This window comes from Amborella trichopoda, chromosome 6, assembly GCF_054954075.1.
Source record: "Amborella trichopoda isolate Santa Cruz 75 chromosome 6, AtrichopodaSantaCruz75HAP2 v2.0, whole genome shotgun sequence".
Lineage (NCBI taxonomy): Eukaryota > Viridiplantae > Streptophyta > Magnoliopsida > Amborellales > Amborellaceae > Amborella > Amborella trichopoda.
The window spans coordinates 45,730,067-45,874,245 of record NC_142341.1 but is presented as its reverse complement, the minus strand read 5'-3'; the positions used below and the strand labels follow the sequence as shown (position 1 = coordinate 45,874,245).

General features: G+C 34.7%; 5 protein-coding genes and 1 non-coding gene across 15 annotated transcripts; 4 read left to right on the top strand and 2 right to left on the bottom strand.

The window, feature by feature from the left end:
- The first annotated feature begins 11,744 nt into the window (after nt 1-11,744).
- LOC18442065 (uncharacterized) lies at nt 11,745-19,049 on the top strand. 3 transcript variants are annotated; one of them, XM_020672108.2, is made up of 5 exons: nt 11,750-11,988; nt 14,877-15,136; nt 15,746-15,787; nt 15,892-15,994; nt 18,740-19,049. In XM_020672108.2, the coding sequence occupies exons 1-4, from the start codon at nt 11,843-11,845 to the stop codon at nt 15,906-15,908; spliced, it is 465 nt and encodes a 154-aa protein (XP_020527767.1). In that variant the 5' UTR covers nt 11,750-11,842; the 3' UTR covers nt 15,909-15,994; nt 18,740-19,049. The 3 variants fall into 3 exon arrangements, with proteins under 3 accessions (XP_020527766.1, XP_020527767.1, XP_088724833.1); XM_088868707.1 differs by lacking the exon at nt 15,746-15,787 and having other exon boundaries at nt 11,753-11,988; XM_020672107.2 differs by lacking the exons at nt 15,746-15,787; nt 15,892-15,994 and having other exon boundaries at nt 11,745-11,988.
- Nucleotides 19,050-22,149: 3,100 nt separating this feature from the next.
- LOC18442066 (Phototropic-responsive NPH3 family protein) lies at nt 22,150-29,910 on the bottom strand. 6 transcript variants are annotated; one of them, XM_011627892.3, is made up of 5 exons: nt 29,563-29,910; nt 28,300-28,552; nt 27,897-27,966; nt 26,238-27,488; nt 22,150-22,893 (listed from the first exon to the last, which is right to left on the bottom strand). In XM_011627892.3, exons 2-5 carry the CDS (start codon nt 28,356-28,358, stop codon nt 22,402-22,404), a joined length of 1,872 nt encoding a protein of 623 aa, XP_011626194.1. In that variant the 5' UTR covers nt 28,359-28,552; nt 29,563-29,910; the 3' UTR covers nt 22,150-22,401. The 6 variants fall into 6 exon arrangements, with proteins under 6 accessions (XP_011626194.1, XP_088724831.1, XP_088724829.1 ...); XM_088868705.1 differs by having other exon boundaries at nt 27,897-27,961; nt 29,563-29,875; XM_088868703.1 differs by having other exon boundaries at nt 29,474-29,598.
- Nucleotides 29,911-68,800: 38,890 nt separating this feature from the next.
- Nucleotides 68,801-68,882, top strand: TRNAS-GCU (transfer RNA serine (anticodon GCU)). The gene has a single exon. It is a non-coding gene; the product is annotated as a tRNA-Ser (tRNA).
- Nucleotides 68,883-70,524: 1,642 nt separating this feature from the next.
- On the top strand, nt 70,525-91,664 carry LOC18442069 (SUPPRESSOR OF GAMMA RESPONSE 1). Its single transcript, XM_088868702.1, has 6 exons — nt 70,525-70,962; nt 75,221-75,359; nt 81,493-81,679; nt 83,148-83,656; nt 90,081-90,374; nt 91,185-91,664. The coding sequence occupies exons 1-6, from the start codon at nt 70,955-70,957 to the stop codon at nt 91,251-91,253; spliced, it is 1,206 nt and encodes a 401-aa protein (XP_088724828.1). The 5' UTR covers nt 70,525-70,954; the 3' UTR covers nt 91,254-91,664.
- Nucleotides 91,665-94,895: 3,231 nt separating this feature from the next.
- LOC18442071 (RNA-binding CRS1 / YhbY (CRM) domain protein) lies at nt 94,896-103,140 on the top strand. 2 transcript variants are annotated; one of them, XM_011627893.3, is made up of 3 exons: nt 94,896-95,046; nt 100,862-101,263; nt 101,919-103,140. In XM_011627893.3, the coding sequence occupies exons 1-3, from the start codon at nt 94,897-94,899 to the stop codon at nt 102,927-102,929; spliced, it is 1,563 nt and encodes a 520-aa protein (XP_011626195.3). In that variant the 5' UTR covers nt 94,896; the 3' UTR covers nt 102,930-103,140. The 2 variants fall into 2 exon arrangements, with proteins under 2 accessions (XP_011626195.3, XP_088724827.1); XM_088868701.1 differs by having other exon boundaries at nt 100,843-101,263.
- Nucleotides 103,141-110,946: 7,806 nt separating this feature from the next.
- Nucleotides 110,947-113,903, bottom strand: LOC18442072 (uncharacterized). Of its 2 annotated transcripts, XM_011627894.3 has the most exons (3): nt 113,339-113,903; nt 112,734-112,807; nt 110,947-112,554 (listed from the first exon to the last, which is right to left on the bottom strand). In XM_011627894.3, exons 1-3 carry the CDS (start codon nt 113,358-113,360, stop codon nt 111,454-111,456), a joined length of 1,197 nt encoding a protein of 398 aa, XP_011626196.2. In that variant the 5' UTR covers nt 113,361-113,903; the 3' UTR covers nt 110,947-111,453. The 2 variants fall into 2 exon arrangements, with proteins under 2 accessions (XP_011626196.2, XP_006852357.2); XM_006852295.4 differs by lacking the exon at nt 112,734-112,807.
- Between the last annotated feature and the right edge of the window lie 30,276 nt (nt 113,904-144,179).

Below are 144,179 nucleotides of genomic sequence, written 5' to 3'. Positions count from 1 at the left end.
TTGATCAACGGTCCATACTCAATCTCAAAAAAGATGCAAACTATGGGAAACCCTAGACCTAAATTTTACTATAAATAGGGGTGCTCTCTCCCCATCTCAACACACCTCTCTCTCTCTCCCATAAACTCTATGTCTCTTCCCTAGGGGCTATGCCCCTCTCTCTCTCTACTATCTTATTTTTTCTCTCTACTCTCTCTCCTAAAAGGGCCTTAGGGGGCACGCATCTCCCTCTCTCTCATGATCTAATCTAAGGGTTGGAAAAAATTAAGGTTTGAGCGTAATTATTTTGGAGTTAGGGTTTTGTAGAAATTTAAGGGTGATTACCTAGTTTGGCCGAAATTAACTTTTCCGGTTCGAGATTGAAGCTAGACCGCGGATCCTATGCCATTAGATGTGGTGACTCGGTGTGGGGTGTAAAAACCCTGGTTGAGGTAATCTCCGGCATCTTTTCTTTTAATTGTTTGTTTTTTTATTTTATATTATCAAACATAGTATTAGGTTGTATGAATGGTATCAAGTAGTTGAGATTTATTTTATTAATATGTTATTTAATTTTTAGAGTTTCTATTGTTTGTAAAAAGACCATCTGTGAGTGATCTTGTTATCAAAATTATAAGAGGTGATTATTATTTAAAAAAAAAAATTGTACTTCCCCGATAAAAGATTACATAGGTCTTTCTTTCATCAATGTCCATATCACATCACCTCTTTCATCTCACAGCATCCCATTATAACCATCTCTCAGCGGGTTTTGCCTTGAATTCCCATCAAAATTGTGCTTATACCAGATTGCTGTCTTAGTGATCATGAGTCCTTTCATCCTCAGGAGGTGTCCAAAATTAATGAGAAAATCAGCCTCTGGGACATTTTTAACGCTTGCAGTAGCTCTTCCCCATTTAGATATTGATCACATAATAACGACCTGAGCTTAGCATCGCGCCTTTTATCTTAAAGAATTCTAAGATTTTTTTCGTTCAAAATATGCCACCCTTATCCTCCGTAAAAATAAACCCCCTTCCCCATTTTTTTTTTGGGTAAAAGGTAGCGAACGCATCGGCATCAGAGAATGTGACATAGTTTCCATAGTATCTTGGACATAATCCACCCCACAAAGTTGAAGCATAGTGACAATGCATGAAAATGTGATCATTTGTTTCGGCCTTTGCTTTTCCTTAATTTTTCCACATAAAGAGTTCTTTCACTGCTAGCCAACCAACCATAAGAAAGCCTTCTTTAAATTCCAAACCTTAGGCACACCAAGAGGAGTATACAAGTATATGTCCACTCAATTCTCTTTGCATAAAGATCCAATAGCAAAGTTGCCCCCCTGGTTCTAATTCCCACACCAATCTGTCAGGTTTAATGGGGTAGAATAAATGTGATTACAGTAACCTGAGCATCTCTGTGAATTGTTGAGCTACTTCATGTTAATTCTTCTATACAAAAATTCGATAGTCCAAACCACACTGTATCCAAGGTTCTTTTAAGTTTAGATTGCCTATATACATCATGAAATAGTGACTGTCCAAATAGCTTATCTGGATTGTCAATTTTGTTTGTAGATCTTCTCAATCTACATTACACTTGAAATTTTAAATTTCATAACTACGGTGAAAATAAATTTTTAGACCCAAGGCTTTCTGACACCAGAGCCAAATTTTTTGAAATGGTTTAAAGGTGTACTTTATGAGCATTAGAGGTTGATGCATTACACAAACCATACTGATTAAATTTTAAACTTTTTTAAATTTATTTTCATATGGGTTTGTAAAGGTCTGCCATATATTGAAAGGTTCAGAAAATGCCATCCACCATCATTCCTTCTTAACGGTCATTGGACTACGAAAGTTCTCGTTGTGGAAGTTCGATGCATCATATGCCGCCGGTTAATGACGATCGGACGGTCGATGTCGTGAGTGTCCCACATAGGCACATACTATAAAAGACTTGCATAGTCTTTTATCTAGTATATAGATAGATGTACTCTATAGTTTTACTCTTGATAATTGAGAGCGTACAACATGCTCTTGTCGGGAGCATACTATACAACAACTCTCTTGGACAAAAGAGTTACTTGGACTCTCTTGGGCAAAAGAGCTACTTGGGAGGATTTTTTTTATCCAAAAAATGTGAGATCTATCTAAATATCACTACATGTTCACCGTTAAGAAAACAAATTTGAGTTTGAGTTCTTGAAGCTTTGATCTTGACTTTCAAAAATTGGATGGTTCTTGATCAATCCCAGGACATTATTTTTTTGAGGTAGATTGAGAGGTTCTTTTCTTTAAGGCTGGTTGTTAGGTTCTATAGGTAATGTCCCCAAAACTTGGTGTAAAAAAACTACTCCTAGCAAGAGTTCTACCCAAAATAATAGATACACAGTATGCTCCCATGGGAGTACAAAAACTTTTGGCTTCATTATTTACAGAAGCAAATGAATTTGGTGGGTGAGCGATTTGAGGTTTCTTGTGGGGTTAGCTGGACCATTGGTGACTGATGTTAGTCCGAGAAGTACGTCAAAACAATGACCAATTTCGAGCAACGAATAATGTGCAGTAAAGTTCGATGCAACAATAACATAGCAGTCCTTTATGTCATTGTTTTGAAAATCGTTGAGTCGATTCAGAAGATCGTTTGGAATCAATGGGATATCAGTTATTATGTAAGACTTTTTGTTTTGCCTCAATTTTCACCGGTTTTTAGTAAAAAAAATTTTAAAATATATTTAATATAAAAAACACTGGTAAACCGAACTGGCTCAAAACCAGTGGGAAACTAGTACAACCCACCGATCTGGTTTTAAAAAATTAAAACATTGTTTTGTATATGTAAGGTTTAAAAGACGGCTTGGAACCAATGAGGTATCAGCTCGAGTGTAAGACCCTTGGTTCCAAGCCGGGCTGATACCCCATTGGTTCCAAGCCGTCTTCTACAGTATAAAGATGACACCTTCTACAAAATGCTGCATGCCTCGCCCTTGATTGTGGCATAAGATATGAAGAGTAGATAAAACGAAGTAAGATTAATGGAGCGAGGAAAGGTAAGGGTTTGGTTTTTTAGGTTAATGATGTTAAGTATGTTTCCTTCTCATTTGCCCATGTTCTTTTAGTAGCCGGAGCAGTTTTCTCTGTACATTTCATTCAATGCACAAATTTTGTTAATAAAACTTATGTTAAGATCCAAAAATAAGATACACAAACAAGTAAAGTTTGTACAAAAATTTACTATGCTCACTGAACTTTTCTCTGTCTCAGTCTATAATTGCACAAATGTGCGATATAGATTGTAAATGCATTCTATAGGTTCCGATGTCCCTCGCGCGCATTATTTTTATTTTTGATCCATTAGAAAGAGCTTTTTATCTATTTGACATATATTAAAGGGTAGACACGAATTGTTGAAATAAAAGAGGACCCTATTATTAGAGATATAGCAAAAGACATGTCAACCTTGAAAGAGAGATATCAGATTCACTGGGTGGGAATCTATAGGTAATGTGCTGTTTTAATGCATAGAAACAGAGTGCATGTGGTGATTTGGTTCTAATTTGTAAATTTTAGATATGAAGTATTTATTAATGAAAGAAATATAAATAATTTTGAGAGAGATGCAAAGGAGGCCCAAATGGTTCGGCACAATCCTTCTAGCCTAATTCGTTCCAAATTTTAGAGGTAAATATAGATAAATTGCATTTACAGATGGGTGTGCTTCCCGTAAGGTTGCAACCTAAAACAATCCAATAAAGCCACACCTCAAAATTTTATCATACCATGTAAGTATGGTGTAAATGTTTTTTAGGATTGTTTCAAAATATATTTTTACGTCTAATTATAAAATTTAAACTCCAAAAAATGGTTAAAATCAAGTAGATTATAAATATATGAAAATCTTGAAAATGGATGGTTTAGAGATTGGGCAAGCTTTCTATGCTTCTCCTACAGCATAAAACTTATGTACTTGCCCTTATCCAACTGTCCATTCTGGATGGAGGGTTAAGATTGCCCCAATCACAATATCACGTCTCTACACTATTTTATTTTAATTTTTTTTTCTTTGAACTATTTTGACACCAAATTTTAGACATCCAATCCACTATTAAACTTGCACTAGCGAAAAATATTAAAAAAATTATTTTCAATAAAATAAAATGATCAAAATACCCCTGAAAGATTCAAAAGGTATTTTGGTGATTATATTTTATCAAAAAATTATTTTTAATATATTTTATAGGTGCGCCCCAATGACAAGATAGAATTCATATTCATACAATTTGCATTAAAAAAACTAAAAATAAAATACTTTGAGATGTCAGATCTAAGATCAAATGGTGAGTGACTCTCTTGATCAAAATTGGATGGCTGGATGAAGCATAGATCTTCGATGTTGTAGGGAAAGTATATAATGTATTGCAAGATGCACTATTTTTGGGGGTCAAAATCATATATATATATATATATATATATATATATATATATATATATATATATATATATATATATATATATATATATATATATATATATATATATATATATTCATACATCTTGAAATCAAGGTGATTAATTAGAGGGTTTTTCAACATTAAAACAGTCTTTTCCGATGGATTTTTTAGGTGCATCTTTAATTCTACATTTAAAGTTGCAACCTTACATAAACTTTTTGATTTACAAATAGATAGAGAAAGGCCATAAAGTATTTTAGAGAGGGGTGTAGTTGGCATACAGATTCATCCATAGAGGTTTGGTATATAATTTTGATGTAAAATGTTCTTAGGATTATCTCAAAATCTATTTTTATATCTAATTATAAAATTTAAAATTTTAAAAATGGTGAGAGGGTAATTATAAAATTTTAAAATTTTATATCTAATTATAAAATTTTAAAATTGTAAAATGCATTATTTCTGAGACTTAAAATCTTTTTATTTTTCATGGCCATACATCTCAATGTCGAGATGATCGATCAAAGGGTTTTTCAACATTAAAACTACCTTTTCTTTTTGAGGTGCATCTGTAGTTCTATATTATAAGATTGCATCCTTAAATAAACTTTTTCCTTTAGAGAGATGCCAACCCAAAATAGTAGTGCTTAATCCATGAGATATCCATTTATTTAACGTATTTATGCTTGACATATAATTGAATGAGAGATAAGAACCTTATGCGTGCCATATCATAAGGAGAGAAGAGCAACTTATGAAATCATGGCTTTGAAATTTGGACAGTTTATCTCCTTTGCGATGGAAAATCATCCAAAATTCAAGGGATGAAAATTGTAAGAGAGAAAGCTGTATATTTTTTAGTGAAGTTATGATAAATATGTCTTCCTTTTCCTAATATTGTCCATCAGTATTTATAAATAGATGCAAAAGGAGTAATGTGCCTTTTTTAAACATGTCTTTATTTATCACACTCGCTCTTTATCTAGGGCGTTCCTGTGGCCTGGAACTTTTCTAGGCTCCTAGTTTTAGTCTGAATTTGTCAAAAACAGCCCTGAACCAGAGGTTCAGGTTTTTATTTATTTATTAAATTTAGGCTAATTTTAGCTTGAAGGGCCACAAATTGGTACCAGGTGGTAACTCATATAATACAGGTGAGAAATAATGAGCTTCCCATGGGAGAAAATATCGAATTGAACGGACCACAAAAAGGGCACCTTGTGGTCTACCTTCTATTGTCTGCCGGCCGGTTTGCTTAAGATTGGCCAAAGCTGAGATAGAAACTGAGGAAAACTTTTGTAAGCTATGTTGGTTAACATTTGTAGAAATTGATATAGAAGTTTAGGAAAACTCTAGAAAATAGGGAGGAGGTTATGAAAGAGCATGGAGATGAGAAAAATGCACTAAACTAAGAAAGTAACAACAACAAAAGAACTGATGAAAAACTTGTGGGCCTAAGCTGAGTCCACAAGCCTGACCCCCTGGAGTTGAGGCCTATATCAAAGTGGTCGGTTGGGTGGGGTTGCGCGCTATTCCATTTGCCCTTCAAAGTTCTCGAGAGCCAGATGCACATTGCTGGACGTTAGAAGGGCTTTGGAGGTGAGCAGGACCATGGAGGTTTAGGGTTTACTAAGAGGTGTTTTGGGGGCTAGGTTTAGGGCTTTTGGATTATTTAGGGGTGAGAGGGTCAGAGTTAGGTTCCTTTGAGATGCAAGAGGTCTAGGAGGTCTAGGATTAGAGTTTTGTTTGTGCGGGGTTCCTAGGATGTGAGGGTTAAAAGAATAATTTGAAAAAAAATCAAAGTTTTAGGGAAAAATAGTTGGATTGAGACCTCCAATTTGAGAAAGGTAAGCTATATATAAGCCAAGGATGTGTAACTTCCTTGTCCAAGTGGCTGCTCAATCAGAGCTGTCCATGGCCCCGCGGCCTTGGGTCGCGATGCACACAACATCATAGTAGCCCCACCATGATGCACCATATCCTCGTGAATTATTGGCTTTAGAAAGGGCAATTACCTGCCATTGTCTATCCTCTCACGGTCAGAAATGGCTATTGTGCATTAGTTTTGGGAGTTCATGGGGTTTTTATTGATGGGATTGTATACATTGAGACTATTTATATTTGATATAAGGAGGTCATATTATTTATAATCATTCGATGTGAAATTTGATAATTTGAAAGCGTCACATGGTTTGAGGAATTTTATTTTGAAGTTTGAGTCTGGTCAATGGAATAAATGCAGTCGTCTAATTTAACATCTAATGGTCAAGATCAATTGTGACTACTTTGTACTACAGATAAAAGGTCTCGTTGTTATAATTTTCCTTTTGTTGATTATGACCCATTTTACATACTTAGTTTTATTTTTTTATTTTGATTATTTTGGGTGAGAAAATAAGGTTTTGGTTAAAGAGAGTAATTAATGGATGATTTTGTGGCCAATCAAGGTGGGGCTCCTAATCTAGTATTTAGGGCAGATTTAATAGGTTGTTAAGAGCATGTTGACCTAATTAGATAGGTTTTATGGATGGGTAGCCTAATTGGGAATGTTTTCCTTATGGCATGGGTTAATTTAGAAGGTTTAAGGCTCACTAAATGTCTTCCGGGCTAATTAGTTAGGGTTTTCATAACTATGGGCCTTACTATGGTATTTCTAAGTTGTTTCTTATGGTCTATGAATCACAAGGTATAGTGCAATATGAACTACTAGGCTAGCACGGGCCCGAGTTGGTTTAGGAGAGGACAAGGATGTTTGGATGAGCCAAAAGTATATTTTTAGGTCTAGGACAAGTCTGAGAAGGGTCTAGCAAATGTTGGATGCCTATATGTGGAAGATGAGGATAAGGATAAGGTCTAATAGATAGAGGGAGGTTAGGTGGCAAAAAGACTGGGGATATGAAAATCAGCGCATGTCTAGATCGAAATCCAAATTATGAAATGGTGATGCTCGATGCTATTATTATAAGAAAAAAAGGACATTTAAAGAATGATTATCAAAAGCACAAAGAGAAGGAAAACAATTTGTGATGCAGTTAATATTATTGATGAGGCTCAGACAGTGTAGTTGAGAATGTATCATCAGTCTAAATGATTTGTGATTATCCTAAAGCTTCATGGATTCTTGTTTTGAGGTATTCTTATCACATGTGCCTTCAATAGACTGGTTCACCCCACACAAGAGTGTTGATGGTGGCTCAGTTTTGGTGGGGAAGGGTGTGGCTCATAAGAGCATTGATATAGGGATAATTAGTATTAAGATGTATGATAGAGTTGTGAGAACCTTGACTAATGTGAAATGTTCCAGATTTAAAAAAGAGTCATGACGCATTTGGTTGCTTAGACTTCATTGGATGTCTATCTGTTATAAAATATGGAGTCCTAAAAGTTTAGTTCAAGAGGGTACGATTGTTATGATGAAAGGCAAGAGGATTGGACTGAATTTATGTGTATTGCTTGGGCATACCACCACGAAAGGTGTAATAGTTTCCATATGCGATGGTGGTGATTCTAATTGGACTAAGTTATTGCATATGCGGCTGATCTAAATGAGTAAGAAAGGTTTGGTAGAATTGAGCGAACATCAATTGATCATGGCGTGAAGAAGTGTGTTCATTCAAATGTTTGGGGCCTTGTGCCGATTGTCTGAAAAGGAGCACCTCTGCACCTTGTTTCCTTTATAGATGATTTCTCAATGGAGGTATGAATTTATACATTAAAGAAGAAAGTAGGCATGCTCAACACATTAGAACATTAGAAGCAAAAGTTGAAAGACAAATTGGAAAGATGGTGGAGTAATAAGGATTGCTAGTGATGGACAATATACTTCAGTTGAGTTTGTGAATTTTTATAATAATGATAAAATTATTCATCACTACATTACTCCGTGGACACCACAATGTAATGGACTTCTTGATGCACGAACATGATACTTCTAAAGAAGGCCCTCAACATGCTGAGTAATGCTAGTTGTCAAAGGACTCATAGGCAGAGGCCATTAGTAGGACATTCTACCTCGTTAACAAGATACTATTTTTAGAGATAAGGTGCAAAACACCGCAAGGAGTGTGGATTGGTAAATCCGCTGATTATTCTTGTTTAAGAATTTTTAGTTTTATTGAATATATTCATGTGAAGGCTGAATAGGTCCAACAAGATTAAAGAAGTGTATTTTCTTGGTTATACTGATAGAGTTAAAGTATATAGATACCCGAAAATATGGTCGCAAGAAATTGTCGTACTTTTTAGTGTTTTTTATTGCTGCTTTCTAGCCCATCTTTATTTTTTTTTTACAATATGTTTTGTTTAAGGATAATAAGAGTTTTGTTATTGTTAAGCAGCCTTATTTTTAAGAAAATATAATAGGAATAAAAATATTTATCTTTTAAGATTAAGGTGGGTAGGAGGTTATCTTTTGTGAGAAGGAGAGAGTATGATTTTTTTTTTGGAAAGGAAATCCGTTCAGAAGGGAAAGGTTTAGAAAGAGTTTAAGAAGTTAGTATTAAATGGATGGACATCTATCGTATTTGCTCATATTCGTTGAATAAAAAAAGTAGTTTAATATGTAAAGAGTGACAGATACTTGTTCTCTTTGTGGGTTCGGTTCCCCTCATTATGTTCTTTTCTTAAAGATTTTTTTCTTAATCAATTCTTTCTCTATTTAGAATGCGTTTGTAATGCTGGTTGGCTACCAGCTGCGTCACAAGCCACCTTGCCAAAGCCCTGGGCCGGCTCAAGGTGCCGCGCAATTTCTTGGCTGGACCTGACCCTAGCTGACCCCTTGCTTGCTTACCATCATGAAGCTATGAAACCAAGGCTCTCAAACCTTTGTTATGAAATACACAGAGTTATCACTTGGAGGGAAGGGAAGCTAGCACTTGCTTTGCTCATAGAGGTGTGGTCAGAAATCCTTTACAAAATTTCGCCTAGAAGCATGCGCTCATCCATGTTCCTTGATGTAACAATAAACGAGCGCACTTGCAAAATTTCAAAGTCTAATTAACCTGAAAATGGACCATGGAAGAGCACAAATTTATTCCATAAATTTCGATTTTGTGCATTCTAGGGATATACGGCGTACATGATATTTTAAAAAATGGTTATATTAGAGTGTTAACACTATGGGGTAATTTAATATTGTACTCAATAAAATTTGAACATTAATATACCTTATTTTGTAGAAGGAGGTTTTTTTTAATAAGGGTATTTTTTATTATTTGGAAGGGTGTGACATCATTCATATGAGGTGTATTATCACTCACATGAAGCATTAAATACCACTAGTGTGCTCTATGTGGGTGATGTCACATCCCATGTGGATGACGTCACACCCCTCATAATGATAAAAAAATACCCTTATTAAAAAAAATGTTTCATATACAAAACAATTATATAAAAGTGTCAAAAATTGTTGAGTACAATGATGAATTACTCCATAATGTGAGCATCCTAACATAAACCTTTTAAAAAAGAATCAAAGATAGTGGTAATTTAAAGAGAAATCTATGCATATATCTCTTTCAAGTAGCCACTGTGCTGGATCTTCAAGATCTTCAGACACCTACGACTTCAGATCTTGTCTCATATTCATGATTCAAGACCTTCAATATCCGAAGTCATGTCCTTTATTAATATCAAATTTGGACTAAGAAAAAGCGAAGGAAAAAGGTAATTCTGTTGTGCGCGGAAGCTCTCTAAACTCGATGGGTTAGTTAGTATTTGGCAAATAATCTCTAAAATCAATGGGTTAATATTTGACAAATAAAGTATAAGAAATAAAATATGAAACACATACAACAAGAGTACAGAGATTTACGTGGTTCACCTCACACCCCAAAAGGGTTATATCCACGGGCATGATAGCTGAAATCCACTATTCCAATGAAAAGTTACATCAAAGATTTTGGAACAAACATCGATAAAAACTCAAGTCAAACAAATCTTTTTAAACCTGCTCTCCCAAATGGCACCACTATAGATCTCTTATCTTTGTTCCATAACTAAACCACTGTTTAGGAAGAGAACTTTGTGAGCAAATGAGACTTTATCTCACTTAAAGGAAACCACCAAATGTCTCTGTGGGAACCGTTTTTGTACAATAAACCAACCTCTCACTTTGCCGGAGTCTTCAAGAGGCACCATCAATGTTTTTCTTCATAAGAAGCTCTCTTATCTTAAAGGACATTGCATCTTATGTACAGAAAGTTCTGCCCCCCTCTCTCCATAGAAGAAACCACCATTCCCATATAATGACCTAAATAGGGTACACAAAAATTCTCTGTACTTTCTTCCCATATATATAAGGTTAGGAATCTATATTAAATAAGAACCTTCCTATTACATATATCTTAAAAAAGACCAAGAGATATATCCAATAGTCTTAATCCTTTTTGAATTTCTATTTCCCATAAGAAACTTATTAATATCAATTCCAATCCCACATAATACAGGAATATCTCAATCCTACATAATATAGATCAATCTCAATCAATCCCACAAAATATAGGATTTGCTTATGTGGGTGATTTTGGATAGCACCAAATCCAACAAATTCTTGGGAATGTATGCATAATTTTTTGTTATTTAAAGAGCAATATTTCAAATAATATTTATAAAAATATAGGAAAAATTAGATGGTTGCTTTGTTAGTTACCATCTCTCATTGTTACTTGATAAGATATGGACTTTATTTTAAAAAAAACAAACAAATGATTATAAGTTTGTACTGAATTTCTTCCCTTGCCTTTTCTAGCACAATGTTCACTATTGCAGATGGGGGTAATGAGGAGGTGGGGAAGGGCATGCTAAGCCTCTCTAAATATTTTTGGTTTTTATGTGGATGAAATGCAAAGAAAGGGAAGGGATCATGATAGAGGACTATAGAATGTTGGTATGAGGGGGCCCAAGAGAGTGGAATGAATCATACCCAAATATAAACTTTTCTTCTTACAATAATTAAGAAAACCAAAGCCATATGCCAAAAGCCATTGACCAGGTCTGAGTGGCTAGTGCAGATGCAACAAGCGTGAAGAAAGCATTAGTGGGTCTGCACCATTCAGTTTCTTCAGATTTGATCATAAAAATCCAACTTATCTTTGGCATTTAGAGTAATCTCGGCCGTCCATTCGTACTTCATGTGTTCAATCAATGGACACTCATATAAGATTGTTACATGTCCTTTAGGATCATCATGACCATCCATCTCACACAGATATGTTTCTCATTGTGCGTTATGACTTAGCATGGATATGGCAGTTTGGGTAGGTTTATTTAGTGGAGACATGTGAATTCTCCACTTTAGGACCTTAAGGATAGAGGCACTTGCTTTTATCGCAAAAATAAAGGGCCTACATGTGAATCAACGTGGTCCCTCACATGTAAAGTAAATGGCTAGCAAGCTTTTCCTGGATGATCATTGAATGGTTTTTGGGGCACAAGGTTTTCATATCCAGGGCTTTTATTGACTCCTTAGAAGGGAGAAACCCTGCCAGAGAACCCTCAAGAAACAAGAGGCCAGGGCTACAGGTTGTTGCAGTAGCGGAGGCAAAGATCAGGTAGGCTTGTATGTTATTTTATTTAATATTCAGAAACAAGGCTCAGAGCACTGCAGGGTCCTGAGTGTCCCGAGTCCGAGTCATCCGTACAGACTTCACTGAGTCCAATAAAGGCCTAGATGAGTTTGTACAAGTGCTAATACCAAAATACAGGAACCGGCCAAGTTTGCCCGCTTCCTACTCTGAAATTGAGAAGGATCCAATGTCCAAAACTAATATAATCAAACTCAGGACTCAACATGGTCCTGAGTCTAAGTTGTGCTAAGTCCCGAGTCGTTGTCCATATACACCTGATTAAGCCCGTGAAAGACTCAGCCGAGTCTATAAAAGTGATCAATACTAAAAAGTAGGAACTGGCCGTGTGTGGCCGGCTCCAACTTGGGGCATGTCCGAGTCACTGACACTCGGCTGTGTTTTAGAATACCTGTGGTATCCTAAAGAAGTATGTGCTTAACTTTTATTTCTTTGCCTCAGTTTGATCAAGGAACCTTGTTGAGGAAATGATAAAGAACAACAAACATGAAGAAATATAGATAACCTTTATCAAATTAGGCACCTGCTGATTCCCTACATCTATGTGTAAGTGTTTATATGCACGCTTATGCACAGTAGATATATTTTCTATATTTTATGCTCAGCTCTTATTTTTTGGAGGGGAAAGGAAAGGTTTCTATATTTTTTCTACAACATAGAAGATCTATGCTTCCCTACCATCCAGCGATCCAATTTTGGTCAAGAGAGCCACTCACCATTTGATCTTTGATCCGACATCTCAAAGTATTTTATTTTTAGTTTTTTTATACAAATTATATGAATATAAAATTTGGTACGTGTCATCTTCTCATTAGGGGCGCACTTATAAAAAATATTAAAAATAATTTTTTAATAAAATATAATGACCAAAGTACCCCTTGAAGATTTAAAGGGTATTTTGGTCTTTTTATTTTATTAGAAATATTTTTTTTTATATTTTTCTCTAGTGTGAGTTTAATAGAGAATTGGACAGCCAAAATTTGGTGTCAAAATAGTTTATCGAAAAAAAATTAAAAATAAAATAGTGTAGAGACATGACACTGTGATTGGGGCAATCTTAATCCTCCATTCAGAATGGGCGGTTGGATAAGGGGAAGTATATTTTTTAAAGTGTGTATTGTATTTTTTTTTTTTCCTTGTCCATATATAAGATTCGACTCATTTGGGGATTTAAATATTGGAAAAAAGACATATACTCTTTATCTAAAATTATAATCTCAAATAACTCCTTAGTTCTAGGAAAAACTTATGAAACCCCTCAACTTAAATACAAATAACATTTAACCCCTTCATTACCTTTTCTATTATCCAAATTATGAAATTTAACCTTCTACTTTTCTTAATCACCATTTTATCTACATCCTGTAAAAACTCTCCTTCTCATATGTAGACCTCTTCCTCCCTCTCTCTCTCTAGTAAACTTCCCTAAATGCTATCTCTCTATCTCATCTTGTGAACCTCATAAATAAGTTAAAAGAGGCGTCATAAAGTCCATTTAAACGATGAGATTATTAGAAAAAAGCAGATGGGCAGATGCAATAATTTGGATAACAAAAATATGGTAAAGAGGAGGTTACAAGTCTTTTTCTTTTAATTTTTGGGGTTTTATGGGCTTTTCATAGGTAAATTTAAAGAGAGGGATATATGGATTTTTCCTTTAATATTTACATTTATAAGATTCCAAAAACAATTTAAAATAAATTAAATACCCAAAATACCACTAAAATTTCAAATTTTATAAGGGTGTTTTGGCTATTTTTGTTTATATTATTATATATTTTTAATATTTTTCAAATGTGTAATGGTGAGAAGTATAGTTGCTCAGAATTGAGCTTAATTAGATATACATAAAATTAAAATATAATATCCAATATAAAAGGTGGGACCTATGTGTAAAATACAAAATATATGAGACTATTTTTAAATTTTGAAAATAAAAAATGAGTTTTGTAGCTAATTAACTGCACCAGCCTAGAACCCTACTCTCCATATGAATTTCTAATAAATCAATTGATATTTTGATTTCCTACTAGAGGTTGTTCAAACCAATGTTGGAAAAATCAAGCGGTTCAAATTCTAATCGTCCAGTTAAATCAAAATCATCTAGGTATTTAAAAAAAAAATAAAAAAAATTGCATAAAATCCTAAAAAATAAATGATTTTGTTTGTAATACATTTGGCACAAATCGATTATTTGAATATCTATTCTTTCATTAATTTTCAACTTCATTTGGTTGTCTTGTTTAATCATGCTTTAGATATACTTTTCATATTTTAGTTTTGTAGTTTTAAAATTTTTAACACTTTTTAAACCGTTCGGGACTTGCCCGGTTAGGCCGGTTGAACTGGCCGGTTTACTGGTTAGTACTGAGTAACCGCTTTTGGTCCTATATTCGGTTAACCATTCCGGTTCAATTTTTCCTACACTAGTTCAAATCCTCTCTTTATTGAGCATGTCTTGCGAGATCATTGGAAACTTAAACCCTCAAGCAAAAGACTTACATATAGGGGTGGCAATGGATCCAAACCCGACCCGGCACCAAAAATACGGACTTGATACTTGTTCGGATATGAGTCCAATAATTGAACCCGGCAGATCAAGTCCAATCGAAATATTGGACTCGATGGACCCAGACCCGAATAATGTTATTATATAAATAATATTTAAATAAAACCATATATTTTTAGTTATACGTGACCCTTTAAATAATCCACGTACATACCTTAACATAAATATGAAACAAAATTCACAGTTCCCTCATCAATCCACTGAGAAAACATGGTAACTCTAAGAATGCTCTCTCTCTCTCTCTCTCAAAGTTTCAAAAGTGAATCTATCTCTTGGGAAATTGCAGGCTGCTGGATAATAGAATGGAGATAGGGAGTTTTACTAGGGATGAAGAAGGAGCTCTCAATGTGGACATCCCAAAGGTAACAAACAAGCCAGGCCCACTAAGCATCCCTAATCGGACCCAAGAGGTTGGTGGGACACCTACCCTTAATAGGCAGGGCAGTGGAAAGATGAATTGCCTTTGTTCCCCTACAACCCATGCTGGCTCCTTCAGGTGTAGGCACCACCGCAACCCCACACCCTTGCAACGAACCAAGAGTGACGGTGCTTCCTCTCTCCATGATCAAACACCCAAGTCTATACAAAGCATTGTGGACTCGCAATGCTAACACACACTCTCTCTCTCTCTTAAATGGGATCAAATACCTTAGTTATATAAGAATTTGATGGTGGTTTTTACTTTTTACCCCAATTTGTGCATCATTTGTGAGTTGCTTGTGCCATATGTAGTAGTACTAAGAAATGTTATGGGATTGTAGCTCTTGCAAGAAGGCACCTAATCTTGGATGTCTTATGTTTCAAAATGATATATGTAATTGTTCATATGAGTTGTAATTTGTGTGAAAATTGGCTCTTGAATCTCCATGCCCAAAGTACAATCCAATTTACAACCCAAATTGCCAAGTTTTTTTATTAAATAGTTCGGGGTGGGTTTCTTTCTAAGTGAAAAGCTTCAAATCCACATTAATCACACCCAACGTCAGTTCCATTATATGATTAAAATAAAAAATAAAAAATAATTTAGAGCAGAGAAAATAATATATATCGAGCAGATCTATAAACACTTGAAAATTTTGAAAATAGACGGTCCAACAACTTGTTAAAATGCATTATTTTTAGAATTTGAAATTCTTTTTTTCTTCATATCTATAGATCTTAAAGTCGAGATGATCAATTGGAGGGTTTTACCATACTGTAAGACTCTCTTTTAGAGGATTTTTGAAGTGTAACTTACTTCAATAGTATAAAGTTGACACCTTATATAAACTTTTTCCTTTTCATAATGGATTTTGATGCAGCATCACAGAGGGCTTAGGTGCGGCTGAGGACGTGCCGAATGCTTTTACGTTCTCGATCCGGGGAAGTAGGATTCGAATCCACAAATTGGAGCTGAGCTAATTGGTAAAGAACAGTATTTTTTTTCAAAAGTCGTGGTAAAAATTGTAAGTCGGGTAAAAAACTATGAGTTGCATTTAAAAATTTAATAAATTAGCATGATTCTAGTACCAAAATTCATCCAACCTATGACATCACCATTCATCAGAGAGATTTAGTAGATCGCCATAACAAAAGGATTAAATCTTACTCGGTTTTTAGTAAGCTGTCAGATTTATCTAGAGAGAATGATAGTTTTTATGAACTTTTAGAATGCAAATTCCCATTCTTCAAAGTTCAAACAAAGTATATGCTTTGTCTATTCAATACAAAAGAATTTGTGAAAACAAGAAAATCCTTCTTATTAATACCTTTATCGTAGTATCTCTTTCAAATTTAAGAGAACTCCACTTCCCCCAGAACACTATCATAAATAATTGGGCAACCGTTGCAAAGAAAAACCAACAATTTATACATGACTGTTGGTTATCTTTTTGCTAAGTTTCCTTCTCCCAACCAAAGATGAGAGAGAGAGAGAGAGAGAGCAAAACAAATGAATAAAATAGCAAGATCAATGGGAGAAGAAAACAAAATGTAAAACTATAGAAGAAATGAAAAACAGTTTATGAGAGTTATAATAAATTGCTTGAAAGTACACGTGGAAGGAGCAAAAACATTACACTCTCTCTCTCTCTGCAAATTTCTCTCTAGTTTCAATGGCCTCTCATTTTTCTAACTTTTCTCTACGCACCCCTTTTCTCTCTCTTCTCTAACTTAAACTCTCTCGCTCTACCTACATCGCCAATGACCCACCACCACCTATTTATAACACTTTTAGTTTTTCCTAATCCTAGTAGGACTAGGTAAACTCTTATCTGTGTTATTATCCTAAACCTATTTTCATGGACCTTCATCCTTATCTGTCATCCTAATTGAACTCCTTAATAATATGACTCAACTACTTAACCCAATTTAATCCTAGATCCTAATCCCATGCTTACAGGGCTTCTAACTTAGTAATGTTTATCTTTAACACCTCCTTTTGTTGCTAAGTTGTTTCAGCATGGTTCATGACTAAGGCTTGCTTAAATTTTTTCTTCGTTTGATTCAATGTTTTAGTGAGGATATCTGCCACTTGTTCATTGGTTCGAATGTGTATCAAGTCAAGCTCTTTAGCTAATTCCTTTTCACAAACATAGCAATAAAGCTCCTTAGCTAATTCCTTTTCACAAACATAGCAATAAAGCTCCTTAGCTAATTCCTTTTCACAAACATAGCAATAGTGCACCTCAATATGCTTGATACGTGCATGAAAGACTGGATTATAATGATGTTGTTGTTATAAATTGGAATATTATATTCCATGGCTTCTCCAAATTTCTTAAGTAATTGGGTCAACAACACACTTTCACATGTAGCCATCTTGACTGCTCTACATTTTGCTTCGGTAAATGACAATGCTACTGTAGGTTGCTTCTTCCTTGCCCGCAACATAGTTCTAGAGCCCAAAATGAAACTATATCTAGAGATTGAGCGGCGAGTGGTTAGGCATCCTGCCAAATCTTTATCATAGTGACCTACAAGCTTGATAGGAATTCCATATTCATAGTATTTGCTTTCATGGATGATTGTCTTCACATACCTCAGGATTTGTTTCACTCCATCCATGTGCCGTTTTTTGGCTCTTGCATCAACTACCTTACGATTGCAACTAGATATGCTAAGTCTGGTTAGGTAATGGTTAGGTAAATTAGGCTACCTTCCATCACTCTATATGGTCTGTCATCTTCAATGAGATCCCTTTATTCTTTGATAGCTTATGGTTCAAATCAAGTGATGTTGCCATTGGATTGGATTTGAACCCATAACCCCCAACTTTGCAAGTAAATCTAATGCAAACTTCTTTTGCATGACCAATCAATATACATGGTTTCATTGCCTATAATTTCAATTATGATAAACTATTGAAGTTCTCCTAAATCATTCATTTTAACTCGAATCCTTATTTCTTTCAATTTCACTTGGGTTGTTGCCGTAAAGATTAGATCATCAAAATTAACCAGACAAAATATTGTTCCTTTTAAAGAATGATTGATGAATACGCATGAATCCACTGTAGAGACAACAAAGAACTCGTTTACTTTGTCAAACCATGATCTGGGTACTTGTTTTAAGTCATATAGAGCCTTCTTCACCTTACATATATAATAACTTTTTATAGGATCTTCATATCCTTCAAACTACATATACACCCCTTTGTCAATTTTTTTATTTAAGAAAGCATTTTTTATGTCCAACTAATGGAGTTTCCGGCCTTTAACTGCTGCCAAGGCGATGATCACACGAACACTTGTAGCCTTTACAATTGGGCTAAATGTCTCTTCATAATCTTCTCCATAAGTTTCAGATGCACCTTTAGCTACCAATCACACCTTATAACACTCAATTTTACCCTTGGATTTACATTTTATTTATGAATCCAATTACAACTGATTACTTTCTTCTCATCTGGAAGAGGAACCAAATCCCATGTTTGATTTTTGGAAAGTGCACCCACCCCTTCTTCCATAGGCAGTTACCACTTTGGATTTCATGACGCTTTAAAACTTTTCAATTCATACTCATCTATGACCTGCATGTTGCATCATGTATGCATAATACATATTATAGACATAATAGCCATTTGGCCTTCTTTCTAGATATCGCTTGATCTGTTCTTGAGTTTGGGAGCTTGTGGGAGTAATTTTCTTCTCTTTTGATGGTGTGATGTAGCCGGTTTTAAGGGGTACTTTGATCTTCATTGGGTGGAGATTCCTCTTCTTCTTCGACTTCTTCAACAGCTTGGTGCCATTGTGCCTGCTGATCAAACTTCATATCCTTGCTTTCATGTGGTGAATCACTGGATCTATGCATCGATATGTTTTTCTTTGCAATGAATATCCAACGAAAATACACTTATGGCTTTAGATTAAATTTGTCACGATCTTCATGACTGCGCTTTACATAGGCTATACATATGAAACATGCAAATGTGTGATATCCAATTTCTTCTTGTAGATTAGCTGATATGTCACCTTCATTTCATCTGATTGATTAAGTACATTGCATTGTGCATTGCTTCAACCCAATATACATTTAGGTATATTCTTTTCATTCAACATTGCATGAGCAACTTCCACGATTCGTAAGTACCAGCTGCACTAATTGTTGAGAGTCATCACCGACTTTAGCACACGTCGGAGGGGCTGGCCCAGCAAGAGCAGTGAAAGCCGCACTGGACTCTAAAACAATCAATATAAGGTGCACTAATGTCAATTTAGTACCAAATTTAAAGCTTTAAAAATAATGCAGATCAAGCAGATCTATTAATATTTGATAATCATAAAAATTGAAGGTCTAGATAATTTACCAAATGCACTATTCCAAGACTTGGAGTCTTTTTTTTTTTTTTTTTTTAGGATTATATATCTCAAAGTCGAGATGATCGAATTTGAGGGTTCTTCGACATAGAAAAACCTTTTTCTAGAAGTGCACTTTAATTTGATTGTTTAGGGCCTCAGCCGTTATATAAACTTTTTCCTTTGTTTTTACTTAGTTTTTGGATATAGTAGGAGTCCTAATTTAATTGAGTTATATTTTGGTGGGATAAACTTAGCCCTTTATGAGTTAAGAATGAGGGACCGCCTAAATTTGAATATTTGGATAAGCTTTAGGTAGGAATGGGATTGATTTGGAGTTGTACTAGAGTTATCTTAGGAATAGGATTTCATTTCTTTGAGGGCTTATAAATAGGAGATGTTGAATTTTTAGTACGAGTCATTTGGAAGGTGAGCGAGTGAGACACACTGTAGAGAGAGATATATATATATAGAGGGAGAGAGCATCATCGAAAGGCACCGATGCTGGCGTTAGTTGTAGAGAGAGAAATTGTAGAGGGAGAGGGGTATTTTTGTTTGTGTATTTTTTTATTTAATTAGGATAAGAAAATTTTATTATCTTTCTGCTCTCTAAGATCCTCTCAAGATTGATTTGAGGGATGATAAGAACTAGGGTTTAAAAGCTGTTCACTTGGTGAATAAAATATCATTTAAAAAATTCAAATAAACGAAGATACCCAATTGTTTCTTTATGAGGAGAATGTGTTCTCGATGATTTTCTTTCTGTAGATTCTCTCAGAGTCCCTCATTTGATCGTGGTCCGATTCCGATAACCCGTCAGATTCGGGTGATCGCAGAGTCAAATTGGGCTCCATTGAAATTTTTTTAAAACAAAATAAAAAATTAGGAGGAATGGGCTAATACAAAATTGCTCACCTCCGATCCTGATGAAATTTAGCTTTGTTCTTTCCAGGTGCTCTCTCTTGTAGACATGTTCTATACTTAGAAAAGGTTTTAACAAACATACCTAGGTGAAAAGAAAATGTTTTAAAAATACCTAGGTTGATTGGGTGGTTAAGCGTGGAAACCTACTTTTTCTTGGAACAGAGTTAACTCTTTAATCATCGACAAAACCAAATCGATTCCACAGTCATATCGCTGTGTAGGAAGAGACCATTGAGAGTATTTTCTCTCATTAAAAGGAGGACACCACCCAAATTCTTCATGCAAACTGCATACCACAGGAAGATAATCTTGAGAGTATTTTCTCTCATTAAAAGGGAGATACCACCCAAAATCTTCATACAAACTGCTTCTTTACAAGAGACCAACCCAAAATCTTCATTAGACCGCTTCTCTACAAGAAACCCAAATTACTCACCTCCAATTCCGATCCAATGTAGCTTTGTTCTTTCCGGGTCTTTTTCCCTACTCTCTCTTGTGGACATGAAGTTTGACTCTCGAGGTTTTCTCAAATAAAATTTCAAACTTACGAAAGGTTTTAAAAAACATCAAGCTGAATTGTGTGAGTGAGCTTGAAAACCTACCTTTTGTTAGGATTTAAAACCCTCTTAGACGTGGAAATAGGATTCCCAAAAAGTTGGATCCCATTGGGACATGTACTTATTGAACTAAAAACAAAATAAAAAAGAATACGAGCCAAGTAATCTACATCCACTGGCATGATAACTAGAAATCTAATATACTAGCAAAACTTACATCATAGATTTTGAAACACAAAATTATCTCCGTAATTATTGACAAAACCAAGTCGAACAACCTTTTTAGACTCGGTCTTTTGACTAGCATCGACCACTAATCTACTATCTCTATTCTACAACCAAACCACTATCCAAAAAGAGATACATTTCAATTCCACAACCATATCAATATCCAGCTACACACATGGGTGAGGTTTATATAAGGTTACCTCATTATATTGTAGAATTAAGGCGTAACTCTAAAATTTGCTTAGAGATGGCATTCCGACATCCAAAACCTTATGATAGCATTAAAATCTATTTTTATCCCTAGTTATATAAATTTGAAAAATAATATTAATCAAGACAATCAAGAAAAAACATTTGAAAAATATATGGTCCAGATAACTTGTTACATATGCAAATTTGAAATTCTCCTTATCGAGATGATCAATGAGAGTGCTCTCCAACACTGGAACACTCTCTTCTATAGGATTTTCAAGGTGCACCTTACTTTAATAGTATAAGGTTACAACCTTACTGCTAAGACATGAGATATGCAGAGAGAGAGAGAGAGAGGCGGGGCGGAGAGGGGCAGAGAGAGAGAGAGGCATAGAGAGAGAGATATAGAGAGAGTGCGAAGGTTCACGAGTAGAGCGAGAAGCACTGCCTTGTCAGGCTATGAGCTTTTTTTAATACTTAGAATTTCCCTGTTTTAGAGTTAGCATGAGAAGAGATCCTACACGTATATTTCCCCCACAAACATCAAGACCGTTGGCGTACTTTCTTTTTATACATGAGGTCGCGTAGGCTAGCTTTTTTCATATATATATATATATATATATATATATATAACAAATAAAAATCTTTATCCCACTAAAAAATATATTTGATTTTTTAAAAACAAGAGATTTCACATCCTCTAAAATAAAAATCTCAATAAATATAAAAATTCTTATCAATATCAATATCAATCTCAATAATATATGATTTTATTATAGTGTTTAATATCACAGTATCCAATAATTACTCCCTTTTAAAGGGCCTTAGTGCGTAATGGAAAAAAGGGCAGAGGAGGCTTTTCTGTTGATTTACCCCAAAAAAAGAAAGAAGAAATATGTCTGGTTTTATTGAATGCTCTACATCTACACATAAGCTCACAAAAATGGAAAAAATAAAAAAAAATGAAGAAAATTAATGTGCTTTTATTGCGACTCTTCCCTTTTTCCTTATAGAATACATTATAATTTGGCTTGCCACAAGCATGTGGACCAAAACTAAAAGAACAAAAGGTGAACCAACCCCTCCCCCCCCCCCCCCAACAGATAAACACATTAAACACAATAACAATAACGAATCAATGCTTGTCACTTACACTCTTGTTGCTTGACCATAACTTACTGAGCATTCTCTTGGGCCTGTTGGGCATGGAGCATATGGCCTTGAGCATGGAGGAGTTCCTCCCACCACTTACACAACCACCACCATCATGCATGGCAACCTCATCTTCTTGATCATTGTCAGCCTCGGCAAGTCTCATTCGCAAAGTGGTAAGCTTTTGCTTTGAAGGTTTTAGGCCCCCGACACTCCACGAGTCTTCTCTGGCACGGCAGACACCATCTTCTTCGTGAGCCGATAACAAAGCTTTGAGATTGTGGGGGAGTTCGGCTGCTGGGCCGTTGCCTGAGGTGGCAGCTCGAACCTGCTCGAAGAAAAGAACTTGCACCACCAATCTGAGGGGGAGGAGCTCATTTTGGGCTGCGTGCATGCATGCTTCCATTGACAGTTTCTTGCAGTCCAACAAGCGGCACAACCTCTTCCTCTCACTTTTGCTGAGGTTCGGGTGCGCCTGAATCAAAGAAAACGGCTTAGCCAAGTGACCAAAGAACATTTTAGTCACCAATTAGTGAGTTAAATTAGAGCAAAAATTTGCAATAGTATTTTTCTTTTTTCATTAATTCAACATTTTGATATATAAATGATACTTCTAGCTATATCCTGAAAAGGGGGTATATAGGTCATAACTAGCTATCAAGGTTTCTTTTGCCGCAATGCTTGTATCATGGGAGAGAACCCTTAAAACGTTTTGGACAATAGTTGCATAGTAATATAATGCATTAATCTTCAAAAATCATGTTAAGGCCATTTGTTTGATCTAAATTTTAAAATATACCCTCCTTCATTCTAATGAACAATAAAAAAAAAAAAAGAAATCGCAACATCAAAAGTATTTTTTTAGCCCAATTAACATAAGCCATCTATTTTGATAAGATGTTTAGATCTAGGCCTTAGAAGGATTTTTTCTTTTCCAATATTTTTAAATGGCTTTTTTATCATTAGATGAACCATGTCAAAAATAGTAATAATAATAATTTTGAATTTGTAAAAGCTAAGATATTGAAATTAACCAAATGAATGGTCTATATTCATTATTGGAAGGGATTCATTTTAACCAAATCTAGAATCCAAATCGAACCTTTTTTTTTTTGGGATTGATTATTGAGATGAAGAAAATGTGTGTGTAAAATTTTGAGTCATACAAATACCATAAACATGATTTTCTAGACGTGTAGTTGCATTATACTATGATACAACTATTGTATTAAACACTAGTTTTTCCTCAATAGGGATGTCAATGAGGTTGGGCCGACCCATACCGGTTCCATGTCCGGGTTCGGGTCGTATACCCGGTGGGTCGGGTCCAGGTATGGGTGTGGGTCCGGTCTAACCCGATCTAACATAAAACATATAAAATATACAAATATAATATTAAATAATTTACAAAATATCTTTTCATATTTTTTAATTTCTAGACTCGAGCCCCGGTCCAGATGATAGGGACTTGACCCAGGTCCAAATCACTTCTACTTGGCTTGAGTTAGGTCCACGTCTGGGTCCAAGTTACTTGTACTTGACCCAAGACTGGGTAGGGTTCGGGCCTAGAGGAAACCGGATCGGGTACAGGCCTAGCAGAAACCTGGTCGGGTCTGGGCCTATGGAAACCTATTGGGTAGGGCCATTGCCACCCCTAAATCTCCATGTGGTACTACTACTTTCCCATGTTTGTTTTCTACGAAAGCATAGCAGTTGGCAAAGTTCTTCCTCGCTTTTCCCTCACGTTTTATAAATTTTCGTGATAAAAACAACAAATATTTATTTAGGTGTAAAAGTGCTTTCGGAATGATGGAAAAGCTCTCTCTAAACGAAATATCCCGAGGCTCCCTGCTTCAACAAGAAACAAACGTGACATTGATCATTCACGCATCCTACACGCATAACTTTACCATTGAAATCATGGGTATTGTTTATCAGTAATCTCTGAATATGCTGGTTGTTCTGTTCAATTTATTTGGGGAAATTTAATCATAACATGTATAGGAGATGAATTACTTAGCATTTTACCTATATCTTTTGATTTGAAAGTAACCCTCAAAAGAGACATGATATGTATAAATGGAGTGGGTGAGACATGATATGTATAAATGGAGTGGGTGTATATCCGACCCAGACCTCTGGTTTTAGTTGATCGCACCAGATTTGACCCATTAGGTCTGGTTGGGTCTAGGTCTATACATGTACGTTTATATTTAGAAAATAACTGGTCAGGTCATGCTCGACCCTATCCAAATCCAACTTGGTTAGGTCCAAGTTGGATTCAAACCTAACCCGACTCTCAAGTCCATGCTTCTGGACCTAACTTGCCCAAAAGCTAGACCAGGAACCCAAGTCGTATCAATTCGTTGGGTCTGGAAGTTGACCCAACCCGATTGACAGGCATACCTGTTGGGCAGTTCCATACTTCTAGACCTGGCCCTAACCGGCTGAGTCCATAAACTAAGTAGTAAGGACAACCTGTCAGATCTGGGGACCCAACCCGATTGAGCCCTTGACAATTTTTAAGATACTCTTCCCTGGAAATGAAGTATCTCAATGATTTCAAATTTTTTATACCCAAATTGGGAAGAGCTCTCCCTGCAATCCTCATTTTTACCTCATATTTGAGAAAAAAATCTTCCAACTAAATAGATGAAATATTTATTTACAGAAAGTGAATCTTCTTCACCCCCAATCATCTCACTGTCATACAAGCCTCATGCCCTCTCATTCATATCGCCTCCTTAGATTTTTCAAAATTTTTGTATTCCCGGACAACCGAAGCCTTTATAATTTTGGACTCCCCTTTTAGCAAACTTAGATCCATGGCTTTGCTGCAATCCAGGAGGTTCTTCTCTTCATCTAAAGTTGGCCCTCGTATGGTTTAGTAGAGAGAACTGCCTAAAGTTGTTATTTTTCTTTTTCTTTTTCTCTTTTTCCATTTCACTTTTCTTCTAATGGGACAATTAGTCTGCAAATCTTAGTAATCGAGATTCCGCCTAATCTAATTGTAACAAATGTTTCAGCTGAAATTTTAGACGCTAAAATTAGCTCTGTACTTGATCCACTTAGTTGTCATAAATCGTGAAGTTCTGATCTTCATGAATTCAAAAGAAAATTTTTTGTTTGAAAAACGCAAAAGTGTCTATCAGATTCTTTTTCTATTACTTTTTCAATATATGGGATATTTTAAAGAATTGCATCAAATGACCTCCAGCCAAATTCCATATTTCTAACAGAACAAAAAAGAATTTCCAAACCATAAATTAAGGCCAATATATGAAATACTAAATGTGGCCACAAACAATATATTATCAAAAATAGAAATGGGTTCAAGCTCATAGCTCAAACAGTTGTGTCAAAGTCACAACCTTGAGGCCACCATTTCGAACTCAATATGGTGTAAAATTAAATTGACTGCTAAAATTAAGGACCAGTGTTCAATAGAACGTTTAATTTCATATCAGACTAGGTTGGTTGACAGAACTTTCCTATTTCCTATCATTAGAAACAAAGTTCTTTTGAAATTAGGCAAAGGACATAGGAACTCTTCCTCAAAACTTGTTTTGTTTTTGGATTTCAGAATACTGGTATAGTTTGTTTAAAAATGAAGTGTTTGGTTTAAGTCAGAAGTTTCCCAATAGTTCTCCTCATTGGTAAGGAAAACTGAGCATCCATTGCAAATAATTACTACTGAAGTGTGTTTCACTGGATGATTCAACAAAAGCCAAATTCTCAGAGAGCCTTCTGTCAGTGTGTGTGTGTGGAGAGAGAGAGAGAGAGAGAGAGAGAGAGAGAGAGAGAGAGAGAGCATCTCACCTTCAGATATATATCAACAGCTTTGTAGAGATCGTCATGCTCTGGCCTAGCAAAGTCGGGCACTGCCTCTGCAAGTTCAATCACCTTCTCTAATGGCAAGTTTATATCTCTTGCAATCTCCTGCAGATACAAATCAATAAGCTTTGCCACCCTTAGCTTCGAACCATGAGAGGCCGAAGAAGCTCTCCTACTCTCCTGAAAATCCAAGTCCTCAGCTGATCTTGACCTTCTCTTCTCATAAAATTCACGCCTTGTTCTTGGAGGACTAACAGGTGGGCTTTGAGCTTGCAACATGAAATTCTCCACTATCCTTTGAACCATCTCAACATCATAAAGCATCTCATTAGAGTGGGAAAGAGAGGGAATAAGCAAATCACTAACCGAGGCCTCCTCAAGCTGAAGCCCGACTCTCCTAGCCAGCTCCATCTTGGTAGACTGAGACACAGAGAGTATGTTTGCTGCCTTTATAAGCTTGAGTAAGAAACTGCAAGAAATAGAACCTCTCTCTATAGGAAGCAAGCTCACTATAGTTTCCAAGAGTAGCCTATGTTTCGATGTAATATCTCCACCATTTAGAGTTTCAGGGCTTTTTTCTGATATGGGTTTTTCCTTAGAGAAACCAGGAAGCCATCTATAAGCATAAACTTGCAAAGCCTCACCTATAAGCTCCTGGGGGACCTTGTTACCAGATTTAATGGCTACCATGATCCTCCAATACAAATCTATGCTTAATTCTGACAAATCCTCAGCCCACCAACCTTTTGAATTGGGCCTATGGCGCCTGCTCTCCGTTCCATTAATTTCTCTTTCATGGATATCTTCTCTCCCTTTAGAATGACTAAAAGACCAATTAATCTTTAATGGGTTCATTAAAACCCTTGAAGCAATGGAGTCAATGCATCGACTGGTGATCTTGAGACTTTCACACCAGTGAGGAAAGCCTTTGGTTCTTGATAAAACAATAATGGAGTCTTTCCAACCGCGAAGAACACAAGAATTGAGGAAAACATCAAGCTTGTATATGAGGTTCCCCTTTTCTATCGACTCTGTCATTTCGAGGTATTCAGCTCCACATCTCACTGCAACTATGTTAAGAGCACTGAGAGTAATGATGATTCCATAACAAAATTTTGCACATAGTTCGAATGCCTCTGCCCCTCCAGGGAAGTCAGGGAGCTCAATCGGGTCTTGAGTGGTATCTTGATCAATGCAGAACTTTTGAAGGCGACCGCATTTAGAGAGAAGGGGGAACTGTGAGATTATAAGACAGAGAACATGGATTAGAAAAGTTCTTCTTTTTTTTTTAGTGTTATCGGTTAGATGTGTTTCTAATTTGCTTTAATGAGTGATAGTTGCCTTAGGCTGACATGGGCCAGCAAGAACATGGGGACTTGTATCATGAAATATCAAGAGAGAAATTGAATTCTCTCATAAAATAACAGGGGATGGTAGCAAGAAGACACGAGAGAAAAACCAGGTTTTCTCTCATAAATAACCAGAGATGGTAACAAAAATGCAGAGAAAGAAAGCAGTGAAAACATGATTTTCTATCATAGAATATAAGGGGATGGTAAGAACTAATAACAAGAGAGAGAAAAAATTTATGGCTTGTACTTAATTGGGAAAAGAAAGAGAGTGAAAGAGCCAGACTTGAGTTACCTTGTGTAGCAGGTATCTGCTGGTTCTAACTTGTATAACTAAATCACTGGTCACTTCTGAGGAGACTGACCTGCATAACATCATCATATGAGGCTTTGAATATTAAGGACAATGAACTAAATTCAATGAAATCTGCTGTCTAATGCACTAAATTCAATTAATTTCTTAATTCTGCTGTCTAATGCACTAAATTCAATTAATTTCTTAATTCTGCAGAGTATTGATGGCGTAGGGAAAACCAGAGATATATCCGAAGCACAATTAGGAGGAAATCTTTCTTTCAAAAGGAAGCATAGAGAATTCATTTGATCAGAACTCTCTCTCTCTCTCTCTATCTCTCTCTCTCTCTCTCTCTCTCTCTCTCTCTCTCTCTCTCTCTCTCTCTCAATGAAGCTGGTCTCACCTTACAGCCTCAGCGGTATAGAAGGTGTCCGGCCTATTTCCTAGCTTCATAAACTTCATTTCTGAGATTGTTTCTCCGGACCGCGACCACGGTCATCCGGAATTTCTCCACACAAAGCAGGAATTATATCCCTCACAGTATGATCCAGCCAAGAAAAATCTCCCTTCTTTTAACCATCCCCAAATCAGAGAGGCATAATAGAGGAGCTATTCAAGTTCAAGATCCATGTATTCCATAGAGGCCACCATGAAACCTGCAGAGAGTTCAATTATCACTCTTTCTCAGAAACAGTTGGACTGAGAAATTAAAAAAAAAAAACAGGGTACATGTATATTTCAGGAAGAGAAAAGCATGAAGAGAATCCAAGAAATGAATTGATGGGCCAAAAGAAAAAGGAGTAAACCTCATGGGTATAGCAGGTCAAGGGCAATCAATATGGTGGAACAGTAAGAGAGGCAAAGCATGAAAAAAATCAACAGTAGAACACAAATCAATGTCACTTCAGAGAGAAAACAGTAAGAATAAATGACAGAAAACTAATCGATTAGACAGGCAAACAAACAGGATTAAGAGTGGTTTAAATGTTTGAAACATCGTCTCCCCTTTTTAAGTCTACACGTCTAAAAACTTAACAAATACTTTTTCTCTCTCTCTCTCTTAATTTGGCACCAGGGACCTGATTGTGCCCCATTTCCTGTCCAAGAAAATCTTTAAGCTAAATCAATTGAGAGCAGGAGAGACCGACATTATCGAGCTAATAATAATGACTTGTTTTCTTCTCTAATTCATGTTCCCTCTTTTGCCGAATTCACACCGAAAGCCATCAATTCTATGCAGAAAAATGTAGAACAACTAAAAAGAAAACATTTAACAAAGCAATGTAGCAAATGAGGGAGTTCCACAAAAAAAGATGGGAAAAGAATAGAAAAAAATCTATGATCCTTGGACATACAAATTTCAAGGCATGATCGAGTAATGATCGAACTGGAAAAGCAAAAAGCCTAGAAAAAATGAAAAACCCATTTCAGAAACAACATATAATTCATGAAAGCAGACCAGAAGAGCATCTTGACGCCCTGAGTTTCTTCTCATCACATCAAAAACAACTTCAACTTCATAAAACAGAACATTCATAAAAAAAACAGACCCAGAAGAGAAAATGACATATACCCACCTCAAAACATCAATTTCACTCTCATCACATCACAAAAAATATCAAATTCATGAAAACTGAGATCATCAGAGCAGACAGCATAGACCCACCTCAAAATCAACATTTTCTCTCTCATATCTCGCTCGAGAGAAAACCCAGTGAAGCAGGGGCAGGAAAAACAGCCAGAATCCGCAAAAAACCTGCCGGAATCCAGCCAACACGCCTGAAAAAGATGATGATACTCTCTCTGAGAAAAGCTGGTAAATTTGCAGGCTTTGCTTTCTCTCTCCAAAATATTAACACTCCTTTCACAGCTTCAAAGTTGAAAACTAAGCTCAATCACCACACGTGAGAAACTGTGCACCTCGCACGAGACCAATCCTCTCACTCCCATCATTACTTCGCAATCTCTTAATTCTCTTTGGGAATTTACTTTTAGTCAACCCTATTTTATACGCAACATCGTACACCTCTAGAGAGAGAGCAATAATATATAAATATATAAATAGAAATGAATGATATAAATAATTTATTTTAATGAATTAATTTTTAGAAAAAAGAGGAAATAAGAAATGAGTAGATCCCCTTGCTTTATAAGCGCAAGTGGTGCAGAAAATTAGAAAAATATAAAAATAAAACACAAAAATTATGAGAGAGAGAAGAGGAGAGAGAAAAGGGGAAAGGGAGGATCATCATGCCTATCCCACTAGCCTTTCACATTATATAGAATAGGGCCTCTTGAAGAAGCCCTTATGTTTTGGGGGCAATATCTGAATTGGCCCTTAAAAATTCCTGGTATTTTTATTTTTTTTGGAGTAGGTTAGAAGAGTTAGTGTTTTCAAGTGTCACCAAGAATAGATATCGTGACCAGTGTAGGTGTAGGAAGTGCTGGTGAGAATAGAAGGTGCGATAAGTGTAGGAAAAATCGAATCTTAATGGTTAATAAGACATGTTGTTGGAAGTGGTTAATCAGACATGCTGTTGGAAGTGGTTACTCGGTACTAACCAATAAATCTGTCGATTCAAACTTACTTAATTGGGCAAGTTTTGGATGGTCGAAAAAGTGATAGAAAATTAAAAAATCATAAAAAAAATCTAATAAAATATAAAAAATATATTTAAAGCATAATTAAACAAAGCACATCTAAATAAAGTTAAAAATTAATGAAAATTAGATTTTAAAGAATCAATCGGTGTTTAGAAGTATTTTTAAAATTTTAAAAAAGATAAAAAATATAAAAAAAAATATTTATGGCCAAAACAACTTCAATCTTTGTGAAAATAATAAAAAACTATTAAAAAATACATTACAAATAAAATCCCTTAATTTTTGAGATATTATATATATTTTTTTTTAAATACCTGGCCAGCTCAACAAAATCCATTCTGATTTAACAAGACGGTTAGAATTTGAACCGCGTGATTTTTCCTACCCTGTGACCTTAATTGTCCTTGCATATTAGTCCTTTAATTGTCCTTGTATATTAGCCGTTAATGTGGTTGTGACCTTTAATTGTCCTTGTGTGTTAGCCCTTAATGATGACGTAACTGGATTAATGGGAGGAGAAGAATCCTAGAAGCTGTAAAGGGCATGAAAGTTAATTTAACGCACTTTCTTCTTTCGTTTCTTTTTTATTTTTTTTTGGAGGGAGGGCGGGGGGGGGAATGAAACAATAACTGCGAAATATTTCCTTATCAAAAGACCAAAAGAGTTTTTTTTTTTTTTTTGGCAAGGGTACTGGAACTCAAGTTGTTGGGTTCTAAAACCTAACCTCTGCCATCTTGAACAAAGCTCATTTCTTTAATTTCTATGACCAAAGACTTTTTTAAGTTAATTTAATGCACTTTCTTCTTTCACTTTTTTTTTTTTTTTTGGAAAGGGGGTGAGGGGAATGAAACAATAACTGCAAAATATTTCCTTATCAAGGGACCAAAAGAATTTTTTTTTTTTTTTTGGCAAGGTTACTGGAACTTAAGATGTTGGGTTCTAAAACCTAACCTCTACCATCTTAAACAAAGCCCATTTCTTAATATAAAGATGAATCCACAAGAGCTAGTACAATTTAATTTCTATTCCACTGTGAGGGGGAGGGGGAAGGGTCTTAATATAAAGACGAATCCACAAGAGCTAGTACAATTTAATTTCTATTCGACTGTGAGGGGAAGGGGAAGGGGAAGGGGAAGGGGGGGGGGGGGAATGAAACAATAACGAAAATGTTTCCTTATCAAAGGATCAAAGAGTTTTTTTTTTTTTTTTTTGACAAGGTTCCTGGAACTTAAGATGTTGAGCTCTAAAAACCTAAACTCTACCATCTTGAATCAAGCCCATTTCTTAATATAAAGATGAATGCACAAGGATTAGTACAATTTAAAGACGAATATACAAGGACTAGTTTTCTATTCCACTAAGTGTGGTGTCTCTGTGTTCAAATCCCAGCTTATCCATCTGGAAAAAAAAAAGAAAAGAAGAAATTTTACAAGAAAGATGGGACACAAATGTGTATAATCTTTTAGAAGAAAGAATTTTAGCAGACATATTAATTGGTTAGTTGTTGACGATTCCACGTTCAATTAAAAAAGGAAAATGAATGCTAGCAGTCATGGACCACAACGTGTGAAAGAAAGAAATTTTGTTGCAGACCAAATTAATGGTCGGAAAAAAAGAAACAAAGAAAGAAATTACACTGCAAATATGTAGGGATCATAGATATTTTCTATGTCAACTTGTGGAACTTGTTAAAGAAATAAGTCTTGGGAAAATTGAACCACAATTTTTGTTGCATTTATTGGAGGGAGGGAATACTAAGTTTAATTGAAATTCAATGTGTAAATGATAGAAATCCTCGAACAAATATGGGCCACATTTAGGGGTGGTAACATATCAGATCCAGCTGGACCCAGACACATACCTGAATAGTATTCAGGTCTAGAATTTGGATCCAGACCCGAACCCATAAGATCCTTGGGACTAATCGGATCCATTGCCATCCTATGACTATGAGATTCTTTTTTTTATTTTTTTTTACCTTTTTTTATCATTATATACCTTATGACTATGAGCTTATTATTATTTTATTTTTTGCCAATAATACTATAGATGATACCAATATTGTGACAATATAAATATTTAGTACATACTTAAAGACACATGATTGCCATCATATACCCTAAAATTAAAAGTACGGTGGTGTCCAACTAAACCCGAATCTGAATAGTATTCGGGTCCAAAATTTGAACCCATATTCGGACTTAAAAGTCAGGAATACCCGTCGCTCTCGGGTCTAGTCGGGTACTTGCCACCTTAATCACATTGTCATAGAAGAGTTCAATGGGTATATTTGATATTGGCGACCTATAGTGTGGGTATTTGTGTGAGGGAAGGATGGAGTTGATGGGTAATTGGGTTTGGGTAAACGGTGGTGGTGTCCCTTTCCGTGCCCCCCAACGGGGGTGCCAGCCGACAACGTTTATAAAAAGCATGACTTTTTTGCCCCCCACCTTCTCCCACACGTGTGGAGCCCATGACACGTAGTGGTGTCACTACCGCAACTAAGAGGTGAGAGGGAGGAATATAGAGATGACAGAGAGTAGGGCTGGCATTGGGTCGGGTTGGCTCAATTTAATAAAACGTCCGGTTTCTATAAGGTTGCAATGTTAAACAATCCAATTAAATTGCACCTTAAAATTTTATCATAATATGTAATTTTATTATAAATTTTTTTTAATATTATCTTAAAATCTATTTTCATATCTAATTAGAAAATCTTAAATTTCAAAAATAGTTAAAATCAAATAGATCCATAAATATATGAAAATCTTGAAAATAGACGGTCTAGATAATGTGTTGCAAGATGTACTATTTTCGGTACTCAATTTTTTTTTTTTTCCCATATTCATACATCTCAATGTCGAGATGATCGATTAGAGGGTTTTTTCAACATTAAAACAACATTTTCGACAGATTTTTTAGGTGCATATGTGATTCTACATTTTAAGGTTGCAACCTTATATGAACATTTCCCTTTAAGAAAGTGATGGTTTATATAAGGTTGCAACCTTAAACAATCCAAATAAGACGCACTTTCAAATTTTAATTTTATTATAATATGTAATTTTGGTATAAAAAATTCTTAGGATTATCTCAAAATTTGTTTTCATATCTAAATATAAAATTTTAAACTTTAAAAATGGTTAAAATCAAGTAGTTCTATAAACATATGAAAATCTTGAAAATGAATATTTCAATGGAGATTTGAAGTGCATCTGGAATTCTACATTTTAAGGTTGCAACCTTATATAAACTTTTTCCTTTATAAAATAGGGCTTAAGCCACAAATTGTGGCATGAGAGCTAAGCTAGGGCCAGTATAGCCCAATTTCGCCTGGGCCCGACTCTCTATTTGTTCTTCTTCATTTATTTCTGGGCCGGCCCTTGCCCCATATTTCCTTTTCTTCTAAGCTCATCTGGTATCCCAAGGTTTAGGAGTTAATTCTAAACGGGAAATATCCTATATCACTTTCAATGGGATCTTTTTCTTGTTTGTTTCTTTGTTGTATTTAAGCTAAGTTTTAGGGTTTTGAGGAATTAGGAAGCGCTTTTCACATATTTACAGTGTATGTTCGTGTCTCTTTGAGTCAATTTTTATTTTTAGTTGATATTATTGGACGATTTCCCGACAAAGTTGGCTCAAATTTGGATTGTCTTCTTTGACAGGCATCTTATCTCAAGGGCTTTCGAGAAGATCATGTATTCTTGTAGAATACCTGCAAAATATCTCTTTCTATTTTGGAATTTCTATGGTTGCAAAAAAAATAAGGGGTTCAAAATATTCCAATTACTATTGGAGGCAATGTCTTAAACACCTCGCAATCTACGATTTTGACGGGATTTGTTCACTACCAAACTAGTTCCAAGATGGTATGGGTCTCAGTCAGATCCCTCAAAACCCTCCTTTATATATTTTTCTCTCCCTTTGTTTTTTTTTTTTTTAGTTTATCTGATTTTTTTTCTTTGCTCCCTCTAAATCCTCACTCCATAAATCCCAAATTTAATTTTAATTTATTTTAAATATTTTTCTAGATCAATAAATCAAACCAATCCAAACTCGATTCGAATCATCGAGCCAACAATCTTACCCATATTTGTCGGTGAACAATCCGCCCCACTTATCCAGGTTTTGAATCACTAATTGGAGGGTTGGCTTTTAAATTGTCATCTTACTCAGTGTTTCTTCGAAATATAGGAAAAAGATTATATAAGGTTGCAACCTTAAAATATAGAATTAAATATCAACATAAAAAATTCATAGGAAAAGGTTGTTTTAAAAATAATCATCTCCGCATTGAGATGTATGAATATGGGAAAAAACAAAAAAAAAGATTTTGAGTATCAGAAATAATGCATCTTACAACATATTATCTGGACCGTCCATTTTCAAGATTTCCAAATGTTTATAGATCTACTTGATTTTAACCATTTTTAAAATTTGAAATTTTATAATTAGATATGAAAATAGATTTTCAAATAACCCTAAGAAGTTTTTACACCAAAATTACATGTTATGATAAAATTAGGAGGTGCGCCTTAACTGGATTGTTTAACGTTGCAATCTTATAGACACTACACCCCAAAATATATCATAAAATTGCACAAAATACCTATGTTTAAGAATGAAGACCTCGAATAAGCGAAGATAGTTTACTAATTTGACTCACTTAAGAGGCCAACCAAATGTGAAAGTACCCTTGCTTATTTAGGATGGATCAAACTTTGAACACAACTTTTAAGGAGGTACCTAAATGAAATAGAAGTAAGAAACATACACTATCTTTTGACCCCCTATGATTTTTCAAGGGGCTTTGCCCCTTAAATGATATTTTCCTTAATATTTAGAGTTTAGACCTAGAATAGTGTGTATGCGTAATGACACATTGAGACAATTATGTATTTGCGTTTGCCAGCAATCCATTTGCGTCTGCCAGCAATGTCTACTCACTCTCTTTTTCATGTTTGTCAAAAGTGCACTTTGATGTAGGCCCAAAAATAGCCCAAAAGAGTAGCCTCAAAATATTTTATTCAAATCGGCCCATGTAATAAACAGCTTATTTGAGGGAAGATGTAGGTGTGGTTTATATTTTTTATTTTTTTAAAAATAAAAGTAGTGAATAAAACTTCAAACAAACAAATTAAGGTGCACCTCCAAATTTTATCATAAATATCAATTTGGTGTTTAAAATTTTTAGGATGGAATGCAACAAAGGAGTCTACCCTCGGGTGGTCACTCGCCTTAGTATGGAATTGCAATTAACAAAAATATGGAGCCCATTAAATGTGAAACAATAGTCAATCTAAATCGTTTTCTAATATATACCAATGAAATAACAAAAAAAAAAAAATGAAAAATAGTGAAATTAGTCTTACTTCTATATATAGAGAACAAGTAAATGGCTTACTTGTACTAAATAATATGTGTATACAAACCCAAACCCAAACCCAAACCCAAATATTGGAGCGTCACCACCGATTCCCTATTGCCTAAATTTCTAGTTTTAGTTAAACATCTCTCTCTCTCCTCTCCTCGTCTCGCAATGGTGCTCTTGGTTTAAATAAAAAGAAAACTTTTCATTGGCTTATTTTTCCTCTAACTCTACATATATAATTCTTTTGACAGAATCTATTTATCTAGGAATACGTTTGCAGTGTATCTTTTTTTAATACAATTTTAAAGCAATACATTGGCATTTTTTTTTTATAAAATTTTTATTGTATCAATTTAATCCCGATTTTAATGTGAAAATCTCAAAAATAAAATTTCACAGATATCAAAATAATAAAGAAAATTAAAGTTATATGAAATAATTTTTTAAAAAAAAGGATAAAATAGACTCTTATATCGCTTCCATAAAAAAAAAAAAACACAATTTTTTGAAGATCTATTAAAAAAATCAGAGTTTTTAATGGATTTAAAAACTATGAGATTTTAGGAAAAATTGTGTATTTTAATAAGAGACTTGCTAACTATGACATCAAATTCCTACGTAAATATTTCAATTCTCCCTAAATAAATTTCTATTATATACATACATATATTCGTTGTAATGCCACTAAACATATTAGTATTTTTGGTTTTGTGAAAATACTTGCGTGTATTTTAAAATAACACTATATTTTGCGTGGTTTTTCTAAATCTTGTTTTGTGTAGACAGAAAGATGTGAATTTTTAATCCCATATTGAATAAAAGAATGTGGATTAAGTGGTATTGAAGTGTGAGCTTTTTGATGTCTTATGTTCTCAAAAGGTGAGAGTGATGGTGCATGTGCAGTAGGGGCGACAATGGACCTTGACCCGACATAGGACTCGGCAACCATACCCGACTCGGGTTTAGGTCCAATACCTAAATCTTGGACCTAAACACTATTTGGGTCTTGGTCAGTGTGGACCCGACCCGAATAGTATTATTATTTAAATAAAAAAATATTTAATATATAATATTTAATTAATAGTTAGATAAATATAACTATATATTTTTAGTTATAATATTTAAATAGTGTATGTATATATTTAACACAACATATATATATATATATATATATATATATATATATATATTATTATATTTTTTGGTTAGGTTCAATTGGTTCCTGTCGGGTCAGGCTCGGGTCCGGGTCTGACCACCCCTAATGTGCAGAGCACTTGAAGCATGCGACGTGCACAAGCTCACGTATGCGCAGGGGCACTTGATGGCACTCTTTGCAAACATGTGATTGTTGGTAGTGCATGTAATCACTTTAACGCATCAATTAGTAGTGTATGTAACTACGACTTCAACAGTAAATACATTTTACCCATTGGAAAGACATTGTATTCACGACGCTCCATATAATTTTTCAGAGAGCTTTGGCACTTATCCCTCTCTCTCTATTCATTTTTCTCACTTTCTCTCTCTAAAAAGATAAATATATGGTGCTCTACAGTGTGCCTCTGCTTCTAGTATATGAAACATTGAGGTGTCAAAAAGTGACCTTTTGTTTTTATGTATCTCAAGGATGAATTGCTTTTTTTTTTATGCAGAAAGCAAATATATCTTAAAAAAGGACTCTACAGAGTTTTTTTTTGTTTTTTTTGCCTATCTCGTCCTTAATTTTTTTACCCATTTTCACCCAAACAAATTCCAAAAAAGCATCAATCATATTGTGTGATCAAAGTTGTGGCTCATTTCTAAATGGATTACAATGCTTTGGATTTTATTGTTTATAATTAAGCAGAGTTTTGAAAACACAATTGTGAGTGCAAAGACTAAGAACTCTCACACCAGACCAAACAGGGTGGAAAAAGAAAAAGTTAGCATAAGAGGGCGTGACCCACCCAAGCTAGGTGAGCATTGGCCTACTAATCTTTCAAAGCACTCGAGTCGAGGTAATAGTTGTTATAGATTAGGTTTGACTATGGTGCCAAAGATGGGCGGTGGTTGATAAAGCTTGGAAAACCATGGCCTAGGGTTTTCTCGTGACTTGCTTTAGCTATCATGATTGGAACACTTAGTTGAATTTGAGAGAAAATTATTCTATTTATTCCATATTTCTTTTTTACGGTGCTTTGAACAAATTTGGGAAAGGAAGAGTCTTTATACTACACGTAGCATAGTATTTGTATACAAGGAGTAGGGGTCCCTGGACTCGGATTGCCTGTCCACTGGCTCGAAACTAGCTCGGTCAATTCTGAGCCAGCATGCTAGTTTTTAAAACACTAATGAAAAGCAAGGATAATTTGGAATTGCATGAAAAATATAAGTGTTTTAGTTATTGTATATGTTCTATATTTCTAATAATTATTTTTGACTCGTTAATGGTGGGAATTGAGGGTGGAGTAATCTTCTCCATCCATCATATCGATAGTGCGTGATAGAGGCCATATGGTGTACCATACAATATATGGTAAGAATGTATAGTACATCTCTTATATATAGGAAATATCGGAAAGGTATACAAATAGACCGGTGACTTTTGACACAAAGTAGTCACAATCACACTCATCTATTAGATCTCAAATTGAGTGATTGTGAGTATATCATTGATTGAACTCAAAGTTCCAAAAAAAAAAAAAAGAATTCTCGAACTTTGTGGCACAGCCCAAACCATCTAATTTGACATCTAATGTTTAGTAAGAATTGTGACCTCTTTGTACTAAAGATAAATGAAATCATAGTATACAATTAAATGTTTCTTTTTTCTATAACCATTTTCCCGTGAAATTGATTCAACCCAAGATGAGTAAGTGTAAGCACACACTAATGATTGGTGTGCTTAAGTATTCTAAGTGTACGTGAGTAACACTTCATTTAATAAGTCCAATTTTTATAGTTATAAGTCCATTTTTGTGAATGAGCAAGTTTGGTTTATATTAGAGTGGCTGAAAAATTAGAGCCTAAACCACAAAATATAGCCCGATTAGCCATATATCTAAGGGGTATTACACCAGTAAAACATAGGGCAGGGGGACATATGACACCAAAGAGTTTGCTTTATGCAATGAATATCAAGGGTTTCACCAAATATATTAATGGATAATCACTAGTTGAAAAGAAATAATAAATTATTATAGGATAACTCATCATTAAAACCAAAGAGATAGCGAGGGTCACACTCATGCACTCTTTTTATCTCTTATTTTTTTGACACGCCCATTGCGTGCCACCATCGTCTTCCCCACCTTTTCTTGCTTTCATATTCCTTTCAATGAAAAAGATCCATGGATGGGAATGGCCGGGCCGGGTTGCCCCTGGACAAGCACGACCTGGTTCACCATCGGGCTGGCTCAAATTGTTATAATTTTCTATAAACAATAATGCTATGTGTTGTTTCAAAATAATATCACTTTTTGCATTAGAGTATTTTCAAAAGTATAACATTTTAAAAATTGTGTTTTGTCTTATTTGTAGGGACTGATGTATTGGGTTATTATCCCATATTGTAGATATAGGCTCAAGAAACATTTTTTAAATATGAGTGTATCCTTTTCACTTGAATTCTAAAATCCAATGGAAGAGAATGCCTGTACAAAACGCGCGTAGCATACATATATGCATATACATGTGGGAGGGTATAAGGGCAGCACTTCTGGTAGATGGTTGCAACCCCAAAATGGAGCATACCGGTGAGTTGTGCTCCATAGGTGAAAACCCATGACTCCAATGGATTGGAGTGCTCCAATACTCCTCCGGTGGAATGGTGCAACACATAATGGAGCACACCAGTGAGCTGTGCTCCATCAGTGAAAACATGCGACTTCGGTGGATTGGAGTGCTCCAATACTTCTAGTTCCAAATATTCATATTTAGATGTATTGAAAATTTGTCTAGTAGAAACTTAGATGAACCTCACCCTAAAATATCATAAAGTATAATGGACATCTCTTTAATTCCAAAACTTATATTGGGCCCATACATAAATATCCAAAGCTCTCACTTGGACCATCTACTGGGCTGCCAAGTGATACTTTGACCAAGTTGCTAATTCAGTCGAGTCAGGCTTTGGGATTAAGAACGATTTCTAGAAGAACCAGCCCACAAGAAACATGTAGGACCTTGTTTTCTTTAAGACTTTCATTGATACCTCAAGACTAAACATGTATACAAAGATGTGATTAGGCCTAAGCCCATATAGGTACATAAAACTGGGTGTGGGCTATTATCAATTCCAGTAACTATCAAAGATTTTGTAATGCCTGTCATTTCATCCGACTGGTGTTCCCTTGCCAAGGGTCGTATGATTGCTCATCTAGCATATTTTTTGGCTTCTTAATAAAATGGATAAGGGCCTGATAACCCCACTAACTCACCTAAAACAAGAATATCAAAGAGAGAAGACCAACTCCACCTCTACCAAAACTATCTGCCTCCATGTTTGCCTCTCAGCAGCAAGTAGCAGTAGCAATAGCAGTCCCTTGTCTAAACAATTGTGGCAAGTACCTCTAGAAGAATTGGTACCAATCTCTACAAAGTTTATGTTTCTTCACATCGTCACCTAATGGTATTTTGTTTACAAATTTTTTTAGGGAAAGTATATAATGATATCATTTACCTTTGGTACAAGGCGGTTACAATTAATATTAATCATTAAATGTGGAATTGGGTGGCTACATTTATTCCATTGACCAAGTTCAAACTTCAAAAGAAATTTTTTAGAGCTTTGTGTCACACCTATGCTATCAAATTTCATATCGGATGGTTATAAGTAATTGTGACCATCATGCATCAAAGGTAAAGGATCTCATTGTATGCAATCCCTCTTTTTAATCCTTGCAATATAATTTGAATTATGTGCTACCTTTTTCTCCATGATAGTATCTCGACCTTTCGTGGTAGGTGAACAATGGTGGAGATAAAGATCCTACATATTTTATATAGGACCCAAGTGTTATGTATCATACTTTTTTTTTTTGCCAAGTTTCTCTTCTCTTGGCTTTGTAAAACTGTGGCGACACTAACCTCACAGTATGATTTCCCTTCTTGTAATAAAAGGACTTTTCTTAGGGTAACCCCAGGTAGGGTGTATTTTTTTAATTTACTCAACATTTATTAGACACATATTACTCTTCTTTTGTACTACAAATTTTTTTAGCAATGGCATTTTTCATCAATAAAAGGGCTACAACATGTATTTTTATAATAAATTAATAACATGTTGTTGATGGTTAAAAAAAATTAATGCTTCATATGGATGATGTTATTTTTTATTATAATTAATAAATACTTTTAATTCTATTGAAAAATTATTTTTTATTAATTACCTAACATACCTCTAGATAAAAAATCAACATATCAAGTGTTTAAAAATATTGGGTACATTAAGGTCTACGACAAGTATTTTTATAATAAATTAATAACATGTTGTTAATGGTTAAAAAAAAACTAATGCTTCATATGGATGATGTTATTTTCCATTATAATTAATAAATACTTTTAATTCTATTGAAAAATTATTTTTGATTAATTACCTAAAATACCCCTAGATAAAAAATCAACATATCAAGTGTTTAAAAATATTGGGTACATTAAGGTCACGTTTGGTACGCGTGAAAATATTTTTAGAAAAAAAGCCCTTAAGATGATTTGGTGTGGGTTTTTTCACATCAAATGGCTGCCAATTAGTGTAAAAAAAATACAGTAGGATGAATTAATCTTAGGGGTGGCAATGCACCCGACCAGAACTAAGACCGGACGGGTAGACCCGACCTCAGGTTTGGGTATAGGTCCAAAATTTGGACCTGGATACTATTTTTTGTGGCAATCTTGTATCTTTAGGCATGCTCTAGTTGGCAAAAAAAAATAAAACCTCATAGTTATAGGATATATGATGGTGTAAAAAAGGGGAAAAAATAATAATTATAAGCTCATAGTCATAGGGTGGCAATGGATCCAACCAAACCCATGACCTGACGGGTCCAAATTTTAGAACCTAATACTATTTGGGCCCAGTCCAAGTCCGGACCTAGACCTAGACCCGACCCGTTGCCACCCATAATTAGAGCGAAAGCTCCCACACCTAGTCACATGAGAGAGTATTTTAACAAGTATCAAATGTACCCTACGGAAATAGTCTATGTGTAAGAGTACCCTAATAAAACCAAATAAATAATATCTCAATTCTCCCAAATGCTGCCAATACCTTAAAGGCAAATCCTACACAATAAATAAATTATTTTAGAAGATACACTTTAAATGAAAGAATGTTCATGTACGTGAACAAGAACTTGTACTAACTGTGAGACAACCTGTTTTGTAGGAGAGGTCTAGGTTCTGAGCTACCCTTATCCTAGAGAGAGAGATGCCTGAAACTGAATGGAGATTCAACATTTCCATTTGGCCTTTTGCCTGGAGGTGACAAAACATTTAGGGGTATAAAAATGGTCCCGGGATTATATGTTGGGCATATGTGGCTCAAGTCAAGTATTATCTAGTTAGGTATGACGTAGTGGAATGGGCTAGCTTTTGTTTTTTGGGCAGAATCTAAATCATGGAGCCCAGGCCTGCAATGGCAATCACAAATCTTGGTCCCATTCTACTTTTTTTTGGGGACTACCCCACCTTTAAATGCCTACACATCCAAAATCAAGCCATGATATGAAGATTGTAGGACCCAATCCATTATGTCATTTCTCATTTACCTCCTTTTTCATTAAAGACACTCACCCATTACTTGCAACATTGGACACACGCGTGCACACAGAGACAGAAGAGAGGGAGAGAGATGATGATGTCAAGCTTGTAACCATTTTACCATATATATATATATATATATATATATATATATATATATATATATATATATATATATATATATAGAGGATGTGAAGTAGCATGAGAAAAATCGGGCGGTTCAAATTCTACCTCCACGGTTAAATCGGAACAGGCCGGTTCTGATTTGGCCATTAAGGTTTATTTTTACATTTTTTCTTTTTTGATAAATTTCAAAAATACCCCTGAACACAAATCATTTTCAAATTTTATTAGATTTTGTTTCTGTATTTTTTAATACTTTTTTGACCGCCTGGGACTTGTCCAGTTAGACCGGTTTACTATTTAGGCCAATTGAACAGCTTCCGGGCCCATGTCCAGTCAATTGTTCCGGTTCAATTTCTCCCGCACTGATTGTAAAGCTTAGACCATTTTAAGAGAGAGAGAACCATGATAAGACGATTGTAAGCATTGTACATGACTTATCCCTTGCCCTTAGGACACCACAAGTATAGACACTAGTGAACACAGACACGTATGGACACTCTAGTAAGAACAAAGAGAGAGGTCAGAATCAAGGTGCACACGAATCAGACAAGGCATGCTCCAAATTTTGGATGATATTGAGACCATTCATGGCCTGTATGGACACAATAATCATGTTGGTGGTAACATTGATGTTTAACAAGGCACTAGCATGCAGACCCATGCGACACGGACGGTTCGAAACCATCGCCACAACACAATCTCCATGGGGACTTTGGGGCCCTATTTTCTGCTGATTCCGCGACACCACTCAGCTGTGGGACACGGCACTCATTCTTTGAGTATGAGGTGTGGCTTTGAAGATCTTAGCATGATTTGGGTATCATTTCTTCTTCTTTTTTTTTTGTTTTTTTCTTTTTTTTTTTGTTCAAAAAAAAAAATAGACCACCAATACTTTTTTAGATGTGGAAGTATCTATATGATGAACTATTTAGTAGTGAGCAAAACAAAAAAAAGCAATTTATTAGGAAAACTCATGCTTTGAATGAGAAGGATTGAATGAATATTTCAGCACAATCAAGAGCCCCAAAGTGTTTTAAATGTAGAAGAATTTAGATAAAGTGTAGATTTGAAAGTGTTTAGAAGTGGAAGAATTTAGATAGAATATAAATTCGGGGTGTTTGGACACTTTGAGAAAGGGTATGAAATGATTAAGATTTGGCATCTTAGTGACCAAATCTCATGTTTGGGGATTTTTTGGCATGGTAATCTCTCGGGACACTTCAATATTTTATTTTTAAAGAAAATTTCTAGGAAAAAGTGTAAGGTCCAGGAAAAATGGTGAAATCTCCGACTTCATTCTCACCTCACCCCCACAAATCCCCATTGATTTGCCACTTTTTACTTACTCAAAAAATGTAGTTTATATGGATGCATGACTACATTTGCATCCCCCCCCCCCTCGAGGAAAGTTGTAGTCTCTCCAAAAAAAAAAGGCAAAATCAACGGTTCGAAATCTCTTTTCAAAAAATTATCTATAATTTATTTATTTTTACACTTCATGTTCTCCACGTTAGAGATTATATATAGCAAAAAAATTAGGTCCAAAATCTATCTAAAAAAAATAGATTATGAAGAGGGGCAGCAAATCTACATATGAGTCCTAGGACTCACAAAAACCATGTCCCTCTTCGAATTCAAGATTCTATAATCTTTTAGCCTTTTTCAATTTCTTTCATATCATCTTCTGTTTAACATGTGACAACAAAATCTATTTATTCTTCTTCCAAAGATGTCCTATAATATTTTATACCCTTGCAAGAAAACAGCATTTTCCACCACTAAGCAAACATTAACATTTACTTATTTCCTTTTAAAATGGAGATATTAACTTCTATAAAAGCAAAGCATAAGCATATCCCAAAAGAAAGGGAAAGATGAAAAAGTAAGGGAACCACATATTGACCTAGAGAATAAAGAATTGGCATCTATAAAAAGCAAAACCTTTTGGCCTTAGTGCACATAAAATGATAACATTTGATAGATCAAAGGAGTGTTTGTTTGAGGGAGAAAGGATTGGCATCTTTTGGGATATTTGGTTGAGGCCCACGTGTGCTCCTGGTTATAGAGGAGTTGGAAACATGTGTTGGATTTTGTTAGACAACGCTTTTTTAATTGAAGGTGATGGCTCTCAAATCTCAATCCAATGAAGCTTGAAGCACTACTCATTTTGGACGCACCCTCTCAATATACCATCACTCAAATCTAAGCCAGTGAATGTGTACCTACTGCAACTGCAACTCACCTGTCTTATCTTCCCACTTGCCATCTCCCGTCTCATGAAGGATATTTCCATAGCTCCCTTATTGTAGTCCTGGCAACCGGGTCCAGGGGTCCCAATGGACCCGGAATCATTGTTTCCAAAATCGGTAACCTCCTGTTTAGATCGGAACCGGTGGTCGGTTCTCGTTTTTGGGCGGTTAGGGTGATCAATCAGTATTTAAAAAAAAAAATTCAAAAAAATGTACATAAATTCTCAAAAAATAAAAAATTTGATTTGTACTGTATTTTTAAATATGATTTATATTGTTGTAAAGATTAAAAAAAAATTTGGTCATTAATTCGCACTTTTATATTTTCCCATCTTTTTTAAAAAATTTCAAAAATAACCTTTGAAAAATATAAAATGGGTTAGAATCTATTTTTTTATTAATTTTCAACTTTATTTGAATGTGTTTTATTATAATCATTCTTTATATGCTTTTTCATATTTTAGTAGATTTTTTTTTTTGTATTTTTTTATTTTTTTAACACTTTTTTTACTTGCCCGAGACTTGCCCAGTTAGAACAGTTGAATCAACCAGTTTACTGGTTATGTCGGTTAAACCACTTTCAGTCCCATGTCCGGTTAACCGTTCTAGTTCGATTTTGCGAACACTGCCCAGAACCAACCGACTTGGGACACTCGAGGGCTAGACCCAGAGCCAAAAATTGGAGCCACCAGGTAGGGTTTGGGTCCAAATATTTGACCCGAATACTATTCGGGTCTGCGTCCGGTAATATTTTTCAGGTCCCAATTTATAAAACATATTTGAATATAGTTAAATATATAGATATTTTAATTTTTGGGTCAGGTCTGGATCCCACACTATATTTTCAGGTCAAGGTCTAGTGAATTCGAGTCCAGGTCCGACCCAACCTGCCACCGCAAACTGGCTCTAGGTCTAGATCCATGTTTTTGGCTTGGCGGGTCGGGTCTCTTGGTCCAAGTGCGGTCAGGTTTAGCATGGACCTTGTTGGGTGAGTGAGTCCCCTATGCAGAATATATAAAATACATAAAATATATATACTAAATAATATTAAAATATGAGTATATTTTAAATTTCTAAACCCTAGTCCGGGTCCAATAACTTGGACCTGACCCGGGTCGGGGTGAAGTATGGGTCCAAGTCACTTGGACCCGACCTGGGTCTGTGTCGGGTCGGGTCTAGATGGGAGTCAACCTGGACTGTTTATAACAATATCTAGCCGCATACTGAATGAGTAGTTAGTATGACGAAATCGATGAAAATCTATTTACAACAAGCAAATCCCCAAAGCTCGTCCGCCTTCTGATTAAGTTCCCTATAGACATGCTTAGAGATGATACTTTTACCCTTGTACAAGTTTTGAATTTCATTTAGAAATCCATGGAACCTTTGTTTCGCTTTGCTCTGCATTATTCCAATTGGTGTTCTCTCTTTCATATTAATCCATATAGTATTTGCTTTCCTTTGTGCTTTATTAGCAGTTGCATCTCCCTTATTATCCACCCAACCCCATCCGGCCAGGATTGCCATGCGATACCAGCATTAATGTACCGGATTTCATCAGAATTCCGAAAGTAGGCGTGCTTGGGAATGATAATAAAAATGATTGTCATGTGAACCACCATCAAAATTGACCTTTGCAGATCTTTTCAGCCATGAATTCCATAGCCCTCCTCTATGAATCACACTCTCTCATCATAAACACTCTCCCAGTTTAGGCTTAAGAATTTCCCCAACTTCATTTCTTATAGATACCCGCTCAGCTATTGTTATCTAATTATGTCAAGGACACGGTTTCTAAGTTTATATGTAGAAATGAGTCGCCTCTTAAAAATTTATTTTTGAGATGTATTTTGGACCTAAATTTTAAAGACATGTAATCTCTAATATGGAGATCATCTCGCTTGGGGTTTGCACGTTGTGAATATGAAAAAATAAATACATTTTAAAAATTAAAAATAATAATTCTGTTAAGAAAACATTTGGACTGTTTGTTTCAATTGGTTTTAGTTGGACCACCTATTCGCATCCATCTTTAAGGTGGATGCTTTATATCTCGGGGACCACAAATGTAAAAATGTAGTCCCCGCTGCATGAAACAATTTTTGTTATGTCAATGACTCTACACAATTCAAGTACCTTTCTTTCCATATTTCTCAAATAATGGTGACCCTCAAAACCATCCAAATATCTTGACCTGTTTGATAAAAAATGCATGCATATCGGTTTGCTGTAAAGTCTGAACTGATATCTTCCTATTGAATGGACATTCCAAAAACAAGAGATCAATTGTTTTTTAGAGCTCACATATATAAGTTACATACATTGATATATCAATTTTTAGTATTTTTTTTAGGGATAACCAGTGTTTTAAAAAACGTCGAGTCTCGGAAATCGTAAAAGTGGATCGTATCGGCTAAAAAATCGGAAATCGTCTGGCTCTAGAGAGAACCGGACGATTCTGTACAGTGACTCACCGATTCACTGTAAGGAATCGGCAGGTCCGAACAGTGAATCGGCGAGTCCCGTACGGAATTTTTTTTTTTTTTGTTTTGTTTTGTAATCCATGATAGATTTTTTTGTAATACTTGATCGATTTTTTTGTAATCCATGATCGAAATTGTTTTTGTTTATTTGTAATCCATGATCGAATTTTTTGTTTTTTTGTAACCCATGATAGAATTTTTTGTAATCCATGATCGAATTTTTTGTAATCCATGATCGAAATGTTTGTTTTTTTTTCTTGTAATCCATGATCGAATTTTTTGCTTTTTTTTTTTTTTTTGTAACCCATGATAGAATTTTTTGTAATCCATGATCGAATGTTTTGTAATACATGATCGAAATGTTATTTTTTTTTTTGTAATCCATGAATGTTTGTTTTTTTTTTTGTAAGCCATGATTGAATTTTTTGTTTTTTGCTTTTTTTGGAACCCATGATAGAGTTTTTTGTAATCCATGATCGAATTTTTTGTAATCCATGAACGAATTGTTTTTTTCTTTTTTTGTAATCCACGATTGAATTTTTTGTTTTTTTTTGTTTGTTTTTTTTTGTAATCCATGATCGAATTTTATGTAATCCATGATCGAATTTTATGTAATCCATGATCGAATTTTATGTAATCCATGATCGAATTTTTTGTAATCCATGATTGAATTTTTTGAAAATTTGTGATTTTTTTTTTTTAATCCATGATGGAATTTTTTTTTGTAATCCATGATAGAATTTTTGGAAAATTTGTGATTTTTTTTTTTTAAATCCATGATCAAATTTTTTTTTGTAATCCATGATAGAATTTTTTGAAAATTTGTGATTTTTTTTTTTAATCCATGATCGATTTTTTTGAAAATTTGTTTTTTTTTTTTTTAATCCATATTATTCAAAGAGAAAATGAGAGAGATGATGATTCTGAGGCCACTCTATCCCAGCCATATTATTCACATATCGAGTCCCAACAGCAACAGTGTAGGGATGAGCACGACACTGTAGGTGAGCATGAAGGATGGACACTCTTCGGGGATTTTAGATTGGGAACACAACAAAACACTAACACTTAGGGATTTGGAAATAGTCAGACGCCTGCTAATATCGATGATTCGTTTTTAGATCGAATCAATGAATTGTTAAACGAATTCAATCAATGGCACCAGCGTGACCAAGAAGAACAATAACGTCGTCTATCATTTTATTTTTAGATCATATGTTACTAATTTTATGCTTTATTGTAGTCCATGTATGTTGATATACTTATTCCATGATAATTATATGTTTATCCTTTTGTGTGATGTAAATTAAATGCTAAATGGCGGTTCATGTAGGGAAAGAACATATCAATATTCGCATATTCATTCAAAAACATGAAAATTCTTAATGGAGTACCATCATTTCTTATTGAATTCCTAAAAAACAATATTTATAATGAATTTTAATAATTTTTTCGGATTTTTTTTAAGCTTTATTCTGACCGATTCACCCGATTCCCGATCCGGATCGGTTTTTTGGAAGCCCGATCCGGGTCACCGATCCGTTTTTTAAACCATTGGGGATAACCAATCAAATAAAGTCTATCATAAAATAACAAATAATGTAATGACTTCAACAAGAAAATGCCTTCATAATTGACTGCCCAAACAATTTCATTCTTTTTGAGCGGACAGTAGTAATGTTGTTTCATGAATGAGTTATTTGATCAATGACTTATATCAGACACATGAGGTTCCACCATCCACCATTCTACTCTCTTTATCCACTATTCTTTGAACAAGTATCAGCGAATTGAAATCTAAGTGACCTATCCTCTAACCACTTGTCACACCAAAAGATATTATCACCCTTTCCAATCATGACTTTAGTGTTTCTCTGGAAAATAGTTTTACCAAGGTATGAAAGACCACTGATCCGGATCGGAACTGGCCTATATAGATTAAGATTCATCAAGAACAAACTGGTTTCCGCAAAAGTATCAGTCAGTTCCCCCTTCCACACAACTAGTTCTTGGCTGGTTTTCTGATAAAATTCTACAAGTACAGGCTGAGAAAAAAGAAATTCCAATTGTCTATGAGCCGTCCCAAATAAACCAGCCATCTTTTTTTTTTTTTTTGGGAAAATTACAAAAAACCCTCAAAACTGCACTTTCTTTGCAACTTACCCAATCTAACTTTTTTTTTCACTTTTTTCTTTAAAATACACTTTCTATGCAAATACCCCGAACCAAATAAAAAATAAAAAAATGTAAAAACTACCCTCACTTATTTTTACCTTGCCCATGCCTCTCTCTCCTCTATCCCACCAAAATAGGGGCTCCGACACTGTGTAAATGCGGTCCTGCAATAGGGCTCCGGCACTGTGTAATGTGCGGTTCGACAGTAGGGCTCCGGCACTATGTAAAATGCGGTCCGGTAGTTGCAAAGGGCCGTTCGGCAGTAGATGTTACTGGATTCCAGGGCTCCGACACTATGTAAAGGGCGGTCAGTACTCAGTTTGGGTCTGATAGTTATCTTAGGGCAGTCCGGCATTTGTACGCTCAAGCAATGTGCTATTGGCATCCAAAAGTCAACGTCAAATATGGCCAAAATGATTTTTGTGTACAAAAAGGGCATTTCTGTTTAAAAAAATGAATTTTTTTCCCTTAGAGGTATTTGCATAGAAAGTTTTTTTTGTGGAAAAAAGAGAGATCAAAAGTTAGATTGGGCATAGAAAGCATGGTCTTGGGGTTTTTTTGTAATTGTCCTATTATTATTTTTTTGCTTTTAGTAGAGAGAGAAGTGGTGGTGGGACCACCCCCTTCATATTTGTTTCTTTAAAAAAAAATTTCGCATGGAAAATTGTATGATAGGGTTGTAGAACATAAAAAATTGCAATTCAAATGTTGAAAAAACACTTTAAATCGATCATCTCATAACATTATGGCTGTGTAAAAAATTTAAGATTTCAATTTCTAAACGTAACGTACATTGCAACAAATCATCTAGACCATCCATTTTACCCTAAAAATAAGCATTCCTATATCCACAAGATATGTACTATTTTTGTGTTTGAAATTTTATTTTATTGTTAGAATTAAAAATTAATTTTAAAAGCATCATGAAGACGAAGATTTCAAATTAATTTTAGAATCATCATGACGATGTAGATTTCCAACACCGAGAGTGCTTTCCAAATGAGGATTTGATACGAGGTTTTATTTTGTTTTCATAAAACCTAGGACCTATAGAAACTTCATCCTGCTCTCCTTCAAGGGTGGATCCACCACCTGTTTATTCGACGCAATTAAATTTGACCCCATCAATTCATCTTGTGGCCCCTTCTATAGAAGCCTTTTCCCATAAACTTCGTCTTTCTACCCGATGTGGGACTTTTGTCCACAAAGAAGCAACACATACACCCAATACATTTTTTATGATAAATATATACAATAAGATCATTTATTTTTTTTGTACAGAGATGTCACAATCATTATTAACTATTAGATGTGAAATTAAGCAATTGAGGATGTATCACTGATTAGGCACAAAGTCCAAAATAAAAAATTTCAAATGTTGTGTCGCACTTCAATCTACTAGATTTCACAACCAATAATTAAAAATAATTGTGACCTCATTGTACTAAAAGTAAATAGTCTCATAGTATACGATCTTCGTGAACTTTTATTCTTCTATAATAAATAATATTTGATAGCAATTTATAATTGGAAATTTTTATATAGAGTCGAGGCTCTAAACAATCAAATTAGATCATACCTCAAAATTTTCACTAGAAGCGATTGTTTTGATGCCCAAATGATCATCTCGATATCAAGAAGCGTGAACATGAGAAAAAAATGGATTTTAAGTTTTGGAAATAGTATATTTTGTAACATATTTTTGGACCGTCAATTTTCAAGATTTTTAAGTTTTCATAGATATGTCGATCTAGACTATTTTGTAATATTTAAACTTTATAAATAAATATGAAAATATATTTTAAAATTATCACAAATATTTTCAATATTGAAATCACATTTCTCAACACTATTTGATGGTAGGCTCTAATTTGATTGTTTAGAGCCTAGGCTCTATACAAACCGCGAGCCTACTATGAAGGAATCTATTAGAACAAAATGATGGACCAAATCGTTCCTTAAGGAGAATAGATAGCAACACACGCTAATAACTGCTTTGAAATATTTATTTTGAAGGTAAATTTTATTTAAAAATTACAAAGGTAATAGAACGATGGGTTATGCTCACTATATGCAATTTAGGTCCATCTTTTACGCAATGAAATTAAGTATTTAAGCATTAGGGGCCATATACTCCATTGAAAATAAAAAATGAAGGTCGTGTAAGACCTATTTATAAAACGTTTTGTATTTTCAATTTGATAAAATAGCTAAGCCTTTTGGTCATTTATAAAAAAGTTTGTATTTTGGATTTCATCATGCACTCCATTGTTTTATACCTAGTTTTACTCATTTTGTGTCCTTTGTTTTCTTTTCTATATATATTATGTGATCAATATTGTTTTCTCCACTCAATAAAATTAAGAGAGAAAGCGAGAGACACGCTCATAAAAATCACATAGGATAACAAAATTAGTATAGAAAAATAACAAAAAAACACAACAAAATTATTATAAAAAATTAAAAACTACTTTCTCCCTCATTTCTTATCTAAAAATCACAAAATGAGTATAATTTTTTTTGTAAAAATATTTTTTCAAAATTTTTATAAAACATTAGTATCAAAATTAATATTAATAACCCTTAGACAAGAAACAACATCTCATTTTTAACGTATTTTTGTAAAATAATAAAAGAACATAATGCATTGCTCCCCCTCCCCCCCACCTCACCTTTTCTTTTCTTAAACAAAAAACAAAAAACAAAAAACAAAAAACAAAAAACAAAAAACAAAAACAAAAAAACAACAATATTTTTAGGGATTTTTAGTTTTTTTTTGAAATTTTTTTAAGGCCTGATCCGGTTGATTCTCCGATCCAAACTGCTAATCCGCCAATCCGACCTAATTTTCTAGATAAATGATCCAAGTCACCAATCCATTTTTTGAAACCTTGGGTTTTACAATGCACCAAACCTTTCAACAGGAAAGACACTTTCCCCTTGCATTTACTACTACTTCCGATCAGTTGTATGATCCTTTGTACTCCATCTTTATCTATTAACAGCTCTCTCCAAAATTAACTATCATTAGAGTGCTTTTCCACCACTACTTTGTAATGGGTGCAACTTTCATGGTCTTAAATCTTCCTATTCCCAAGCCACCATCTCTTTTTGGGGAGCAAACTCTTTCCCAGGAAACCACATGATATTCCATATGCTGCTCAGTTCCTTCCCATAAAAATCTTCTCATCATCCCCTCTAGGCTTTTTATAATATCATTTGACTTACAAAATAGAGAAATAAAATATATAGGAATACTAGAATGAGTAGCTTTCAGGAGAGTTAGTCTTCCACATAGAGAAAGATACTTTGTTTTCATGGTTAAATCTTTGAATGACTGGGTCCTCTATAGATTTAAGTGCTTTGCTCATAGGGAATTTTTCCACACTACGTGATCCTTACAGTCTCTTATTTTCTGCATCTTATTGTTTACACAAAAAATTTCTGCAGAGAGACATGCTGCCCACCTCGTTTCATGTTTAAACTCCATCTATCAGTGGTAGGGAAGAGCGGCTCTGTCAAATTATGATCTGCAAGAGAGACTACCCTATGGCCTGCTCTCTTGTGGACCACCGGTAGGGAAGAGGGGCTCTGTCAAATTATGATCTGCAAGAGAGACTACCCTATGGCCTGCTCCCTTGTGGACCACCGGCAACGTCAGCTTGTAGGGCAATGAAACCGGGGATCCATGAAAAGAGAAAATTTTGGAAAAATTAGGAAATGTATTTCTCTCGTTTTCTATTAGTTCATCTTGTATAGTAATTTATTCTTTTCTAAAAAAAATATGTATATGTATATATCCTTATAAAACCATTTCTTTTTCTTTCTTTGAATTCTTTGTTTTTTTTTGGATTTTACACAAATCTAAACTGATTTGGCCGACAGATTATGGAAAAGAAGTCTTTCAGGACCTCTTTCTCATAATCTATAATGGGATCCACCACGATTTGACTTTAATTAATGTGTTTAGACTCAGGTCGGGATGGGATAGCCATCCAGTTGTCCATCTCTTCTGAATTCACATGAAAACACATTTGTTCTAAGAAACAAATGGACCTATGTGGTGCATGCAAAACATACGAGCATGCATATGTGCGTATGTGAAGGCGCAACGAGACTTGAGACGGTTTTAGTGCTTTAGATCTCATAGTATTTATGTATTGATGAGATAATATATAGAGTCATTTGCTTCCTTGTATCCCAAAGACACATTTACCTCAGGAACTTAGATACACATTGATTTCTATCAGTGGGGCAAATAGTGTATTGTGAAAGCAAATCATTCGCGCACGGAGTAAGAGAGATTGAAATTTTGTTTTATCCCTCTCATCATTTTGCCCCGTCTCACACACTAATTTTCAATAAAGTAGAACTTCAATTAATATCTTTTCCATATTAAATGAACATAAGGATCTTAGAATCATGAGTGCAGTTTGCATACGGATGCACCTGTAGGTGTAGAGGTAAGGTGTACCTTCAAATTTTATCATGGTATATAATTTTGAAATACAATGTTCTTAGGCTTATCTCCAAATCTATTTTTATATCTAATTATAAAATTTTAAGTTTCAAAAATGGTTAAAATCAAGTAGATCTATAAACGTATGAACATTTTGAAAATGGACGGTGTAGATAATATGTTGTAAAATACACTATTTATGAGACTTAAAATCTTTTTATATTTCATGGTCACACATCTCTATGTCGAGATGATTAATCAAAGGGTTTTTTAACATTAAAACTACCTTTTCCGATGGATTTTTGATGTGCATCCGTAGCTCTACATTATAAGGTTGCATCCTTATATAAACTTTTTCCTAGAATCATTGTGTAGGCCTATAAATTACAATGAGTAAGTGAGCTATGAAGGGAATGACGAGTAATTAGCGACTCCAAAAAAAAGCACAAAAGTCCGAAATTTTTAGAAAATTAATAAATCATAAAATAAAGAAAAAGGGAAATTAATGAAAAAATCATTCTTATGTTCAAAATTTTAAAAATGGCAAGTTTTCTATGCTTCCCCTACAGCATAGAAGTTCTATCCTCCCTCTTATCCCACCGTCCATTCTGAATGAAAGGTTAAGATTACCCCAATCACAATATCACATCTCTACATTATTTTATTTTTAATTTTTTTATAAATTATTTTGATGCCAAATTTGGACATCCATTCCTCTATTAAACTCACACTAGCGAAAAAAATAAAAAATAATATTTTCAATAAAATAAAATGACCAAAATACCCTTGAAAGATTCAAGGGGTATTTTGGTCATTATATTTTATCGAAACATTATTTTTGATATTTTTTATAGGTGCGCCCCAATGAGAAGATGACATGTACTAAAGTTCATATTCATAAGTATTGTATAAAAAAAAATAAGAATAAAATACTTTGAGACATCAAATCTAAGATCAAAAGGTGAGTAGCTCTCTTGATAAAAATTGGATGGCTAGATGATAGGGGGAGGATAGAACTTCTATGCTATAGGGGAAGCATAGAAACCTTTCCCATTTAAAATAGTTCCATATATCTTGTATGTTACACTTATCCTACATTTTTAGTGAATATTATATTTTAATTTTAATTTTTTTCTATATATCCAATCGGGCAATGTTTTCATGCAACGGTTGTATAATAATATGATGCAACAACTTTCAAAATCTATGTTATAGCCATTTGTTTGATCCAAATTTTGAAATATACACTCTTTTCATTCTAATGAACAATTACAAAAAAGAAAAAATTGAAAACACAACCTAAAAAAAAAAATTGTATCCCAATTAAGATAAGCTGTTCATTTTGGTGAGATGCTTAGATCTAAGCTTTAGAAGAATTTATTTCATTTCCAATTTTTTTGGGTGGCTTTATTATCATTAGTTGAACAATGTTAAAAAAGAAAAACATGATTTTGAGTATATAAAAGCTAAAATTTTGAAATTCACCAAATGAATGGTCTACATTCTTTTTTGGAGGGGATTCATTTTGATCATATCTAGGGTTCAAATTAAACTTTTTTTTTTTTTATTGAGATGAAGAGAGAGTGTGTGCAAAAATTTGAGTCATACAAATACGACAAACATGGTTTTTTGGAAGTGTCGTTGCATTATAATATGATACAACCGTTGCAGGAAATCACTGCCCTATCCAATCAAACTGATGCACTATAAAATTCACAAACAAACAACACCAACAAAATCAACCAAGTTTAAGAGAAAAATAAAACTCGTGAAAGAAAAAACAAAACGTACAGATCCGAGCATTCCAGCACGGGCTATAAGCACAAGAGAATAAAACACACCTACAAAAGCGTCTCTCTCTCCCCAAGAAAACATTTTTTTTATTAATCAAAATTCAATATCCCCATTACAATGAGGCGTTATATATATATATATATATATATATATATATATATATATATATATATTGAGAGTATTTTGGTCAATTTATATTTTATAAATTATTTTTTTCACATTTTTATTAGATGCGTCTCACTAAGATGTATACAGGCTCCAAATTTCAAGTCATTCTGATTTGTAGAAAAAAAATAAAAAATAAAACATATATAGGAAAAGTCTTCCCAACATCGATAGGCGAAAATGAATAGTGATTTTGCCTACCCTCATCACTGTCTAAACTTCATCGCACGGTCACGATTGTCCGGTAGTGTTTTATTTTTCACTTTTTTTTCTACAAATCGGCATGACCTGAAATTTGGTTGGTTTGTACATCTTACTGAGGCACATCTAATAAAAATATAAAAAAAATTTATCCGTAAAAAATAAATTGACCAAAATACCCCAAAACTTTTTGGGGGTATTTTGGTCAATTTTTTCATGTAAAATATTTTTTTATATATTTTTCGAAGATTCCCTTATTTTTTATAAATATACGTTTCATATTTCAGGTCATTCCGATTTATAAATAAAAAATAAAAAATAAAACACTACCGAATAATCGTAACAGCGCGATGAACTTTGGATGGTAATAATGGTAGGCGAAATCACAGTTCATTTTATCCTATATATATTGTGTAGCGTTTTCATATATATGGAAAAGTCTATATATGAGCAATCATCCAATGCAACGGTTGTATCATAGTATAATGCAACAACACTTCCATAAAACCAGTGGTATTTGTATGACCCTAAAATTTACACACGTACTCTCTTCATCTCAATAATTAATTCCCCCCCAAAAAAAAGTTCAATTTGAACCCTAGATATGGTCAAAATGAGTTATCTCCAAAAACAAATCTACACCCATTCATTTTGTGAACTTCAAGATCTTAGTCTTTATAAACTCAAAATCTTTTTTTTTTTTTTTAACATTGTTCATCAAATGATAATAAAGCCATCCAAAAAAATTGGAAATGAAAAAAATAATTTTAAGACCTAGATCTAAGCATCCCACCAAAATGAACGGCCTATGTTAATTGGGCTAAAAAAATACTTTCTAGGTTGTGTTTTCAATTTTTTCTTTTTTTGTGATTGTTCATTAGAATGAAACAAGTGTATATTTCAAAATTTGAATCAAACAAATGACCATAAGATGGTTTTTTAAGGTTGTTGCATCATATTACTATACAATGGTTGTATGAAATTATTGCCATATATATATATATATATGAGTAATACCTTCCCACACCCATGTGTGTGAGACCCCAAAGGATCACCATTAAAGTTGGTACAAATCTCTAAAAAAGTTATTACATGAGTGTGAGACTTTACTTTTCTATAGATCCGTACCAAATTTAATGTTGATCCTTGGGGGGTCCTATATACATGGATAGGAGGATCCTATAGGATTATTACTATATATACTTGCGGGGTCCTAGACACATGGATGGGAGGATCTTATAAGATCATTACTATATATATATATATATATATATATATATATATATATATATATATATATATATATATATATATATATATATATATATATATATATATATATATAATCACCAAAAATCTCCCGTCAAAAAAAAAAGAAGAAGATATATATATATATAACCACCAAAAATTTCCCGTCAAAAAAAAAAAAAAAAGATAAAAATCTTTATCTCTTTAATTTATTTATTTATTTATTTTTTTGAACTTTTAGCTCTCTAAACTTACTCTCTCGTTCATCCTTAAAATATGGCCATGCAAACTTGTCTAAAACCAATAGCTCCTAAAGATAAATCTAAAACAATGCCTCCCACATGTTAATTTTCAAAAATAAATATTCATATTCCTTCCTAACTAAAGATAGATTTTCTTAAGATCTATCAAATTATTTCTTGAAACGAAAAACAGTTTCCTTCGAACCTCCTAGGCGGCACCATCTTCTTAATACAAACAAGTATTTCTAAAGTTCAAAACAAAGAACGGTTTCTTAAAATAACAGATAATTCCATCCTTTTAACAAGTTAATCTATTCCTAAAAAGAAATAACCCAATATATTATTTCTCAATGAAAAAATTCGCACCTACTAAAAAATATACGGATCTTCTAAAAAAAGTATGGACATACTAAAAATACGGTTTTAAATTTTGTTAAAGAAATTGGACCTTAATATTTTAAAACACTTCTAATAAAAATGGATTTAATCAAACTAACCTAAAATTCCTATTTTTAATAATTAACCTTAATAAATAAAAATAAAAAACCTTCTCACATCTCTAAAAATAAAAATTAATAAAAATAAAATTTTAAATTTATAGGCACGAGATTTTGATCTACATCACAAACTAAAATTATGCGCATCAATACTTCTCACCATTAACACACTTGTAAAATTGATTCGAAATATAATTAAACAAACATCAACTCCCCAAATTCGAGCAAAATCTGAAGTACCTAAAAGCAAATAAAGTTGAAATACAATATGTACTCTCAAAAAATGGGCATCAATACTTCTCAGTTCTCACCATTAACACACTTGTAAAATTGATTCAAAATATAATTAAACAAACATCAACTCCCCAAATTCGAGAAAAATCTGAAGTACCTAAAAGCAAATAAAGTTGAAATACAATATGTACTCTCAAAAAATGGGACTTAAGCATAAGGGTGTGGTTTGTATAGAGCCGAAGCTCTAAACAATCAAAGTGAAGCGCACCTTCAAATAGTGTCAAGAAATGTGGTTTCAATACTATAAATCTTTGTGACAGCCTTAAAATATATTTCATATTTAATTATAAAATTTAAAACTTCAAAAATAGTGTAGATCAAGCTGATCTATGAAAACTTGAAAAATCTTGAAAATTGAAGGTCCAAAAATGCGTTGCAAGATGCACTATTTCCAAAACTTGAAATCCAATTTTTTCTCATGTCTATACATCTTAGTATCGAGATGATTAATTTAAAGATATTTAGGCATCAAAACAACCTCTTCTAGTGAAAATTTTGAGGTAGGCTCTAATTTGATTGTTTAGAGCCTCGGCTCTATACAAACTTTTTCCGAAGTATAAAGTTTAAAATTTCATGGAGTATTTTTAAATTTTAATAATAAAATAAGAACATTTTTTGTTTTTGAGATCCCCTAAAGTAGAAAGGAAAGCTTTCTATGTTCTCCCTACAACATAGAAGTTCTATCTTCCCCCTACCATTTAGTCGTCTATTTTTTATCAAGAGAGCCACTCACCGTTTGATCTTAGATCCAACGTCTCAAAGTATGTTATTTTTTGTTTTTTTTAATACAAATTTTCTGAATATAAAATTTGGTACGTGATATCTTCTCATTGGGGTGCACATATAAAAATATTAACGCTAATTTTTCGGTAAAAAATAATGACCAAAATACCCATTGAAAATTTCAGGGGTATTTTGATCATTTTATTTTATTGAAAATATTTTTTAAATATTTTTCGCTAGCGCGAGTTTGATAGAGGAATGGACGTCCAAAATTTGGTGTCAAAACAGTTTATAGAAAATAAAATTAAAAATAAACCAATGTAGAAACGTGACATTATGATTGGAGCAATCTTAGCCCTCCATTAAAAAATGTACGGTATGATAGAGGGGAGGATACAACTTATCGGGAAACACAAAAAACTTTCCCAAAGTAAAATGTGTATGTATGTGTATGAGAGAGAGCAATGGTTTAAAAAGCGGGTCGGTGACCCGGATCGGGCACCTCAAAAACCGATCCGAATCGGCGAATATGCGATTCGGATCGGTGAATCTACGATCCGGATCGGCGAATCTGCGATTCGGATCGGGAATCGAGTGAATCGGTCATAATAAAGCTTCAAAAAAATCCAAAAAAATTATTAAAATTCATTATAAATATTGTTTTTTAGGAATTCAATAAGAAATGAGGGTACTCCATTAAGAATTTTCATGTTTTTGCATGAATATGCAAATATTGATATGTTATTTCCCTGCATGAACTACTATTCAGCATTTAATTTACATCACACAAAAGGATAAACATAAAATTATCATGGAATAAGTATAGCAACATACATGGACTGCAATAAAACATACAATTAGTAACATACGATCTAAAAATAAAATGACAGACGACGTTGTTGTTCTTCTTGGTCACGCTGGTGCCATTGATTAAATTCGTTTGACAATTCATTGATTCGATCTAAAAACGAATCATCGATATTAGCAGGCGTTTGACTATACCCAAATCCCTGAGTGTTAGTGTTTTGTTGTGTTCCCAATCCAAAATCCCCGAAGCTTGTCCATCCTTCATGCTCACCGACACTGTCGTGCTCATCCCTACACTGTTGCTGTTGGGACTCAATATGTGAATAATATGGCTGGGATAGGGTGGCCTCAGAATCATCATCTCTCTCATTTTCTCTTAGCCCCCTTCCCACTCTCCCTCATTAGGTGCAATATCACCGACATCTCCGACGAATTGTGGATACGTTGGCTGGCTGCTTCGTCTTTCATGCTGCTCATCACTTTCTTCAAGATCTTCCTCACCGATAGCCTCAAGGAATGCTCTCTTATACAATACTGGCTCCTCCTCTTCTACTACCCATTGGTCTGCTGTGTCTGTGACAAATATTGTGTCTAAGTCTATCGGCCCATAGTCTTCAAGCTTTCTTCTTATTTGAGGTTTAAATTATAATGAACGTACACTAGTTTATGAAGCTTCTCAGAAGCAAGTCGATTCCTCCTAGTAGTGTGCAACCATTGGAACGTACTTCAGTTGCGCTCACAGCCAGTAGCAGAACATGTCTGGGAGAGCACCTTGATTGCTATCCTCTTTAGGTGAGGTGCATCAGTACCATATATCTCCCACCATTCAGTTGGATTAAAATGCAAAAAGCATTGTAAGGGCAAGAACAATTCATAAGATTAAATATATGAATGAACAAAATATTAGCGAGGGGATAACCTGGATCCATCATAGTTCGAGAATTCCTGGTAAGTCTAGTTCCGATGGATCCTATAGCATCCCTATACGTAGCAAGCTAAAACAAATATATTACGTTTTAGTGCATTATTCCTCACAAATATAACAACTTAATGAAGTTCTTATCCAAACATTAAATAATACCTCTTGTATTGCTGCTACTTGGTTTCGATGGCTTCTCTTCAACCTTGCAATAATATATCTGACCCCTTCCATAATCTTATGGGGATGTTCAGGTGTCAAATAGAAAAATTTTGGGTTGAAGTAGTAACCTACAACATATATAAATAGAAAAATGTCATTTACAATTTCATAAAAAAGAGATTTAAAATGAAACATTGTAATGATATAAATATATATTTACCAGCATAATGAATTGGACGTCCAAATTTGGTGTTCCACCTCCTTTTTATAGTCTCGATCACTTTGCGCAAAACTACACTTCTCCCCAATAGCTGATTTCACCCTCTCAATACCTTCATAAAGGATACCCATGGTAGCTTTCTTGTCAGCATCAACTATTCTTAACACCGTGACCAAAGGGGCAGTGGCCTCAACAACACTGGAACATCGAGACCAGAACCGCCTATTTGAGACTATGTTATCCACTTTTATACCGGTACTGGACTTTGAGAGGCGGCATTTAACCACTCTTCACAGATAAACAATCTCCTTAATGCATATTCAGATTCTCGAATGGAGTCCACAGCTAAGTAATCGGTCGCAAAGCGGGTTATGGCAAGCCTGATTATCTCTTTTTTCTTAGAGTGTTCTCTAAACAGAAATAAAATTTTAAAGTGGTTGTATATAAATCTTGACACCAACCTTGCTTCCTCTAGAGTCTCCTTCACAATTTTGATCTCACCGATCTCCTCTAACATAAGATCGATACTGTTTGCAGCACACGGGGTCCATACTAGATGCTTCCTCTTATCATCAACTTGTTGCCTGCAGAAACACATGCACGGGCATTGTCCGTAATAAACTGGACTACATGCTTATCTCCCACCTCCTCCACTATCTGATCATATAGTCGTACGTAGAAGTTTGCATCCTTCTTCGTCCCTGATACTTCTTTGCTAGATAAAAAAGCTGTACCTTTTGGGGAATAGACCAAGAAGTTTTAAAACTCTTTTTTGCTAACTTTATTCAACCAACCATCATTCATGAGAGTAATGCCTGTCCTTGGCCAACTCTGTTTATATTCTTCAATTCACTTTGTAACTTCCTCCGCTTCTTCATCTAATATTAGCGCACTGAGCTCATATGCTGTCGGGGGTTTTACCTTGGGCCCGACTCTTTGGATTGCACTGACCATAGGTGGAAAATATGGGCTATTGGCTGCATCAAAGGGAATCCCTTTATCGTAGAACTATTTACCAACATATCTTCCCAACATGTTTCTTGTACCTTTAACCATGCCTTTTAGGGTCTTGTTGTGACTTAGGCTTTGAGAGAAATGGGTATTTACGACCATGACCTGCAATACTGGCACTCCTAGGTAGCCTAGAAACAATTTCTTCAACATCTGATTCTCTTTGATACATATTGCCACCAACCCCTCCATACATATTTGAGCTAGGCCCGCCATACATGCTCGAGCTGGGCCCACCATGCATGTCTAAGCTAGGGCCACCATGCATGTCTGAGCTAGACCCACCGGGATTTTAAACCTACTTTTCCTCTAATATTGTTCATGTAAACTCAATCTTGTGGCCATGTCCAGGTCATTATTGTATTGCTCTTCTAGGTCATTATTATATTGCTCTTTTGTATCATTCCTGCTTGAGGCGTATATAAACTAGATATCTCCTCATTCATCCTATGTTTGGCAATTTTTTTACCTTTGTTAGCATTAAGAATTGCCACCATCTGTTTTTTTACATTACTAGGGACACTAGTGCATGCAGAAATATCTCCCTTAACCCCTGCAAAGTGTTGCTTGAACCTATGTACCCCACTACTTATCACTCTTTGACAGTAATTACAAATAATTTTGTCTTTTTTGTTGGGATCAAGTCTGACCCTATGTTGCCATACAGGATCTTCTGCAAATCTTGACATGATTCATCTGTTTTAAGATGTAAAAAGTTTAAAATTAACCTGACAGTTTAACAAGAAAAATAATCACCATGTGCAGCGATAATATGTTGGGTTAGTTCATGTAGTCATATTTGTTGTTATTTGATATTGCAAAATAACTCTATTGACAATAATATTTTCGTACATATCAATTACAAACATTAAGGATAATATAATACAAAATGCAAGCTCCAAACATGGCTACAACTTAATTATCAAGAACATACATTTTTTGTATTAAAAAATTAATAATAAAAACAATTCTTCACAAAACCACCTAACATCAGTCATTCCAACAAAAAAATGCGTTAACAACAGATTAAAAAAATACATTTTTGTATTAAAAATATAATAACATGCATTTTTTTACATAAATAATCTATCAACATACAATTTTTTCAACAAAAAGTTTAATAATAAAAATTTTAAATATGGTTTAATACCTCATGATAATTAAAACCTTGTCACGATTTTCACATCTTTTCGAAAAATCATCATTTTTCAAAAAATTCGATCATGGAAAAAAAAAAAAAAAAAGAAGTACAGCAAACTCAAACAATAAAAATTAAAAATTGGGTTTAATACAACAAGATAATCAAAACCTCATCACGATTTTCACATCTTTTCGGAAAATCATCATTTTTCAAAAAATTCGATCATGGATAAAAATAAATAAATAACAAAGTACAACAAATTTTCAAAAAATTCGATCATGGATTTAAAAAAAAAATTAACAAATTTTTTAAAAATTCGATCATTGATTAAAAAAAAAATCACAAATTTTCAAAAAATTCGATCATTGATTACAAAAAAAATTCGATCATGGATTAAAAAAAAAACTCACAAATTTTCAAAAAAATAGATCATGGATTAAAAAAAAAAATCGCAAATTTTCAAAAAATTCAATCATGAATTAAAAAAAAAAAATCACAAATTTTCAAAAATTCGTTCATGGATTACAAAAAAAAATTCGATCATGGATTAAAGAAAAAAAATCACAAATTTTCGAAAAATTCAATTATGGATTACAAAAATTTCGATCATGGATTACAAAAAATTCGATCATGGATTATATAAAATTCGATCATGGATTACAAAAAAAAAAAAAAAAAATCGATCATGGATTACAACAAAAAAAAAAAAATTCGATCATGGATTACAACAAAAAATTCGATCATGGATTACAAAAAAAGAAAAAAAAAAATTCGATCATGGATTACAAAAAATTCGATCATGGATTACAAAAAACTCTATCATGGGTTACAAAAAAAATAAAAAACAAAAAATTCGATCAAGGATTACAAAAAATTCTATCATGGGTTACAAAAAAAAACAAAAACAAAAAATTCGATCATGGATTACAAAAAAAAAAAAAAAACAATTCGATCCTGGATTACAAAAAATTCGATCATGTATTACAAAAAATTTGATCATGGATTACAAAAAAAAAAAATTATGTTCTTCACAGAGCCATCTTACATAAGCCATTTTAACTCAAAAATCCACCTCTAAGCGAATAAATTACATCCAATTGAATACATTTTTTGATAAACAACAATATAAAGAATCAAAACCCTAAATTTTGAACACATTATCATCAATAAATCAAATCAAATCGATTAAATTGAGCAAAAAAAAAAACGCAGTTCTTCACAGTCAACAGTCATTGAATCTAAAAAATGAAGCTCAAATTGAATAAATTAGATCAAATTGAATAAATCAGATCAAATTGAATACATCTAATGATAAACAACACTATAACGATTAAAAACGCTAGAAATCTAACACATTATTTGTAATATATCATAAACAAAAAATCGAAAGGCGGAAAAAAAAAAAAAAAAACAGCAGAAAATTTTATCCACAGGCATCACTGTGTTCATCTAAAAATTCATGCTGTAATTGATCAAATTAAATAAAATTGACTATGTTAAATCATAATAGACACAATAAAGATTAAAAACCCTACAAATTGAACTCATTATCTTCAAAATATGCAGTGAAATTAATCATATGGCGGAAAAAAAAAAAAACCCAAACTTCTCACTTGGTTTTGTGAACCCGAGCCTTCAATCTTCAAATAACTCTGTTTTTCTCAACGATTATCACAAATTCCTAACAGAAGGTTTTGATGAACAACTTTACGATCAAAATGCCTACAAATTTTGACAGATTCATGCCCTATTTGGCATGAAACACAAGGAAAGGTGGAAACCCTAAAAATGCAACTTTCGTGATCAAAAAACACAAAAATTCTCAACCATTTAATCCGTGAAAAAGCTTAATAAAGCTGTTTAAAGCCTGCATATTAGATCACATGCCAAAAACAACAAGAAATGATAAAAAAAATGACAAATTTTGAAGAATCCCGTGAAGAACACTGTACAGCCCGTGTTCTTCAAGGGACTCTACTGTCGATTCCCGAGTCAAACCGGGCGAGTCCGGTTCGACTCGGCGGTTTTTTAAACACTGAGAGAGAGTATTTCATAAAAAGAAGCGGGAGAATAAAAAAATCTAATAGGCTTAAAAGATTGCATTCAATATTTCTTCAAAATTGAGTAGACTGGGATAAAGTGAACCGAAGATAGATGGTAAATAATTTAAATAGGCGAAAGAATTCAAGGGAGTTGTTTAATGAAAAGGTTTTTTTTTCTTGTTCTTTTTGCAAAAAAGATACAAACTTCGCTAAGAATTTGATCGCGGTGACGACTATTTGCTCCTTTTTTTTTTGCAGTTAAGTGGGTAAAATAAATTTGGAAAATACTTTCTTAACAATGTTTTCCACTCTGAAAGGAAAGCCTTGGTTACTTTGCTATTGCAATTTTTTGCAATCGAACGCTGAGCAAATGTTATGAGATTGAAAAAGCAAAACCATTGACAAAGCCTAAGCTATAAAAATGATGCATGGGACATGAAGGGATGGTATACAATCTACATGAAGTCACAATTACTTACAACCATTCGACGTAAAATCTGATAGCTCGGATGTGTCACAAAGTTAAAAAAATAATAATTGAATTTTGAACCTAGTCATCTAATAGTCAAGATTAATTGTGACCACCTTGTACAAAAGGAAAATGGTCACTCATTATATACTCGCCCATTAAATTATAATGTTCCCAACCTCAAACTTTTGGAGATGGGTGAGAGACCCAAGAAAGTTCATGGGAGTTTCCAACTCTCTAAAATTAACTCATAAAGAAGAAAACGATTTGGAGCCCCAAAAGTACTTCTAAATCAATTTGCACTGCCAAACTCAATTTGCAGTTGCTCCATGGGATTAGTAGCTTTTTAGGAGATCTCTTTAATCAAATCTTACATGGAGAATCATTTCGAAAATGTTTTCTAATTCAAAAGATGCTCCAAATTTATTTCAAATCCTTAATCAAATCAAGGGCGTCCATTTTGAATAAATGGTGAATATAAGGACTTTGGAGGCTTGGGAGTATAGATTAAATTTTGTTTAGAGATAATGATGTCAGGTGATAGGAGCTATTCTATGTCTCTCACCCCCCTCATTAGTGGTTTTTGAGGTGTTGAACAGTATAGTCTAATGTTCCTATAGATAAAGAAATTTCTCGCAAAAATCAAAAGGGATTGTGTATTATAAGACCATTTATCTTTGGTAAAAGGAGGTCACAACCACTTATAACTGTTAGATATGAATCTAACAACATAATTTTTGTCATAAAGTTCAAAAGATTTTCTTTTAGACTTTGATACAATCAATGAGACATCTCCAACCACCCAACTTCATTTCCAATAACTAAAATTGATTGATATCTCATTGTACGAGGTTTTGTTGTTCACTTCCAAATTAGAAAGGATGTCATTTTGTGAGGTAAAAGTAAACCATATTCCACCATGTTGGTATGCCCTACATTATTACGGCATCCACCTCCCTTTATGGACAACCAAAGTTGGAGATCACGATAATAGTTGCCAATGACACATGGTTAATTTATACAATCTTTCATTAGGACCATGTTTGTGAAGGCATGGCTATATAACATACTATTTAGCTGTGCTCAATATTTTCAAACATGGATCGGTGGATTGCCCACCCATAAGCTCCAATCCAAATCGAATCGACAATCTAGATTGGGTGAATCACCAATCCGGTAAAAAAACAAAAAAAAGAATAAGGAGAATAATCATGTGTATAAGAGTCTTTACACCATTTCTTTTAAAAAATACCATTTGACTGCCCTTTTCTCTCTCTCCAACACCAACCTTAGATGCAAAATATTCTCTTCCATCATCGTCAACCATCTTTAACCTCTTAAATCGTATCCAAACCTTCTCTGTCTATTTCTATCGCTCTATCGCTCTGCAGCAAGGATATAAGATTTTTTCTATAGGGGTCGTTAGGTATTTTATCATAAGTTTTTTCTAGATCAATAAAGACCATGCGGATGTCTTTTTTTTTTCGTCTTAAACTTCTCATTAGTTGCCTAAACAGAAAAATAGCCTCAGTTGTTGACCTCTCCTATATAAAATAGAATTGGTTTTTTAATAAATAACCAATCATTTAAGCGAGAAAGGAAAAACATCAATAAATACAAATCAACCAACCAATTTTAGGTGCATATTTGTGTGTTGATACTTTTCATCATCATATATCTATAAAAATGTAAAAAATAGTTAAATCATAATAGGTTGATCAAAACATTCATAAATATTTTAGGGACTTTTGGTCATGTTTATGTTTCGTAAATTGTAACTTTCCATATATTTTTTAGGTGCATAATAATGAGAATTGTGAAGTATAGATATCCAAAATATGAGCTTATTCTTGTTTATAGAAAAGGAGTTAAAACTGAAATGGTGAATACATGATCTAGAAAAGTAGGAGCTAAGCGTAAAATATAAAATACCGAGAACAAAAAATGTGAAGTAGTGAGTACACTATTTAACTTCCTTAAACTATAAGGGATATTTATGTAAAAGGTATAATTTGTGTGAGGCGGTAATCTTGGTTTCAATGCTTTATTGTCCATTTTAGTTAAACGATGTAGATTGACCGATTTTTTAATAGGGTAAAAAAAATCATATGTTTTTAAGATAATTTCCATATCTACACAGTCGATATAATATAGACGTTATAGTTTATTTATTTTTTGAACAAGAAGACGTTATAGTTGAGGGAAAAGTTTACATAGAGCCGAGGCTCTAGATAATCAAATTTGAGCCTATCATAAAAATCTCACTAGAAAAGGTTGTTTTGATGCCCAAATATCCTCAAATCGATCATCTCGACATCAAGATACATGGACATAAGAAAAAAATGGATTTCGAGTTTTGGAAATAATATATCTTGTAATACATATTTGAACAGTCAATTTTCAATATTTTCAAAATTTCGTAGATATGTCGATCTACACTATTTTTTAAACTTTAAACTTTATAAATAAAAATAAAAACATATTTTAAGGCTATAACAATGATTTTCAGAATTGAAACCATATATTCTCGAGACTATTTGAAGGTAAGCTCTATACAAACCGCACCCCATAGTTTATTACAACCTTACTTTTATAAATAAGCATGCAACCTTATATGAATTATTTCCTCAATGTTAAATTTCCCCCCAAAGAAAAACAGAAGTTTTAACGATGGCACGAGGAGAAAAGTGAAGGTCGTTGTGGGCTGCATGACGCTATGATTTAGAAGTATTTAGGTAAGTTAAGATAAAGCTGGACATCGAGAGACGCTTTGGCCGAGTGGTTAAGGCGTGTGCCTGCTAAGTACATGGGGTTTCCCCGCGAGAGTTCGAATCTCTCAGGCGTCGCTCCCACGCTCTCTCTGTGTTTATTTATATTGTGCCGGGGCTTTAAACGATCAAATTTTAGAGCCCCCCCCACCTCAAAATATTTTTTAGTAACTATATAAAAATGTGTAATATATTCAGTAGCTCTTTTGTTGACTATATAAAAATGTGTAATATATTAAGTAGCTCTTTTGTTGGAGGACTTAATAAGGTCCTCCTCTTTGGTAGCCCTTCCATTCGAGGAGTAAAAGTGCGTTATTCTCCCCGTAGAGTTCGATGTTGGACTACTCGGTCTATGTCTCGAGTACTTGGCCCGAGTTTCTCTTATTGGATGTTTTTGAGATATTTAATAAATGTATTTATTTTTACGTTTTTTTAGCATTTTGTAAAAGAATGAAAAATGTTTTCGCTATAAATACTTATTTTTATATGTCTTATCTTTTTAAATTATTTCAAAAATACCCTTAGTCACAGGTTAATTTTTAAAAATTTACTTTTTTCTCTATTTTTTTTTTTTATCATTTTGATGTTTATTGTTTTGTCTTATGTTAAACGTATATTTATTTTGTTTGAATTATTTATATTAGGGTCCGGTTTCTATAAGGTTGCAACCTTAAACCATCCAATTAAGGTGCACCTCCAAATGTTTTTGTAACATGTAATTTTGGTGTAAAAACTTATTAGGATTATTTCAAAATCTATTTTTATTATTAGGATTATCTCAAAATTATATTTAATTATAAAATTTTAAATTTAAAAATGGTCAAAAATCAAGTAGATCTATAAATATATGAAAATCTTGAAAATTGACGGTCTAGATAATGTGTTGCAAGATGCACTATTTATGAGACTCAAAATCGTTTTTTTTTCATATTCATATATCTCGATGTCGAGATTATCAGTTAGAGGGTTTTCAACATTAAAACAATATCCTTCGATAGATTTTTTATGTCCATATGTATTTCTACATTTTAATATTGCAACTTTTTTATAAATTTTTTTATATATATATATATATATATATATATATATATATATATATATGATCCTGTAGGATCCTCCCTACCCATATTTGTAGAACCTCAATGGATTATCATTAAATTTGACATGAATCTCTAAAACAAATCAAAATTTATACCCATGTGATAACCTTTTTTAAAGATTTGTGTCAAATTTAATAATAATCTTTTGAGATCCTATGCACATGGGTGGAAGACGATCCTATAAGATCATCATATATATATATATATTATTGTTACAATATGGGGCACTACTTGTGCCAATACCTCATACTCGGGCTGACTACTCCGATCGAGAATGGGCTTAGTACTCCCCTAAATAGTCGTTTCAAACACTAAAGTAAACTCACCATAAAAAATCACATTGTAACATTTGGGCCGTTTCTTTCACGTCTCACTTTTTTTTTTTTCTATTTTTTTTTACAATATATTTTTTATTTTTTTCTCTCTCTTTATTTTTTTTGACAATGGAAAATGACCTTGTGAGACTTTTCTGCACCCATATGTAGACCTCAAAAGATTACTGTTAAATTTGACATATATATTTAAAAAAATAAATTTTTTTTAGATATATATATGTCAAATTTAATGATAATCATTTAAAATTATACACTCATAAGTACGAAAAATATCGTGGGATCATTACTCTTCGACAATAAATTTTTTATTTTTATTTTCTCTCTCACATCCCATTGTTTTTCTCTCTAACGGTGCTCAAAACCCAAAACTTATTAAGGACGCTTCTCTCTTAAGAAGTGTGAACTCATTGCACGTCTATCGAGGTGTGAACGCCCAAAGTAATTCCACCATCTATCAACTCTGCCTCGTGCCCGAACCAGAGGCTTGCATACTGCTGCGTCACAAAAATACAATGTGCCCTGATTCCGGACCAAGTCGTTAGGGCATCGAGACAGTAAGATTCCCCGTGCCCGAAGCTAAGCCTCGTATCCGAAGCTACCCAACGGCTCCCACCCCCTTGCACTTAACTTTCCCGCTTGTGCTATAATATTTTATCAGAGAACAGAGGGGTTTCGTTCTCTATGTCGCCTTCATTTTCTCAGCTTGATCTGCTAAATGGCCAGGTAATGAATATTTTATTTTTATTTTTATTTTTTGCTTTTTACTTTTGTGTTTTCTCTCTGTGTATGTCATGAACTGGTTTTTGCTATTATTGTCAAATTGGCTAATTATATTTCAAATAGTGATAGATAGACTTTTTCCTAGACTTGGGGAAGAAGAAAGTCATATGGGTTTGTATTGTTTTCATCATTTTTGGTCTTCTGAATGTGTTTTGGGGAGACTGAAAATGATCTAAGAATGAGATTGTTCGGTAGGAAAACCAGCAACAGAGAAGCATTGGGGTTGTTTCAAAGAACCAATTGGAAAAGAAGAGGAAAAATGAAGAAATCTATTTTGAGTTGGGTTGTTTCACTTCAGTAGTGGCCTTTGATAGCTTGATTACTCTATATCACGCTTGTTTCGATAACCCAATTGGGAGAATACTTTGACTTTGTGGTTCATTTGACTGTTAGTGGTATTAATGTTTATTTGTGTTTCCTTTAAAAATGATGATTGCATATTCCATTTTTCTTTTCTAACTTGGGTCTTGTTTTCTAAGTCCATTTGACAGGAAATTGAATTTTCAGGTGCCATTCTATTATGGATACTAAGAAAATATTACCTTGAATCAAATTTGTGGGTTTTATTGTACCCTGGTTACTATTTTTATGATGAAAATGGAAAAGACAGTCTATTAGTCATCTGTGAGAAAATGTACACACTTATTTGGTTGTACACATTGATTAGGTGCTTCATGAGCATTCTGCATCTTATTACCATTGCTGGCATTTATTGTCTGACAAGAAACCAATTTTTTGAATGGCAAATTCAACTATTTGAATGTTCTAGATATTAATGTTTATATGTGTATCGTACATGATGATTGCATTATCCTTTTCTTTAGTTGTTAGTTGGGGTTTGTTCTTTTAAATCCACTTGATAGATATGAAATGAGGTTCCATTCTATTATGGAAACTATAAAGTATCAACTTGAATCAAATTTTGTTGGTCTTCTTGTACTGTGACTGTGGTTACTATTTATATGATGCATGGGGAAAATAAAATATCTAAATCTGCATGGGGAAAATAAAATATCTAAATCTGTTTTAGTCTTAGGAATATGACCTTGCAATTTAACTTGGGTGTGTGAAAAAATGTACATATTGATTAGGTGCTTCATGGGCTTTCTGCATCTTACTACCATTATGTCATCTATCGTCTAACAAGAAACCAATTTTTCGAGTGACGAGTTTAAAGCAAAATCAAATCGATCAGTAGTTTCTTCATTATACTTCTTTTGAAAAACTAAAAAGGTTGTTTCATACATGAATAATATATATGAACGTGTAAAATGTTGCTTATTAAATCTTTTGCGTAATACATGTACTGATATACTTGCATAACATGTACTGGTTTATTACATTTTTGACAAGGCTTATGTATAACACGACAAATATATAATTATAAGCCAATAATGCATTTCCACATTGGGATTTTGAAACCTTTAGTTTAGCCAACGAATTTTGTGCAATTGTTGAGGAAAGCATACTTTTAAGTTCAAGATCTCCTAGTTCGTGGTACTACATCAAGTTTAATAATCATAATGCATCATGACATCATTTTGCCCATGTGTCTTCCCCCCTCATATCATTGAATTTGTCCTCCTCATACACTCAATTTGATGTTGACTATTCATCATCATAAAACAAGCTTAGAGTCCTCTGGCCATAGGTATTGTATTTGTAGTGCCTGTTCTTCATCTTTCATGGCTGTGCACATAAACGAGTGGAAGCCAAAAATTTAGAGGTTGAACTAAATATTGACTGTATATTTTTGTGCAGTCTCTGGAAGTAAGGCCCTGCCTTATGACCATTTTTTGGTTCTTCATGTTCATCTTGAACATCCATGAGTTTTTCGGCCCCATATGGTTACTAATCAATGCCATAGCATTCCCTGTTGTCACAACCATCATCATCAGTATCATCCACTCTAGGTACTTCAGAGATTCAATTGATTTTTGCTTCATATTTCTTATGATATCCTGATGGATTCATCCAAAGGTTGCCTTTGAGAGTCAAGTTGGGCCTTTCCTTTTCTCTAGCTATACCATCTGAGGTGTCCTCACATTAAACATAATCTAAGTTCATTAGTGAAATTGTTCTCTGGCTGATCCTCTAAGGTTCCCTCACATAAAATGTAATCCATGTTCATTTGTGATATAGTTCTCTGACTGCCTCAAAAATTATTTCAAACTTTGACATCAAATGTATGTTGTTAGTGTACAAAATGAACCTCTCAAAATATAGCGGACAGACCCACTTTTTTTTATTGGCGTCAAACTATGAATTATTGTATTGTTGCTTTGCTCATAACTAGAAATGGATAATATATATGAGTAATAGACTCATTGCTACTCCTATGATTTTCGAGAAACTATAAAACATCTATTAAAAAAGAAAAATACAATCTTCAATTTGTAAATTGATAAATTCAAATGTTTACGAGTTAATGTGCAATGCTGAAAAATTTCAAAGTCGATTACTGCTTCCTCATGCGGAAATCTAAACAGTTTTTTGTTCATTTATCTCAATCGAGTATCAGCCTTACAATGGAACTTGGCCTTTTTATTAGCTTCAAATGGTTTGAAAATTCATTTTGTAATGGAAGTTTTTTTTTTTTTTTTTTGACAAGTTTACATAGGAATGGAACTTGAGAAGTAGTGCTATGAAAACCCAGCTGCTACCGCCTTGACCCAACCCTAATTCCTTTTTTTTAATCGAAGTTTTGGATATGAGAAACAGTCTGCAATGATTTCAACGATATCACTTCCAAAATTTTAATGTTGGCCAATTTGGGTGGTAATGAGGACACATACGGTTCTGTGCTATTGTTGTGGTTGGTGCCTATTTCGCCTGTGATTTTTACTTGTCCAAAGATAATGTTTAATATACAAATGACATGAATGGAATAGGGCATATTATTATTTGGCTTAAATAATCTAATTAGTAAATGATGTATGTACTTATAGGGTCAACGAGTTTTATACCATTTCTATCCATGGCTGAATGCATTCGTAAATATTTCAGATTTCTCTTAGAAATATCATCGTTTTTTATTTTCTCAGCTTCAATTCCTTGATCCAATTTCATTACTTAGAGCATTTTCTACAGATGTCCATTCAATGAGTTCTGCAGTCATACATATGATACTGCCAAATCTTTTTAACTGCTGACATCATTCTCTTTTATCTACATGTATTCTCATGAAATTACAAAGTGCCTTCATTTACTAAAGACCATGCATTTTGACAAACACTCTCCATGAGAGCCTTGAGCCCCATGTCGCATGGAATAAAACACATTAACGGATATTGGCTATATTTCAGAGAAAATGTATCAACAAGAACATGGAAAGCACAATACAATTGGGGATCAACAGAACCTGAATATGAACCCGTTAAAGACAAATTTTACCATCTCTTCAACAAACTTGATAAGATGGACTTTTATTGTCCAGTTTGAGGGGAAGTCTTAGATTCCACGACCTTTGTCTTTCTCATCCATTTCCTATGGGGTCAACAAGTTTCTCAATTTTTATCAATAGCGGAATGCCTTCATAAATATTTCAGATTTTTCTAAGAAATCTTGTAATTTTTTATCTTCTCAGCCTCAATACCGTGATCCAATTCTGTAGTGATACATACAATTCTGCCAAATCTTGTATCTGCTGATCCCATTAACTCTCTTCCAACTACGTGCATTAGTGCCTTCATTAACCAGAGAACATGCATTTTGATGAACGTTCTTGATAAGAGCCTCGAGCTATGTATTACATGAAACACAAAACTTTGACATTTATTATCTACTTTGAGTGGAATTCTTGGACTCGGTGACCTTGGTCATTCTCATTATTTTGTATCCTTCGGACTTGTATTGCTGTGGTGAAGTCCCAGTCCTATGTGAGGCTATTTAGTCTTTCTGTATGTAGTATTTGATCACATAATCAAATTTGGATTTTCTTGGATTCACTACTCCTCTCCATCACATGAACTGTACAACTCAGTCAGTATACAGGAATTGTGGTGGTTAAATATGCATTGTCTAAGCTAATAATGGATGAAATTACTATGCTTTATTTGGACTATTTTAGTTTCTTTGGATAGATTTTCTCTGCAATAGCATAGATGATATATTATATGCTTGTATACATCTTATGGTTCTTTTGTAAAAATTCCTAGTTTTGATTTTACAGATTGAGTAAATGTTTTCATTCTTGTTGCAGGGCATGGCTCATAGATAGCAGGGGGATTGCGAGGAAAGTAAAAAGTGCTGCTCATTTTTCTGGCCCACAAATAAAGGAATGGTTTGGAGAAGCAAATAGAGAGTGTCCTAACTGCAATTACAAAATTGATAACAGTGATGTATAAATCCCACTATTAGTTCCTTCTTGTTTATTTCATGATATTCAAATATTCTTGAGCGGGAACGACTTATGGTCGGGCCTCTATATGGCCACATATATTCATTTCATACTTGTTAGTCATGTCTTATGTTGTTCCCATATTTTGGGAATATTAAGTTTTGTATGGGACTAAATTTGTTTCATATGCTCATCTCTCTGAAACTAGGAGAAATTTCTGAGTCATAGAAGTATTTTATGGATAGGGTGTCTCATATCCACAAATCACAAGTAAAATAATTGAATTTTTATATCTATTTCACACATTTTTTTTTGGAGGTAGGTATTTTGATATCTCTGCTCTTTATTAGTGGCCAGACTTGATTTGGATAATTTCTTAAATTAGGACTACTTTGCAACTAGGATATCGCTGTTATATATGGCTGTTTGACACAGTCTATGATTTGATTTATTTACTTTCAATGTCTGTTGATTTCCTCCATGCTCCAGTAGTATTTGCATCCATAGTTTTTGCAATTTCTTTATTCAATAGAAGACATGTTTGTTATTCTCCCAGTCCCATATTAATGGATATATTTGATGTAAGACCACTTTTTGGATGATTGAGATGGTGCCTCTTATAAACTTGTGAATTATAAATCTTGGTTTATTTCAACGAATGTAGTTTAATTAGTATGCGGTCAAACCTTTAGGACTAAAAGACAAGTAAGATTCTCTGCTTGGGTACTTAATGGTTTGAGTGGATTTTTTGAAAGAAAAAGGTTAGCAATTGTTTGATATACATTTCTATTGTATTCAATCTAGACATCGAAATCAGCTCATAGATCTCAATAGTTGATAGGGCTCAATTTTACGCAAGTTTTCTTGCTTGGACACTTTTATACTGTATCTTGTGGGAAGTGGAGTGTCTATGCGAAAGGATGTGAAATGATTTAGTCCTTATATCAGCATTTTAAAACCTGGATTTCAGTTAGGACCAGCGAGGGTCCTGAGCCAAGTCGGGGGAGTTTGACTTGGTGAGTCTCAACAAGACACTGCCCATTATATGGCCAAAGCGGCCTGAAAATGGATAGACTCAAATGAGTCTTATGAAGTACCATGAGGCTCATCAGGGTTCCAATCAACTAACTAGTTTTTAAAAACGCAGCTCCATCGTATCATACTTCAGTGGTGTTTTGGGAGTTGTTGAGGTGTTGTTACTTTATATAGGATCTTAGATAATTGGTAGCAAATTAACTTGGAAAGAAAACACCATTTGCAAACACATGATTCTGCATTTAGTTGACAAGGTCCAACGCGGTGAACTCACAAAATGAAGGGGAGGAACCTTATCCTAGAGCAAGACTGGAAGCTCTCGTATGGGTTACTAGATGCCAAAAAACACGGGAAGTTCTCGTATGGGTGACTAGATGGAAAAAGATCTAGCGGACACATGCCTCATTGGTTTTTCAATTAAAAGGCATATGAGATAAGATTTCTTTGTTCTACTAGCTGACCAATTTTTCACTGTATGCTTTTTCTGTCTTTTCATATCCTTGAGTTGAGGATAGTTTCTCAGCATTTAAATGACTTGCTACATGGAACTAATAATGGATACGTTATGTGGCCTTGTTTTGAGTGTAGCTATAAAAGACCTACTTATTTTTGAGACATGGGGTGTTACATAGAATCACTAGATAATTGCCGTGTTCATGATCTTGCACATACATATGTCTGACACCATCATGTTCACAATATAAAGTTGGATCTTGTGACCAATAAATGACCTTGCTAAGATGGAAATGATGGGTGGTATCACTAAATCACTTGAGTATTCATGGTTTAACCTGTTTTCTTGTCGTGATGGCATGATGAAATGAGAATATCACTAGTGAGGAACATCTGATATATCCCATTCATAGCTAGAAACAACTTAGGAAATGCCTGGTGACCGTGGTGCTTCCTGTTGGACAAATGAGTAGTTGCATATAATAACTTTTGTTGGGAGAGTCACAAATACAAGCAATTTTCATTAACTGTTTGACAGGAATCAATTAAAGAATCTTTCTTTTAGCTTGACAAGAATATAGTGCCAAAGAGTAAGAAGAGAGAGAGAGAGAGAGAGTGGGCAATTGAAGAGAGGTGGCTGGAGGCAGTGAAATTAGGGTTCCAAAGCCATATTTATATTTATAACTTATGTATGAAATATAATAATACCCTTAAGTAGCATACTAATGTGCTGAAGTATTAAAAATGGACAAAGATGTCTTATTGGTGCACAAACAAGACACATAGTTAGAATAATTAATATTTAAACACTCCCACTCCCCCTCAAGCTGGACATAAATGTCACCTATGGCCAACTTAAAACAAATCATCTGAATCTGATAACAACCAAGAGCCTTGGTGACTGCACATATGGAGTAAGTATTTGCTTAGTCACATTTTTTTTCCTGAATAAAATGATATTCTACTTCAATATGGATGGCTGCTTGATTATCAGAAAGCATCTTCATCGGGTTAGTAACTGTGAATCCCATCTCTTGCTTCAAAGTTTTCGGCTAAAGTAACTCACATGTAGTGAGCCATTGCTTTGTATTCAGCCTTTGCGCTAGACCTAGCGACAACACTATGTTTTTTTTTTTTTTTACTTTTCGTGTTATTAAATTTCCTCCAACAAAATTACAACAATATGGAGATCCTGCCTAATCATCATCAGAATAACTTTCAATGCTGAAATGTCCATTTTGTCTATAAATAAGCTCTCGACCTAGAGCGCCTAAAGATATCTCAAGATTCTTCACACAGCCTCCCAGTGCGGTCTTCTGGGGGAAAGCGTGAACTGACTTACTATACACTCACTACAAAGGCTATACCTGGTCGAGTAATCGTCAGGTAGATAAGTCTACCTACAAGGCTTCTATACTTGCCTGGATCTTCAAATAATTCTCCTTGATCCTTTGATAATTTTAATGTCTGGATCCATAGGTGTATCAATTGGCTTCGCACCTAGTATCCCTGTTTTTGATAACGAATATGTTACATGCTTCCTTTGACACATACTGATATCGTACTTTGACCGTGACTACTTCAATTCCAAGAAAATACCTTACCTGTCCCAAATCCGTTGCTTGGACATACTGTTGCATTTACCATTTCAATTTATTCATTCCTTCCTGGTCACTTCCTGTAAGGACAATATCATCAACATAAATCTCCAAGACAATTATACTTGTGGATCGTATTTGAGTAAATACTGAGTGATCCACATGACTTCGTTGAAACTCATATGTTATAACAATTTCATTGAACTTCTCAAACTCATGCACGTGGGGACTACTTCAGGCTATACAATGGTTTTCTTCAACTTGCATACCTTGTCTCACTTCCCTTGAGCAACAACTTCTGGTGGTTGCTCCATGTATACCTCTTTTTTTAAATCACCATGAAGAAAGGCATTTTTAACATTAAGTTGTCATAACAATCACCATGAAAGGCATTTTTAACATCAAGTTGTCGTCGCGACCACCCCTTGTTTGTTGCTATACATACAAGCACTTGAACAGAAATAAGTTTAGCAACTTGGGCCAATGTCTTAAGACTAATCAATAGCAAAAGTTTTTCTATGCCCTTTCCATACCAACCTTGCCTTTAACCTCTCCACAGTTCCATCTGGTTGATATTTAATTGCAGAAATCTAATGACATCAAATAGGTCACTTTCCAGCTGGCAAATCAGTAAGTTCCCATGTGCCATTTCATTGAAGCTCGACCAGTTTTCCTAATCCATTGCACTCTTCCACCACGTATGAGAAAAAGCCTCCTCATAGGACTTGGGTTCAGAAACAGAAAGCAACCCCATGACTAGCTCCATCAGCCAGAAAGCAACCACACAACTAGCTCAAATTAGTTTACCAACACTTGAGCAATGGAAGTCCTTCATGAGGAGACATGACCCAATGAACCAGCCCCAAGGAAGTTATGTGTATTGATTGTGGCCTCACTTCTCAATATAACCGCAATGTGACTAACTTTTGTATCTCGTCCCAACTTCCTCCTCTCTCCTATCCCACTCTTGTTACCTTTCTTTGAAATTAGACAAGTCACTTCTCAAAAGGTATGTAGGAAACCATGGCATTCAAAAAGATTTCAGGTCATAAAAAATTGGAGATCCACACTCCATTGTATACGAACCAAAAAACTTTGCCGGTGAAACTCTCTCCCAAAGTATAGTATGCTGGGTTCCGAGTTGGTGGAATCGTGGTTCCGCTTGATCATGGAACCTTGATTTTTGGCATAGGAATCTGGATCCCATTTACATGGAATCGACTTCCCTAATTTCCCAAATCAGGATCGCAAGTATCAAGGTATCGCATTATCGAGCTTCCAGAGCAGAAGTGGACCCCCTCCTTAGAAGATCCCGACAACTATAATTGGACCCACTTAATTTCATGGAAGTAATTGGCATTCCAATCATGTCATTGATGCTGGAAATTCCAGACTTACTTTCAATAGCCATGAAGCTAAGATGCATACAAATTAAGGAGAACAAACACTATAGCAGGTTGATTACTTTAGAAAGCCCTAAACCACTTAATTGACTCTCATAAACCACAAGAACAACACGAACATCAGGTGAAGGAGCTACATTATCATTCATGGATTATTGCACGCACGAGGACTATTGCATGGAGTTCAACAGGTTTCCTCCAGCATCAACCACACACTTAGACAGATTCCAGCCACTATTACTCTTGATTTTTCATATATAAGGGAGGATTAACAACACAAATCTTCAGGGAAAAAGCAGGTAGAAGGAGAATCACTATTCACGGAGTATTGCTCATAGATCTTTATACGAAAACTATTGCACGGACCTCCACAAGTTTCCTATCTAAGGGAGGAAACATTATTAGCACCAAATCTTCAGGGCAAAGGCAAATAGCCATATTTGTTCTGCCACAAGTGGGAAGAAAAGAGATGCCCTTATTGAAATTAACACAAAATATAATTAGGGTTTTTTTTTTCCTTTTCAATTGAGAGAAAAAAAGAGGAGAATTATTCAAATCTTTAGGATCCGAATGCTCTGATACCATGTCAAGAATATAGTACCAAAGAGCAAGAAGAGAGAGATGAGAGGAAGAGGGGGGAGAGAGAGAGAGAGAGAGAGAGAGGGTAGCTGGGAAAATGAAGAGGTAGCTGATTTTATTAATATTAATAATGCATGTGCAAAATACAATAATACCCTTAAGTATTATGCTAATATCCTGAAGTATTAAAAAGGGGAAAAGGGACAAAAATGCCCTATTGGCCCACAATCAAGGCACATAGTTAGAAGAATTAATCTTTAGCACCGCTGTTGCCTGACTATTATACAAGGATATTTTGGAAAAGGTGTTGTCCAAGTTAGATACTTAAAAATTATATGTATATCACATAAAATCCAAATTGACTTTTTAGCCATGTCAGAAGCCGTATCTGTGTAATAAATATTACTCTCTGCATTAGTCTCTCTTTGAGAAGGAATCCAAAAAACTAATAATATATTGAAGGAAAGAGGATTTATATGAATCTAAACGTTGAAGTTAAACTGGAAACTTTGGAGGGCTTCAAATGAGCTTGATGACTTTTTGCTAGTGATGGAATGGATAGACAGACATCTGTGATCATTAAAACTGAGCTTAATGCTTTTACTATCCTTCTCTGAGTTCTTTTCTTTTTAAAGTTGTAAAGGAATTATAAGTTTTCTATTCCACAACCAATAAAATTTAAGTTACCAATAGAAAGGAGATAAGAGAATCTGGAACAAGAGAAGAGTATTGAACTAAAGAGATTGGTAGTTCTGAAGCGTATTGAGGATAATGAAACAGACCATTTTCCCTATGCTTTCCTCTCTTACTCATGACAATTCACATTTTTTCCTGGGCATCATTCTCTGTAATATGGGTTTCATGTGAGGGTTTCCCATCTGTTCCCCTTCTGCCATTTTTGTTGTCCTATTTATAAACCATATTGCTTGATAAATCTTATTTTGTCCTAACTAGGAAAATATATGCTTGATTATAGCTTTTGCATGATATGCATAAATATTAGAAGATCATCAAGCTTGGGAAGAGAATGCTAAAAATTTTGGTCATTGTGGAATGTCTTATGCAGGTCTCTCTGGAATGGCCTGGTCTGCCTGCAGGCGTAAAGTTTGATCCATCTGATGTTGAGCTCTTAGGGCATTTAGCAGGAAAAGTAGGGTTTGGGGGTTCAACAGCTCATGCATTTATTGATGAATTCATCCCAACCCTTGAGAACGATGAGGGAATTTGCTATACACATCCCAAAGATCTTCCAGGTATTGAAAAAGAAAAAACATATTCATGTTTCCCCTCACCACCTCACACATTCAATTACATTGTTGTGAATAACAATTGTGGGTTTTGTTTAGTCGACTTGCCCTAGTAGACTTAACTCGTCTTGGTCACTAGCAAGCCTTTTTCAAACTCAAGTGAGTTGAGTGTGTGTGTGTGCGTGTGTGTGTGTGTGAGAGAGAGAGAGAGTTCATAGCAAAGCAGTTATAAAGAAAGACTCACCTCCAAGCATTTTCTCATTTTGTTGTTCTTTAGACATGTATGCATGCATATTATTAGATTTCTTTTGTGTTCCTATAAAGTATGGACCTTAGTAACCTTGTTGCCTATGACATCATATTACCAGTATACTTTCAGACTAAATTCTTCTAGATTTTCTTTATGGGGGGGGGAATGTTGGGCAGTCAAGAAACAACATACCCATAGAAGGAGTGTAGCTGAGATGAGCATATTGAGATGGATAATGAGTGGCAAGATACGAAATGATAGAATTCGAAAAGAATACATTCGGGAGAATTTAGGTGTGGTACCAATAGGCGATAAGATGAGAGAAAGTAGACTTAGGATGGGTTGGCCATGTGTGGTGCAGTTCTAGTACAATACCTGTTAGGAGATGCGAGTTAGTTCAAGTGGGAGGCGAAAAAGAGGCAAGGGGTAGGCCCAAAAGGATTGGTTGGAAGTAGTGAGAAAAGATATGGGAACTTATGGCATCACTGAGGGTATGACTCTTAATAGAGAACAATAGAGGAGATTCATGTTGCTGACCCCAATTAGTTGGGAAAAGGCTCTAACGTTGATGATGTTGATCTCCAATAATCCCAATAAATTATTAAGAAATTTGAGCCTCCCCATTATTGTCATGGTAAAAAAACCAGCCTATAATGTTGGGGTTGCAACTTTTCATGCAAAATTATAGATTTGTATGAGTGAGAGGGGAAGAGAGTGTGAGAGAAGGCCCCCCGAGGGAGGGGCGGAAGGGAAAGGTGACGGTTTGAGAGGGAGAAAAAGGGAGATTAATTTGGAATGATGAGCTTAAATTTTAAAACTACAAAATGCGTTGTATTAGTATGATGTAATTATTTTCCCAATTACTTAGTGCTTAATTTTTTGATTTAAGAAAAAAGTGGAAGAACTTGCCAAGTTGTTACTCGAGTGTTTTTTTGCTTTCTTTTTCTCGTTTTTTTTTGGCTGGAAGCTGAGGGTTTGATCTTTCTGGCTGCATGCTGCATGTTGAGAGAGAGAGAGAGAGAGAGAGAGAGAGAGAGAGAGAGTAATTCGGATAATCATTTAAAAGTGCAAAATACATTATAGTTTTATTAAATACCTATCATTTAGTATTTGTTTCTTTTTCTAATTTAAGTGAAAGAACTCACCAATTTGTTAGTTCCTTGTCTTAACTTAGAGTTCATCTCTAGAGCTCTGCTCTAACCATGGAATTCCTTCCTTTTGCAGGCATAAAAATGGATGGAACCAGCATCCATTTCTTTCATAGAACAACCAATGCCTATGCCACTGGTAGTCGCAAGCGCCGAAAGATACACAGGGAATGCAATTGGGATGGAGGTCATGTGAGGTGGCATAAAACGGGTACAACCAAAGTTGTCATTGAGAATGGGGTTCCAAAAGGCCGGAAAAAAATAATGGTACTCTATAGAAACTCAACAAAGGGGTCAAAACCTGATAAAACCAACTGGGTTATGCATCAGTACCATCTTGGTCGTAATGAAGAAGAAAAAGATGGTGAATTTGTGGTATCAAAAGTCTTCTACCAACAACAAAAGCAGTTAGAGAAGTGTGATTATGAACCTGCAAGTCAGGAGCCCGATGCGTCAACAGTCAAAACAAGCCCCAGGACTCCTAAGACAACCACTCCTCACCCACCTCGACCGAGAAAGCCTTCCACATGTGAAGAAGTCTCAGAAACAAACCTGCAGGTCGAAGAGGTTGAAGAACCTTTACAGGTATTCATTTAGGGTCTCTCTTGTGGAGCACATTTTACTTTTCTCCCTTTAAGTTGCAAACTTCTATGTTTATAGGCAAACATTAGAGTCAGAAGCCATTCATGTAGTCTGATTCATATGGGGGCATACTTGCCTTGCTTGTCACAGCCAAGATATGGCTGCTAGCTTGGGTCACTTCTAACAGCTTCTATTTTTGAGGGCGCAACAATTCTCACAGTGATTTCAGTAGAAGCATATAATCCTAACGTCTATGAATAGGCAAACTTCTATGTTTATAGGCAAACATTAGAGTCAGAAGCCATTCATGTAGTCCGATTCATATGGGGGCATACTTGCCTTGCTTGTCACAGCCAAGATATGGCTGCTAGCTTGGGTCACTTCTAACAACTTCTATTTTAGAGGGCGCAACAATTCTCACAGTGATTTCAGTAGAAGCATATAATCCTAACGTCCTACCAGCTATATTGCTTTATTTTCTTGATACTCATAGCTTAAATACTTCTACTCAGAAGTTGGAAGACGTTCCACATGTGAAGAAGTCTCAGAAACAAACCTGCAGGTCGAAGAGGTTGAAGAACCTTTACAGGTTTCCATTTAGGGTCTCTCTTGTGGAGCACATTTTACTTTTCTCTCTTTAAGTTGCAATATAATATGAAGTATAGGCAAGACCTAATCCGAAAATTGTTAAGAATAGGCAAACTTCTATGTTTATAGGCAAACATTAGAGTCAGAAGCCATTCATGTAGTCCGATTCATATGGGGGCATACTTGCCTTGCTTGTCACAGCCAAGATATGGCTGCTAGCTTGGGTCACTTCTAACAGCTTCTATTTTAGGGGGCACAACAATTCTCACAGTGATTTCAGTAGAAACATATAATCCTAAGGTCCTACCAGCTATATTGCTATATTTTCTTGAAACTCATAGCTTAAATACTTCTACTCAGAAGTTGGAAGACCTTGCCATGATTCTAAATGCACACAGTAGTTTCTTTATTTATATACATTATAAAAGAATGAAGATTTCTTAGTTTGACATGGTTGAAATATATATATATATATATATATATATATATGGAAAATGATCCTATGTGCCAGTGGGCTCACAAGTAAAAATGAGCCCAATGGCCTAGATTGAATCTGGGCCGATCTGACGATCACGGATGCCCGATAGTGTTTGAATTATCTTTTTTTTCTACAAACCAAATAACTTGAATTTTAAGTGTGTGTTCATAAAAAATAGGTGAATCTTTGAAAAATATCAAAAAATAATTTTACATGAAAAAAATTGACCAAAATGGCCCCATAAAGCTTCGGGGGTATTTTGGTTAATTTCGTTTTTGCGGATTATTTTTTTTATATTTTTATTAGGTGCGGTTTGATGAGAAGAACACACTCCTAAAATTTTAAGTAATGTGGATTTGTAGAAAAAAAATTAAAATTCAAACAATATTGGACATCCGTGATCGTCAGATCAGCCCAGATTCAATTTGGGCGGTTGGGCTCATTTTACTTGTAAGCCCACTGGCTCACAGGATCATTTTATATATATATATATATATATATAGATATAGGCTTTTGTTAGGCTACACCACTTGTGGTGTAGACCCTTAAAGTGCTCAATATTTTTAGACATTTAGATACACTTTTCCTATAGTATAGTAACTTTTTGTTTAGGGGTATTTTAAGTAATTAGTCAAGGGTAGACTAGAAATTCCTAATAGAAACAAAAGCATTTATTAATAGTGGACAATGACATCACTGATATGGTGTGTGACATCACCCATAAGACGCATTAATTGCTTTTAACTACTAATAGAATGCCACTATTTTCTTATAAAAATATCCATTCTACCCTTCTAAATGACCAAAAATGCCCCTACTTGAAAATTTTGTATTACAATTTAAGGGTATTTTAGTGTCAAAAAATGTTGAGTACTTTAAGGGTCTACATCACCAAGTGGTGTAGCCTAACAAAACCCATATATATATATATATATATATATATATGTATTTATATATATATGTTAGGGTACACGTACATGTGATCATTTACTAAATATACACAACATATTTGGGCACTAATTACACTTGCTTTGTAGTACAAAATGTTTTAGAGCAAGGATAGTTTTGTCATTAGGAAGGTTATGATAGATATTTCTATAAAAATTTAGTGCCATTTAATACTCCATATTGGTGATGTCACATCCAATGTGGATGATATCATTCTCCACTATAATTAATAAATGCTCTTTTTTGTATCATGAATTTGTACCTTGCCTTTGAATATTTACTTAAAATACCCCTAGACAAAAGGTTACTGCACCATAGGGTAAGGGTATTAAATGTAAAAAAATGTTGAGTACATTTAGTAAATGCTCACATGTGTACCCTAAATAATCTATATATCTATGTATATATATAGGAAAAGGATGAGGTACACACTCTCGCGTACCCTTTTGCCATATGCCAATGTCATTAATGAAAGGTGGTTTGAGAACGAACGGTCACAATAGAGTTTTAGGGGAACATTTAATACCTGTTCAAATAAGAGCTTTCCTAAACCTGCCCCCTGGCACTTACACCTGCCACCTCAAAAACCGCAATTCAAGAAATGTGTTTTCTCTCTCTCTCTCTCTCTCTGATTCCTCCCCAATGGTTTAAAAAACGGATCTGTGTCCTTGATCGTGCACCTCAAAAACCCATTCGGATCGGTGAATCGACTTTTCGGATCAGAAATCGGTTGGATTTAGCCTTAAAAAAGTCCAAAAAAATAATTAAAAATCATTATAAATATTGCTTTTTAGGAATCCAATAAGAAATGGGGGTACTACATTAAGAACTTTCATTTTTTGCATCAATATGCGAATATTGAGATGTTCTTTCCCTATATGAATAAATTTAAAATTTGTCTTATAATATCATCTAATTTTAAAAACAAATTATTTACATCTATAATAAAAATAATACATTATATAATTTATAATGTAAATAAATAAACAAATAAAATACAAGATTTGGTTATCAATGTATAGTTATTAATTATAGTATTGTAATAAACATGATTAAAAAAACAAAGGTGTGACCCTTATAAATAAATAAATCTACTAAAGTATAGAATTTAGAAATGTAAATTTGTAATTGCATTATAATAAAATTAGAAAAATAAATAAATATCATACTTGCCATGTGAGATAATTGACAAAGCAACTTTAAAATAGATTTTAAAGTGGTTTGGGGTAGTGTTATTTTTTTCTCTTAAAATATCCCATAAACTAGTATTTTTTTTTAATGGTCAATAAACTAGTATTAATATTATTTTTTGTTGTTCTAATATCCTATGAGCTAGTACTGTTTTTTTCTTTTTAATCTTTATTAACCAATTGCCTAATGCCTAATATCTAATAAGGGGGTTATTTTGTATAGGAAAAGGGCTTAATTTTAATTTTAATTTTAATAGTGGACTTTATTAACTCTAGGAGACAATAGATAGAGAAATTTGGCCCACATCGAAAAGATGTGGGAGTAGTTTACCATATAAATGTAGCATTATAGGATGAGGGACATGGTACAAGGCCACCTGCATGATTTTCTGGTATAAAAGGCAAGGGAGTGATGACTTTGATTTGTTGGTATAAAAGATAAGTGATATGTTGGCATAAACGACAGGGGAGTGATGACTTGATGACGTCAGGATCATTAAGCATAAAAGATAAGGCTGCCCGCATCGGATTTTTTCAATAGAAAAAGCCAAAAAAAGATGGAACCGCCTGGATCCCGTTTTATTAGTGAATCCAGAATGGTATCACCGGTACGGATCGCCCGATTTCGGATCGAATCGTCGATTTTTTAAACATTGCTCCTCCCTTCCCATCAAACTCTCCCTCTTTTTCTTTCCACTCTTTCTCTCTCTCCAAAAATAAGCTCTCTCCCTCTGCAACTATCAGGCTCAAACCAATCTCTCTCAAACTCTCTCTTTCGCTGTCCTTGCTCTTTCTCTCTCTGTTAAAAACCATGTCTTTCTCTCTCAAACTCTCTCTCTATTCCTCTCTCCTTACTCTCTCTCTCTCTGCAAAAACCCATATCTCCATCTCTTGCAGAAATCTCATGTGTTCATCCACCTTGACTTTCCAGAAAGCTGACCTCAATGACCATTGGTTCTTGCCATCAACTTCCTCATAGTTTTGTCTCCCACCATCTCTTTGTTGGCTGCCATTGATCCAGTGTATAAAACATTGCCGATGCGATCCGGAATCGGACGATCCAGATCGGGTATCGGTGATACCGTTTCGGATCCACCAATAAGACGGGATCCGGGCAGTTCTATCTTTTTTGGCTTTCTCTATTGAAAAAAATCGATGCGTGCGGCCCTGTCTTTTATGCTTAATGATTCTGACGTCATCAAGTCATCACTCCCTTGTCTTTTTTGCCAGCAAATCACTTGTCTTTTATACTAGCAAATCAAAGTCATCACTCCCTTATCTTTTATGCCAGCAAATTACGCAGGTGGCCTTGTACTATGGTAAACTGCCATAGTGCTACTTTTATATGGTAAACTGCTCCCACATATTTTCGATGTGGGGCAAATTTCTGTCTATCGTCTCCTGGCATTAATAAAGTCCACTATTAAAATTAAGCCCTTTTGCTATAAAAAATAGCCCCCTTATTAGATATTAGGCATTAGGCTATTGGTTAATAGAGGTTAAAAAGAAAAAAATAATACTAGTTCATAGGATATTAGAACAACAAAAAATAACATTAATACTAGTTTATTGACCATTAAAAAAAATTACTAGTTTATAGGATATTTTAAGAGAAAAAATAACACTAGCCCAAACCACTTTAAAATCTATTTTAAAGTTGCTTTGTCAATTATCCCAAATTGCAAGTATTATATTTATTTAATTTTCTAATTTTATTATAATGTAATTACAAAGTTACATTTCTAAATTCTATACTTTTATAGATTTATTTATTTGTAAGGGTCACACCTTTGTTTTTTGAATCATGTTTATTACAATATTATAATTAATAATTATACATTGATTACCAAATCTTGTATTTTATTTGTTTATTTATTTACATTATAAATTATATAATGTATTATTTTTATTATAACTGTAAATTTTTTTTAAAAAAAATTAGATGATTATAAGACAAATTTTAAATTTATTGAAACGGGGAAGTAGATCTCAATATTCGCATATTGATGCAAAAAAATGAAAGTTTTTAATGTAGTACCCTATTTCTTATTGGATTTCTAAAAAGCAACATCGATAATAATTTTTTTGGATTTTTTTTAAGGCCGAATCGGCGACCGATTCCCGATCCGAAATGTCGATTCACCGATCCGGATGGGTTTTTGGGTGCCCGATCTGGGGTATCAATCCATTTTTTAAACCACTACATTGATCTGTAATTGCAGCGTCCTCTAATGGCGACATCAGCATGGTTCCCAATGCCACCAGCGACTCTGCAGATAACCTCAAGTTTCAAATTGACACTGTTAAGGAAAAAAGCATAATTGCTCTCCACAAATACCAATGGAGATTGCTGGGATAGTTATGATTTTAGCAAATGCATTAGGTTACAATTGTTATGAACCACTATGATTTGGAATTTCCACACAATAGCACAATTTTGCACGGCATATTGGGCCTATTATGGAATCTGGACAAGATTTAGAAAAGCGTGATACCTTCATTCATGTCCCAAAATTCATAGTTTCAAATTTATTTTACATTTACATGGCCTTGTTAACCTCTTTATTCCATGGAATAGCCATTGGGGAAGATGAACCCAGCTCTATATAAAAGTCTTTACGGAGAAAATGAACGTAGTTGGCTGTATGGCAAAGGGGTACGCGAGAGTGCGTACCTCATCCTTTTTCATATATATATATATATAGGAAAAAGTTTATATAAGGTTGCAACTTTAAAATGTAGAATCAAAGATGCACCCAAAAAATCCATCATAAAAGGTTGTTTGGATGTTGGAAAACTTCTAATTGATCATCTCGACATCGAGATGTATGAATATGAAAAGAAAAAAAGATTTCGAGTCCGCGACAAAGTGTATCTTGCAACACATTATCTAGACCATCCATTTTCAAGATTTTCATGTTTTTTTAGATCTACTTGATTTGAACCATGTTTAGAGTTTAAAAGTTTATAATTAGAGATGAAAATAGATTCTCAAGCCATCTTAAGAATTTTGATATCAAAATTACATTTATGATAAGATTTAGAGGTGCACCTTAATTGGATGGTTTAAGGTTGCAACCTTATGCAAACCACACCCATATATATATATATATATATATATATATATATACATGCGCACAAACACACATATACATATCTAGTAGTCTTGATATTTGAAAATTTTAAATTATGGATTTTAACAGAATATTTCATGGGGCCACAGTTGGCAGATTCAGGAGTTCCTCATTTAGATGATCCCAATTGCGAAGGAACAAGTGCTGCTTGGTTGGCTGGTGAATCACAGGCTCCAGAAGACATTGATGAATCCTTGTTCTGTGATGAAATACTTGAGCCTTGTCATTCCCTTGAACCAGGAGTTGAAGGGTCGCACCTTCCTTATCTCTCGGAATTTGGTCGATTTAGCAGTGAAGCTTTAGAGAGAGAATTTGCTCCATGCAATGGATTATCAGAGCTTGAAAACATAGAGCTTGATACACCACCCGATATACAGCTTGGTGTAAGAATTTCAGTCTTTTTCTGTCTTTCGCACCTTTTTTATCACCACCAATATGAATCTCCCCCGTGAATTTAGTATTTATTTATTTATGGGAAGTATATAATAATACTATATACCTTTGGTACAAAAGGTCACAATCATCCTTAACCATCAAATGTAAAACCAGGGGACTGGGGGTGTGCACTTGACCATGCTTGAAGTTCAAGAATTTTTTTCTCTAACCATGTGTGGAGAAATAAAACATCCATATCCTGGTATATAATAATACTATATACCTTTGGTACAAAAGGTCACAATCATCCTTAACCATCAAATGTGAAATCAGTGGACTGGGGGTGTGCACTTGACCATGCTTGAAGTTCACGAATTTTTTTCTCTGACCATGTGTGGAGAAATAACACATCCATATCCTGCCGATTTTACTTTTGATGGCTAATAATGATTGTGACTTGTAGCAAAGATACTCGGACTATTAGCTGATTTTACATTTGATGGCATACAATTACGTTGTTTGTTTTTATTTTTATTTTCTTAGTGATGAGTTGTTTTTCATCTGGACGTGCCAAAGTTTTTGCAACCCTGTTAGGGACTACATTTAACTATTATTGTAGAATTGGGTGAAACTTATTATTCACTTGTAAAAAGTATTCCATCTTATTTAGGCTTGTTATGCTGCCAATTACATGTAACTTTTTTTTACCTTATTTTTTCTTTCTTTTTTCTTGCAATGTGATTTATATACACATTGATTTTTCTATGTAAAGATCAGTAAGGTACATTTTATTTTACCATATTGGTTATTCTTTGCAGGATTTACAGTTTGGTTCCCAAGAAAGCGTGATGGGTTGGTTGGACCGGCTCTTCAATGATAAGCCATAAGGCTTGGCTCTAAACCAGTCAAAACCAATTTCGAGTTCTAAATTTTTACATTGGTCATACATAAGGTCATCTTGGTATACTTTCTGTACATAGGCTGTGGCTTGACAGGGCAACTGTAATTAAAATAGGTTTTAATGTCTACGCTCAAAGGCTTCAACCCAGGTCTGCTGAAAATCCAAGCTTGCACACTATATGTGCTTGGAAGTTGCAGACCTTGCAAGCTCTGATTAAAGAGCTTGCAGATATAAACATAAAATTTCAAACGGGTTAATTCATATATGGGGGTGATGACACCCAATTTTGTGAAAGTATCCATATGCTTGGATGTTGCAGAGCTTGATATTGAAAGCTGGTTGGTGCATGTACGGGATTAATTACAACCAATTTTGTGAAAGTATGTTTGGTGCTCTACTTATTGGTTTTAAGTTTTGGATCTAATTATGCCGCACTCATCAGCAATTGTTTCTTTTGGAGTACTCATTAGTGCATTTCTCAAATATATAGTGGGTCTGTGAGTAAATTTGGTCTCTTGCCAAAATACATCCGGTATATTTGCATTTTTCTTTTATGATGATTATAATAGATCTGTCACTCTGAAATTGGACAAATGTCTTATCGATGAGGATTAAAGATTATTATGACTTTTTAAAAATTAATTTTATAGGCTTTTATAGGATTAGAGCTGAACATTGAATGGTTTTTAAGAAGAAACCAGTTATACTCTTCATCAAATGAATTGCTTCTTTCAATAGCATTACAGAAAACCCCACATCTGTGGTCTTATTACAGGGCTCTTTTCTATCTTGAGTTTACATAGCTATCTTCACTTGTTGAAAGAAATAAGAACTCAGAATGGCGTGCATACGCATACGCACCATACTAGCATGCGTCGGCATTACATGTAAGAAAGATGGAAGACATGGTAAACAGTAACATTTTCATTAAAATATATTGGCAATCCTAAAAAAGCAGGTAAACAAGATACAGATATTAATCCTAGATGTGAAGGTAGAACTTTTGGATTACAAAAGTTGTCAAGCCACAAGCATATGAAGAGACATTGTGGAGATAATGGTATGTACTAGTAATATTCCTGTGGCGGGGAAGAAGGGATGTAAACTCCCATTAGTGCACTAAAACAGAATGTTACAATATTTCATAGGGCTTCTATACTTTTTATAAGAGATCAAAATTGGGAAAAGGTTTTGGTGAGATGGACTCATCTAATCGTGTGAGTCCTCTCATCTAATCGTACGAGTCCTCTCTTTAAAAAAAATCCACCTTAGAGATAAATCTTGGATCTAAAAGCATCTATGAATTGAGAATCTCAAAATCCGATTACAGAAAAGGAAAATAAATGTGGAATATAAAATAGTACTTTTTTGTGATGTTTTATTAACACCATTCATTTTGAGTTTAAGTGGGGCTACCATTTTTCTACATCTTTAAAATTTTCATTATTTTTATATATAATTCATCTATATTAAATAAAATAAAAATTCTGAAGTCTTCTTTCGAATCGGACGAAGCACCGAACAGTTCCATTTTTCTCGGAAAAACCGAAGAAGACACCGAAGTGAATATGGCAAGATTGATTTTTGGAGTATTTTTATCCGTTATTTATTATAGAGAATTGAGGGGGTAGAGTTGAAATTTAATTATGAAAAGATAAAGGCTATGATTTTATCGTGATTAGGGTTTCTTATTATGCGAGTTATGGGTTTTAAGGTTTCTTCAATAAACATGCGAGTGTTAGACGTGGAGAAAGAGACGGAAGAAGAAATGGTTTTTTGGGTATTAGACATGGAGAAGGGAGAGAAGAACTGGTTTTCTGGGTCATGTGAAAGAAAAACAAAATTGGGGATGATTCACTTGCATAGCTAGTGAGAGTGTATATTCCCTTATTCTGTTTTTTTTTTTTGAAAAATTCCATTTGGCAATTCTGATGGTTATCCATCCATTACAATGCCGCTGAAGCCCGCTCTTGAGCACGAGGATATAATGCCATAGATCATGGACACTATAAATCAGCAAATCAAAGATAGCATAAATCATGTCATGGAAAATTTTCAAGTCAGGTTGGATGAAGAATGTACTGACGTCCATGACGTTGTAAATTTGTGAAAATTTTAAATGTATCTTTATGTAACAAATAAAAAATTACTTAAAAATAGTTATTTTTTAAAAGGAAAAGTTTACATAGAGCCACCGCTCTAAACCATCAAGTTAGAGCCCAGGAGGTTGTTTTGGTGCTCAAATATCTTCAAATTGATCATCTCGATATCATCATATTCATATGTAGATTTCACATCATCCGGATCTACTTGATAACTCGTATCACAATATCTTTCAAGAGCGATTTTCGATCCTCCTCCATATGTAAGCGCATAGATCACATTCTTTTTCAAATATGATTTTAACGCATTTTTGGACCGTTAATTTTCAAGATTTTTAAGCTTTCATAGATCTCCTTGATCTACACTACTTTTTAAACTTTAAATTTTATAATTAAAGATCAAAATATATTTTAAGACTGTTACAAAGATTTCCAGTATTAAAACCACATTCCTCGTCACTATTTGAAGGTAGGCTCTAATTTGATTGTTTAGAGCCTCGGCTCTATACAAAACACGACCTTGTTTAAAACATTTATTACAATTTATTCTAATATTTACTTTTTATATTATTAAGGGATTGTCGGCTACAAGAGAAGAGAGAGAGAGAGTTGTATAGTATTTCCATCATGGAATTAGATTTTGAGAGAGAGAGCTTAGGGAAAAAGTGAGCTCAGAATTCCCAAAACCGGATGCAACTTCATTTTTAGAAGGGCCGTTTGTTGGCATTGAAGCTCCAATTTTTAGGTTTTTTCAATCACTGGTGGACTGGGAAAGGTATTGGCGCCGCGGGTCCACAAGAAATTTTCACTCTCCGTAAAATGATAAAATCTTCCCTGCGGTTCTTGTAGTCTTTTTGGCAAAGAACTGGGCTACTCTTTGTCATTTTCAAACTGATATAATTCCTCTTCAACTGCGTTTCTCACTCTAAATGAACCAGGGCAAGGGCCCTGAAAGAAAACCACACCATCCTCTTTCTCTCTCTAGTTATTCAACTATCATCAAAAACCTCTGAAAATCAGAACGAGAAACAGTATTAAATGTAGAAATAAAAAGATGGGTTTTTGATGTTGCATCTGATTCCAAACCATGTGGGCAACAAAGGGTTTTCAAAGGCATTGTATGCGGTTCACTTCAGCTCTCAACAATAGGTAATTTAAATGCAAATACCCATGTTTTTTTTATATTTTCTTCCATTGTTTTGTTCCTTTACTGTTGGGTTATGTTTCCATCCTGGTTCAGAGCTTTCCCTGGTGTTTATTTCTCTATCTTTTTTTTTTTTGGGTTCTGTTTCTGTGGGTTGATTTTTTCCTTCTTTTTGTTCCAGGAATTTGTTAAGAGATGCTTCAGAATTGCGAGTGAACCCATTTCACAGATTGAGATGGGCTAGTGAGGAGTTTGGGCAATGGGGTTCTTCTTCTTCGACCTTCTCCTCTTCTTCTTCTACTTCTTGTTCCTATTCTTCTGCTTCTTGTAAGAACTCCATGAATGGGTTTTCCATGGGTTTTTCACATGTTGTGAGTCGATCAATGTCGACAAAAGGGAGGAGTATGAGGAGCAAAGTAGAGAAGAGAATGAGGAGAGAGACTGGGAAGACCCTTCGAGAGATAAGGCGGGCCAAGAAGCTAAGAAAGAAGCTCATGTCTGATGAGGAGAGGCTTATTTATAGTCTCAGAAGAGTGAGTTCATTATAGCTTACTAGAATCGCTTCTTCTTTTATTTTATTTTTTTCATTCGTCTTATCTAGTTCCTTTTTTTACTTCTGTGTATTATGAAGCTATATTGGTGAGCTTTTGGTTTTCTATTTGATTTCTTTTTTCTTAAAAAACGGAGTCTTTTGCATTTTTATGTTCTAATTTAAAATGCTAGAGAATATAATCCTTTTTTTATTTATTTCCTTTTTTGCTAAGCTATACAATTTTTACGCTATGGTGAGTTTTCTGTGATCAATTTATTGATCCTTGATTTTATTTTATGAAAAAGTGTGAAATGGGTGTTCTGATCCATGGATTTCAATTTGCTGTTTTGGGTTTTAGCAGTATACATGTAAGTCCTGTTTAATTGATGATCAATATATTGGTTTCTTGGGTTTTCCTTACTTTAATTGGCCCTTTTTAGAGAGGATTTAGATGATGACACATTGTTTAGAGTATCGGAAGCAACTACTTCCTACCATTTATCTTTATCAGGATTCAGAGTGTTTAACCATGGAAACATACCAGAATACCGGGACTAGATTAGAACTGGCCTGCTCTTCTTGCAATGAAAGATTAGTAACTAACTTTTTTTAAATTGTTATAAGAGAACCTTCTTTATGTTGTTCTGTTTAAGCTTCTTTGCATGATAATTTTGCTGCAAGAAGGTGTACTTTAATACAAAAATATTTTACAGTGGTCTAAGTTATTCCACTCATCAGGATAGGATTTGTTTCAATTTAATGTGCAATGGGGACCGTCCCATCTCTTGTAACAAAGATGTGTTATATGGCCGACAGTCAGAAAGGAAAAAGAAGTGAGTAATGTATGCTCAACTATCAAGAGGGGCAAAAAAATTAGTGATTTATGCCAGCATAGTACCTATAGTTACTGGGATCTACCATCTAGCTGTGTTCCGGTCCCCGAATGCATTTCTATGGTTTGGGAGTAGATACAAGTTTTCAGCACACTCCCATTCCATCTTCTTGGGAACTCCTTCCAGTAATGTTGCTTAGGAAGAGCTCCCCCCTCTCCCCTTTGGTGGATTCCATTGACCTATAGAAGGTATCATAAGGTTATTTTTTGGGTTTCAAAGAAGGGGGGCATTTTTATTATAGTCCAATTTAAATGAGAACTCAAGCATCCAAATCCTTTAATTATTTTTAAGTTTAGCTTTTGTAAAAAATATTTACTTAGTTCTAATCTTTATTGAATGGGTGCTCCCATGGCGCTCCCTAATAGGGAGCTTCTTACAAGCAACAAATAGTTCTTTTGCCAGCTGTATTTGCATTTTTTATGCATTGGAAACATGACTATTTTAAAATGTGACTAATAGTTCTCCATTGCAGTTTGGAGTTATGTTATATTTCTGGCTCCGTCAATGCTTTTTGCTTCTCACAAAACTCCCTACTAAGCATTGCTAGTGTAAGGAGCCTCTCTTTTAGTCATCTCTAAGCACAATTACTTGGATAGCTGATTAGAAGTGGAGTTTAGGAAAGAAATGAGGATTGACTAAGAAAGGATAGTAGTGTTGAGTTTCTGGACTGACTACGGTTTGAATAAGGTACATTACAGGCATGTTTTTTGACCCTTGCCAACAGAGATACGTTCTTAAAGGCTTATGTGGTGAGGACTGTTTACAACTTCAAATTTTCTGTGTCATAGGGAGTATTACAGGGGAGGGGTGATGGTAGAGGTAGTTTCGACTTTAGACTTTAGACTTTACATCAGTGGATCCATTCTGCTATATCAGGTTGATAGGATGTTCAAGAAGTGGGATATAGTTGATAGTTTCTTAGACTTGTCTTTCTTTCACTCTCTGTCCCTGTGGACCGTGGAGCATAATGGCACCCTAAGAATATATTATTTTTTTCAAAATAAACAAGAATTTTAGTATTCAATTGGGTAGGAACCACTAGCAAGGTTCGCTCTAGCTGTGTCGTCTCCACTATCAAGTGCTTCTCCACTACCAAGTGCTTCTCCACTACCAAGCGCTTCTCCACTACCATTCCATCATCAACTTTGTTCTAACCTCACCCACTTTCTCAGATCCTTGCATCCCTTCACAAAGTACCACCTTCTTCTTCTGTCTCCTCTATTCCCCTATACTGCCTCTTTTACACAAACGATGTACCTTCCTTTCCATCGCTCTAGAATGCCCAAGTTCTGCCATCTTGCCCTCCTCACTTTGGCTCCTCGCCGTTGATCACCTCAGTTCACCTTGTCCTCTTACTTTGCGTCCTTTATGCAAACTGTCATCCTATCTTCCTATTTTTACCTCTATCCCACCTTGATGCATCCCATGCTTTGCCTTCTCTATGTAGTCCACAACTCTTCCTTCTATTCCCCCTTAAAACTGTTCATCACCACCTGCTGCTTATCATGCCTCTCAAATTACTTCTTCCCAAGTACCTCCTGAATAATTGCTCTTTTCTGCCTCTAGTTTCTTTCTTCTTTGTAGTTTGTAGTGATGAGTTCTAGAGTGTCTCTCTTTTGTCGAGTGCTTCAGAGCAAGCAGTTGTGGGACAGAAAGTATCTTTGGACCATTACAGGCTAACTTCTCAAAATAAAATAGGATTTGTGTTAAAGTTGCTAGACACTTCTTTTCATCCCTTATTCTATAATTGTTGTTCTACATCATTTAACGAACTTTTGTAGAACTGGAATAAATTGGTGGTTTGTACTACTCAAGAGTTGCCTTTAATGTTCTGAATACATGCAAGTGTTAGATTGCTGCACAGAACATTAAGACTCCCGTAGTTTGTTAAGTGGATATTAATCATTCCCATTTTGTTAATTATTTTGGTTTAGCTGTTTTAAGGATGTGTCCTTCCTGATATCCTCAGATATCCCCAAGTTGATCTTCACCTCTCCAGAAGAGTGTACTTACTAATCTTGTTTCTCCTTTTTCATGGCAAAGCTTCACTCCAGTCAACTATTGTATTCTTTGATGCCATACAGAATTAGTTAAAATATGGATGTCATTCATGTCATCCTAACAAATGTTTCCTCAACTTGGCTACCTAAGAAAATCCTTGTTCACTGATGAGTGTTCCTTGCCGAACTCCTTGACATGACGCTGCATTCTGTATTCATCTGTGGCATGTGAATGTATTTCTGTATTTTGCATTTACTTTTAAGGACCACGACAATGCTTCATTTCTCAGTGATTTTTTATGGGTGAGCACCCAAAATGCTGCAAATCCATCCTCCTCTTATTCGGCAAGAACAATTTGCTAAAAAATGGTTACGAGCCCTAAAATTGCTCCATCTTGACTGCCATGTGCATTTCAGTGGACTCTAGATCAATCAGATTTGGCGCTTTTTTAGGAACTCCAAATTCGTTTTCTGGTTAGAAAATGGATTGCAGGTGCTTGGGATTGTTCTTGGGTCCTCGATCCATCAAAATGATGGAATTTGAGGTGTGTGGTTGTAGTGTTGAGGAGGTACTAGGGTAAAACCATGTAAAACAGGGCCCTTTTATTTTACTAAGTAAAAATATTCTCCATAAAAACCTAACATCCACCTGAATATTTTTGAACTGGAGGATACCCAGCCCAATTTGCACTGGAGAAGCTTATAAAAGCTTCATAATGAGTGAACATGATTGTTCGATGCTTTGTTTAAATGTTTTTAGCTTGCGATGTACTGTGACCAAAGTCAAGGGAACCTTGTGGTTAGGGTGACGATCCCACTCCGGAATCTCAATCCCACGGTTCCTGCAAGGGATCTTGTAGGGACCCCGTTTTTTCGATTTTGGGATCTCCCTCCCAAACAAAGGGGACCACCTTCCATCCATTAGTGGAATCTAGTTCTATTTTGAAATAGATCCTCACTCCCATCAACCATGGTCCAACGTTTTGGTACATTAAAATTTTGAGTTCCATCTTTGTAGGTTCTACTTTCATTAACGGATGATACCCGGTTACAGATTTCCATTGTCCGAAGTTCTCATTATTTAGGAATCATAAGTTCTATGATGTTAAAATCTAGTCCCTTTTTCGCATAACACGAAGTTTCATTATTTTAAATTCTTAATTTGAATTAGGCATAACCTAGAGTGACCCATTGTTTTATTTAAATCCTATTGTGTAAGCCTTCCCTCTTAGTTATGAGAATATATATTTCATTCAAAATCTTATATTTATGATGTCCTATTGTTTTAGAGTCTTAAATTTGATTACAGTTGTGAGATGAGAATATATGCTTTCATTTCAAGCTTTCAAAAGCTTCTTTTACATCAGTCAGAGAGAGAGAGAGAGTAGTTCATCTTATCCTCTTGCCCTTTCGGAGAGCCAGCCTTTGAGAAACAATGGAAGCGGAGGAGACTACATTCGAAGAAGATGACTCGAGTGGTAGGATTCTAGATTGCCAAGGACTTAGGGGGAATGGTGCATGCCAAACTTGTGTCATGGCCTGAAGATGTAGTGGTCATAAGAAAGAGACTTATAGAGCTACATAATTAATCCGTTGTTATCCACGCAAAGATAAATAAATCCATTGTTAAGGGCGGGGCGCACTTGATAAGGGATCCCTAGTAAATGGCACTTGTGGACCTCGGGCCAATCAACAGAGGACCTTGATTTCTATAACTTTAAGAATCTTGATATTAGAACAAGAGGAACCCCGTTATGGGACATACTTAAACATCGATTCCTTAGCCAAGGGAACTCGTAGTAGCTCTACTTACAACCTATCTCGCTCCCATAGACCTAAGGATCTTGCTTCTTGTCTTGTTCATTGTACGGATGCCGATCCTAAAACCAGGGAGCTTACACTATTATAGGGCGGTTCAGGGAATCCTGATCTGATTTCGCTCTCGATCCCGCTCCTCCCTCCAACAACTATGACAATGACACTTTGGGATGTCCTCCAAACCGCATGGGGTAACTGTACCTTCAAACGTATGCAAGAGAGATTGAAATATCTGGTATCATATATCTAGAAAGGGGAATAAGGAGTGAGGACAACAACCACAGCCACCATTTCTTTGCTACTTAGAATCAGGACCAACTTGTTTTCTACTTAGATTCAGGGCCAATCAAAATGCTACATCTGGATTTTGGATTTTGATGAATGATGCCCCACATTTGTAACTCGTGCATATAAGCAGCCAACTGGATTCATGGGTTGGTTTCAATCACACTTTCCCTTCTAAAACTGGAGTTTGGAAAGTTATTTCTTTCAGTTATCAAAATGGAAATACATCACTTGGATATGAATATGGTACACAGCTGAGTAAAGATCGAACTTAAAAAAAAAAAGAAAAAAAGAAAATGGTTACAGCTCAGCAAAACATTGTTTCTGGTTTTTTTTTTTTTATTGGTCTCATTCAGAACTTGTGAAGAATGACCATCCAGAACTCGATTTGAGATTTGGACCAATATAAGTTGCAGAAAAAATTGTGCTGAGGTGTTGATCGTTGCCTCGTTAACATGGTTTGGTGCTTTGCATCCCACCCAAAATATGAATCCTTGTTTTAAAACCATACTTACTGAAATATCTAAACATTGGCATGTTAGTGAACATGTTCCTTTTCCTTAATCAAAAATATATTTCTTCTTCCAGTATACTGAATATATTTCATATGCACTGGTAAAAGTCAATAAATTGCATTTTTCCACTTTGATACTTTGTTTCAGTTGTGTTCCAAATATGGGATTCATGAATCATTTCGCATTCATCCAGTTCTGCCAATCAATAGGAAATTTACTATGATTTTTTAGTTTGGGGCCTGCTTTGAGATTACACTGAATTTCAGTTTTTAATAATGGCTAACAGTAACACTTTCTGATTGAAGGCCAAAAAGAAAGTGGCTTTGCTCCTACAAAAACTTAAGAAGTACGAGTTGCCGGAGCTACCAGCTCCTCGCCATGATCCTGAGCTATTGACTCCTGAGCAACTTCAGGCTTACAAGAAGATCGGGTTTAAGAATAAGAATTATGTACCAGTAGGTGTTCGTGGAGTCTTTGGAGGTGTTGTCCAAAATATGCATCTTCACTGGAAGTTTCATGAGACTGTACAAGTATGCTGTGATAACTTCCCAAAGGAGAAAATCAAGGAAATGGCTACTATGCTTGCAAGATTAAGTGGTGGTATTGTGATCAATATACATGGTGTGAAAACAATTATAATGTTTCGTGGCAGGAATTATCGGCAACCGAAAAACCTGATACCAATCAACACCCTTACCAAACGAAAGGTACACTCATTTTTCCTTATCAAAACTCGTTTCCTTGAATACACACACCTATACAAAAATGCCTGCACCCACACACACATGAGAGAGAGAGAGAGATAGAGTACACACACATGAATACATGAATGCATTGGCCCTTGCATGCATGCAAAACAGAGAGAGATGTGGGATTGTCTTACCCTCGTCCCACTCCACCCTTCCCCCCACCCACCCCAACCCCCCGGCAAAAAGAAAAAATATCTTGGTCATAGAAGGTGTAGACCATGTTTGAAAAAAAAGAAAAAAAAAAGTATGTTGATGGGGATTTGGGCCCCTACCCTTTGGTGAGAATGGAGTCAAAGACTTCATCATAGGGCTTGCTGGTAGTACTGCCAAGGCCCCAGCCCATTCTCAATATGTCTTCATACAAGATAATTATAAAGGAAGGTGTTTAACACTTAACCATCGCAAGGTAGAGCATTATTAGAATGATTTTAAAAGAGTTATTTTTTAATTTTTTTCATTGATCATGAAAAATGTTTTTCTTGGTATCCAAAGATGCGTAGTCGAGTGAACGATCTTGATGATGGATGAACAAGGGCAGTTTACCCTTCCATAAGAATATCTTTCATCCTCATGTTAAAATACCAGCTGCAATTATTGTTTCATCATTGTGCAGGCACTATTCAAAGCTAGATTCGAGCAAGCGCTCGATTCTCAGAAACAAAACATCAAGAAAATCGAGCAACAGCTTAGGCGCATGGGCATGAACCCTGAGGACCCCATTGCCATGGCCAGCGTCCAAAGAGTCGCCTCCACCTTCTTTCGTGCCATTGATGACAAGCAAGGGACACCTTATGTCTTCCATGGTGATAACCAAACTAGCCCAAAACCCATGGCTGAGTCCCCTGAAGCCTCAGAAGACCCTCTTCCATCTGATGAGGATAGTGATCAAGAGGAGCTCGATAGATTTATTGCTGAGATAGAAGAGGCAGCTGACCAGGAGTGGGAAAAGGAGGAGGCCGCAGATAAGGAAGAGATCGGAAGGATTAGGTACTGGAACAGAGAACAAATGGGGGGTAGAGAGGGAAGTGAGGATTCAGACGATGATGGGGGTGGTCATGGCATGAGGAATTGGCATGATAGCCAAGATAGAGGGAGGAGGACCACTGACTTGAGGAGGTGGGATGGTCGTAAGGATCGTGTGGCTGAGGTTTCACCACGTGATAGGTGGGATTCTGGTGATTCAGAGTCAGAGGATGAGCTTGGTTTAATGGATGATGGCATGGACAATGATTCAGATGCTAGTGATGATGTGGGTCCATCAAGGAGCATGATCAAGGTACCTAAGGATCATAAACTTGAGAATAGGGGTGTTCATGAGAGAGGTGGTGGAGCTAGATTTAGACAAAAGGTCATTGTTGAAGATGATGATGATGGTAATGACGGTGATGATGATGGAGGGTTTGTCGGGAACAAGCAGGGGAATGACCAAAAATTTTGGGAGTCTGAGGGTGAGGAAGAGGAAGATTTGAGATTGCCTGGTTATGATTCTTGCAGTAGCAGTGGTGAGGAACTTGAGTACAATATGGTAAAGGAAGAGAGAGTTGAGAGAGATGATAACAGGGGTAAGGGTGGTAAACATAACATGACATTGAAGCAAGTAGATGAAGATTGGGACAGTGATTAGTGAGTAATATACTGTGGTCAACGTAGTTCACTATTTATTTTGAAAAAAATTGTATTTTTATTCCCTTGAGAAAATCAAGGAAAGTGTTGGCAGAGAAAAATATTGTCCACTGCAATACTGCGATATTCATGTGGTGTTGTAACAATTGAGAACCATTTGATGATTTGGATTTATAAATTGGAAAAGATCACTACATAATTTATAAAGAAAATAGCATATATCCATTATGTTTACCGTTATGATTATCTCCAAGTTTTTGTTATTATATCTATACCTGTTTTTTGAACTTCATAGCTTCTTCTTTTTTAAAGGTGGATATGCTTTTTTTTTGCTTCAAAAACCGAAATGTTTGCAAAATTTTTGGTTTTTTAGGAACCTAAAATTAATAATTTTTGGATTTTGAAAATCGAAATTTAACATAAATGGCACAGGGTAGAGAGAATCCAGGGCAAGTTCACGAGGAGATTCAGGCTCCCTTAAAATGCAAAGGTCGATTAAGTGAAGGTGGCAATGCAGAATGGAGTCCTCACTGTGACTGTCCCAAGGTTGAAGCCCCAAAGTTCGACATCAAATTGATCGAGCAAATTGTTTGAGTGTTTCCTCTGGTTTTATGAGTTTTCCACCTATTTATCGCAGTTCTTCTGTTAAGTCTCTAGTGATCTTGTGCATAAGCTAATGACAGTGTCAAAAGATATAGATTCATGGGTTCTCAATGTGTGTAATGAAAGTTGTTTTCCTCAATAATGGTGTTTATTGATTCCTCACAATCTTTGAAAAAAGAAAGGGAAACAAAGAAATTTGGAAGTTCAGAAGTGTTTGTTAATTAAGCGATGGATACTGTTTTGGTTTATCTTGCAGTTGAATCAGCAATTGGTTGCCTAGGCTCTGTGATTCCACTATTTTGTCTGGCAAGAGGAAAATAAAGTTCTTAAGTTTGATTCACTATTTTGCCTGGCAAGAGGAAAATGAAGTTTTAGCTTAGGCTATGTGATTCCACTGCAAAGTTTTGGACTACAATTAATGTGGAACTGTTGCTAATGGTGAAACGATTTTTGAGGAGTGGGAAATTTTTCAAGGGAGAAAATTCCACGTATATTATTCTTATTTCTAAAAAATGAGTCTTGGCTTCTCTAATTGATATAAGGCCCATTAGCTTGCTTACTAGTCTTTATAAAATCGTGGCCAAAGTTCTTGTAAAAAGATTTAAGATGGTATTGCCAATACTTATATTTGGGTCACAATCTGCTTTCATTCAAGATCGACTTATTATAAATAGTATTTTGGTTGCTCAATAGTGTATTCTTTCGATAGTGAGAAGCCAATTACTATAAGTGGTTATAAGATTGGACATGGATAGAGCCTACGACAGGGTTAAATGGAGTGTCCTTATGGATGCGATGAATAGAATGGGCTTTGGATCCAAATGGCAAAGTTGGATTTTTAGATGAATAGAATGGGCTTTGGATCCAAATGGCAAAGTTGGATTGTTAGATGCATGTCTTCTGCTCATTTCTCTATTCTTATCAATGGAAACTCAAAAGGTTTTTTTCGTGCATTTAGGAAATTACATCAAGGTGCCCCTTATCACCTTTCCTCTTTACTCTCTATGCTAAATGTTTCAGTCTTTTGATAACGAATGTAGTGCGTAGAGGTAATTTTGTGGGCTTCAATATAGCGACACAGGGGCAAGTGTGACCAATCTTTAATATGCTGACAATACGCTCATTTTTTGTAAGGTAAAAGAAGCTCAAGTTAAAAATATTGCCAGATTTCTTAATTGTTGTGAAGTAGCAATGGGGCTTAAAGTACACTTTGATCAAACTTCATTGATTGAGATCAAACTGTTGTGGATCATCTAGCAAATTGTATGGGGTGTAAAATTGATTCCTTTCCATTGATCTATTTGGGTATTCCTACCTCATATTCCTGACTTTCAATATCGGCATGCGATAAAGTAGTTCAACAAGTTCAGTTTAAATTGGAACTTCGGAAACCTAAAACTCTTTCTTTGGAGGGAGAGTTACCCTTCTTAGATCATGTTTGGCAAATCTTCCCATCTACCAGATGTCATTAATTCAGATTCCAAGAGCCGTGGCAAAGAAAAATGAAGGAATGTTGTGCAATTTTCTATGGGGATCTTATGGAGAAGAGCGCAAGTTCCATCTTTTTCGGTAGGATAGAGTTTACACTCCTAAAAGTGAAGGAGGTCTTAGCATTAGAAATATCTCATCGGTCAATCAAGCTCTTTTATACAAATGGTGGTGGTGTAGCTTACACTTGAAAGACCCTCTTTGGTATAAAGTTTTTCTTGCAAAATATGGAATTGATCGACAAGGAGTATCGATTGGTAGTAGAAGGGGAAATGTTGCAAATAAATCGAACTGTTGGAAATCCATTTATCTGTGTAAACCTTTGATAGCCCGAAATATTAGATGGACTCTTGGGAATGGGAACCATATCTCCTTTTGGCATCACAAATAGTTAGGAGACTCACCACTTAAAATATGTTTCCTGGAAATATTTGATAAAGTTTATATTCCTAATAGTTTGGTAGACAAAGTTATTTGGGATATGGAAAGTGATGGAGTATTCTCGGTCATATCGGTATATAAACTACCATTCCATGGTAGATGGCAGTGGTTACTTTCACAGATTGCTCAGGTCTAGAAGTGGCCAATCCCGCACGAGGTTCAAGTTTTCATATGGCTGGCGGCTCACGATAAAATACTCACCATAAATAACATAATCAAAAGAGGTAAAATTTTGCCTAACATTTATCTTATGTGCAAGGAGGATGGAAAATCTGGAATACATCTGTTCTTACATTGTTCTTTTGCATCAAGGATCTGGAGCATGGTATTCTTAGTAATGGGTATGAGAGCCGCTTTGTTGGAGCATGTTATGGGGATTATTTCTCAGATGGCTTTCCAAAATTTCCCGCAAGTTCGCAGTGCGCTATGGAAAATTACAAGACGAGGTATAATGAGGGAGATTTAGAAGGAGCATAATAGGCATACATTTGAAGATGTTGCTCTACCTTTTGATACAGTACAGTCTTCAATAATATTCAGCATGTTTTATATTTGATGGATTGAAGCTCTTCAAAGATAAAAACTTGGGAACGTGTTGGGTAGTGGAATGAGATTCTATGAATATTATCAAGTGGTGTAATAAGTAGAAAAGCGCTCCCTGCTATCTGGACTCATATCTTAGATATGGCTGATTCCCTTACTATCTCCTTTAATCATGTGTATTGAGAGGCAAATAATTGGGCAGATGAGCTTGTGAAATCGGGTTCCTCGATGCCTTCTTTGCTTGTTACCAATAATGTAAACAGTTTATGTAACCATCTTTTATAAAAACATTAACATTCGTCAAAAAAAGAGCGGAAAAAGAAGTTAGGGTAAGCGCTCTCTCTCTCTCTAACCCAACTCTTCCTCTCTCTATCGCCTCTCTTTCTCTCTCATGTGAAATTTTGGATATTTTGGTTCTTGAAAAACAAAAAATGGAGACTTCCATCTTTTTATAAAAGAGAGAAAAAAAACATATATATTCAGATTTTCAAAATCTAAAAATTAATAATTTTTGGCTTTTGAAAAATTAAAAATTTTGAACATTTCGGTTTTTGAAAAAACGAAAATGGGCAGATTTGTCTTTCTTTAATAAAGGGTTATGAAGTTGAAAGACTGGTATAAATGTAATAACGGAAACTTGGAGGTAGTCCCATAATAATAATAAATAAAACGGATATTTATTATTTTCTCTAATTTATACAAGTATTTGGAGCTATACGAGTCACCATTGAGTTCGTACCTCTTTGTCTTAGTTATGGACAGCTTATCTAGGCAACTGCAGGATGAGGTATCGTGGTGCATGTTGCTCGCAAATGTCACAGGTTTGATCGATAAGACCCGAAACCGCGTCAACACAAAGTTAGAACTTTGGAGGGATTCTCTAGAACCTAAAAGTTTTAAAATTAGCTGGACAAAGACATAATATTTGGAATGCAAGTTTAGTAATAATAGGAGTAGAGAAGAGAAAGTAGTTAAGATTAACGGGCAAGAAGTACAAAAACAATTGCACTTTCGATACCTTGGGTCGATAATTTAAGAAAGTGGACAGATTGAAGAAGATGTCGCGCATAGAATTAGAACTGGGTGGGCGAAGTGAAGATGTGCAACTGGAATTTTATGTGATCGCCAAATATCAATGAGGCTGAAAGGTAAGTTCTATGAGACAACTATGAGATTAGCTTTGTTTTATGGAGCGGAATGCTGGGCGGACAAAAAGCAATATACCCATAAAATAAGTATAGCGAAGATGAAGATGTTGAAATGGATAAGTGGCGAGACAAGAAGGGATAGATCTGAAATGAATCCATTCAAGAAAGTTTAGGTGTGGCACCAATAAGTGATAAAATGAGAGAGAGTAGACTTTGGTAGGTTGGCCATGTGTGGTGTTGATCCAATACAGCATTTGTTAGGACGTACAAGTTAGTTCAAGTGAAAGGATTGAAAATGATAAGGGATAAGCCCAAAAGGATGTGGTTGGAAGCAGTCTGAAAAGATATGGGGACTTATAGCTTCACTGAAGGTATAGTCTTAAATATAACAGAATGGTAGACTATGATTCATGTAGCCGACCCCAATTAATTGGAAAAAAACTATGATGATGATACAAGTATTTGGACCAAGCTGTTAAGATTCATTTGAATGGCATTTATTTGACCTTTTGGATAAATTAAGTACATTTTTAGTTTTTTTTGGTGGCATTGCATCTGAATCTACTAGGTTATAATTATATGTGAGTGCAGGCGCAGCTGAGATTAGTCCAGAAACCTAACATTCATCACATATTCAAGAGAAGATTGGCACATTTTCGTTCTCTTTTAAAGTGGCCCAACATTGCATAATCTTACCAAAAATATGGATCCACATCATGGCTACAATGTGATAAAATTAACCTGCCTGCCTAAGTATCCCTGATCACTTAAAGAGTAGGTAGTTTTGATTGGATCCTTGCCTTTTTGCAATGTAAAACATGATATTGTTGTCCATGAGTTCTTTCAAGAAAGGATGAGATGAATTAGTTAGCAATTACCCATTTACTAACATTCCAACTTGAAATCTTGTGTCCTTTTATGCGTATTTTGAAATTAAACAAATAAGTCTGGGAAAGATGTTAAACTGTACGTCTATTATAGATATTTTGATAAATTTCTCTCTTTACAGAGAATGTGGTGAATGAGCACAATGAGTGTTTCTACACTTCTTTCGCATCATCCCAGTAGTTAAATGTCTGCAAGGGACAGCGAGGATGAGTAGTTCCTCCACTCGAAGTCTGTTTAAAAAAAATCTGAGAGACTTTGAGCGGAAGAGCGGTACACCCCAGCCATTCATCATACAGAAGGACAGCTGGGGCCATTTCAAGGGGCTCATTCTCTACAGACCCTTGGTATATTAATGATTTTAATGCCATTTTATATCCTCAGATCAACAAAAGTTTATTAGTTGTTAAAAGTTTGGGCAGGTTCTGAGGCCAGTTCCATTTAATAATGAAAAAAGCTTATTCAAAGCATCAATCTTATACTGTGGAAAAGTTTAATGATTTAGGATAGTAAACTTTATTTTCTTCCATTAAAATGGTCTAAATTTTCTCAAAATGAAGGGACGTTTGGCTACTGCCAAATCATAGGAAATTTTTAATGAAAATTTTACAAAATTTAGACATGAATCCATGATCCATATATTGTTGGATACCACTTCTTGGATTTAAAATGTTTAACAACAAAGAAAGAGTACCATGACGTTGACAAACGAAAGAAAATACAGGAATAGGAGAATTGCCATATTTGGCTGAGGCCATCTGCTTAAGGTTAAGAATATGCAATTACCGAGATAACATGAAAATGCTGCATAATCAAAGCAAGATTAAGAAACTTATGAAAGTCAGATTGTCAGTTTTCTCCTAATTGTGCTTCAGATATGTTTCTTATTTTTTCTAGACTATTAATTCAAAGCAAGATTAAGAAACTCACTACATTATACAGAAATTTTAGATTTACCTCCATTAATGTGCTTAAATATTTCATGATGGGGCTCCTAAAGTTAATCCCATTTTACTCGAGGGAGTAAATGGACAGTATACTCTAGTGGGAGTATAAAATCTTTTGGCATATTTCAAAGCCCATGATATGATGATCGGTCTCTTCAGAAGTGTCCAGTGATCTAGTCATATTTTAGAGTCCTGTATGATATGATGAAAGGCAGGACGGTTTCCTCAGAAGTGTCTAGTGATCTTAGTCATACAAGTTAGAAACGGCAGAGACCTGCCACACCAGGTAACTTAGTTCTTAAACATCGCCTGATATTAAGACCTTCCTCTAGAGCCAACAGCAGAGCATCAAAAGTGTGGCGGACTCTCTTATCCACACTCAACATGTTCAAACAGAACACCCACATCCAAGTCGCGAGGGGGCTCACGTACCAAATTCTGGTTGGACCTGTGGTTAGGACCATCTACTCTTAGGGATATGTTTCCCTACCTTTTTTTGATATCCCTAAATCGACAGGAAACTGTGGCTGACCTTTTCCCCATCCTTGGATAGACAGTGTGGTGCCCCATCTTTAGAAGGTCCCCCCTCTGACAATGAATTTAATGAATTCCTTGAACTTCCAGCTCTCCTTGATACCACCTTCATGCCCCTACAAGGGGAGGACAAACTAATCTGGTGCCCGTCACCCTCTTGGCCTAGTTTCGGTGTCTTCCTTTTACCGAAAGCTTACATAACTTCCCACCTTCCCTTTGAACCCACCTCAGTCACCATCAAGGCTTGGTTTTCTCTCATTTACCCCAGGATCCAATTTTTCAATTGGATTGCCCTCCACCAAAGAGCCCTTACTGTAGACCAATTACAGTAGAGAGGTTTAATAATACCCAGCCATTGTTCTACGTGCTTTGGAGCTGAGGAAACCAACGACCATTTATGCATCCATTGCCCAATCGCCTCTTTCATCTGGAGTCTCACACTCCAGCTATTCCATTGGCAATGGGTTACCCCCCAATCTATCCGTCTGACTTTTTTCCTCCCTCCAACCCTACCCTCGGCCTAAATCAGGTATTCTTATTTGGAAGGCATCCATCCATCTTTGCACTGAACCCTAAACCCTGCTGGGGAGCCTAATTTTTTGGATGTACACAAGCCCTGATCATTGGAGTGATCCTTTTAGTAATACAATGTTAATTTCATAAATAAAAAAAAGATATTAAGCTAGACAATGAGGCCCCAAAGAACATATCCCTATATTACATTCAAGGTCAATGTAATTAAAATGCGGATTCCTAATTAACCCTGTATCTGGAATTATCAGAGAAGAAATAAAATGATAGTAGAGTTGGAACGAACAGCATAGTAATAGAGCAACTACTATTGCAACCCAAAACCAATATAAATAGCGTAGAGGGCGTGGAAACAAATTTCGAAATAGTTAATATGTATCAGAAGGATGAGTTAAATCACAAAAACCCTTCTGATACTTAGATAACTATTAACTAGACTACAGACGAAGAAGCACAGAGTTCCATCCCTAACATTTATACTTAGATAACTATTAACAAGACAAGAGATCGACGTAGCACAGAGTTCCATCCCTAACATCCAAAACCAATGAAGATTTCGGACTAATATGTGTTGAAGCAAAAAGTTCCTTCCTTTACAACCATACCCAACGAAGATAATTCTGACCAATTTGTCCTGAAGAAGAAAAGCTCATTTGCAAAGCAGATCCTCTTTTTTTTCTCCTTTTTTGTGATAAGTCGACCAAATGAAAAAAAAAAATCGTACTGCCAACTTCCATGAATAAATTTTAAATATTTGTAGAAAGTCAACAATGAAAAAGTTTGTTATTCTTTAGCCCAGAAACCCAAAGAACATATTAAATAAATTATTCGAGACAACACAGAAAGCCTCAACATGAAATAAACACAATATCCCATACCATGAATATGCACAAAAATAAGACTATGGAAAAGCAGTATATAAGCAGTGTCACACAAAGAAATCTGGCAAAGTGTAGGCAGCCATAAGAAGTTACAAGAATAGTTGAATTAAGTCAGTCGCTAGATAACACAAAATCCCAGCTCACGAAAGCCCAGGAAGTCGCTCAAAATTTCCATTTCAATCGCAAAAAGTGGAGGAAAGGGGATTGAGTCCACACCAATGAAGATAGAGAGGGCAAACTTTCGAAAGCAGCAGCTACCCCCAAATTCTCCATTGGCAAATTGCCATATGCTACATATGAAACAACCCTACACTTCAAAAAATTACAAAAATTTCATCTCCGAAGTGCAATAAGCCACCCACTCCTTGCTTTCCTCTCTCCTCTCTCTGAAAGACTGATCCAATCCAGTTGGCCATCTTGATACATAGCCACCATAGCACACATGATTTAACACTTGGAACCAGCAGCTTCCCACCATTATCAGCTTTTAAAACTTCAAAATTCAAAATCCACTTCCAAAAAGATCACCCACGTTCCCTCAAACAGTTGCCTGGCAATAGATACTTGTATTTCTCAGCATTTTGCAAGAGATAAGAAGGTAAGTGAACAGCTGAATAAGAACGGGGTATAGGTCCAAGTTTCCCAATAATCTCCTTGAAAGTGTATTCTTCAGGTAACATGTCAAAAAGGTCGGCCCCCTTACATATAATATCTTGAATTCTAGAATGTTTCAGGAAGTCAGAGAACTTCACTCTATCCACATGGCTATAAGCTTTCATCTTGAATGTAAATTCACTTATATGCCTAAAGCAAAAACTGCAATGCCACCCAGCATCAGCCAATAAATCATCAGTCCGGCGATAATGGGCATATCTTGTCTTGCCAGTCTGATATCTATGAACAGAGGCCCTCCAGCTCTTATCATCGACGAGAAATTCAAAGGAGTAAAGGTAGTTTTTTAGTCTCAGGTGCAAGACACGGGGAATATCATCACACCAGCGAAGGAGGTTAATGGTGTGAGCACTTGGTATCTCATCAACATCAGACATTATCAATAAGTCATCATCAGTTATGCCTGCAAACCTCAAGAGACGATCAAGAGCCACCCTCTGATAGGCCTCCTCAACAAATGGGTTCTCTCCTTTCTTGAACCTCCCCCCAATCATCCCATAAGTTAACCTGCTCTCGACATATTTGAATTGTTCTTTATTATTTTTGAAGAATAGAGGCTTGGGGATGCCTGAAAATGTGGAATTCGATTCGAGGAGAACAAATTCAGTTATGTATGGGTATAGCTCGTTCCACCGAATAGAGAGCATATCTAGCTCGTTATTGAATACGACGGCGTCATATACACGACGAGGTGATTCTCGAACACCCCATCCATGTAGTTTGCATAGAGTTTCCATGGAGACGTTCTCATGATAATAGTGGGGAATATCATGGAATGGTTTCGGTGCTCTGTCCCATATGGGTCTTAAGAAATATGTAATCTTTTGGCTATGGAGATACACACCAAATATACATAGGGGGACTACTACAAAGAGGAAGATGAAGGCTTTCAAGTCCATACCCCTGAAGATGCATGGAAGGCGCGACATGCTCGATACCGACTGAGTGGCCTCCTGCAAATGGTTTAAAGACGATTTCTATCAGTCTAAAGAAAGGGAAACACCTTGATTTAAACCCAACTGCACTTGTGCAATTAGAATGCAAACGAAGATTTCTCGTATTGAAAAGAAAAAAGGTCAATTGAAAGAGAATTTTGATGACATTAAAAGAAACAGAGAAAGAGGATACCTACACTATCATGGATATCCCAAGTAAGAATCAGAGCAGCATAATGCTTATGTCCAAACAAAGCAAAAAAACCCCATTCTGTCATCCAAGAATTCCCCATTATTAAAAGGAAAAATATAAAACTTGTAGAATCATCTTCTAGAAACATATGTTCTATTAAAAATACATTTGCTGCTCAAAAAACCCTTCAAAATCATTGAAAAAAAATTATGATTCTAATGATACGAGAAACCAGATATATCATCTCACAATCAGCCTAACAGCCACAGAATCTCAAATTCATGGTTAAATACATAAACAAAAGCAGTTTGTTTTTAATTTTCTGAAAACATAATCACATGTATCCAAAAAAAAAAATCCTCTCTTTAAACAGAACACAACATTCGCGAAAAAAAAAATTTGTGATATCGCCCTTTTCATAAGATTCAAGGGTTTTGCATAGAGGTTCCAGCACAATCACCGTTTCCCTTCAAGTCAAATACGGCAACAATAAAACCCAAAAGAGGAAAAATAAAGAAAAATAACAATCTATCCATCAAACTATCAATGAAACAAATAAACCCAACAAAAAAACACGATCTAAAAAAACAAGTTTCGGAGCATAAATACCTCTCCACAAACTTCCTCGCATATAGCATCAGTCTTCTTCGACATATAGTACCCTTCAGGCATCATGTATCCCGCAAAATAAACCAGAAAAAGAGAAGGTGATAATGGAATGAAAAACACCCTAACTTCCAACGCATGCAGTGAACAAATAGCCGATTATTTCGAAGATGTTGCCCAGCACTGTTTTTGCGAGATCCTACCACACATCTGGCGATGGATCAAATTTCCGGCAATAAATCCGGGGGAAAATCGCCCGGAAAACCGTGGCTTGGCCCTCAAAGCGCCTCTCGACGAGAACCCAAGAGACCGAATCGCGGTTTGAAGGCTTCAGACAAGAGAGAGAGAGGAGAGAGAGAGGAGAGAGAGGGGGAATTCCGAAATATATTAAGGGGGTGGTGGAGTTTTTATTGAAAAGAAAGTGGAAATTTAGCCGTTGTCCCTCTCTAGGTTACTCTAATGGACATGATTTTTTTGAAAAAAAAAAAGGGTAAAAAGGAGCCGTTTCTCTCTCTAGGTGGCTCCTCTAATGGCCGTTGCTGGTTCTTCGCACACACAAACACTCGTTAAAAAGGCCCCCCTCTACCTTGGATATTTATAGGCTTTAGAGAGAGAAACTTTTACGCCATTTAACTTAATTTCCCAGAAAATACCCACTTCTCTTGCTATTTTGTATTTTAAAATTACTAAACTGCCCCCATTCCTTCAAATTTTAGGGACCATTAGACCTGTTCTCTCCGGTAGGAGTGGTTACGGGTCGGGTTCGATTGAGCCTGGACCTATGTTCAGACTCGTCAGGTCCTATGTCTATCTATCGAGTTTTGGGTTTGGTCGGATCCGTTATCACCCCATGACCATGAGCATTTTGTTTTTTCTTTTTTTGCTTTTTTTTTACTGTCATATACCCTATGATTAGGAGCTTCTTATGCTTTTGCTAATAATGATATAAATGTTGTCAATATTGTGATAACATGAACACCTAGTATGTATCTAAACACTAATGATTGTCAACATATACCTTATGACTATGAATACGGGTTGGATCCGGTTGAATCCAGACCTGGATCCGAATAATATTCAGGTCTAAAATTTAGACCCTTACTCATATATCACTATTATCCCCTTTGCCCATAATGTAGGGCATACCTTTAAAGTTTACCTGGTAATACAATTCTCAACTCAGGTTGAGCATATCTATAAAGTTTAGAAATACTGAAAATAGTCGATGCAAATAACTTCTTACAAGATGTAATATTTTTAATATTCAAAATCTTTTTTTATATCCGTACATTTCAATAACCAAATAATCAATTAGGGGGTCTCCAATATCGTAACACTCTTTTCTAATATAAAGTTACAATCTTACATAAGTTTTCTCCTTTTATATTTGGATAGGGTTATGAGAGTAGTACTTCAAATGGGTTTGTAGGGAAGAAAACTTGTGAAGGGTAAGATGGCAATTGCAAAACAATATGAAAGGTATTATAGTAACTTACAGCAATAATAAAGTGGGGCTCCTCACTGGCACATGGCAGTAGCCCCACACGCACATGACTGGGCAAACCACGCCAACATTTATGTTTCGTAATCAAAGAACCATTCTCTCTCTCTCTCTCTCTCTCTCTCTCTCTCTAACATGAGGACTTCTCCATCTCTTTATCTTCCTCTCCATAATTTCCCCCATCAAACTTTCATCAACAACTACTCATCAAATCAAAACCACGACCTCAACATCTTATCCAAGCATGCATTTAATATCAAGGAAAGCATGCATTTAATATCAAGGAAAACGATTCAGTCGATATTATTTACTTTTAGTACAAAGTGCACATAATTTAAAAGAAATTTTTTCGAACTACGTCATACACTTAACTTATTAGATTTCATATGGAATGATCATACATAATTATGACCTACTTTTACGAGCGGTAAATGGTCTTATCGTATACAATCCCTAATCTTAATCTCTGCATTTATGCTTGTGCTCGTATACATTGAAGTGAAAAGCAACATGAGCATTCAATAAAAAATTATCTCCTTGTATGCAGTCCCTAATCTTAATCTGTACATTTATGCTTGTGCTCATATACATTACAGTGAAAAGCAACATGAGTATTCATTCAATTTTGTGTTATGTGCATTAGAAATAGAACCAGTCCTATAGGTTTTTTGAAGCATGCATTTCCTTCCTTTAACTATGGGGGATAATAGCCAATGAGAACTGTCCATACACTCATAAAGGGTTTGCATTTATATATTATAATTTTTCTTTGTTTCCTTTTAAATATGGTCTCATAAAGCTAAGCTCACAAGTAGTTGCTTCAAAATGGGGATATTTGCTTTAATGAGCAAACATTAAGGCTCTAAATGTTGGAATCAATGAGGCTTTAAAGGTTTCTTAAAGGAAACCTATTTGATATTTTTTATTTTAAAGTTTTTGTATAAATCTTGTACAAGGATAGTAATAAATGATATTAAAATGTATTAAAAGTAATTCCTTTTCCGACAGCTAACATGCAAGTCTTTTTCATTCTTGGTTACATTTATGTGCCCTTTTGGGAAGTCGTCGCATTTTAGGTTTTTTAAAGAATAGTGGGTATGTACATTGTGATGCATGTGAAGACAAACAATGTGTTGCATATCACCTCAACTGTTCGATACTAACATTGGATGGTTGAGATGTGTAGTTCCATTGTTCTAATGGACATTGAATGTACTTGCGCAAATGAATGCTTCACCTAGACGATTCGCTGTTGACAACTAAGAGTTAATGCATTATAGTATTTGCATGCTTCATTGTATCACAGTGCAAATACACGTACGTACAAGGTAAGTAGAATAATTTTGACAGTTCACACCCTTTTTAGAATGTAATATACGTGATATTAGGGGCCTTAATTACAAAAAAAACTTGTAAGCACGTATCATAGTATGTGTGTGTTTGATTTATGTGAGCCCAGTTCATTTTTTTATATATAAAACCCAGTGGATTTAATTGAGCCACTATGCCTACCACATCATGGTGCGTATTATGAGAAAATGAAGTTTAAGATTTTAAACACTTAGATTTGACGTTTCGAAATTGAATCATCTATGTTCAATCTTAGAGTTTAATTTAAAGTGTGTGGTTTCCATAAGTTGCAACCTTAAACAACCCAATTGAGATGCACCTTCATATTTTATCATAATATATAATTTTGATGTAAAATGTTTTTAGGGTTATCTCAAAATATATTTTTATATCTAATTATAAAATTTTAAATTCCAAAAATGGTAAAAATCAAGTAGATCAATAAACATATGAAAATATTGAAAATGGATGGTGTAGATAATATGTTGTGAGATACACTATTTTTGTGACTCAAAATATTTTTATTTTTTATAGTCATACATCTCGATGTCGAGATGATCAATCACAGGGTTTTTCAATATTAAAATAACCTTTTCCGATGGATTTTTTAGGTGTATCCGTAGTTCTATATTTTAAGGTTGCAATTTAAAAATCTTGAAGTTTATATTGCAGATCTTATTATTAGCTGTTTTGCCAGGGGGAGCAAGGATCAAGCGTGCATTTCTCTCCCACGGGAGCACGCTATCTTTTTTATTTCATCAGCAATAAAAAATGACTTGGTTTTTTTTTCTAGATGACTTTAAAGAAACATATGTTCTGTATTTTATTAATACACTCATCAGATCTAGGTTGGAAATTCTTTATAAGCCAGGTTGCTCCATAAGAAAGAAAGGATAGATTCTGAATCTCCTCACTTTGAATCAAGCCCCCAAAAGTGAGTTAAAAGTCATCAGCAAATACATCCTCATGTATTCTTATGATATTTCATTTGCCTCTATTTTCTCATGGGTATGGTTTCTATAAGGTTCCAACCTTAAACAATCAGTCAAGACGCATCTCTAAATTTTATCATAACATACAATTTTGGTGTAAAAAATTTGTAGGATTGTCTAAAAATCCATTTTCGTATTTAATTATAAAATTTTGAATTCCAAAAATAGTTAAAATCAAGTAGATCTATAAAAATATGAAAATCTTGAAAATGGACAGTCTAGCTAATGTGTTGCAAGATGCACTCTTTCATATACTAAAAATCTTTTGTTTTTTCTTTTTCATATTTATAAGATGATCAATTAGAGGATTTTTCAACATTAAAATAACCTTTTTGTAATAGATTTTTTAGATACATCTTTAGTTCTACTCTTTAATGTTGCAACTTTATATAAACTTTTTCCTTTTCTCATTAAATGACCACTACATCCTCTGGTTCAAACATTGATCAAATCAACTATTATTGCCCACTATATGATCCAAGGGTGACTTGACCCTTGAGTCTATCGACCCAAGTCAAAGACAAAAATCATATAGAGAGAAGAAGTATTCAAGAAGGAAAGAAAACCTATCCAACCGACGTACTGGTGTCTATTTTACCAATGGGTCTAAAAAGGAACGATGATAAGTGGCTCATTGAAAACAACATGTGTAACAATGAACTAGATCTATAAACATGTGAAAATATTGAAAACGGACAGTCTAGATAATGTGTTGCAAGATACACTATTTTTTAGACTCAAATTTTTTTTTTTTTTTTCATATCCATACATATCGATGTCGAGATGATCAATTAAAGGGTTTTCAGCATTAAAACAATCTTTTTCGATGGATTTTTTAGATGCATCTTTACTTCTACATTTTAAGGTTGCAACCTTATATAACCTTTTTGTTGGATGAATGTGGTAATTAAATGGCTTTATGAGTGTTTGTAATAAAAAATTTGATATAATGGAACATGAACTCAGTAGGAGTGTAGTCATGTGTGGACTATACTAAGCAAACGTTGTTTGCTGATACCACGGACTGAGTTTAACGATCTAGCCAGTCAGCTGGGAAAAACCTATGTTACTTGGACATAGAAAACCATCTGATAAGGGTCTAATAGGTCAACTCTTGATGAGGTTTTAGTATGCCCGTTGAGTGAGTCGAGGGACTGTGTAACCTTTGTGTATGATGGTGGCCTTCAGAGACGGGAGCCAAAGCCTCATCTGCGAGTCATCACGCGGTATGCATATCGTTTCGAGAAAGCGAACCACCTTTTAAGGTGAAACTTATGAATATACGAGAGATACCCCTATGTGGCATAAGAGTTGTGTCGCATCAGGTCTAGGTGACATTGATACGTCTCTAGGAGAGAACGTAAAATCCACAAACTGGGATTACAACCCCTTAGCTCATCGGCCAAACTTTGGTGACCTACTAATGAGCCCATATCTAGACTGTGGGTCATAGGAAATACTGAGTCGGTTCGATAAAGCAAGTGTGGACCGTAGTTCACAGTTGAAGGTGGAGTGCCTCAGTGTTTATTTATTTAATTCTTCAACCATATAGATAATTTTCCCATCTAATGAATTTAATTATGTGAGTTATAATGATAAATGATTTTTAAAATTTTTATTTGAATTTTTTCTAAATCTCTAGATATTTTATTTATCAAATTTTGATTTATAAAAATAGATATATTTATTTTAGATTGACTTAAATATTCAAATTTGATTTTATAAATTTTTAAAAAAATCATATAATTAATTTTAATATTGTATGGGACACTCAATATGTTAATGGGCCCACCATTGCATGTGAGTGGAGCCCATGAAGTACCACATAGGGTGGTATGCCCCACCCTAATGAAACTTTCCTTGTGTTAATTCAAGCTTTGGCTTGAAGAGAAAGCTTTTAAGTGTTTTGGAAAGATTTTGCTTTGAGGAAGCTTTCAAAGGATTTTTAGAAAGCATGAGGAAGCTTCTGCATAACTTTGGTAAGCACTATATTATGAATGAAATTATTTTATTTAATTTCTATTTATGGAAATATTGTTTAGAAATGTGGGATAAAGGTTTTGCCACATTCCATGATGTTGATGGTCATCTATGGAATGGATGACTTAAATCTCTCACCACACACGTCACCTAAGATCAATGGTCCATATTCAATCTCACAAGAAGAGACAAGTCAAAGAAAACCCTAATAACCCTAATCTTGTTCAAGCACTATAAAAAAGTGCTTGAACAAATCTCTACACTTTATCTCTTACACCTAATTCCCATCTCTCTCTTACACCCTACAAAGGGGGGCATGCCCCACTGAGTTTATCTCTCTCTCTTAAGAAAGTTTTTTTTTCTCTCTCTCTCAAAAGACCTAAAGAGGCACACCCCACTTTCTTATCTTTGACATCTCTCATGGTGGTTCTCTCAACTCTCTCATGATCTTTAATCTCTCATTGGGGTTTTAGACTATAGGGTTGTGGTAGAAAAGAGAAACATATCTCTCAAACTAAGTTGCTAAGAGGATTTACCTAAATATTTGAAATTTATGATAAGGGAGTTCATTATTCCATTAGAGGGTTTGGCCTAAACTTTCTTTCCCAGTTGAGATTGAAGGTTGATTGTTGATCCCGCGCCGTCGGATGGTGATGATTCGGTGTGAAGTGTAATACACTCGATTGAGGTAATCTCCGACCCTCTTTTTTTATTTCTTGTTATATTTAATTATATTATTTTTATATTCCCAAGCATAAGAATTGTGAATATTTTCTTTGTTCAAAGACAATTAGTTTAGTGGCACCAAGGTTTTAAGATATTGAATTTGTTAGTTTTATTTTCTTTGAAGCAACAGTTATTGTAATAAGACTCCTTGTAAGTGATCTTTGTCAAAAGAAAAGAAATGAAAAAAAAAAAAAAGGTGAAAAGAGGAAAAAATTGTTGAGTTTATGTAGCATTTAAATGCCTTATGAGTGCTTGTAAAATGAAATAATATAGTGGAACATGAACTCAATGGAAGTGTTATCCCTCGTGGACCATACTAAGCAAATGATGTTTGCTGATACCGTATTCTGCTTGACGATCTAGACTAGTCTGTTGAAAAACCCAATGTATTTGGGCATAAAGAATAAACCGAGCAGAGTTATGGGTTATCCCTTTATGAGGTCGGAGCTTATGCCTAGATGAATGAGCCGAGATACTATGTGACCCTTGTGTGTAATGGTGGACCTACCGAGATAGGGGCCCAAACCTCATCCATGATCCATCACACGGCATGCATATCGATAGATCGTTCAGGAAAGCCAGATATCCACCTTTTAGGGTGAAGCGTATGTAAGTACGAGAGATACACCTATACGCCATAGAGTTGTGGTTGTATAAGGTCTTGGTGACCTTGACTCGTCTCTAGGGGAAGACCTGGAATCCACAGGCTGGGATTGCGACCCTTTGGCTCTCTGCCAGACTTTGATGACCAGCTAGTGAACCCCTGCTTGGACTGTGGTTCATGGGAAATACTGGGTCGGTTTGATAAAAGCGAGTGTAGTCCGCAGTCCACAATTGAAGGTGGAGTGCCCCATTATTGTTAATTCAATTCCTAAAACATATGGATCCATTCCCCATCATATTAATTTAATTATATTTGTTTTATGATAGTAATTATTATGTTATTATTATTTGAATTTTTATGAGTCTTTTAATATTTTATTTATAATTTTTGGACATATAAAAATAAAGTTATTGATTTTAAAAAAATATAAAATTCAAATAATATTTTAGAAATTAATTTGTTAAATATCATGGGGGCCCATAGTGCACATGGGCCTACCATGTAATATGTGAGTGGGGCGCACACGTGTCATACATGGGTGGCACGCCCCACCTCTTGGTTATTTGCTTTGCTGTCAAGTTATTCAAATTTAGAAAATGTATCTTATGGCATGTGATCTAATATTGGATATGGAAAAAATTGACCACATCCTATCCTAAATATTGAAAGCATATCTTGACTTGACATATCTTTGAATAGCATGGGAAAGGATATGTTATTTTATGGAATGAATAATATTTAAATAAGATTCAATTTATTTAAATATATTGATGGGAAAATGGTTTAAGAAAATGGGATAATGGTCCAAGCACGTTCCATAATGTTGATGGCCCATCTATGGAATGGATGGCTCAGATCTCTTACCCCACAAGTCACATTGATCAACGGTCTATATTCAATCTCAAGAAAGATACAAACTATGAGAAACCTTAAACCTAATTTTTCTCTATAAATAAGGGTGCACCATCTCCCTATTCTCCACACTTTTCTTTCTCCCATAACTCTCTCTCTCTCTTCCCCATAAGGGCACGCCCCACTCTCTCTCCTCTAGGTCTCTCTCTTCAACTCACTCTTAACCCTCTCTGTCCTAAGCCTCTAGCGGGGAACACCCCAACTCTAGGTCTCGCACTTTCTCTCTCATGCTTTAAAAATACTAAGGGTTGGAAAATTAGGGGTAAGCTGAGAAAAATTTGGGGGTTAGAGTTTATAAATATTTAAAGGTTAATACTCAGTTTGGCCGAAATTTGCTTTCCTGGTTCGATATTGAAGCTAAACCGTTTGGTGACTCGGTGTGATGTATAATAAGTACGATTGAAGTAATCTTCGGCACTCTTTTTTTTTGTTTCTTGCTATATTTAATTATATTGATTTTATATTCCCAAGCATAATAATTGTGGATATTTTCTTTGTTTAAATAAATTGGTTTAATGAAATCAAGGTTTTTAAGATTTTGGATTTATTAGTTTTATTTTCTTTGAAGCAAAAATTATTGTAATAAGACTACGTGTAAGTGATCTTTGCCAAAAGAAAAAAAAAAGAAAAAAAAAGGATGAAAAGAAAAAAAGAAAAAGATATATATCATCCGGCAAGATCGCATTAGTTTTTCTTTTAAAAATAAAATAAAATAATATATATATATATATATATATATATATATATATATATATATATATATTCCCCTGCAACTTTATATGAACTTTTTCCTTTTCTATTTAAATGGCCTATCAAATCAACTATTGTACCCACCATATGATCTAAGGGTTCGGTTGAGTGCATTGACTTAACCCTTGAATCTATTTGCCCAGTCAATGAAAGACAAAAATCATAAAGAGAGAAAAAGTATTCAAGAAAGAACGGAAGAAAACCCATCCAACCAACCAACTTAATGGTATTTATTTTCCCAATAGGTCTAAAAGTGAACGATGATAAGTAGCTCATTAAAAACACTATGAGTAACAATAAAGTAGATCTATAAATATATGAAAATCTTGAAAATGGACTGTTTAGATAATGTGTTGCAAGATATACTATTCTTGAGACTCAAACTCTTTTTTTTTTTTTTTTTTTACGTATTCTTACATATCGATGTCGAGATGATCAATTGCATGGATTTTCAACATTAAAACAATCTTTTTCGAAGGATTTTTGAGATGCATCTTTACTTCCACATTTTAAGGTTGCAACCTTATATAACTATTTTCCGTTTCTAATTAAACGACCACCACACCCTGGTTCAAACCTTGATCAAATTTACTATTATGCTCACTATATAACCCTTGAGTCAATTGACCCAGTCAATGAAAGACAGAAGATGTATTCAATAAAGAGGGGAAGAAGACGTATCCAACTGACTTAACCGTGTCTATTTTCTCAATGGGTAAAAAAATCATCAGTGATAAGTGGCTCATTGAAAAAAACAGGTAATGAAGCCTTCAAGGAAACTTCTCTAAAGCCCACAAAGTGGAGATAAATGTCGTGATTTCATGGAAAATCCACCACCCCATATTATAAAAATTATTATTATTATGTTTTGATCCGAATGGGACAAAGGGGAAGATGGCAACAAGGTTAGGTCCATCAACACTCTGGCTTTGTCCCTTTTTTCTTTATTTTCCACTAGGCCTGCCATATTCTTCTCATTGTAACTACTTGAGAAGAAGACCTGAAATATTTTACGATAATTTTGATCAACAATACATATCTAATTGGTAGCTCAACCCCCTTCACCTATACAATAGAACTGGTATTTTTGCCTTGATTTTGTTAATTAATCACAAAGTCCCCATCCACCTTGCCTCCTTCTTGGGTAGGCGATATCTTAAGGCAAATACCCTTCTTTTTTTTCTTTTTCTTATATCTTCTTATTTAAGGAAAATTTTTTTTTTAATTCATCACATAGGGCACTCCAATCAAGTCCAAATTATTTATTCGTCCCAATAATTGTTCCTTGTTTGGACAAGTTCTCAACGGTCGATGAATTTTAAGCATTGATTAATTGAATATTTGGACACAAGTTTGTGAGAGTAGGGCCGGCAACAAGTCAAGGCTAGACCGGGCCAACCCTGGGCCCAAATGGGGGCGGCGCGGGGATGACCTAGGCTAGGCCCTTATGTACCATTTTGTGGTCCAAGACTAAGTTTTTAAATGCCAGCCCTCCGTGACAGACTCGTATATGTTGACAACTTTGCCCCAAACTTTGTTTTGCGGGCCCCTTGGTTGAATTGAGATGATATGAGTCTTGATACAACTCAAATTGCGTTCGTTGAACGATGAACTAGATTTTATCGATCGTCTTTTCACTTGAAATTTTGAGACATTATCATGTGCCAAAGATGCGGTTGCAATCTCTCACTATCTAGGAGTTAATGTCACTTTTAAAGTGATATGGGACTTAATTGTTCCCGTAGGAGGTAGAGATATTTGTAGTTAATCTCCTCATTCATGCATGACATGTCGCATTCTTCTGGCTAATGAGGAATTCTCTCTCTCATCCCTACTTCTCTTTCTCTCGCAACCGTATTCCCCTCTAAGCTCTATTTTAGGGGTAGCAATCGGCCAGGCTTGGGCGGACTGTGGGGCTTGGGCTGCACTGTGCCTCGACTTAGTCCCTATAGGGCTTGCCTAGGCCCACGTCCAAGGCAAAAAAAAAGCCCTGACTTGAGCCCGACTCAGCCTCATAGGCTGAGTCAGGCCAAAAATAAAAGAAAAATAAAGAAAAAGAGAGTAGGGCAGGGCCGAACCAATCCGGCCTTGACCCAAGCCCAGCCCTTCCCTTGGGCTGTAGTTGCCTAGCCCTTAGGCCACATCCATAGATCGTTTTTCGGGGCCATGATGACCGGCCGCGTCTGGTCACCCGGCGTGTTGTCACCCCTCAAGCCATATTCCGTAGTTCAAGCCCTTGTTTTTTAAGGCCGTGATGACCGGCCGGCTTAGGGCACCCAACCCATTGTCACCCCTCAAGACATATTCCGTAGCTCAAGCCCTCGTTTTTTAGGGCCATGATAACCTGCAAACCGGGTCACCCGGCCCATTGCCACCCCTAACACATATGTCTAAGAGAGAGAGAGAGAGAGAGAGAGAGAGAGGTGAGGGATACCGTATGTAAATTTTGTGATAGGATAATGAAAGGTAAGGTGGACGGCAAGTGGGGTATACCACATGTGAATGTTGAGATAAGGGTGAGGAGGAGGACAAGACCTTGGGAGTGGAGAGCAGGAAAAAGGAAAGGAAACTTGTTTGTAAGCATTGGCAAAGTCAATAGAGCAGCCATTGCGTGAAACATCAATCTCTTTCTAAGCTACTCAAAACAAAATGGGGACGGCAGGATGCTAAAGCCACACAAACTAAACCCTAATCTAAACTCATAAAAATGCTTTCTTATATTTGTTTAATGGACGCAGTTAGCATGCGGCCAACCCCACACACGTAGAAATGCAGCGCCTCTTAAAAATCTATTTTTGAGATGGATTTTAAGACTTAATTTAAAAAATATGTAATCTCCATTGCTCGTTAACTTATGATAGTTGGTCCTGGCTTTTGGGTATTATGGGATTGGTTGGTGCTTTGCCTCAACAACATACTCAAATTGTTGATTTTATGACTTATTATCGTCTATCCTAAGTCGGGGCAGTTATTTATCAGATTGGGAGGGCAGCACTTTTGTGGGAAGTATGGCTTGAAAAGAATAGGCGAGTATTTGAAGGAGTGGCCTTAGAGATTTCGAAGTTAAAGATAATGATTTTGGACACCCTATGGAGTTGGCTTTTAATTACAAAGGAGGGAATTGGTGAATCTAAAATTAATGTTGAAGTGAACTTGGAAAATCTTATGCTTCAGTGAGTGATCAAAGTGCGACCTACAGGGAGATGGGTAGCACTGGGGAAAGGTAGTATTAAATTGAATTTTGATGAAAGCTTTTTGATAAATCCAGATCCAACCGGAGTGGGGGGTGTGTTGAGAGATTCTTAGGAGAAATTATTCTTTATTTTGCTGGGCCTTGAGGTGAAAAGATGGTAAATGAAGCAGAGATATTAGCAGCTATACAAAGGATGAAAATTTTAAGGGAGAGAGGTTTTCAACAGCCATGTATCATTGAGGAGGATTCTTTAAACGTAATTAATTGGTTTAATAAGGTTTCAAAACCCCCGTGGAGACTAAGATCACTATAGCTAGACTTGATGGAAATCAGTAATGGGCTCTGCTTTAGTTTTAGTCATGTTTACATAGAAGCAAATGAAGTGGCAGATTTTTGTGTTAAGAGAGGAGTAGTACCGCAAGCGCAATTAAATTTTTTTAACATTGTCAAAAATAAAAAAGATTATGAATATGAAAAAAATAAATAAATTTTAAAATTTTAAAATAATAATTCTAATAAAAAAACATTTTAACCGTTGGTTTCCAGTGTTTTTAGATGCTTTACACGGCTGGACCGTATATATAAAAATGCAATCCGCCGTGCATGAAACAATTTTTTTTAGTTTTTTAAGTTCTTGTTTCTGACACTTCACATGTATGTGCTATTTAGCTTTCCACGTGGCCTACGTTCAAGAGGTCCAGAATTATTTTATAAAGAGAGAGATAGAGAAAGACAGAGAACTCAATGAGGCATGCAAGGCAATGGCATATGCTCCAAGGCATATACTTATTTTATTTCTATCAGCGGGCCCATGAAAGAGACATATTTGGACCATCTTTTTAAATCCTAGCTCTAAAATTCTCCCAAGCTTTGTCTAAATTTCAGCAAAAAACAAACACTCTATATGTTAATTTTTTTTTTTTGGAAGGGGGGAATCCTTAGAAAGAAGATTTTGGACGTATTGGACCAAATTTACCAATTCATTGGTTTTAAAGATCGAGCCTAGGAATTACTATCAAAGTTCATAATGGGCTAAGCCTAATTTTTTTTAACGCAAGGAGGTCATAATCATTGTTGCTCATTACATGTGGAATTGGATGGTTGCGTGTGTGATTGAGTGGGCATAAAGATGAAAATAAAAATTTCTCTAATTGTAAAACCCAAACTGTCAAATTTTACACTCGATGGCTTAGGGGTTGAGAATATAGTTTGGATTGAGTTTGCATCCACTGGGATCCAGATTTAGATTTGAAAAGTATACATAAGATCAAGATCCAGATTCAGATCCGATCAGATCTAAAATATTCAGATCCGTATCTGAATTCGAAAAGTATACATGGGATTTACATCCATATTTGGATTCTAACAGATCTAAAAACTAATATTTTTTTAAGTCTTTTCTAAATCCCCATCTATAAATCCTATTTAACTTTATTTTATTTTATTTATTTTTAATACTTTTTGACTCACTGATTGGGACCACTCTAAACCCAATTTGAATCACTGATCCAACAATCCAATACGATTATGAAGATGAACAATCTACCCCATCGATCCGAGTTTTAAAACCCTGAACCCGACTAATCCACTAATCCCTTCATTGGGTGAATAGCTGGTGTCGTCCGGAAAACATGATCCTTTGGCGTGTACCTCATTGCTTCGTAGCCATATATTGACTCAACCTCCATGTCTGCACGTTCTTCGAAGGCCATGCTTAGTGGGTTAATTTATTGCTTTCACATGGACTCTACCTCCATGTCTGCACGTTCTTCGAGGGCCATGCTTAGTGGGTTAATTTATTGCTTTCGATGGGTATCGTCATGACATTCTCCTAAACTTTCAAATAAAAAAATGCATGTTTCTTTTATATGTTTCCCGAATATGACGACTTTTTGTTGTTTTTTTTTTATCATTGATTTGCAGCCCATACACTGATTTTGCTCTGAACTTGTCATGAAAAGAAAAGGCATTTTATAAAGTGAAACCCTGCGGTTTTGGTACAAGGGGGACAGTTACCTTTAGCCATAGTAGGGGTGAGAATTTACCCGGTTTGGATCTGAAACTTGAATTTTGGATCTTATCTGAATTTGAGTATGGATTGAGGATTTGATCCAATGGGTTGGATCCAGATCTAAAATTTGGATCCAAATAATAATTCCAATCACATCCGAGTACAGGTGGATTTGATAAGAATCTGACCTAGTTAATAAAATATTATATATTATTTATATATACATATATGTTGTATATTATTAAATGTAGAAGGGGCATTTTAAGGAGGAGGAAGAAAAGAAAAAAAAAGACCGGGACCATGTCATGCTTTATACCATCCTAGAGCCAATTTGTTCACAACCAATTCCCATCCAAATCGGCAATCCAGATACAGTTTTGATATTGACGTGTTTTTAAACACTGGTTCAAATTGATTTGATCTTAGATCGTGATACAATTTTTGGGCTCGAAAGTAGTAGATTACAACGATTGCCGCTCTAACACAATAGTGTAGTTTTCTAAGCTAAAAAATAGTGGATTAAGACTTATGTCCTTAAGGGAGAGATGGAGAAAGAAAGAGGGAGCAAAATATAAGTCCAAATTATGGTAGAGAAAAGAAATAATGGATTTATATGTAGTCACATGTTTGGTTTAAAATTTGGGATTTGGTCAAAACCCAAGAAAAAATTAAATTATTGTAGTGTAGAGTAGAGGGAGAAACCAATTAGGGTTTCAAAAAATGGCAACACTTTTTGGCTAAACCTTAGGGATCATAATATGTATGTGGGTATATGAAGAGTGAAAATTGTGAAGAAGCAAACAAATAAAACAAAAAGGAAAAAATGGTTGAATAACCCTACTAAATCGAGGCTCAAGGGTTCAAATTATGGTCTAAGACGTGGATTGCAGAACTGGCAAAAACCCACAAGTTGGAGATTGATCAACGGCCACCTTGACCATTTCTAGATATTTTTAGTTTGATGATCTTGCCGGACTGGGCAAAGGCCGGTTGGTGGTTCTCATAATTGGACCGGCTAGGGCGGTCTAATCTTGATCACATTCCCAAGATAGATTGGTATTTAAGTCCAGACGGAACCTGTAATCCAATTGTTCAAACCATTGATCACGTCCTTGTCTGTTTTGCTTCAAGGTGAAAAACCCGAGTTTATTTGAAAACCTGTCAAAACTAATGTTTGTTATGTCAGATTAATTAGTTTTAACCAGTTCGACCAACTAAATGAAGTTGAAATTTTTATTTTTAAAACTATTATATCTATTTTCCTTTATTTGATGAGAATTATATCTATTTTTTTTCCTTCTTTCGAATATCCAATTCAACTAGTGGACTTGTTTCAACTAAGACCAAACCCTCCACTACTGCAAAAATCGATCCGATCCTGATGCACTACTAAGAACTATTTATGGGATAAGGGGTCACAGGCAATAACAAGACCTCACTATGAAAAGAAAATAAAAGAAAAATATTTTTGTGGGAAAAAGCTCTTTATTTTTTATGAAAACCATACCCAATGTCCCAATGGAAGATCGGTTGCTTGGCTCGGCTACAACGTAATTTGGAACAAAAGGGAAAATGGAGACCACTTGCTTCTTTGTGATGAATCCCATCATTGACGCATATGGATATATACTAACATATGCCACAAGGCATGAAGCAAATGATGTGCCCTAAAACATATTTTGGACTGTAAAGGGCAAACTGGTCATATAAAGTACGGAAAATGGACATATTTTTAATGGTTTTATTGTAATAAGAGTCGAATTTGGCATAAATTTTGCGGAGACAACCTCCACCCTGTGGCAACTCCTTTTCCTTTTTTTTTTGTTAAAATATTTTATCTGTTCGGCATTTCTAACATTGGATAAGTGGGATATCCTGCAAGTTTTCTGCCATCTCAATTAAAAAAAGTTTGTCTAGTACTACAAAAAAACAGACTTACTCTTGAGTGTCTCTAGTATTTGGACAGCTTAGCATCCCGACATTACAGAAAGTAGACCTATTATAAGTTTTTATTACTATTTAAATTCTTATTATTTATTTAGTATAATAGAATTTACATAACATAATTAATTTTATTTATTTATTGTTATTTGTATTTGAGTGTATTTTTTTTCAATAAAATTTCATGAATATTTACATTCTAAAATTATTCGTTTTAATTTCATTTTTAATTTTTGTAGTTTTAAAATTATAATGTACATACATACATATATATATATATATATATATATATAATGGTATACTAGAAATCTAAAATAGATTAAGGAAAGATAGAATAGAAATTTAGAAATGAGAAATTAGAAATAAAAAAGTAAGACGAAATAAAAGATAAAAGCATCTATTTAAAAAAGTAAACTGCCGGAGAGAGAAAGATTTATTGGAGTAAGAAGAGATAAATATAAAAATAATTACAGAGACAAAGAAGAGATAAATGCAAATCAGAACCAGAAGGGAGAAAATGGTTTTAATGGTGTGATACTATTACGGCATTTCAAGTGCCCAAAAAAATACTTCAACTCCTTACAGTAAATAAAAGGCCAACATGGGTTATTAAAATATTGTAATGGTGCTTTACGGTAATGACTACTTTAAAGGTTATTTTGGTAAAAAAAAAATGCTTAAAATTGAAGAAAAAAAGTGTGGGCGAGGTTTTTGAAAGTAGATGGTTTTTTTTTCCTAAATAAACGAAAATTAAAGTATATTTGTGATAATTTTTCTAAATAAAATAAGTAATAAATAAACTTAATTACATTACATAAATTCTACTATACTAATTAAATAACAAAAATTTAAATAATAATAGGTTGGGTTTTTCTAATGCCAGACAACTTAGGAAGTTGAGTTGTCCGAGTTGTTTGGTGTTATAAATTCTAGACATACCCTTATTAATGAGATGTCTGAACCTATCTAGTGTTGAAAATACCTGACAATTGAGCAATTCTTAAAAAAAACAAAAAAACAAAAAAACAAAAAAAAAAGGCAGGGGGGGTGGTTGGTTGGTCTTCGTGTAATTTTCATAAAAATTCAACTCATACCATAATATAGCCGTTGAAGAGTTGTCTGTAAGGATAATTTTTCCTATGAAAAAACTAGAGAGTATATTTTTTGTCTTTTATAATGTGAGGATGATGGGGAAGGAAAACAAATGGCCCTAATGTCTTTAGAATATATTTGGACATGTAGAGCAAAAGCCAAAAGAACCTAGAAACGTGAGGGAAGGAAAGAAAAAATAAAAAGGAACAAATCCTGCTTAGGCATAAAAGGGACAAGAAAAACTTGCAAGGCCCTAAGTTGGGGATATCCGTTCTTGTGAGAATACCTACTCTACTCATGATTTTAGTGTTAGCATCCGCTCGTTAACTTTTATTTTATGAGTAAAAATCATAATTATTAAGACTTGATTGGATTGCGTTGAAAAAAAAAATTTGTTTAAAAATGAGTCGGATTCAATGTTTGGCTTGTTTGTAACTCAATAGACCAATTAAAATTTTTAAATATTTTTTAAAATAATAATAATTATTATTTTATTCTTTTCAAATCCATCCCAATAGGCGGCCAATTCGATTCATAGTGAATCAGAACACCACGTATCGGTGGCATGAGCCCAAATAGCACATGTCAAAAGTGAATTTGATTTGGTTTTCACTCTTATGTCGGAGATAGAAACAAAAGTGATTGAATCTTTGAGCTTCCAGTTCGCTGGTCATCGAACTTATCCTTGATTTTAACATAGTCTTACCATTTTTCTTTTTTATATCGTTGTTATATTTACACTATAATATATTATTAAGTCAAAGTTAAGGGATTGACACTTATCGAGAAAATAAGAAAGGCACTGATTCTATAGAGATTGTAAGATATTTTTGATTTTAAGGGAAGAGAGATAGAATACACACTTATTTTAAGATAGGAAAAGGAGAGAGAGAATGAGTACACATAAGAGAGAGAGAAAGAGCGAGTACGCACACACAACATAGAGATCTATGCACCTATTTTATAGGATAACTAAATTTGAGAGAGACGGTCAAAGAAAGAGATCAATATTCTTTTTGTATCTTAATGAGAGATTTTCATGTCCATCCTTATCTCAATATTGTTTCCCTATCTTAATTAGAGAGATACAACATAGAAAGACATCCTTATGTTAACATTATTTCTCCTATAGTCCTATTTCAAGGAAAATGTTTCTATGTGATCCGAACAACAAATAAGTTATATTTGACCCCACTTCTTAGCCGTTCAATTTTAATCAAACGGCTATGATTGTTCAAACTACAATGTCATGCCAAATTGTTTTATTTTTTATATTTTTTTACAAAATATTTTCAAATAAAATTTTGGGCATCCCATTATAAAATAAGGGCAAACCTGGAAAAATAATAACAATAACAAATAACCAAAATCCCTAAAATCTTTAGGGGTATTATGGCAATTTTTGTCACAAAAAATATTTTTTTATTGTTTTAATTATGTGTGCCCCTGTTAGATCTATGCATGCTTTAAATTTTGGTTCAAAATTATTTGTAGAATAAAAAATAAAAATAAAAAATATGAGCCATTTGATCAATATATGACAGTTAAAAGCTAGCTTGTGACATTGTGAGTCAAGCCATCTCAATCATCTACTCCGATTTGATTGCTAAGACCAGGGGGTCACATACATAATATATGCGGGTGGGGTCACATAGAAAATTTTCCTTTCTCTAAAACCTCCTAAAGTTGGTAACAATTAGTTCTTGCATTTTTTGTTTTATCCCAGCCATTCATATAAAGTCGTGCATGCAAGTCATCCCCAATTTTTTTTTTTCTGCCTATTTTGTTTGTTCAAACCTCCTAAAATGGATAGCTATCCCAAACTCAACCCCTATTGTGACTAACTAATCCCAAGAGAGAGAAAGTACCGACAATCTAAAATTTGAAAAATATAATAACTTAAACTATGTGATTATAATAATATATATATATAAGCAATAAAATTAACATATCTTATTATAGTAGGTATACATATATGGTAATGATCCCATGAGACCCTCCCCCACCCCCAAAGGATTACCATTAAATTTGGTAAATATCTCTAGAAAAATTATCACATTGGTGTGAGACCTGATTTTTCTAGAGATATGTGCAAAATTTACTGTTGATCCTTTGGCGTATTACACACATGAGTGTGGGAGGGTCTCATAGGATCATTGCTCTAACAAAAAATACCTTTACTAGAAAAACTCCATATACAAAATAGAGTAATGATCCTATGAGACCCTCCTCCACCCATGTGTATAGGACCCCAAAGGATCACCATTAAATTTGGCACAGATCTCTAGAAAAGTTATCACATGGGTGTGGGACTTGATTTTTTTTTAGAGATCTGTGCTAAATTTAATGGTAATATTTTGGAGTCCTACACACATGGATGTGAGAGGGTCTCATAAGATCATTACTCTTTTTGTTATTAGGAGGATTGTGATTTGGATTAAAAATAAAGTGTTTTCATCGTAAGCGCCTGCCTTGAGTTAATTTGTTCATGATCTTAGTTCTAGGATGCTCTTTTTTGAAGTAATTGATTTAAGATCTCATGATTGTTAATGTGATTGTAATGATGTTCAATATTTATATATTTATTTCTTTAAATTTTTATTTCCAATTGAAAAAATTTCATGCTTTTAGTTTGATGCTTAATATTGTTAAATATAAATATAAGCGAAAACCCTAGATATTAAAAAAATATCAGAAACTATATAACACTTGTCAATATATATTTATTTCTTAAATTTTTGTTTTCAATTGAAAAAATTTCATGCTTTTGGTTTAATGCTTAATATTGTTAAACATAAGCGAAAACCCTAGATATTAAAAAATTATCATAAACTATATAAAACACTAATATTTTGTCAATAATATATTTAATTTTGTTACTTAATTATTTTCAAGTAATTTTGTTTTTAATAACACATTTTCAGTTTTTCAAAAAACTTAATTTATGCATTTTGAACTCTCCTAAATTTATTTATTTTATATTTTTATTAAAAAATTATAAATATTACAAAATAGAAAAATAGCAAAATAATTTTCTAATATTTCTAATTTTATTTTTTTCTCTCTAAAATACTTTTGACAAATTTCTAATTTTTCATTAAAATTTATAACTATTTGAAAGAGTCTTAACTATGAAAATTAAGATTGTACAAGTGTTTTTTTGTTTAATATTTATGAACTTTATAGATTTAAGCGTGAAGTTTATGCTCCAAAATAATGTATAATTTTTTTATTTTTTAAATAGAAGTTTTAAAATTTTCAAAATTTATGGTCGTTCTTCCTTTCCAATTATTTTTCAATTTTTATTTTTCATTATAATTTTTTAAATTAAAAACTCATTTTCAAGTTGTTGAATATTCAATTAAAAATTAATTTATTAGTACCCATTAACCTCTCTCCCTTGCTTAAGATCAACTGGAGAGGAGCAAACACGCCTTTTCCTTCATATTAATGAGCAGGAGAGAGAGTACCATTAACCTCTCTCCCTTGCCCATGATTAACGGGTGATGGCCAAACATGACTTCCCCTCCTATTAATAAGCATAGAGAGAGAGACATATTTCTTTGTTTAATAAACATGATACTTTTACCTTTTTCTGTTTTTTTACCTCGTATTGAGAGCAAGAGATCTTCCTTTTTGTTTGAGGAACAAATCTAGACATTGATTATTGGTAATTCAAATTTATCTTATTAAAAAAAAAGAGAGAGAGAGAGAGAATGGAATTAATTTCAAAAGGCCATGTGACAACAATGAGGAAGTTTTATTGCTATAATGTTATAGATTTTATAGTTAGCATTCATAGATATTGGCATTAAAAAAATATTATGTATAAATTTCCCCTTATATTTATCATTGCATATCTAGGTACCCTCCCATTGCAATGTAATGTGATTTATAAGTGGCCATATTAATATTTAATCGCTTATTGCATTTCAATGTATTATTGTATCCCACATCAATGCCCATTTTGTTTATATGTACTATTGATTCCAAATTTATATGATTGCTTATCGATAACTTATTTCATTTCTACATGCAACACACGTAATCCAATTAGTCTTTTTTAATGTTTGCCTTTTTTTCTATTTTCTTGTTTAAAGGACCCTTTTTTTTTGTTATTTTTTCCTCTAATTAGATGGTATATAATTTCTTGCATAGATTTTGACCCCTTGACCTTTGGTATAGTAGTAAGACACCCGATTTGTTGGAGGATTTTCAAGGGGTGGATCCTTTACATTTCTCTCTTTATTCAATACGTTTGGACAAGGTTCTTTTTTAATGTTCGCCTTTTTTTTTTTTTTCTTTTTTAAATGACCCTTTTTTTTGTTATTTTTTCCTCTAATTAGATGGTATATAATTTCTTGCATAGATTTTGACCCCTTGGCCTTCGGTATAGTGGTAAGACACCCGATTTGTTGGAGGATTTTCAAGGGGTGGATCCTTTACATTTCTCTCTTTATTCAATACGTTTGGACAAGGTTTTAAAAATCGGTGATCTTGATCGAAACGAGCGATTTGGAGAGGAAGTCGGTCCAGTTGATCGAGATCTTGCTAAATATCACGAACCAACTAGTTCCCCCCATGAACTAATCGGTTTTTTGATAGGATCGGATCGAGATCTTGCTGAATATCATGAACCAACTAGTTCCCCCTATGAACTAATTGGTTTTTTGATAGGATCGGCCGGTTCAGTAGGCCGGATCGGCCCATGAACTAATCGGTTTTTTGATAGGATCGGATCGAGATCTTGTTGAATATCATGAACCAACTAGTTCCCCCTATGAACTAATCGGTTTTCTGATAGGATCGGCCGGTTCAGTAGACCGGATCGCCGATCCGGCCTGATTTTCCAAAAGGGAGATTCATATGATTTTCCAAACGAGCGATTTGGATAGGAAGTCGGTTCGGTTGATCGAGATCTTGCTAAATATCACAAACCAACTAATTCCCCCCATGAACTAATCGATTTTTTGATACGATCGGATCGAGATCTTGCTTAATATCATGAACCAACTAGTTCCCCTATGAACTAATCAGTTTTCTGATAGGATCGGCCGGTTCAGTAGGCCGAATCGGCCCATGAACTAATCAGTTTTTTTATAAGATCGGATCGAGATCTTGCTGAATATCATTAACCAACTAGTTCCCCCTATGAATTAATCAGTTTTCTGATAGGAACGGCTAGTTTAGTAGGACGGATCGGCGATCTGGCCTGATTTTCCAAAAGGGAAATTTAGGTCCAAATTCGATCATCAAACGAAAGGAAAAAAGGGGAGAAAGAGAGAAATGGAGCATTCACAGCAACATAAGTTAGACAAGACATTCGGGTTCGAGCCCCATACATCAACACACATGATCGACACGCCTCCACGACAGCTGATTAAGCCATGTTGAACCTATTAAAGTTCCAAGAGAAAAGTCTCCTCAAAAGCCACACCCTCGCATTCAAGGAAAATCGATTTTCCAAACCCTTGCATTCACCCGTTGCAAACATCCATTTTGCAAACCCTAGCATTCATCCATCTGTTTGCATTTACCCGTTGCAAACATCCATTTTGCAAACCCCACCATTCATCCATCTGTTTGCAAACATCCATTGTTTTTTTTAAGATGCATTCGGCCACTAACCATCTTGCAAAAAAAAAAAAAAAAGAGAACCACGTCTCAAACGAATGTGAAGCAAACAAAAGGAAAAAAAACACCCCCCTATGGAAATGCTTAAACGATTGGGCATAAAAGCAGATGGAACTCTTAAAGTCATTAAAAATATATATATGAATGCTAGTATTTCAGATCACAAAACCCATAAATAACTAAACAACCCAATGCAACAACCAACTCAATTGAAACTGTAATGGTGCGTGCAAAAAAAATGACTTTGCAATAAGAAAAAAGTGACGGTGCTTACGAAAACAAGCAAAGAACGAGAGAGAGATAAATAGGGATGGCTTCAACTCATTCCATTAATATGGACAAATGCACATAGTCCCTTCAACTCATTCCATGACTATGGACAAACCCACATAGTCCCTGGTCAAGAGAGACATGCAACCCCCTTGAGCAATAGATCGTTAATGATAGATCGGCTTGCTCTAATACTATGTGAGAAATGTCATTTTTGTATATTTGGGCCTTAAGCCCCGTGAAAAATGTATTATTAAGCTTATCAAGCCCAATTTATAGGGTTACAAAGATGTGTACTACTAAATAAAGTAACATATGCAATGAACCACCTTCCTAATATGGAGTACACATAAAAAGAAAGAAAATATTATACCAAAAAATAAGTGCAGGTTTATATAATTTCCACAGCAGTAAAATGCTTGGCTGAATTTGCTACTGGCCGGATCGGTTCAGATCAGTGATTTCGATTTGGATTGGTTGGGCGATTTAGCCAAATAAAATTTATTAAAGGAAAGAGTTAAAAGATAAAAGAGGGAAAATATGTTTAACTAAAATAAATCACTAATTTTCTTTTATTTTTTAGTTAAAAATGTATTTAAGTTGTAACTTTTAAACATTAAAATATAAAGATTTTGATGTTTAACTTCAGGCCGAAAAAATATAAAAACCTTTAGATTTTAAAGACAGGTGCAGTTTGCATACGGATGCATCCGTAGGTGTAGAGATAAGGTGTACCTTCAAATTTTATCATGGTATATAATTTTGATGTAAAATGTTCTTAGGATTATCTCAAAATCTATTTTTATATTTAATTATAAATTTTAAAATTTTAAAAATGGTGAAAATCAAGTATATCTATAAACATATGAAAATCTTGAAAATGGACGGTGTAGATAATATGTTGTAAAATGCACTATTTCTAAGACTTAAAATCTTTTTACTTTTCATAGTCATACATCTCGATGTCGAGATGATCGATCAAAGGGTTTTTCAACATTAAAGCTACCTTTTCGAATAGATTTTTGAGGGGTATCCGTAGTTTTACATTATAACGATAGCATCTTTATATAAACTTTTCCTTTAAAGACAGGTTAAATTTTTAAAGAATTTCATAATTTCATAATTTCAAAATTTTAAAATTTTAGATTTTAAAATAAAACTTTTGATATTCCAAAAATGCCTAATTTTGGTCTCTCAATTGTCTCCAAAACGTCATTGATTCAAAAATTAAAGTGGCGTCTATGATAGAAGGAGAAAACGAAGAATTGACACAAAATTTGCTTCAAATGGGTGTCCAATGAGTAAGAAATCAAACAAAAGAAAAGTCTAATTTGTTTTCTTTTTTAAAGAAAAACTGCAAAAATTGTACGTCCAATTTCTTCATTTTGGTGTTGTTATCCATTAATTCTTTACACAGAGTTGAGAGGTAATTGAGAGATGAACAAAGCTTTCAAATTTGAGCCAAAATAGATGAAAAAATGAGCAAGAAACAAGCAAAACAATTGTCAAGAAAGGTAGAGAAAAGGTAAACCAGGAAACGATGATTTGCCAGGATCTGTGAATCCCTGACAAAACCTTCTGGTTCTCTAACATAGACACGCAATTCGAGTCGAAATTTCACCCATTTACCTCCTAGTCCCAAACGGATTGGAGATTGCCTATCCAGCTTGGTGATTTTCAAAACATTGGGTAGAACTATTTAAAGGTGTTTATTTTATTGGGATTTTTAAAACATTGTGTGGAATTGTTTAAAGGTGTTTATTTGTTGTTACCATAGTTTAGCTATTCTCTTATTAAATAAGATTTAAAAAAAAAAAAACTCCAATTTTTTATCTCTTACAAACTAAAGTTTTTCAAAACATCATAAGAAATAGTGTTGTTTTATGTAGTTTTTTTTCTTTTTGTTAGTTCAATATTAGGAATCGAACTCAAGATGTAGCATTGTTAATGCCAACTGCTACCCAATCAAGCCCAAACCAATTTCTAAAAAAAAATGCATGGGAAGAAACCAGACTCCCATTAGTAGATGGTTAAAAGTCCACCATACCACCTAGACCTTGAGCCCGAAACTTTGGATTTGAAATATTTGAATATTAGTTTTAAGTTAAACTTATTAAAACCGCCAATTTTTGAAACATTGCTTAGAACCAAGTCATGACACTTGCACACTGCATAAATTTACCGAGCTAGTTGTCTGATGTACATATTCTTCGTTTGGACACGAGCCCATGAGTCTCAAATCTCATGGCAAATTTCAATTTTAGCATTGATTAAATCCATTATTTTGACGATTTGAACCAAGCGACTATGGATTTGAAGGGGGGGGGGGGGGGGGGGGGGGCGAAGGCAAAGATAAAATCAATTTCACAAGACCAAATCTAGTAATATTAATCATTCATTTTCAAGCAATGTTCAAAAAATCGACTCGGCCAAGTTACTCGGGCCCTAGGCGAGGTAATTTATTCGGGCATGTCTGAGTAACTCGCCCGAATCTAGCTCATTTTAAAAAAAAAAAAAAAAATGAAAAAAAAAACATAATATATATATATATATATATATATATATATAGTGCGCAGCTTTTTTATATCAAATAGTCAATGGCATGTTGGTTGTCCCATGGGATAGTGGTGTGATATGTATACTGTCAACGGAGTACTGGTTGTCCCATGGGATAGTAGCGGGATATGTATACTGTCAATGGCGTGTTGGTTGTCCGAGGGGATAGTGGCAGGATATGTATAAGTATACATATCATTTATAAAATTGTTGTACACCCAACTTGCCTTAAACTCGCCTTTTTCAAAACCATGTTGGTTGCGGGTTCGATTCCTAATGTTTATAAAATTGATATACACCCAACTCGCCCTTTTTAAAACCATGTTTTCAAGTGTTCGCTGCCATTTTTTTCTTTTAAGCTCTGAATTTCATGATAAGGGACAAAGGTATATTTCCAGGCCGTCGCAAGAGTTTTTTCCCTCAAAACGTAGTATAAAGCTATATCTTTAGGTCATCATAGGAGCTGTTACCCCAAAACTTGTGACATAGGTGTAGTTTTTAGGCCGACGAATTTTTCTACCCGGAACTTTGTTTCCAGCTTTTCGACACCGAAGCTGCATTTCCCAAAAAAGGTATGAGATGAGGCTTTACTTTTTATCGTAAGGCCTGCCCCTATAAAACTAGCATCCTCCATGTATATAGTCCAGCTCCATAGATTATCTCTGTTAACTAGGAAAATCCAATAAAAATAGTGTACAAGTTTGCTCAAACACTGTGAACCTATAAAACTTCATTTCTTCAAGGAGAAAACTCTCTTCATTTTCCAAATTTGTAGCTTTTAATACTAGACATTATGTCATATCTATCCTACCCTAAGGAAGATTAAACAACTAAAATGAGCTCTATTGCCCTATTCATCTTAGCCAAGACGACTGCAATTTTATCTTATTTGGGAATTATTCTGATTAGGTTCAACTTGATTATGGTTTATTTGGGACTTATTCCTATTAGGTTAGACTTCATTATGGTTTTAGTGGGCTGCTTCAATACACCATAATTATTAAAGAATAGACAATTGAAGTCCAATATTGAAGGAAAAAAATGCATCATAGTTTTCGAAGATCATTCACTGATTGTTCATCTCTCATGCATAATTTGCTAAATCTCTTATTTATTATTATGGCCCCTGTTATATTTTTTAAAAATGATTATTATGTTTTATTTTAAACCATGATGTACCGTCATTGCCATATTGAGTCAGTGCGGGCTTAACATCTCCAGAGACCAAACCCTTATTTCGATATTTAGACCTTGAACACAAGAATAAGTCAACATAATTAAGGATCACAATGTATACAATAATGTTGTTTATTTTTAGTACAAGAAGGTCATAATCATCTTTAGTTATTAGACATAAAACTATACTTTTGGAGATGTGCTGCTGGCCACATTAAAAATAAAACCTATAACTTTGTGACCCTTCTAGCCACCTGATTTCACATCCGCAATGACTCTCGCCTTCTTGTACCATAAATAAACAATATTGTAATATATTATCACATTAGAAACATATCTCATTCCCCAAGTTCTCCACCAGGGACTCTCTCGAGTTCCATCACCCAAATGGCAATGAATCTCTTGTTTGAGGCTCGGTTTATTAGATACTTAGATTGTTGCATTAATATTGCTAGTTTGCCAAGCCTAGGTGAGTGTAGAGTGAGACCAAATTGGATTTAGGTGGATTGTATTTTATGCTGGAGAAAAATGATCCCTTTTTCTTAGGGATCATCCTTGAATTAGATCAAAATGGGCGGTTCTATGAGATCATTGTCTTGAATCGGTACGAATCGGAATTGCTTGCTTCAAATCAGAATCTATGGGGGGTGATATAAGTTTAGAGAAGTTCAAAATCGCCTAATTCCCATGGTTTTTCATTTGTTTTGTTTTATGGTTTTTTATTTCTTTTGTTTTATGCTATGTCTAGACCCAATCTAAATCAGGAATCACCGATTAGGACCGGTCGGATGAGAAATTTGGTCCTAACTTTAAAACATTGCATGGGAGAGGAAAGTGGAATCTGTGGGGGATGATCCAGGTCTAGGGAGGCCTAAATAACATAATTCCCTGAGTTTTTAATTTCTTTAGTTTTATGTTATGTTTGTACCCCAATCTAAATAGGTAATCAACGATTGTGACTGGTGAGATAAAAAAATTGTTTCCGACTTTAAAACATTGTATGGAGGAAAGTAGAATATGGAATCTTTCTTTCTTTCTTTCTTTTTTCTGATTTTTTTTTTTGCCAAATAATAGGAGGCCATGCACAAATATTTCAGGACAACTTGAAGCGCACAAGATGGGGATCTTAGTATGCCTCCTTCTCTCTTCATTTTTTTGGTACATATAGCTTGATTGGATTGACATTTCAAATAGGCATAAGATTGAAACATAGAAGCAAAGCATTCTAACCTATAAAAGACGAACTAAAAAGTAATAAAAATATTTGAATCTTAAGAGTCACAATGACCAAACTTTTAAGGTTGTAGTTTATATAAGGCGAATTTTTACTTATAGAAAAAAGAATGCGGAATTAGTATATTGTCTATTTTACATTAGACGATATAGATTTAACATGTCTTTTTTAAATATTGTCAATTTGATACAATTTAAAAAGACATATCAAATTTACACCGCGCAACTAAAATGAACAGTATAGAATACCATAATATTACTTATGTTAGCCTTTATGAAATTATGTCTTTGTCGTCTTCTATGCGGGCCATTATGTCAAGGTGAACTTTTTTAACAAAATAATTTACACAATATGGGCCTTTTACATAGAAACTTCTATGAGCCACTATGGTAGCCCGTTAGTGGAGGCATATCATCAAAGCAATGTAACCATAGTTTTTTTGGGTAAGTAAAGTGGTAAGTCATTGAGGATTTGGGCTCCTATTTTTTGGTAAGAATGGAGTCAAATACCTCACCATAAGGCGTTGCGTAGTAGCTTATATATATATAATCTAGTAACAATTTCAAATTTAGGTAATGGCAAAAATGATAAGAGCAAATGAAGGCCAAAAAAAAATCAATCAATGGTTATATGTTTTCAAAGTAAGATTAAACATAATTAATAGCAACCATTGTTGGAGAATCAAAACCAATGTTTTAAAATTCTGCGATCCATATTAGAATTATTCGATTCGGATCGAAAATCAATTAGGGCGATCTAGTTCGGTCATTATATTAAGAACTGGCCCCCAAGAATCAGTCGGTTCGGGTTTGTCCATACCAATTATATCAAAAAATCATACAATTCACATGATTCCATTGTTTTTAAATTTTCAAAATTTTTTCCACGCCTGGGCCCCCCACTTTTAATCACTTCCCAACGCCTCCTTGTGTTGGCCTCACTCCCCCACATTCAATCACTTCCCAACGCCTCCATGTGTTGGCTTTGCTCACCCACATTCAATCACTTCCCAACCACTCCCAAGAAAGTAGTGTAGAGGTTCAAGGTCTTTCATTATAAATTCCCTTCCAAGTTAGGAAATGAACTATTCTAGACAATGTGAATTATCATCAGTAACAATAACATTATCAACATAAAGGAGAATAATAATAATACATTGAGTAATGCGAAAAACAAATAATGATGAATTGACTATGCTGTAATAAAACCCAAATGATAATAAATCAACACTAAATCGATCAAATTAGGCCCAAGTTGCTTGCTTGAGACCATATAAAGCTCTTTTTAATTTGCAGATATGATTGGATGTTTGAGCTCACAAATCTAGAAGGTTGTTCCATAAATATAGGCTCCTTAAGAAAGCCATGCAGAAAAACATTTCTTACATCAAGTTGTTTGATAGGCTAGTGGCGCATAAATAGCTAAGGTGAGCACAATTCGAATACTGACATGTTTAATAGTAGGACTGAATGTCTCAGAGAAATCAATTCCAGCAGCTTGATTATATTTTTAAACAATTAGTCTAGGCTTAAATCTCTCTAAATTGCCATCAGGCTTTAATTTAATGTTATAGACCCAACGACAACTAACAATATTCATACCCAGAAGATGTGGAACTACACCTCAACTCGAATTAACATCTAGGACTTCAATTTCCTCTTCCATTACACAATACGAACTTGGATGACCTAAGGCAGACTTAATGGATTTAAGTTCAGAAGGAATAGCATCAAAAGTGGAAGAACTTGAGATTGCTGTCATGGATGGGAGAACCTGAGGTCTTCGAGTACCATCTTGAGTTTTTGTGATCATGTGATGACGATGATGCTCAAGGGCTGGAAAAAAATTAGATTGATTGGTCTCTTACTTGGCAATATTTTCAACACCATGATTGTGTATTTTATCATCTTGAACATCTAGCATTACTATTGTAATGGTGACATTTTCCTCTATAGGTGAAGTTGGAGGGCTATCGTTGTTGATTAGAACAACAGGTCATGAGGAATAGATACATCAAGGATGTCTTATATGGGTGGTATATGTGGAGGTGATGAATCATAAGAGGAATGGATCTGTGTGTCAAGCTCATAACACTTTGACCATTATGTATAAGTGGATAGCTCACCCTAAACTTGAGCACTATCAAACATAGAATTAAGGTTAGCATAAAGATAAATATTTTTCATCAAATATAATATGTTTAAAGATATAGACTCATCATGTTGGTAGATGTAGACATATGTAGCTCTTATGCTAGATACTATAGCTTAAGAATACATAGGGAAGAGATCGGGAACTAAATTTGTTTGTAACAAAGTCTCGAAGATATGAAAAACACCGACAGCCAAATACTCGAAGTGAGGAGTAGTTTGGTAAGCGTCTAAATAATAGTAAGTATAGTAAATCCATTTTTAAATTGGTAAAAGGAATTCTATTGATAACAAATACTGTAGTATGAAAGACTTCAACCCAAAAACATTTAGCAATTCTTGTATAAAACATCATTGTAAGATGCAATTCTACAATATTTTTATATATCGTTTCAGTTATTCTATTATGCTCTGGGGTTCCCAGACCTTATAATTGTTGCAGGATTCCATTGTCATTAAGATGATTAATAAATTATTTCTTAGCAAATTCACCACTTCCATTACATTTAAAAATTCGAATTCTTTTATCAAATCTTCTTTCAAACATACGATGAAATTTTATAAAGGCATTGAAAAATTCATATTTTCATTTCAAATGATTAATCCAAACAAACACCACATAAAATCAATAACTTTGCTTAGATAAAATTCAAGTAGGGCCTCATAAATTTGAATGAATCTTAAATATATGTTCACTAAAGGTTTTACCAGCACCACAAAAAAGAAGCTTACAACTTTTTCCCATCTGACAACTAGCACTAACAGAATAAGA

What these genes read in the sequence shown, in the direction of transcription:
- LOC18442066 (XM_011627892.3), bottom strand. Translation starts at nt 28,358, where the DNA reads ATGAAGTTTATGAAGCTAGGAAATAGGCCGGACACCTTCTATACCGCT. An exon ending in TATACCGCTGAGGCTGTAAG is followed by an intron (nt 27,967 to 28,299) that starts GTGAGACCAGCT and finishes GATGTTATGCAG; the next exon opens with GTCAGTCTCCTCAGAAGTGA. An exon ending in CTGTTGATATATATCTGAAG is followed by an intron (nt 22,894 to 26,237) that starts GTGAGATGCTCT and finishes TCTTTGATTCAG; the next exon opens with GCGCACCCGAACCTCAGCAA.
- LOC18442071 (XM_011627893.3), top strand. Translation starts at nt 94,897, where the DNA reads ATGTCGACAAAAGGGAGGAGTATGAGGAGCAAAGTAGAGAAGAGAATG. An exon ending in TTATTTATAGTCTCAGAAGA is followed by an intron (nt 95,047 to 100,861) that starts GTGAGTTCATTA and finishes TTCTGATTGAAG; the next exon opens with GCCAAAAAGAAAGTGGCTTT. An exon ending in ACACCCTTACCAAACGAAAG is followed by an intron (nt 101,264 to 101,918) that starts GTACACTCATTT and finishes ATCATTGTGCAG; the next exon opens with GCACTATTCAAAGCTAGATT.
- LOC18442072 (XM_011627894.3), bottom strand. Translation starts at nt 113,360, where the DNA reads ATGCGAGGAAGTTTGTGGAGAG. An exon ending in GCGAGGAAGTTTGTGGAGAG is followed by an intron (nt 112,808 to 113,338) that starts GTATTTATGCTC and finishes CTTGGATGACAG; the next exon opens with AATGGGGTTTTTTTGCTTTG. An exon ending in CTTGGGATATCCATGATAGT is followed by an intron (nt 112,555 to 112,733) that starts GTAGGTATCCTC and finishes AACCATTTGCAG; the next exon opens with GAGGCCACTCAGTCGGTATC.
- LOC18442065 (XM_020672107.2), top strand. Translation starts at nt 11,843, where the DNA reads ATGATCATTGAATGGTTTTTGGGGCACAAGGTTTTCATATCCAGGGCT. An exon ending in GTAGCGGAGGCAAAGATCAG is followed by an intron (nt 11,989 to 14,876) that starts GTAGGCTTGTAT and finishes GGGAAATTGCAG; the next exon opens with GCTGCTGGATAATAGAATGG. An exon ending in GCAACGAACCAAGAGTGACG is followed by an intron (nt 15,137 to 18,739) that starts GTGCTTCCTCTC and finishes GGTGTGATGTAG; the next exon opens with CCGGTTTTAAGGGGTACTTT.
- LOC18442069 (XM_088868702.1), top strand. An exon ending in AGGTTGAAGAACCTTTACAG is followed by an intron (nt 83,657 to 90,080) that starts GTATTCATTTAG and finishes ATGGGGCCACAG; the next exon opens with TTGGCAGATTCAGGAGTTCC. An exon ending in CACCCGATATACAGCTTGGT is followed by an intron (nt 90,375 to 91,184) that starts GTAAGAATTTCA and finishes TATTCTTTGCAG; the next exon opens with GATTTACAGTTTGGTTCCCA.